Genomic DNA, 144,179 nt, shown 5'->3' on the forward strand with positions numbered 1-144,179 from the left:
TACGTAAAGGCAACACATTCATAGATATAAACAATTTTTTAAAAATGAATATAAATCTTTAAAAAAATAAATCAACCCATAATTCTAGAAATTCATGGGAAGCAGCAAGTACAACTCCTAATGTTACAAGAAAAAATTTAATACAATTTGAAATATGTGCAACATATACTATAGCATATGTAATATGAGACAAGCGTAACATGTATTATAACTCTAGTTATGTTAGTAAAACTCACAAGAATTGGTTAGAATCTCGGAAATTTAGTTATAATGTTAATTCTGCTTTAGGCACATTGCTGGTGCCCTAGGCCAACTGATATCATTGTATTTTTCTGTGGAGGAAGCTAGGATTAGGGATAACAGAATAGTACAATAGGCATCACATCCAAGTCTGCACTGTAAGAAGGCAGACTTAATACACTACAGCACTTCATCTCCCTGCTGTACATGTTATTTCTATATCACCCAAGGAATCACATTATTTGTAAGAAGGACTTACCTAACACATCTTGCATAATTCTTGCCTAATAGAAGAGGCCACGCTGTTACACAAACGTACTTGAATATGTTTGATTGCACATTCATCACGAGGTTGGACATGTTCCTTACTTCTGTAAATTCTATCCCAATGAGGGACCCCTAAGAGAGATGGTCTGATGCTTCAGCCTTGTGACTTCAAAGAGTCTTTTCTAAATTATAATGCACCTATGGAATACATTCCCTTAAAACTAAACAAGACATTTGTTTTCAATTCAAGAATTTGTTGCAAGAAGAAGGCAAGTTCAAACTGACCCACTGAAACAGCTTGACAGGGGTAAATACTGAATGGTGTTCATGATGCAAGGCCGAATATTTTGTGGACATCATATCTTAAGACAAGCTGCTTTAGAAGCTACTTAACATAAATATCTCCCTACAAAATATGTTGCTTTTTTCAATTCAATTGGGAAATTACAAAAAAAAAATTAAAGATAATTAGTTCAACTCACTCTGGTTGTGTTGAAACCTTTGTAATGGCAAAGGAGTAACATGTAGGGCTGAGAGTGAGGGTCAATTATCCTGAGCTTTGTGGTATAAGGCCAGACAAAGGTTTCAAAAGTTAGATTCTGATAGTTTATGATTTGTCTTTTGAGTAAGAGCTTGTGACATTTGATGATCTCGGATAGAGAGAGGACTGCAGATTGACGGGCCATGAGGAGTCTTTTTTTCAACTGGCAGCTCTCATCCGACCTTAGTGTAGGAAATGAGTCTCATCAGTTCAGTTATAAACAGCATCTGGGAAGCCAAGGAGACCCTATTAAAAGCCAGAGCAAGCAAAACTGTCCAGGAAGATGCATTGAAGACAGGAAAAAGAGAGGACACTGGTAAGTGCTCTGAGAGCATCAGAGTCTCATGGCTGTACTACCATTTTTGTTCATTTCGACCTATGTGTTATGTAGCTGATACTTTCTGGATACTATTAACTCATTATTCCTATTGCTGTTAAACTCTAATAGGGGGATAAACTCTAACAGCAGGGGATGGGTCCTGAACCTTTGGATATGTGAGGCAAGCTCTACCATTGAGCCACATCCATAATCTCCAACAATTATATTCTAAATATCAGAAAGGTAACACCCACTCCCTTAAAACTCTATCTTATGAACCTAGCACAGATTCTCGTCCTAATGACTTCTACTTCCTAAAGAAAACAGAGTGATGGTTCACATTAACTAAAGAGATCAAAAGAATCCCCAAGGGTGCCTAGAACTTCAAACTGGGCTTTTTATACAAAAAAAAAAAAAAAATGTTTTTTGAGATATGTTCTATGTAGCTTAGAAGTCACTATATAATATGGGCTGGCCTTAAACATTTGGCAAACATCCTGACTCTGCCTCCAAGCCCTAGAATTATAGGCATATCTGGTTCAAAACTTCAGTCTTTTTAAACTACCCAGTAAGTTAGCAATTCTCTTTCTCAACACACATTCTTCAGCTGGAGTAGACATTTTGTATTGAACACATTTCTGAGCCTACAGCCCTTTTCAAGAAAGAGTATGTTTGGTATTCTGTGTTTCCAACTAGGCTCTACCACATCAATGGGCTATCAATCGCTTATATCAAGTGACAATAATTCCATTTCAAACAAATATCCTTGAATATTGCCTTAACAAAAAGTCTTGTCTTTGAAGTTTTAATATACAGCATGAGTGAGTCTCTCTTGCCTTTAGATAACAGTGGTCCCTTTGTAAGTATCATAAAATTTTCCTCCAAAACAGTTTGTAACAATGGTACAAACCAAGTACTGTACAATTTTAATCAAGTATGACAATACTTTCTCACAGACTTTACTCTGGGGCCCCGCTCCTAACACGCTGTACTCTGCATATGATCTGGCAAGTGTTTTCCATAGGTGACACTCAGCTCTTGTTGGTTGTCTAGGAGACCAGATTAATATTAATGCTGTGACGATCTAGTGCCAAGGTCACTGGATCACCCAGCAGAGGTTCATTTTCGATATGTTATTTGATATAGGAAAGAAAAGTTATTCTGCATGTTATTCTTTAAAACATTCATGAGCACTTACCATACTTTACCCATTTTTTAGCTGGTCTGGAATGATTGTCTGAAACTGCATAAATAAGCCCGAAGGTTTTGGAAGACCAAACTAAAGTGAGTATATGACATGAATTTATAAAGAAGTATCAGAGTACTAGTGGTTATGTCCTGATGAAATAAGATTTCAAGAGGCCACTATCTCATGACGACTGCCATACCGAACAATGACTGACAATGAGAAACTGTCCATCATATGGATACTATTAATGACAGGGCTTGCTTTTTTATTAAAACGTAAGAATACAAATAGCTTATATCAGTAAAATACAGTAGCATTTAGGCTCTAATATCAACATCAAATCAAAGACTATGGACAGAAAATAGACTTGAGATGCACGTGAGGGGAAGGAAATAACTTGTCATTCCAGATTACAGACAGCTGCCATAGGCAAAAATAATAATAATAATAATAATAAAATGGCAATTAAGTTGATTGCAGTACTTTAATGTTTTGAAGAAAACTTATCAAAAATACAGATTTTTTTTTAAAAAATCTTACATTCTGGATAGATAGTCACCTACCTTTCTAACAACAGTAGGAGCAAACACAATTGTAAAAATGCATGGCCCGTGGGCTGTGTGCTGTAACAGTATGGACTGAAAGCCGTGGCACACTGCTACTCTGAAGGTAGATTGTGGCATGGAAGTTATGTCAGGTTGGTTCCAAAATGCAATACTGGGTCCCAGACCAGTGCTGCTAAGCTGTGCCCATTTTGGCACAGCTTTCCCAGCCATGAGAATATAAATCACAAACAAAAAATAAAAAAAAAAAATTAACCAAGCAGTCATTTGAGACAGCAACAAAGGAAATCAGTTTTGTAAAACCACTTTTCCCTCTTTTTCAAGCTTCTTTATTTACTCCGGGTAGTTAACAAAACAGTGCTCAATAGTGAAGTAAGTAGATTTTACACTCACTATTACTGTATGGATAGAAAGAGCCATATGCATTTTTGTTTGCAAACATCATCCCAGATCACTGTGATATGGCACTCGAGAGCAGACTCAGAGGCACAAGGTTAATAAATACATTTAACACTGTCAAGCATTCAAAAGATAAATGCAATCAAATAGCAAAAAAAAAAATCCGTTTGTATCTGTGACCTTTCCAAGGTTGTGGAGAATCTTTTCACATTTCAGAAATCTCTATAGCAAAGATTCCTATAATAGAAAAAAGAAACACATTAAGGTTTTAAATGAAATAACTTTAGCATGTGTAAAAAGGATATATTATGCATTACTTTAGCAGCGCTTGGGCTTTCCCCTCAGCTTCTGTAAAGGGAATGGATATAGTGAATTTGTTCATAAACCACGGTATATTCATGCCACGGAACACTACTTTAACATAAAAAGAAATACTAAGATGTACAAATTGGATGGTTGTCATGAATGTTAAGCAGAATGGAAAAAAGTCAGTTTCAAAGGTTGTGTTCTATGCATGACTGGATTTACATAGGATCCTCAAACTGACAGAAGTATAGTACGGTTAAGAAGTTAGTTGGCCATCTGATAGGGAGGACACAGGAGATACAGATTCTAACTCTAAAGGGATGCGTACCTCAGGCAAGATTTTCTTTTACAATTAATGTTTTGAGTTAGTAATGGGTGTTTTCACAGTAATATATATGTTATTATATCTTTTGCTATTTGAGTTAGTAATGGGTGTTTTCTCAATAACATATATGTTATTATATCTTTTGCTATTTGTACCCCTGCCTCAGTAACCCCCTCCTCATCTCCCCCTCTGCTCTCCTTCCCCTAATAATCGCCCCTTCTGCTTTCATGTTGCATGTGTTCCTTTCTTCGTATCTTCCCCGAGGTAAATTATTTGGTGCTGATGGGACAATTCAGCATTTAGCTATTAATTAGCGAGTGGTGTATACAAAGACTGTGCATGCACGCGCATACACACACACAAGAGAATACATTAGGGAAATATCAATGAAGCCTGCACTGAATTATACCAGAGCTGTTTCCTGTTTTGCAAAGTGTTGACACTGTAGGAACTGGAAAAGCTGTATGAGATTCTCTGCACTACCTTACAGCTATCTCCAAGACAACAGCCATTAAAATTGTGGTTCATCCATACGATGGATATTAAATATTGCTCAGCAGATAGAAGAGACTAAGTCAGCACAGAGTCTTTATTCTGTATGATACCACTTATTTGACAACTTGGAAGAGATAAAGCTGGTGGCAGAGGAAACAGAATTGACTTGGGTCCTAGCCATCTCTTCAGTCTTGGAACAACATTTTAAGTTAACAGTGAAAGAATAATTTTAAAGGGGGGGATATGGGTGTATTATTAACAAAAGCTACACATAAAAACAAACCTTTCTAATTATTAGAAGACATTTGATTTAAAAAAGAAAAGCAATCAGATGGAGAAATACAGAAAATAGCATAATACAAAAAGCAAACATAAGCTATTGTGACAGATTTAAGACCAAATATAACAGTTACAGCAATAATATAAAAATTTTTATCCCTATTAAACTTTTTTTAACGTTAGTTAAAAAAATTAAATGGATTATAAAGCAAAACTCAAATCAATACTTTATTAAAAAGAGATTAAGTAAGACAGAGAGATTCAGAAAAAGCCAAGTAAAGGTATTTACCAGAAAAATGGAGACAATAAAAGCAGAACCAGCAACTTGAATATGGTTTTACCCACAGGAAGGATGACAGCTCAGAGTGCCAGTGTAGCAAACAACAGCACACCATATACACAATAATCGTCTCCTGCCGAACTGTGCCAGTGCGAGATACAAATACTGGTGCCAGAACACGAACCAAAAGCAGAGAGGAGGGACCAGCAGCAGCGGGAGAGACCTGTGACCACCCAGCAGACGGGTGTATTTGTCCAAAAGAAAGACAAGAGCATCCTTCAGTTCGGTTCAGTTCAAGGTCCTATCAGCTTTTAAGAGAGTAGATGTTAGTGGAATTGTTCTATTTCTGAAAAATAAATAGAAAATTCTGTCCTTGAAGCATACAGGAGATTCAAGAAGTTAAAGCTCACGGCAGACTTTAAAACACTACTCACAGTGTGTGACAGGCCAAGTGGACAAAAGGTAATCAGGGTTACTCAAAATGGGTGCATAAAACCACAAACGTCAGTGTTTTACAAATACAGTACTGTGCCATAAGAAGAAACATACCTGCTCAAGTGCACACATTTGTAAAAACTGGCCACGTGTAAAACATGCAGAGCAGACAGCTCATGAAACAGAAGTGACACAGACAGTCTTTCCTAGTCATGACGCAAAAACAGCAGAAATAAACTCCAAAACTGAAACACAAAGCACTCTTCCAACCAGAAATTACAAGATTAGTGCTCACTGGTGCAAGTAAAATAAAACAGAAATGGCAGAGTTTCACAAACTAATTAAAAGAAAAGCAAAACATTTAGGAGTGCAAGAGATCATTTAAAACAATGACAGAGGAAAATGAAGAACCCTGAATAACTCTTATCAATTAAACAAAAGAACAGCAGTAAGTGAATTAATCCCCAACCCAAAAAGCTAAGTGAAAACTCCAACAAAGTAAAGAATAATAATAAAGAAATAATAAAAGGAACAGAAATCAATAAGAGGAAAAAAGTCAAAACTAGTACATTAGCGTTCCAGTGTTGGAGGGGCTATAGGAAACTCAGGGTTAGCAGGGGTGCTGGCTGCTCTTGCCCAGGACCAGGCTTGGACTCCACACTGTGCCTCACACCCTTCTGTGCCTCCAGGTTCAGGGGACACGGCGCCCCCTTCTGGCCTCTTCAGGCACCAGGCGCACTACTGATGCACATACAAATATGCAGGCAAAATACCCATATATAAATAATTTTTAATGGGGAGGAGATATCAATGTTTCATTTTTTATATTTTTAGAATATTACAGAAAACACATTATGACCACCACTGGTTGTAATACAGGTATCAGTGGATCATGGGGGAATAAAAGAACAAATTTAAGTCATTCATGAACTTGGTATCTGACTAAATGCTCTCAGCACTTGGGAAAGGTAGGACACAAAGGCAGAAACGATGGCCTGCAAACAGATGGCGAACTTTGTACTGTCTTTTTACTGAACTGATGATGCTGCAGAAACGCAGAGGCAGTTTCAGATGCACCCTGGGCTGAGCCAGTGAGTCAGGAATGTCGAGCATACTGCTGGTGTTGAGCCCCGGTTCTCACAGCAGCATAAGGACTATACAAATACAAAATGGGGTAACACAAGACAGAAGACTATGATGATGTGGAACTGGAGGGACCCGTTGCTTCTTCAGAGAGACAGAGATGGGGGAAATATACAGTAGTATAGGTACATGAGACATTTCTAGTAAAATAAGTGGGACAAAATTTTAACGTTGAATTGAGAGATAGTTTTACTTTTGTAACTTCATACAAATTTTAAATTATCCTCAAATAAAAATTTTAAACATTTGTAAAATATAACAATAAATCTAAAATGAAAAAATAGTAAGTACCTTCCTATGTATTCTACGGTGCAACACCGACTAGCCCACATTGTATAATAAATGTACATGGAAAACAACCCAGAAATGAAAAGGAATTCAGACTGACGGCCCAGCAGATAGGTGATGATGCGGTTCAATGGACAGTGCTTGTCTAGTGTGTATGAAGCCTTAGCTTTGGTTTGCAGCGTACAAAGATAAGATGCACTTAAAGATCTTTCCTTTAGTACAATGATCATATAAAACTTGTGTTTATGGATGAAAACCCTCTCTTTCTGTATCACTGTATCTTAGTAATCAAGTTTAAACAGCCTCCTCGCTCCCTGAAGTCTGACTCAACACTGTGACATGGTCCAGGGTCCTGTGCACACTTACTCTTCTAGTGATCGGTCGAGGCCTCGGTCAGGAGATCGATGGTGAGCACGTTCTGGTGAGTGACATTTTGTATTTGGCTTCACTGAACTCAAATGATAAGCATTACTTGAGTAATTCTGGCGGCGAAGTTCTTGGACAGCCCTTTCCCTGTAGCCAAACAGTGATGCTTTTTAACTGTACATTCGGTGGCATTATGAAACCTATCACAAAACTATAGCTCAACTCAAACATTACAATCTACCCATAATGAAATAACAAAACCCTTACTGAGCCAGGGAAACACCTGTAACACCAGCATTCTGGAGGCTGAGACAGGAGGATTAGCAATTTGAAGCTAGCCTGGGCTACAGTGAGACTTTGTCTAAACAAATAAACAAAAGAAAAAATGTTATGTGTACACACACACACCCTAATGAAATAAAGCCTACTGTTAGCTAAGAAACGTCATGTTCAGGCAGAGTGTTGCACAGAGCTCAACTTACCTTTCAAATCGTTCTGTCCCTAGCTGTCTTTTAGTAATGTCCAAATCTGCTTCCAACTGTGTTACGACATTTCTGAACTGTGCCACGTCTCTACTCTGGATGGCCCTATGCAAAAGATAGGAGTAATAGCTGATTAAACTCAAAATATACCTGTGACTTCAAGAGTATATTAAACCATATTGGTAATGGCATCTTAGATCCAAGTCACAACGTGATTTTTGCAAGTTATTTCAGTGTGTGTGTGTGTGTGTGTGTGTGTGTGCGCGCGCGCGCGCACACACACACACACATGTTGGGCTTGCTCCTGTTTTTGTGTATACTGCACATGTGTTGGGTGGGGAGGCCAGAGGGCTGGTTCCTGGTATTTTGATCAATCACTCTGCACTGTGTGTCTTAGGGATCTGACTATTTCCACCCCCAGTGCTGGGTTACAGTCGGACACTGCTGCTCCTGATTTTTACATGGATGCTGGGGATCCAAATGCAGACCTTTATGTTTGCATAGTGGGCACCTTTATTGACCAAGCTATGTCCTTAGCCCCACATCGATTTCTATGGACAAATTCAAGGGCATGTTTTAGATATATTCAATGTACAAACTTGAATACTTGAAAAGCCTCAGCAATCCCAGTCCTGTTCAATTAATCAACAGTATGTATCATCTATCTATATTATTCATTTATGCAAATGTTCTTTATAAACATACTTTTTATATAAATTTCCCACATTGGCCAGCTCCATGTCACAGTACTTAACAGCAATCAGAAATGGAATAATCCTCATAATGAAAGTTCTGCTTCTTTCCTAAGGTGGATTTCCTCCCACCAGTTTGATAAAGGAACCGAGACCCGCTGAAAGTATCATAACAGCATCTGCCTAGAACAACAAGAATGACTCGGTCACAGCCGAGAGCACCTAAGGGTACTGTCAAGGAAACTACCCCTGGCCTGGGGGTCTTTGATGGCCAAGGGGTCCTAGGAGTGGCTGACTGCAGAGGAGATGCTCACCATGCTTCCCCAGGTGCCAGGCTCAGGTGTGAGAATGGGAAGGATGAAAAGTATTGTGGATGGGTCACAGAGGCTCAGGGTCCCATTCGCTTTCATCAGAGGGGACCACTTTTAATAAACTTTCACTACCCAGGCAGGAATGTCCACTTGAATATCAATCTAAGGGCCTTGTAATTAAAGGTTAGTATGACCGAGTATTTTTTAAAGCAGGCTAAGATAAAAATTCTGAGAGAGTGCTCAGTGTTTTGTGGGTTCAGTTGTTCTGGGCACCCAGTTATACTCTATAAACACAAGGAACTATATGATGCAACCAATGGAGAGACAGACAAGCAAGGCTAGACAGCAAATACATGCAAAGCCCCTGAGAGTTCAGAGAGCTTGCTTTACATTTCCCAGTGCAGTATTTTAAATCAGACTATCTATTGCATTCAAAACAATCAGCACAGATTGTTACATTTAAAAACTTTAGATTAGAAAAATTAGACTGCGGTATTAAATCTTAGGCAAATCACAACACTCCTGATTCTTAGCCTAATTAATGGAAAATTGTGGGTTCCAACCTCCAGATCCCAGCTTTAAATTCTCAATTACGAGGCACTGAGGACAGAGGGCAGAGCGCCCTCTGCTGCCACGCCTGCAGCCGACTCACATTTTGTTCTCTGCCAGACAAAGGTGCTCCTTGAGAAGCTGGATCTCGGACTCCTTTTCTTGCAGTGCTATCTGGGACTGGTACTCTTTGTCCCGGTTGGCCACCAGCAAAGCCTCTAGATTCTGCATGGAGATCCTCTCATTTGTCATCTGGCTCCTGAGCAGTTCTATTTCAGAGCGTGCAGAATCCAACTCATTCTCCATCTGTGTGACAGGAAGACATCCACACTTACTCCCAACCACTCACTCAGCCCACATGCTATCAGGAACATGTGTGTTTTAAATTTCTCACTGTGAAGTTGTTTCCCCTAACAGCTGCACACACCACAACACACATGCAGTGTTGCTCTTCCCATTCTTACAGCTCTTGAAGTGACAAAATTACAGAACTAAGGAAGAGGGTAATGGCTGGCAGAGGGTAAGAAGCATACAGAGAGGGTAGAGTAGACAACTACGTAAACCCGATACAGTACAGAACTACGTAAACCCGATACAGTAGAGAACTACGTAAACCTGATACAGTAGAGAACTACGTAAACCTGATACAGTAGAGAACTACGTAAACCGATATAGCAGACAACTACGTAAACCCACAACAGGGAAATAGGACAGACTCTGCAATAGAAAGTCTCTTGTTTTCACCTGAATCAGTGTTAATCCTATAATCCTATCAGGCTACAGTTTTGCAAGACGTAATCATTAAGGAAACTAGGTAGTGGGTACTTGTTGTATAATTTATTAAATTAGGTGCAAATCTATCACCTTCAAATCATAAACTGTCTTAGTTACCTTCTGTTTCTATGATAAGATACAATGACCAAGGCATATTATAGGAGGCGATGTTTATTGGGGGCTTACAGTTCAGAGGTTAAAGTCCATGACCATCATGGTAGGGAACATGGCAGCATGCAGACACACATGGGCCTGGAGCAGGAGCTGAGAGCTCGCATCCTTATTCACAAGTACGAGGCAGAGACTGCTAACTGGGAACGGCATGGACTTTTAACTCATCAAAGCCCACCCCAAATGACACACTTTCTCCAGAAAGGTGATACCTCCTAAACCATTCCAAACAGTCTTGAAAGCACCGGAACATGAGAGTGACCACTCTCATTCAAGCTAAAATCTCAATGTACTGAAGAAAACAAAAGCAAAACGACAATACTGGCATATGACAACATAGCTTACTAAAGAGACAAAGACACACACAAATAGCTCAATGTTACAGCACTTAATGTCAAAAGTGCTGTGGGAAGAAGCAGCTACAAAACTTACAGTAAGTATTTTGAAAATTAAATTATTAGCAAGCTTTATACAGAGTTCTGCTAAGGTCTGTGGTTAAAACTTTAAAATGACTACTAAAGGACCACACTCTACTTGCAAGTGACATTCTATTTTTTTATAAGCTATGGGATTGTATATCTACCGATACTTCAATTGTTGCAGTAACACGCTAAGGCTTTTCTAACGCGGTAAATAAGGATCAGGATAAACAAATAGGCCGAATAGATGTTTATTCAGGGAGAAATAACTTACAACCTAGACAGATGAACACCAGGAAATTCAACCAGATCCTCTCCTGTCTGAGTCACGCCAGCAAGAGAGGGCCTTACTTGGCCCCCTCCGACCTCCTTTCACAGGTCACTTCCGCCCATGGCTCCACCCCCCAATGGGTGTGGTCAATGCTACAGAAGGACTATCTCACTACACTTTTCCAATGAGAAAACATCAAGTAAAATTTTTAAATGAAAGGTTACTATATTTTAAGTCTTACGGTACCAAATTACTCATTAAAAAGTTGATGGTGAAATAAAAAATAATCAAGAATGAGTGAGGATTTGGGCAGATGGCACTTCACTAAAAGATTAATAGTAGATTCTTTTAAAATAAGCTAGACACATGGTTCTCAAATGCATCATAAAGGGTAGATTAACAAAATAAGAAATTCAGTAAGGTTTACTAATAACCAATACCAAGGTGACCAAGATCTGTTAATATTTCAGTTGCCCTAAGCATCCTCTGCACACTGAGAGCTGGGTCCCACCTCTCCAGGCTCGTTTCCAGCCAGCTCTACTTAGACACATCACCCTGGTCACTAAAAAGTGCTTATTTTCATCCAAGAACCTACACGGGCCGCTCTACCATCGCCTGTGTGGGATGCCCCATCTCCCCAAGTTCAGCCGTGATTCCTTATGGAAGCCTCCCATTTCTCTACTCATCTCACACTTAAATGCCAATGTCTGGAGGTCTAGGAGAGTATGGGCCTGCATGGTTTCAATACCCCTAGTGTAAGAACAAAGTAGATACAATCAACTGCATTACAACTTAAAAGAGCTCATCTACTTATCAGATGAATTTAGCTGAAGAGGCTATCATTAAGGTTATAATTTAGCTGAATGAGGCTGTGATTCTTGGCTCATAGCTCTGTCAATGTGTTTTATAACTCTGGCTAAACACAACTGCAAACTACAAGTTGAGAGGAACATTTTGGGGATTTTATGGTCTTGAATTCTTTAGGACACAGCTCTCATAAACTAAACTTTTAAACTTTAAAAATAAAGTTTAAAAAGCATAATAAAAACAGAATTTAGCCAGGCAGCGGTGGTGCATGCCTTTAATCATAGCACTCGGGAGGCCGAGGCAGACAGATCTCTGTGAGTTCGAGACCAGCATGGTGTACAAGAGCTACTTCCAGGACAGGCTCCAAAGCTACAGAGAAACCCTGTCTTGAAAAACAAAAACAACAACAAACCCAGAATTTAAAGCTAAAAGGCATATAAACATTTGACATAGTATTTTACACATCCCTTTTTCAAAACTGTAATAATGTTAAAGTAACAGCAATTCTCAATCTATTACATACCATTTCTATTTCCTGATCTTTGGCAACCAGCTGTCGATTAAGAAGTTCTTTGCTTGAGTCCAGTTTAATGCAGAGCTCCCTCGTGGAGGATAGGTCTGCAAGTGCAGACACCTTTTCAAACTGAACCTTCTGAAGCTCTTCCTCCATCTTCACAAGAGACTTGTGCAAAGTTGCGATCTGGGACTTGTAGGAGCGCTCTGCATTTAAGTGCTGTAAGAACAGAGATGGAAATATTTCAGGCAACATGGGCAACACAATGGGGCAAACCGTTCCACACTAGAGCAGAAGACCTTAGAAGACATGGGTGCTGATGAGCTACACAGAATGTTCTGTGGGAGGTAAACTGAGGCTTTAGGTTTCCTTAACAAATCCTAAGAGCAGGATAAAACTATTTCCTATTAAAATATTTGAAGGTTCAATGCCAGTGCAATACATACAGTTTGGCCTACAGTTGCCTCTGTGCCCGAACAGTTTACATGGTCTACAACACTAACCCTGCTGCCAAAGACAAAATGATAGCCACCGCCACATTCGGAGAAGTTTTCCAGTTCTTGACTGGCATGTTTATATCAGTCACACTATCATAAATGAGGACTGATAATTTTCTAACACTAATACTTCTGAGAGAAACAGCTCTTGAGCAAGTACAACTTAAGCACAACTAATTATGGGAAAAAGCATATTTTAAAAGCCATGAGATTCAAGTTACATAAATGCTTTCAAATGTTCAAAACAATCCCACACCGCACACCTTTCCCCCAGCACGGAGCTTACGCAAGTGCAGTGCCACCTACAGACAAGTGTTTGTTTGCTATAACGTGAAGATAACACAACCGGAGGCAAAGACTGCGTGCTCTTTAGCACGTGCTTTTACACGCAGGAAGCACTAAAAACTGTTTCTGGCGCATGTTATTTGACCACACTTCAAGGTCCCCTTCATCCTCTTCATCCGTCTCCCTCCCTCTCTCTCTCCCTCCTTCTCCCTCCCCCCCCCCCGTGTGTGTGTGTGTGTGTGCGTGTGTGTGTGTGTGTGTGTGTGTGTGTGTGTGTATTCATAGGTGTGGAGGGCAGAGGTCAACATCCAGTGTATTTCCCAGTCATTTTCCACGGCATTTTGTGAGATGAGGTCTCTCACTGGACCTGGAGCTCACCAATTCAGCTAAACTGGCTGGCCAGTGAGCTCCAAGGATCATGGCAATAAATAATGATGCCAGAAAATATACCAACTCCTATCAGAAATACCAGACTCTTGAGCTTATCAAGCAAAGCACACGGAACCATACCTGGACCTTCAGAAAAAGCCCTGAAAGGTCCTCTTATAGTGATTTCTCATGAGTCTTGTAGCAGAAAACTGCCAAAGCAAAGAGCTCCTGTCCCTGCCCTGCCCCGCCCCGCCCCGCCCCGCCCCGCCCCGCGGACTCAGATCCTTTCTGGTCCCCACACCTGTGTCGTTGTCTACAACCATCTCAAGTCAGATTTCCTGGGCTCTACAGGGGTTTAAGCTCTTTTTGGACATTCTATAACCTATGCACATAAATATATGAAGTGTAAAGGACTAATTAATTATTAGTATGTAAGAATGGAATAAAGAGCCTATGGCTGCCGTCAGCTAACTATCAAGCAAATTGGTATTACTGGGCAAATAGCAATTAATAAAACTGACTTGGATGTGTAATAAAACTGAATTGTGAATGCATTGTTATTCAATGAATTATGACTCTGTATAAAGATAAATGTGTTCATCTGTATTTACCACACAGCACACTTACGACACACAAAAATAGCAACTATACAAAAAAATACAAAGAATAAAAGACTTGGAAAATATGCAGAGCCTTCATAATCTGTGGAATATTATTAAGTGACCCACACACTCGTACTTTAAATTCCAGAATCTCAGAGAAAAGGCAAGGGGAAAAATACACTTGAGTAAATAATGGTCAAGGATAGTTTCAATTTGATGAAGCCAAGTAACCATGAGTGCAACTTATTAAATAAAAGGATTATAAAGATATACTATGCCATTAAATTAAGTTTAATGACATTGGAAATTTTCTAAAAAGTATAAACTATAAAAATTAATAAAGAGAAACAGAACAGGCCTATAACAAAAAGAATCTGACAAGAAATTTTTAAAATTTCCACAAAGAATAAGTTCAGATGAATTTAGCTTTGAATCTATCTTTAAAGAATTGATTCCAATTATACACAAGCTCTTACAAAAAGTAGAAGCAAAAGGAACATTTCCAAGTTATTACATAAAATCAGTATCACTTGGATACTAAGACCATACAGGTTGTTATAAGAAGAAGAAGAAGAAAAAAAAAAAGAAACGAACAAAAATTACTAGAAAACCAAATACAACACCAAAAATAATAATAATAATAATAGTAATTATTATTATTATTATTATACATAACGACCAAGTAGGATTTTTCTTTTGGGGATGCAAAACTATATTTGATACCACGTGTAAAATTTAACCCAATATGGATCAAAGACATGACAGAAACTGGGGTAGCTGGTGGCGGTAGTAACTAATGGGTACATTATGTATTTTAAGGGTGATGAAAATGTTCAAGGTGTTTGTTTTTACATAACTGTCAATATTCCAAATACTAGTGAATATGATTTCAAATAGGAGAACTGTATGACAGGTATCACTCTCAATAAAGGTATTACAAAAAGCAATGCCTTGAAAATGTGTACGGTTACAAGCCTGGTGTGGTGGTGCCTATAACCTTGGAGGCATAAGCAGGAATTTCACGTGTTCAAGGTCAGCTTGAGCTATACACCGAGATCCTGTCTCAAAGAAAAAGAATGACAGAAGCCATGGCTAGAGAGACCATGGTCTCTCTAGGGGTGACCCTATTACTTTGCTAAATGGACACAGAATCAAGCTGCCTTCTAAATATGTCTCTCTGTACCCACAGATGCGTGCAGCTTTCAGCCCTCTGCAGTGGGTGGCAGTCAGAGGGCAGAGAATAGCTGTCTGGAGTGCTTAGCCATAACTGAGACATATACATCACACCCTTCCCTTACAGCTCAGGAAACAACATAAAGAGGGGAGAGACAGAACATTTTTAGGATAATTTTTGTTTTTAAATCGACACATCATATTGATGGACTATAAGACATGCACACAACCTACACAAATCAAATCAGGTTATCAACAGTTGTGTCTCCTTTGATATTAATTTCTGATATCAAACCCACTAGTCAATCACTGATGTGGCCTAGAATAGTAAGGAATGTTATAAGCATTCCCTTCCCCTGATTGCACTTTGGTAACCCACCTTTTCTCTAGCCTTCCTTTCTTCTATCTGTCCCAACCTCTATCTATATAAATTTAAATAAAAACAAGGGAAAATCTCTTCCAGGTCATAGAACACTAAGGAATTCCTTAGAAAACATAAGATCATAAATAATATGGAAAAGATTAGTAACAATTCTAAGTGCATTTGAGTTTAACATCTTATCTTTCAAGTAAATGAAAAGACAAATTAACTGTTAAATCTTCAAACATAAACAATTGAATAGAAAAATATATACAGATTTAAGAAAAATTCATTCAATGGGCTGGAGAGATTGCTCCATTATTGAGAGTACTTCCTGCTCTTGCTAGCACCCACAAGGCTGTTCCCAATCATCTGTAATTTGTTCCAGAGAATCAGAAGCCCTCTTTCGGCCTGCAAGGGCCCCATGTACACATACACCCAGGCAAACACTCATGCACAAAAAATTTTTTAAAATGTTTAAAAGGAAAAATCCATGCAAAAGAAATCTAACAGAAACCCCATCTAAGAGGACCTGTAAGTAGTCAGAAACATTAAACCCTACAACTTGCTCCTTCATCAGACATGTGCTGTAGGAACCGAACTAGCAAGTGTCAGCTTTCCTCTGGGAACTCCCAACTCCCTCACTTTAGTGCTGGCTTTACTCCTGCAGAAGGAAAGGCCTCAAACATTTGAGCCATATTTGGAAGTAGTTCATCAAGGAGGTCCTCGTGTCCATTAAATGTATTTTTAGAAAACACAACCCTGTTTAGCACAAAATCAGCTTATTTTTTTAAAAAGACTTTGCTAATAATATATGGAAGGAAAAATTCAAATTAATTTCTAATGTATACTGTTGCTTCTGAAAGTTTTGTGCATTTTTTGTGGTGTTAGAGGGTAGACTCTTCATTTAATTAAAAAATTTAGATATAGTTTGTTTCTTAATAGAATTTACTTATTTTTATTTTGTGTATATTGGTGGCTTTGCCTATAGATCTGTCTGTATGAGGGTACTGGATCCCCTGGAACTGGAGCTACAGACAGTTGTGAGCTGCCATGTGGGTGCTGGGAATTGAACCTAGGCTCTCTGGAAGAGCAGGCAGTCCTTTTAACTGCTGAGACATCTTTCCAGGGCTATAGTTTTTTTGTTGTTGATTTTGTTTTTTGTTTGTTTTTGTTTTTAAGCATAAAAGACTCAATTTCACCTATTATCTAGGGAAAAAAAACACAACTGTGGAAAAATTTAAAGACTGATATTATTGAAAATAGTGTTAGAGCAAATGACAACCTATGGTTTCTGGCAAGAGTAAACTTTTAGAAGGCGATTTGATAAATTAAGCAAAATCGTGGGTGTCTTAGATTCAGTACTTCCTTCCAGACATAAGCCTAAAGAAACACAGCCAAGAGAAATAAAAAGAATGTTTGCTGCAGAAAGGGGGGAAATTGAATTCCCCTTAATATGGGAATAATTTAAGCAAGAAAATATTTATACAATGAATATATGCTACTGTTTGAGGCATGCAACAAAGCAGATATATTTTTCAAATTGTTACACACTTAAAAGGGCTAGTTGTAAATCGGTATGTAGTAGATTTTATCACTTAAATAAAATTATTTGTAGTGCCAGCGATGAAGTCAGGCCTTCAGACGTGCTAGCCTGAACACAGACTCAAATCCATAGCCCTAATAAATACGGACAGAGACGTAACTGGAGAGACGACTCACAATTAAGAAAACATACGCTATGATGGCACAGACAGACGGCTGACCTCCAGCACCTAAGTCAGGCTGCTAATGACCATCTGTAACTCCAATCCCAGCGCACCCAACATGCTCTTCTCATGTCCACAGCACCGCACTAACACACACTAACATCTCTTTCTCCCTTTCTCCCCCATGCACCCACACACATACCCACATATAATTCAAAGTACAAATGAGGTAGAAAATGAAAATGATTGTGGAAGATGCCATATGTCAACCCCAGCCGCCACACATGTGACATGTGCACGTAAACATAGAAAGCAAAAGGGAGGTGCACAGAGAGAGTGTGAACTCACGAAAAGCCGCTAGAATCACGTGACGTTTATATGCACCCACTATCAGGGTGAAGAGCTGTAGTTTTAATGTTTGGTTTCTGTGTGTGTGTGTGTGTGTGTGTGTGTGTGTGTGTGTCACACGAGTGCTCGTATCCACAGAGGAATTACAGGTGGTAGGAGCCACTGCATGTGGCTCCTGGGAATGGACCTCAGGTCCCATGGGAGATCAGCAAGAGCTCTTAAGCACTGAGCCGCTGCTCCTGCCGCCTCTGGTCTTCTGTTTCTTTAAACAAAGGCACAGAAGTGAATGTGGCAACATGCTAATGTTGTTGCATCTGTGGGACAGGGATGGATCTTTTTTTTACTATTTTTCAAAAATTTGTTCTTTTTGTTTGAAACAGTCCCCAATTTAAGAAAAAAAAAAACATGATTATTCTGGTTGTGTGTACCTAAGAAAACCAAGGTGGATAGGAGAATAAGAGGCAATAACTTACAGTGCATTTATATAAACTGTCAATATATTAAACTTATGAAAAGCTCACTTAACTATGATACAGGATGTACTGTAAGCACATTTCTACAAACTTACTTGCTCAACCTCTCTGTTAAGGGCATCAACTTTTTCTTTTAATCTGTTGCCCTCTGCTTCAGCGGTGATGAGTTCCAATTTGAGGGTATTGTTATCTGCCTCGGATTGGCGGGCTTTATTTTCCCAGTTCTCAGCATCTTCGTTGGCTTTTCGGAGTTGTTCCATTATTTGTCGGTTCTCAGATTCCTAAAGAGCAAGTCTTGGGTATTACTTTAAAACTTTAGAAGTGACTCAAGTGCATATGGAACACTGTTGTCTGAGCCCCTGGGGAGTCCCTTGCAACATAACCTTGAAGACACCCTCCTTACCCTCCTAACCTAGAGTCACCCTACTAGGAGCATAAACAGGTACGATCCCACCTCTTCCCAGTTACCCACTCAGGGCAGTGTTATCATCGTTAGGACCTTCTCTTTAGAATCTTCCCCCCATGACCATTTACTGATTCCTGCTGCTCTGAGCTGCTAACACCCTCACCAGCGTTCCCTTGCTCCCATCTACTCGATTGAGCTGTTCTAGCCACAGAATTTCTGCATTCTCTTATATCTTCAGTTTCAACTTCTGATAAGATTTATTGTTATTATTTTAACGATGTGGTGGGGAGTGCATATGCACATTGAGTCCTGGTACCCTTGGAGACTGAAGGTTTTTGGTCCCCTGGAATTGACTTGGGTTCTGGGCACTGAACTCTGTTCCTCTGTAAGAATGCTCTTTACTGGGGGACTGGGGAGATGGCTCAGAGTTTAAGAGCACTGACTGCTCTTCCACAGGTTCTGAGTTCAATTCCCAACAACCACATGGTAGCTCACAACCATCTGTAATGAGATCTGGTGCCCTCTTCTGGCCTACAGGGATACATGTAGGCAGAATACTGTACAAGTAATTAATAAATAAATCTTAAAAAAAAAAAAAAAAAAAAAAAAAAAACAATGCTCTTTACCACCAAGCCATGTCTTCCACTCTTAATTTTCTTGGTCGCAGACTGTAATCTCTTTTTAGCTTCCTTCTATTAAGTTGTTAGAAACTGCTCAGAAGTAAACTGTCAAATGTGTGCTAATAATATATACATGTGGAACATACAGTATAGAACTAGATTGTTCTGGCAGTGGTAGGCACTGAATCTAGGGCCTTGTACACACTAGGCAAGTACTTTACCTTTGAGCTGCATCTACCACTTGTGGGAACCAGATTTTTTACAACTTCAAAGTGATATCATAAATAATTAGTTTAAATAGGATCTGCTTTCTATAGTGAAAATTCAGTTCCATAAACAATATACTATGTTAAAAAGCCATTATTGTCTACTTCAAAATAGTACCTTAGGGGCTGGAGAGATGGCTCAGCAGCTAAGGGCTTATATTGCTCTTGTAAAAGACCCAGGTTTGGTTCCCAGAAACCCTGCTAGGCAGTTCACAACTTCTCATAGCTGTAGTTCCAGGGAGCTCTAGCCTCTACAGGCACACACACACACTCACTCACACTCACACATTCACATTCACACACACACACTCACTCACACACATTCACACACACACAGATAAACTCACACACACTCACACACTCACACACACTCACACACATACTCACACTCACACACATACTCACACACTCACTCACACTCACACACATACTCTCACACACACACTCACACACTCACTCACTCACACACTCACTCACACACACACTCACTCACACCCACACATTCACACACACAGATACTCATATTCACACATACTCACACACACTCACACACAACACTCTCTCACACACACACACAGATAAACTCACACACACGCACACACTCACACACACTCACACACTCACACACACACACACTCACACACACACACACATGCGCGGTCTAGTAACAGTGTGGCCCATCCTGCCCTGTCAAACAATCAGGAAGAAGCATGTTTGTCAGTTTGTAACAGAAAGTATAGTGCTTTATGCCCCCTTCCTCTTCAGTCAGGAAGAATCCCTTTGCCTGGGGTGTTTACTCTGAATTCAGCAAACTGAAAGGTACATATTCTTGAACTATCTTTTGGGACAGACAAGTGATTCTAAATTAATACAGTTAATCTGCCACAGCCAAAACTACAATATTTGCTTGAAGAAAGACTTGATTAACTCTCCTGATGAACGTAATTGACCACTAAATTAAGTCTTTTGAAAACTTGTAGGTATCATGAGCAAGGAAACATGTGCATATGTACCTCTGACTTTAATATATTCTTCAGCTTGTTAACCTCCAAATTCGTATCCTGGACCTTCTGTTTTATATCATTGAGCTCATTATGAGTATCATTCAATTTTTTGGACAGTGCCTGTGGAAAAAAGATAGCTATATCTGACTATAATAAATAAAAATACCTATATGTAAAACATCTAAAATATTTGAAACAGGTGATTATATAAATTAATGTAACAACCATATAAAAACTTACATGGGAGTGGTAAAGTAAACAGAAGTCCAAGAGAAAACAGGCAAAGGACCCAGACAGACAAGTCATCAAAAGGGAACATGAGTTGGTGACACTAAAATAAACTTCACTAGTAACCAAAGATACGCTAATTAAGACAATGTGTCTACCAAGTTAGTGAAGACTTAAAGCCTCAATTGTGCTAAGAAATAGGTAGTTCTGTGTACTGTTTACTGTAAAAATTGTTTTACATGAAGCTCTCTGAAACATTATCATAGAGATACATTGAGGCATTTTCAAATATTCATAAAGACAAGAAAGACATTCTCTGTATTTAAAATATAAAACATTCTACTTACAATGCTTAAAATTGTAAATTGCTATGAAATCAGTAAAAGTACATGTTAAATGCTAATATAATAGTAATTAGATGGTAAGGACACACGGAGATACTTCTTTTTCCTTCTTTTGAAAAAAAAGTTCTATAATGAACTTATATTTTTGTTAAAAGATGTGATATTAAGAATAAAATTTTCTAAGGTTTCCATTTTCCAAATTTTCTACAATGCTATTTCTTACCTGGTAGTTTATAGAAAGACCTTTCTTAAATGACCCCAAAGAAGGTGAAAACTACCCTGGAACACATGTAAACTTTTGGTGTTTGTTTTGAGAGACAGGGTTTCTCTGTGTAGCCTTGGCTGTCCTGGAACTCACTCTGTAAACCAGGCTAGCCTTGAACTCACAGAGATATGCTTGCCTCTGCTTCCTGGGTACTGGGAATAAAGGCATGTGCCACCACCACTCAGCCACATGTAAACTCTTACGATGCCAGTTTTCTTGTGGTGGCCAATCATTACAGTGTCACACAGCAGGGAAATTTATATCATGGCAAGCTATTAAGTGGCATTTTGGACACCATAGTAAATGCTTAATTTACCACCCATTTTTGCAAATTATAAGATTGTTAGAATTTAAACTACATGATAGTACTATCTAGCAATGACAGCCAACCCCACATGAGTCTTAAATGCCTGGTTCTACTGCCTCCTCACATTAAAAAGGCATGATATAAAGCAGCACACACAGTCTTTACCCCAGCATTTTAAAAGTATATGTAAAAGCAGTGTGGCAGTTTGGATGACAACGGCTCCCGTAGGCTGGTGTGTTTGATGCCCGATCCCTACTTAGTAGAGCTGCTTGGGAAGGTCAGGGGTCTGGCCTCGTTGGCATAGGTGTGCCTTGTTGTAGAAGGCATGTCAGTGGCGGTGAGATTTTAGGTGTCAAAAGCCCCAGCCAAGCCCTGTCTCACTCTCTCTTCCTGCGAGCTGTGGGTCAGGGTGTAAGCTCTGAGCTACTTCTCCAACACCGTGCCTACCTGCCTGTCACCGCCATGATGACCGTGGGCTAATAACCCTCTGAAACCATAAGAAAGGCCCCAATTGAATACTTCCTTTCAGAAGCTGCCTTGGCCATGGTGTTTCCTCCCAGCAATAGAACAGTAACTAAGACAAACAGTACTACAATTTTGAATTTCTATGAAATAAGCAGAAATCCATATTACATGCCAATAGTATCTGTAACTCACATGTGCCAGACTGACCTCACACTGGTTTGTAGCCAAGGATAGGCTTGGCCTTAGGGTCTTCCTGCTTCCACCTCCAATGTGCAGGGACTGGGGGCACCCAGCACCACACCTGCTTTTGTATAGTTACGGGATCAAACTCAGGGATTCACTGTCTCTTGACAAGCTCCCTACTGACTGGGAAACATCACCAGCCTCTTTCAATCTTTTCAAAAATGGAATGTTTTCATGTTCAAATTAAAATAATGCTATTAGAAATAAAGACTATCAGACTGAAATATATTGGCTTACAGAGTAAAAAGTAGAATTTCCCTAAAAAGTATCACAGTTCTAAAAAGGTCTAAAAAATTTGCCATAATCCATACATAATATTTAAACATGGTAGTATGTAGTCCACTATAAATATGTCCCTATATTAAAATTTCTCAGTTTTTAATCCTCATTTGTTCTGTTTAATTCAAATACTTACCCTTTGGTACAGAAGTTTTTCTAAGGTTTAAAACAAATCCATTATATTCCCATTCCTTTCTCTTTAATATCTAATACTTTATGTCTGAGAATTTCATCTAGAAATTATATAACATAATCTGTTATAAAAGTAAAAAACAAGAATTGCTAGTTGCAGTCTGCTTTTCCACAAGATGAAATGAGGGCTGTGCCTCAGAAGAAGCTTTTCTTTGAGAGGAAGACTCTGAGGACAAACATACCTGGTTCTCTTGTTTGGCTTTGCTAAACTGCTCTTGAAGGGTGTCGTTTTCATGAGCCAAGATGTCCCTTTCCCTGGCAATCTGAGCCAGCTCGTCATTTGTCTCATCCAACTGCCGGCGCATTCTGGAAATATCTTGTTCACACATAATTAGGGCTTCAGTAGACTGTCTATTCCACAAATCAAACAGTACATAAGAAGAGATATTTTACTGAAGCAGAGTAACAAATTCTCACAAGACAGAAGATGGACAGTTAGAATGAAAACAACTGAAGAGGTTTAAAACATTTACACTTAAAGGAACCACTACAAAGACCACATTTACAGTTTCACTATGAAAAGTGTACTAAGTACACACAAGTCAGTGATGTACCCTGCATCTCAAAACTTCCAACATGTAATAGAATGTAAGTAAGACTTTCCTTCATGGGCTTGCTGGTAACTAGAGCCGGCTCTTACTATGTTGGAACAATCACAGCAGGGAGAGGATACATTTCGTCCTGTTCAAGCAGCTATTTATTCTGGTTATAGAGTTACTTTTCCTGCATATAGTGCTTACAAAATGCCATATCCTCTTCTGTGGTATTCCACATAGCAATGCTTCTGCCCAGAAAACTCACTTCATAGCCAAAGATATCCAATATGCTCATGGGATCCACTGGTCTTGCCTTGTACCCAATCATCCAAAAGCAGCCGGCTTGAGAGAACAGTGCAAGGCTCTTTGAAAGATGGACTTATAACAACAAATGTGTGGCTAGAGTAGGGCTTTCCAGAAGGCTGCATATGTTCTGAATCAGTGTCCAATATATAGTACTATTTCCCTCTAGTCAGGACCCATGCAAAGGAGAACAGTACCACTCACCATTACCCCTACTGACCCACTACAAGAGTGCCCGCTACCTACCCCACAAGCATACCTTCTGTTGGCCTAACAAGCGTTAGCTCCAGGAAGGGGAGAGTATTTCATCCAGGAGGTGTATGAACTATTCCACTGATCTAGAGGGCAAGGCATCCCCTGGCCACTTTGGGTTCCTGAGTCAACAGGCTAAAGGAGTTAAAGTACTAAGGATGGTTGATTCATACCTCTGGGCATGTCTATGATGGTCTGGGGAAGACTCTTCCTAAAAGTGGGCAGCACTCTCTAAATGACTCTTCCAGGGGAAAAAAATGTTGGCTCCCTGCCGTTCTTCCTGAGTGCAGCTGTCACAGACTCCAACTTCCTGGGTCATTCCATGTGGAATGAACAGCAGCAGCCCTCTCTGGTCTCAGGCTGCTCAGGCGTCCTGCATTTTGGACAGGGCACTTGCTATACCCCTGTAGCTTGCAGAGAGTCCCCGATGGAACACTCAGCCTCTGCTTGGTTCTGTCCCTCTAGAGAACCTGCCCAACTTCGTTCCCAGCACCATGTGTACCACGGGATCACTGTCCACGATTAGTCCCCTTGTTAACATCTCAGACTCATGCTTCCTGAACATGTGCACAAGGTCTCAAGGGCTCTTCAGACTCAGAGGCAAACTCCTCTCTCCGAACACGCCTCCTGTCATAAGCACTGAGGACCTGGAAACCTGACATTTCCCTAAAGTCCCTTATCATAAAGAACTCATTCCTTCTGTCCCCCTTATGTCTTCTAACCCCCAATTTACTTCTAGGATTGTCTTCCTAGACAATCCAACAAAATTTTTAATAGTCTTTACTATCCAAAGGAAGAAAACCAAGACTCGAGATTCAAGATGGAGGACAGAGAGAGCAGAACACGGGCCCTCTCTCCGGTAAGGTGAGACCACGTGGAAACACTTAGATTAATAGAAATGGGTTAATATTTAAGACAGAGCTAGCCGATAACTGGCCAACAGCTTTATATCTATAAAAAAAAAAAAAAACCCAAAAACAAGACTGGTTTGTGTATGGTACAGGTCTTTTCACACATTTGGTTTCTCCTTCCTTCTCTTCTTCTTTCTCCCCAAGACTGATTAAATTCCCTGTGTATGAGTGTGTGTCTGTACGGACCACACGCGTGCCTGCTGCAGGTCAGAAGACTGGGGTTGCCTGGGCCACCATGTGCATTCTGGGAACTGAACTTGGGTCCTCTGCAAGAGCACAGTGTGTTTGTAACAGCTGAGCCGATTCTCCAGCCCCCTCCTTCGCTTCTCTTATACTCGAGGCTCCAACAATACTCACTCACCTGTAGTTCAAGAAGCTTCTGAACACGCTGTGGTTCTTTACTATTCTTTCTGCTGTAGAAGCCCCGCCCCTTATTTCAGCAGGTGAACATAACCCTCTCCTCTGCTTCCCAAGCCACCTAAGCCTCTGTTGATTATCAGTTACTGATACATAAGCCCCTGGATTTTCTGTGTCCTTGTATCACACGCAAATAGCATTTTGCCTCCAGTAAGAGCTCAAGTATTTTTGAATGATTTACCTTGATGCCTGTTCCATCTCAGCAATGATATTCTTCATGCCTGAAATGGTCTTTTCCTTAAAATTAATACAAATATTAGATTAAAATTATTTAAAATCATTTCCACCAAAGCTGAATAAAAAGAAACTGCCCCCCGCTGTAATTTTCATTGGCTAATTTCATTTGGCTAATTAAAAATTAGTCACGTTCTTCTCTACACTTTAAAGCCTATATTCAGTGTGTGCATTTGTGCTGGATAAAGTTAATGTATTGATGAGATCATGTAACTAATACTGTGTTAAAAGTTTATGTAATCATCCAGCTATGTACGACTCCATACCCCCATGGTTTGGCAATAAAATATTACATACTAAATAGTACTAACTCACTCTCACATGTTCCGCATGTCATAAAACTTGGAAAAGTGATAATATGTAACTAAATCTGTTTCTTTATAACTATTTACTTTATTTTTGAGATTATAATACAATACGATATAATTGTGCCATTTTCTCCTTTCCTTTCCTCACTCCAAGCTCTCCCATGGCTCTCTTTCAAATTCGGGCGCTTTTTTATTTATTGTTGTCACAAGCATGTATGTGTATGTACATGTGTACACACATATATTCCTAAACACATAAATACTAACTGCTAAGTCTCTATAATGTTATGTGCATGGATGTTATCAGGGCTGACATTTGGTATTGGATAACCAATTGGTGTACTCTTCCCTAGCCTCAACCCTACATTTATTTCTTAGAAAAAATAGCTGAGTATATTAATTCTATTAGCAATATTAACTCCTAACATCTCTCTCAATATATTTCAGAGCTGTTGTGGAAAAAAAAACCCCAGAAATAGTGGAATCAGTGAAGCCTGAAATGGATTTGAATATATCACCTTTAAGACTTGAGTGAGCGTGCACTACCTTCATTTATTCATGTGCCCCGCTAGAGTACTTCTAACTCCTGCTCCTCAATAGAGTGAGGAAGACTCGTGACATATACTTGGCCAGAGTATGCTTAAAGCACCCATTAACAAAAACAATTCATCCCCCGAAGAACAAGCTCACAGAAGAAGACCACGCACACACACACGCACACACGCACGCACGCACGCACGCACGCACACACGCACACACACACGCACGCACGCACGCACACACACGCACACGCACGCACACACACACGCACACACGCACACGCACGCACACACACACGTACGCACGCACGCACGCCCACACGCACGCACACACACACGCCTTAAGATGGAGGATGTGGGGATCACTCTGTAAAGTGCTTGTTGTACAAGCATGAGGACCTCAGTTGTATCTCGAGCAGCCACATACGGTGCACACCTATGATCCCAGCACTGGGGTGTGGAAACATGGGGATCCCTAAGGCTTGTCAACCGCAACTCTAGCCAAATTGGTCACTTTGGGTTCAGTAAGAGACTGAAAACCTAAGGTACACACATACATCACACACACAATTTCAATTTCTAAAAAGTAAAAAAAGGCAGCTTATAAGGCTTTAAGTAAGTTATGATGTCTTCCTTTTTTAAAATGAATTCCCTGAACATACTAGTGCCTTGAAAATCATTACTTGATTAAGCATGGATATGCTTTTAAACTCTTAAACAGGGTTTATATCCTTTTCTTTGTGAAAAGGATTTTAAAAGAGTGAGATTCTATAGGAACATTATAAAATATCCAAGGCAAAACTTATTGACTAGAATCCAGTAATATATTCTCTCAGACAATATTTTTAGTAGAACCCTAATACTAGCATTCTTCAAACCTAACAACATTTAGAAAATTTAATATTCCTAAAAAAAGAAAGAAAATGTAGTATGTTCTTCCAGTGATGGGTATACATTCATGTGAACTGCTAAAACACAGGTGTAGAAAAAAAACTGAATAAAACTTTCCAATTCTGACTTTTCTTACTCAAAAGTCTATGAGCTTGCTACTCTGTTTTCTAAAATTAATAGATACCAATTAGCAAAACATTTCTTAAAACATGAATTACTGCTGGGTGGTGATGGCTCACACCTTTCACCCCAGCATGTGGGAGTCCAGCACTCTGAACGCAGAGGCAGGTGGCTCTCTGTGAATTTGAGGCCAGCCTGGTCTACAAAGTGACTTCTAGGACAGCCAGGACTGTCTTGAAAACCAAAACCAACCAACCAAACAAACAAACAAAAACATACAGTCACCGGGGCTGGCCCAACAATTAAGAGCACTTGCTGTGCTTCCAGGGCCAGAGTTGGGTTCTAGCACCTGTGTCTGTAACTCCAGTTCTAGGGAGTCCAACATACTGCTCTGGCTTCCTTGGGTACCCATACACACTTGCATATACTCACACACAAACACAGATACATGCATAAATAAAAAGAAAACCTTTAAGCTAAAAGCTAAGATTGCCAGAGGGGGAAATTACCTTGCTTACTCTAATGTAGAGTTCTCCAGATGAGCCTGTTTCTGCCTCTCCATATTAAACTACGGAATGTCTTACTCTCTACTTTCCATTGACATTTGTTAGTTCAGTTCTAAAATGTCACTACAGAGAACATTATCTTTTTGTTTGTTTGGGTTTTTTGAGACAGAGTGTATATAGCTCTAACTAGCCTGGAACTTGCTATGTAGACCAGGCCTTCTTTGAGCTTACAGAGACCTTCCTGTCTCTACTTCTCCAGATTTACAGGCATGTGTTGCCATGCTTGGCAACTCTCTAAAGCTGCCTTACAAATTATTTTCCCTTTAGAGGATGAATGTCTCATAAAACCTTAAATGTCTTGACTTTGAGATGGACTTGCATCTTAGTCATGCTTGTAAAGGAAACATAATGCAGTTCACAGAAGAAACCTAAGACAGACACAGGCGTCTGTCCTGTGGCAGAAGCACAGGCATCAATTAAATTTAGAAGGGGGCCTGTCAGGGTCCATAAAAAAGGCTTCAATTAATCTTGACTTAAGGTCAGAGAGTTCAAAACTAGGCTTACTCTTCCAAGATTAAAGTCATAAGACCTAAAGTTCTAAGGCATGGCTACTGTAAGGATGTCTTCTCTAAATAAGAGACTTGGTCTAAGGTATGGTTATTCTTAACCCTCAGGGCCAGATAATAAGAGATTTAGTCTAAGGTGTGGTTATTAAATGTTTGGGGAATTAAGGAAGAAAGTCTGTTGCTTCCTTGTACCATGATAAAGAAGTCTCTGGGCATTTTCCTCTTTTTGTTTGGGGTATATAAGAATGTTGAAGAATAAACTTGGGACATTCAGTATTCACTGCATTGCCTTCCTGACTCCATTCTGTGTCTCTATCTTTTCCTGAGTATTTTTTTCCTTACCGTTTCTCAATCCCCCTCTCAGGGACGAACCAGGCAAGTCGGCCGATCTGACTGTCACCCCACAAAGACAGGCTCCTACAGATTGGTACTGCAAAGTGGGACTATTGCAGATGGCAACTACAGTTGGAGGCCAGCCTGGTCTACATACTGAGTTCCAGGCTGGCCAGGGCTACACAGTGAAACCTGTCTCATAAAGCCAAAAAAGTGTGTTCCTAGTTTACAATCACAAAGGCAGTTTTAATGGAATGAACACATGACTTTCCAAGGTAATAGACCTAGAATGTTTGAAAGAAAAAAAAAATCATTCTTACTACTTTATTTTGATTTAGTTACTATCAGTAAACACAAATCCCTAAGTCATGATAGAAAAGTAAATTTTAAGCAGTAGCTAGTACATTTGTATGTATGCTTCCTAAAACTCGCTTGAACATTTCAACCTCATCTTTTAAAGTTTTGGCTTTCTAGGAAAATCTGAGAAAATCCTATTCTTTTATTCAGAGTCAAGTAACCCACAGTTGAATATTTAAACATTCCATTTAAGCATATCTTGTCTACCAGTTCTCCGAACATACTTTCATTGCCAAACTCTCTCCAAGGGATGCAATGTTCTCAGACTTTTTATCCAAGCATGCTTGCAGGCACTCCTTTTCTTTAGCCAGATCATTGAGGGTTGCACCAAGAATGCTGATCTCTTCTCGCTGTGCAATACTTTGCCTTGTAAAATTATCTAAATAATCATAAAGGTATTGTTTTAATCAAGATCAAATCTTTTTTCCAGTTCATCAGACTGAAGTATTTTCCAACTTAGTTGTGCTATGTTATCTAATCACTTAAGAGTTCCATAATGTTTTTGTTTGTGATCATAAACCATAGTGAATCACAAATTCTAAATGCCCATAAATGTAAAAGCACAATCTGATTATAGCCAAAGAAAGCTCTGTATCGCCATCTGACCAGACTATCTATAAGGTAGGGAGGGGGTGAGAAGTGTGTGACGTCACAGCCACCTAGGGCTTCGCCATTATCTTCTCCCTGTCTAGCCTACAATGACTGTCGGCCCCCATTATCTTCTCCCTGTCTAGCCTACAATGACTGTCGGCTGTAGAGCTGACAACAACTTTTAAAATATTCAATTAAATGTCTCCCAATATTGTGATCCTTCTTTATTTTTGTAAGATTTCTATGGAGGAGAATAATCTGGGTATCCTATTCGTTAGAACTCTGACAGGCCAATCTCAGTGTTGAAGGCATGAATAATAATTTGTACAAATCAGGGTTTTTTAAACTGTGGTTTGTCACCCAACTCTGTCAGAACTACCTAGGAAATACCAATTTTTAGGCTTTCCACAGTCCTACTGAATCATCAATTCTGATAGTGGACACAACAATTTGTATTTTGACAAGCACATTGTGCCCACCCCCCACAGTGATTCTAATCCACAGTGGATGAGAACTTTGGTCTAGAGGTCAATGCTTTAAGATCACAGAATTATCTAGCATAAACCTTCAGCAAGGCTGACTCCAATGATCTCTGTTAGCTTCTAGGAGACCATGTCACATGCCAGAATTTAACAACCACTCTTCTAGTGGCCTTCAAGGAGAGTGCTGCTAGACCAGGTTTCTAGGGTAGCACCTACAGAGTTAATCCCTGTCCAGAGCCATTCCAGTGCAGTGCTTAAATGGTGACACCACCCTATCACATCACATAGCACTTAACAATGCGATGGTCTTTCTCAGAGGCAGTAATGTCTCTCAGGCACCACACACTTTGGTGTTTTTATATCTGTGTGTATTTCCACTGAAAACGATTCAATCCATTATCTAGCTATCATGGTTTTGTCAACACGAAAGACTCTAGAACCACTTGTGAGAACGGTCTCTTGGCATGCCTATATGGGATTCTCTTGATTACATTAATTGGTGTAGAAAGAACTTTCTTAATTGAAGGTGGGAACATCCTCTAGGTAGTAGGTCCTGGGCTGTATATAAAAAGCAGAGAAAGCAAGCTGAGCAGCACTAATGTCTCTGATGCTTTCTTCTGGCTGCACGCACAGTGTGACTAGCTACTCTAAGCGTCTGCTGTTTTGACTTTCCCGCCTTAATGAACTGTACTTTAAACTGTAACCTGAAATAAATCCTTCTCCCTTAAGTTCGTTTTGATTGAGTACTTTAGCACAGCAACAGGAAAAGAAAGTATTAATATCTGTTTCTTTAAAATTCTAAAGTAAGTACAGTGTTTTGTTTGTATTTTTGTTTGGTTTGGTTTGGAGACAGGGTCTCATGATGTAGCCCTGACAGGCTTGGGACATGTTATATAGTCCAGACTGGCCTGGAACTCAAAATCTCCTACTTCAACCTCCTAAGTTCTGGAATTGCAAGTATGAACTACCATACTGGATTCTTGCTATCTTTGAATTGTTTGGGATTACAAAGAAAATCACTTGGATAAAATTTCCTATGTATGTTGATATGATCACATCTTCCTCTTCTTAAGTATCAGGTACATTTTTGTTAGGCTTGTGGAAGATAAAATAATTTCTAACATTTGGTATTCTCAGAAAAAAATAGCTGCATGGGGCCATGGAAATGTACAGCAGAGGCAACCAGCATTCATCAAGTCACCACTTAGGGTGACTGGTGCCCGTCTGTAGCTCCCCTGGAACCACTGCTTACTTCCCCAGTAAGAACAGCTGCAGACTCTTTCCACAGCCCTTTGGTGGAGTGTTTATACTTTTTGGGCTGTGGATAATCAGGGAGATGATTTCTGCCTAGCTGTATAATCTGATGAATAGAAAGATTTCTGGGATATTAACATTACTCAGACTGACAGAATTCTCAGTCACAAAACAGCCTTTTACACAGACAGCTAACTTTAGACTTCAGAGCAAACTCAAAGCAGGCTGGTTGCCCCTGGAGACAATTATCTGGTTGCCCCTGGAGACAAATATTTTAACGATTCAAGGCCAGAGCTTGAAGCAACTTTGACCTGCACATCCTCCCTACCACTCGAGGTCCAGCTAATTGTTATTGTTAACTCTTGAATTCCAATGTCATTTTCTGTCTAGGAACCCTCATCCACTTAGAGCTTCATCAAGGCCACTGCTGCTCCCTGGCCTAAGAGAAACTACCAACTTATCTTGGGTTTTGAGAAAGGGTCGGGCCCTGAAAGTGTAACATACTTTTCCAGTTTGGCTGTGAGAGGAGAGACGACAGACAGCAGTGGCCGAGGGAGGAGCAGCAGCGACATAGGAAACAGCGGTGGCCGGGCAGAGAGGAGGAGAGAGGGAGAAGCTGCCCAACAGAGCACTGGGAGAACAGCTGATTAAGAAACTATGCAGAGAAGCAGGAGATTTTTCAGAGAGGATTGTTTTCAAGATGAAGTAAAGAGAAAGTTACTATCAGAAAGTATCTGTGTTTCCTTATTTTTTTTTTTCCTCTCAGAAAAGTCTAGCTCAAAGAAAGAAAGAAAGAAAGAAATATTTGCTAAGAAGTTTAGTTCATGCCTTCTTCATAGGTTTTTTTTGCTTACCCTGGCACTGACTGGGGGCTGGTCCTCCAAAGTCAGCTACCAATAGCCCTCTCCAGTAAAGAGCACACCAATTGGTTATTCAATACCAAATTTCTCAAGCGCCTAGCACAGTCCTTTATTTGTAAACTTTCTAGCATGAGTTTATACTAATGAAGATATTAAAAACGTGCGTGCATATAAGCACGGATCCATGCATCTGTCCCCAGGCTGTCATAACGGCTCAGGGTGCTTTCACTTCACAATGGCCACTGCTACTGTGGGATGGGTGGCCATCCCACCATGGTGGCCATCCCACCGTCCCCAGTGCTCCAGTAAGAAGTGGGAGTGGCCTCCGCTGCTTCCCCGCCCTGCTTCAGGGATTATAAACACACCTCTTGGACAAATGTGATATACACGCATAATCTTGCATGTTTAATGTGCATATATTTATGTATATAAAATATGCATGCAATGCACATACATAAACAAGTCTCAAGAGACTTTTCTGTTCTTTTCCACTTCTGTGTGACTTCTCATTCATTCTTAAACTCACTGCCTCTTCCACAAATAATACTTCAAGCTTTTCTGGGTCACTATTATCCCAAAACTGCCAGTGTGCTAAAGTTTCTTGACAAATTTAGCTCCATATTATTAATTTTCCAAAAGTTTCTGATAAGAGATCACACCCTGTGCATTAAAGCACTTTCTTTCCTACCTTCCAACAGAGAAGCTTCTGGGTCCTCCCTACTTCTTTGGTTTCTTCTCACTCTGTCTTGAATTCTCTTCTCTTTATTCTCTGCCACCCCCACCCCTTCATGGTTTATGGTATCTTAAGTTATCTCTCATATTTCCCTTTGAATATTTATAGTTTCAACCAGTAGAACAATTCCACCTACCTAGTTACTCGTGCTAATGTTCACTAAGCAGCAGGAGGAGTTTTAAGTATTTTATTATTTGTGAAATTGTGCCAACCCCCTCTTTTCCTTTCTTCCTCTCAAACCTTCCTATGTAGCCCTTTGCTTAGTTTTAAATTCATGGCCTCTTTTCATTTAATTGTTGTTATATACATGTAGGTGCATAAATAGTTACATACAAGCTGCTCAGACCATTTAGTGTTCTTTATATGTGTGTTTTCAGGGCAGTGGTATTGAATAACCAATTAGTGTGCTCTTCTCTGGGAAAGATTATTTTTTCCTGAGAATTCCAAATACTAAAATAATTTGAAGAATGAGATGTGATCACATCAACAGAAATGGGAATTTTTAATCAAAATAAACTTTTTTGGTAAACTCAGATACTATTATAGATACAACTAAATATGTGAATGTTTTCTACCCAAAGTGGAAATACATACACAATTCCTTTCAATTGCTCTGAGTAAGCTGCCATATTATACAAATGGTATCAGATTACAAGTAATTATCATAAAGAAAAAGGGGGTTGTTGCTTTATCTCTTCACTGACAAATTCAAGTTGTAACTAAGTATGTGTGGTTCTAAATCTAAGCTTTAAAACTGTTGCAGTAAAATAAAAATGCCTTTTCCATTAATCTTATTCATAAACTTAAGGCTTAGGGCCTCTTACTAAATTTATGTATATTATAACTAAAGGAAAGAAAAATGAATTTTTCTACCATACTTAAAAAAATAGAAGGCAGTAACAGGAAAAAAACTTACCAATTTTTTCATCCAAGCACATAATTTTCTCCTGAGTAAGCTGTAGCTCATATTTTTTCTTAGCAAGATGTCGCTGAGTATCAGAAAGATCTTTTTCTGTGTTTTCATATAAAAGTCTGAAAATATTTTAATAATAAAAACTAATTCTGGAATTTTTATGTTTTGTCAACTTTTAGTCTATTTAAATCTAAAACCCTTTAAGGACATTAATGTTTTCCCTTTTAATACTGTCATTACTATAAAAACTACACTATAGGAAGCTTACAAAATAAGGGTTAGGGCTGAAAGAGCTCAGTCAGTGATGCCCACTGTGCAAACATGAGGACCTGAGTTCAGATCTCCACCCGGGACCCAAGTAAAAGGCGGCCTAGAGGCCTGCGTTCTTAACTGCAGTGCCGGGCCGGGAGGACAGAGAAAGCAGATTCTGCTCAGACAGCCTACACAATCAGTGGAACAAGGTTCAGATGGAGAAAGACTGGACCTCAGAATTGATGAGAGCAACACAGGACTCCCAGTGCTGACCTCTGGTCTTCACATACATTCTCATGTTCTTGCTCTAGCGTTCTCTCTCTCTCTCTCTCTCTCTCTCTCTCTCTCTCTCTCTCTCTCTCTCTCTCAGGTTTTTTTACTTTGCTATGCACATTTTAGAGGTATCATACTTTAAACTGAATTACATCTTACCTGTACTTAATATTTAGTATCTTTAAATCTTATAATGCAGCTCTCCAGATCATGGTTTTTCTGGTTAAAAAAGTATTGCATGAGTAATAATCACTTACTTTGAAGCAGATACACTGATTCTTTGTTACTGGGCTTTTGGGTTTATTCTAGTTTCCCATTTACAATTAAACCTCTCGTGAACAGCGTTTTACTCACTCCATAGACTTTTTCTTGTTTCTCTGTGCAGCCTTGGCTGTCCTAGAACTCACTCTGTAGACCAAGCTAGCCCCAAACTCAGAGATCTGCCTGCCTCTGCCTCCTGGGAGCTGGGATTGAAGGAGTGCACCACTGCCCAGCTCCAATAAATGTCTGGTGTGCACACACTATGTGCTGAGGAAGCAATGGTAAATTCAGTCGGCACTGTCCAAGCCCTCAGGAAGTCCAGTCCACAAGTAAGAAAACAGACTTCCATTTCTAGAAATATGGAATTACTTTCATCAAAACCACACTTGGTCATATTGAATATAATGTGTTAAGTCACTTTTTATTTAATTATTTAATTATTTTGGTTTTACAAGACAGAGTTTCTCAGTATAGACTGGACAGTCCTACAACTTGTTTACCAGGCTGGCCTCAAACTAAGAGATACACCTATCTCTGCCTCCCAAGTGCTGGGATACAAGGCATTCAGCACCACCCGGTAAAGCCACATTAAATGTATGACAAAATGTGCAATAATTTATAAGGGATGTCTCCTAGTACATAATCAAAGCCTTGAGACTTCTAATAGTCATGTTGAGTTTGTCAGTCTCAGTAGCCTAGAAAAGGATGCCACAAGATATCTTTATCATTTAAAAAAAAAAAAAAAGACTAAATAAGGCCACTGAGCTATGCACTGTTAGAAGGTCAGCCTAGAGAAATTTTCTGTTGTTAAAAGGCTCAGGAAATTCTTCCTTGTGGAATTCTAAGTTTTAAAAGAAAATAAAAGTCAAAGTTGGTTTCAGGTTGGACACATAAATGTGTGATCCTTGCAAAACCTCTGTGAGACAACACTCTCAACCCAAGCAAGAACTAAAACTCAGAAACAGTCCTGTAGAAAATGATCTACCATTTCAAATCACAAATTATATTAGAAGCAATCCAAATTTAATAAAGAGGTTAAAAGTATAAAACTAAATTAGATACCCCCAAATTTCAGATACAGCACTATTAAACAGAAACTTTAAATGTATTTAAATACAGACACCTATGTCTATTCAGCCCAACTGAGTCATAACTTGTGTTAAGTTTCTGTCTAGTAGTCCTGTCCAGTATTGAGTGGGGTGTTGAAGTCTCCCACTATAAGTGTTTGGGATTTACTGTGTTATTTGAGTTTTAGTAATGTTTCTTTTATGAATGTGGGTGTCTTTGTATTTGGGGTATAAATGTTCAGAATTGAGACTTCATCTTGATGGATTTTTCCTGTGATGAATATGAAATGACCTTCTTCATCTCTTTTGATTAATTTTAGTTTGAAGTCTAATTTGTTAGATATTAGGATAGCTACACAAGCTTGCTACTACTTAGGGCCATTTGATTGGAAAATCTTTTCCCAGCCCTTTACCCTGAGGTAACATCTGTCTTTGAAGCTTAGATGTGTTTCTTGTATGCAGCAGAAGGTTGGATTCTGTCTTCGTATCTATTGTTTGCCTGTGTCTTTTTATAGGCGAGTTAAGTTAAATCAGACATAAAATACAACATAAAATCAAAACAACAGCTTTTAAAATATAATCACAAAATTAAGCTGATATCATTAAAATTTTATAAGCAACAAAGCTCAATGGAAACAGATAAAGCCAGAAGAGACAACTAGCAAAATGGAACAGATCTGAGAAAATCACTTTTATCAAGCAAGCAGGTAAGGTGGAAAACTGAAAGAGGAAAAGGCATAAAGAAGGAAATAAGGTCTGTTACCTGCCACATCAACATCAAGGGGAAAGAATAAAGGCAATGTTCAAAGGAATGATGGCTACTCAAAGATGAAATCTTAGAATAAGAAAGCACTGACCTTAATCTATTATGGCAATTGTAAGTGGGTAAAAGTAAAAAAAAAAAAAAAAAAAAAACTTCAAAGGAATGAAAGGAGTACTAAAATGATTGAAGGCTGTCCCACGGTGCTTACAAGTATGTTTCTTTCAGAATTCTTTTGTGTATCAGAAAAAAAAAAAATGCAAAGTTTTCCTCACGTTTTTGTTGATGATTGGGTTTTTTGTTTATTTTCATTCATGAAGTTTCTCTGCCATGTACATTCATGCATGTTTTTGATAGAAAATAGAATAACTGAAATTTCTCCCACACTGCTTATATGTAGAAGGTCCCATTCCAATGTGAGTACTTGCGTGGAGCTGAGGATATTTGAGTGGCTGAAGCCTTTTCTATACGGCTTATATCCATAAGGATTCTCTCCGGCATGAGTCCTTGTATGATTTCTAGCAGACCCAAAGAAACTGAAGACTACCACATTGCTTACCTTTACAGAGTATCTCCAAGCAGTATTCTCTGCTTCTGGAAGCACTGGAAATCAGTTAGTTCTCCAGATTCTAGTTTGGTTTTTGGTGCTGTGATAAACATCAGGACCAATGCAGCTTGGGGAAAAGGGTTTAATTGGCTTTATTAATTGGCTTTATTTCCAGGTTACAATCCATTACTAAGGGAAGCCAGAGCAGGAACTCAAAGCAGGAGCTTGAAGCAGAAACCATGGAGGAACGCTGTCAACCGGCTTGCTTCTCATGGTCTACTGGGCAAGTTTTCCTATGTAACGCAGGCTAACCTGTCCAGAGATAGTACAAGCCACTATGGGCTGGGCCCTCCCTTACCAACCAGCAACCCCAATGCCCCACAGACATGCTCACAGGACAATCTAATGAAAGCAATTCTTCAACTGAGGTTCCCTCTTCCCAGGTGTCTCGAAATTGACAACCAAGATTTGCCACCACAGCACATTTTGCTCCATTTTCCTCATAATCATATCGTTTATTGTCTGTATGAGTTCTGAAGGTCAAGTTTGGGGATGAATGACAAATGAGGATCCACATACAGTGAGGGATTGATTTCTCATGCAGAAGTTTTTTTGTTCAAAAAACAATCTAGTGTCTTCACAGATCGTTTCCTCACTTTATGTTCAAAGTATCTTTGACTTTTGCTGGGACTTGTGTAGCCATCTTCAATGTTCTGGCTATCCATTTTTGTACCACAGAGGACACACTTCACAAGGTTTCCTCTGCAACTTGACTTCTTATATATCACCTGGGACTTGTGTAGCCATCTTCAATGTTCTGGCTATCCATTTTTGTACCACAGAGGACACACTTCACAAGATTTCCTCTGCAACTTGACTTCTTATATATCACCTGGGACTTGTGTAGCCATCTTCAATGTTCTGGTATTCACATTTTTGCTTCAGAGGCCATGCTCTAGAAGGTTACCCACATCATGTCTCTGTAGAGGATCTTCTGGGGAGGGTCCCAAACAGCACCCCCCAGGGTAAAGTTCACAGACACAGCTTCAAAGATCAGTAGTTCTATTTCCACTTTCTGGTGACCCAGGTTCTCCCCAAGGCTCGGAAAGCCTATGCAGGTCACAGCACAAAAGAGAAGGAACCACCCAGAGCCTCTCTGAACAGCACACATATGGTCCCAATAAAGGATTTTAGATGGATTTAAACTTGTCGAAAAAACTATATCCATATGATTAGATTGATACCATTCTTGAAATGGTATAAGTTTATACCATTTTAAAAATTATTTGGCTTATAAATGTATAATTATAAAATAGATTAGTGAGTACCAGATGTAAGGCATTTGGGGGTAAGGGATGAGGTATGACTATAAGAAGTGCCACAAAAAATAACTTTGTAGGAATGAATAATTCTTTATTTTTTAATGTGTTCGCTAACATTAAATATTTATATGATAAAATGACATAGAACTATACACACACTTGTGCCAATGTGGATTTTCTGATTTTGATACTGTAGTCTAATTATGTAAAATGTGATATTGTTTAAAATGGACAAAGAATAAATGATCTTTTCTATACTTTTGCAGTTTTTGTTTTTGAGACAAGGTTTCTCTGAGTAGCCTCAGCTGTCCTGGAACTTGCTTTGTAGACCAGGCTGGTCTCAAACTCACAGAGATCCACTTGCCTTTGCCTCCCAAGTTTTAGGGTTAAAGACATGTGTCACTACTGCCTGACATTTTTGTAACTACTTACAAATTGTATTTTAAGGTAGTAAAATAAATTCCAAGTTCTAGGCCACATAAGTAAATTATTAGGCCAGGGAGCAGAAAGCAGGTAACACTAATTCTTGATAAAGTTCTGCAAGGGGGTCTGGAGAGATGCTGTCCTGGCTAATTTTATGTCAACTTGACACATGATGTAGTCATCTGAGAGAAAGGAGCCTCAGTTGAGAAAACGCCTCCACAAGACTGACCGAGGCAAGCCTGCGGGCCATTTTCTTCATTAATGATTGAAGTGGGAGCGTCCAGTCATCAATGGATGAGGCCACTCCTGGGATGGTGGTCCTGTGTTCTACAAGAAAGCAGGCTGAGCAAGCCGGGGGGCAAGCCTGTAGAGAGCCACCGGTGCCATTCCCGAAGATGGTGTCGGTTTCCTGTCTATAAGCCAGCAAGGCGCGGATGTGCGAACCACGTCATGGGGTGACCGTTATGACCGTTGCAGGCTGCAACTGTCAGTAAAGGGCACAGCTCCTCTGCAACTGTCAGTAACGGACACAGCTCCTCTATATAAGCAGAGCCCTTTTTCCTCCTCGGGGTCTTCCCTCAACTTGCTGTAATGAGCCGTGCAATAAACATAGATGTAGAAGAATCCTGTTGTTGAGCGTCGTTCTTGCAGGCAAGGCGATAGCGCTCGACAAGTGGTGCCGAAACCCGGGAACCTGACATCAGCGGTACAAGGGGGACCCTTCAGTCAGCTGGAGAGGATTCAGAACTGTGGCAGATAGGTAACAAAATAAGGTAAGTTCTGATAGACATGCTATCAGGAGAGCATGTCAGAAGCAGAACGTCACTAAAAGTTGGGTGCGCGCAAAAAGAAAAAGGCTAGCAAAGAGAAAGTGAAAGAGCCCCGAGAGACTGATCAAAAAAATAAAAATTAAAAAAATAAAATAGAAAAGAAACAGAATAATAAAAAAGCCACAGATGGAGAGAATCTGGATACTGTACGGTATTATATTGTCTTTGTATTGTTTGACTGCTAAGGAAACAACTGTTAAAGGAAATGTTGCTGGATTAATTCAATTTATATATTTTAAAAATGTTTGACTCCAAAATTTAAGTTCAAGGACAAGTTACTGGGGAAAAGGATTTCTATTTTTGTTTCAACAGGAAATAAAAGGCTGTGGATTCCTTCCAGACTAATGTGGTTTGAGCAAGCCAGACCGCCTGAAACAGTACCAGGTGATCCTACATTCAAAACAGCTGAACAAAGCACCCTTCCAGTTAACTCAGATGTTTCCTGTTTTTGAGGAGGATGGAAATCGTACTCATCAACCTTTGGAACATAAGCAGGTTAAGGAATTGGCTGAATCTGTCCGTGCTCATGGCATTAATGCTAACTACACCTCCTCACAAGTAGAGAGACTGTCTGCTATGGCTATGACCCCTGCAGACTAGATGTTTGTCACAAAAGCATGCCTCACTATGTGGCAATATTTGGAATGGGAAGCCATATGGCATGATCTTAGCCAATCACAGGCCTCCATTGATTCATGATTAAAAGGAGGATTGATGGTAGTCAGATAATTGATTTGGTGCAGGAACAAATTGACACACTCTGGCAGCTAGCCCAACTGGGCTGTCAATGGAAATATTCCAGTTTATGTGTCACCAGTGTACAATATGAAAATTATACAAGAGCTGCAAACCTTTCTAAACAACTTTTTCAGTATCTTTTAGGTGAATGGACAGGAGAATTTGATAGCCTGATGGACCAACTTCGAATGGCCATCGTCCATGTGAATTCCACCCATGTGGACGCCTCTCTATCAGAAGGATCCTTCTCCTGGATCTCCACCGCTTTTTCCCACTTTAAGGAATGGGCGGGTGTAATGGGGTTGGCCTGCTGTTATGTGGTGGGGTGGTACTCCTGCTGTGGTTGGTGTGTAAGCTACGTGCTCAACAGACACATGACAAAGTGGTTATCACTCAAGCCCTAGCTGCTATGGAGATAGGCTCCTCTCCCACTGTGTGGCTAAGCATGTTCAAAAATGGACATTAATTGTCCAATAGGACAGCCCTTGCACCCTGAGTCTTCTATGACATTGCACCAGGTTAGGGTGTCCATTTTTTACCAGAAACAGCCCTAATGCTCTGAGAGGTTTTTTCCCATTGCACGCAGACAGGTGCTTCTTTAGTTTAGCCTACTGTAATAAATTCTTCACGCTCAGGTTGTTTGGCTTAGCACTGCACTCCGTGTTGACTCTGGCCATGAGCAGCTCCGAGAAGGGCAAGTCTGGTTGCATGTGGGTTGGTGTCCAAGGCCCCACCTCCAGGGAAAAGATGCCGGACGGGTATGGCACTGACTTGGCTGACTACCAGGATTCAGGGTCATTACAATGTCCATCTCATTACTGGAGATCAGACCACTACCCTTGCCTGTTGCGTTTATAAAACAAAAAAGGGGAGATGTAGAGAGCCACCGGTGCCATTCCCAAAGATGGTGCTGGTTTCCTGTCCATAAGCCAGCAAGGCGCGGATGTGCGAACCACGTCATGGGGTGACCGTTATGACCGTTGCAGGCTGCAACTGTCAGTAACGGACACAGCTCCTCTGCAACTGTCAGTAACGAACACAGCTCCTCTATATAAGCAGAGCCCTTTTTCCTCCTCGGGGTCTTCCCTCAACTTGCTGTAATGAGCCGCGCTATTAAACATAGCTGCAGAAGAATCCTGTTGTTGAGCGTCGTTCTTGCAGGCAAGGTGATAGCGCTTGACACAAGCCAATAAGCAGCATCCTCCATGGTCTGAATCAGCTCTGCCCCCATATTCCTGCCCTGTTTGAGACCCTGTCCGGACTTTTCTTCAATGACGGGCTACAATGTGGAAGTGTAAGCTAAGTAAATCCTTTCCTCCCCAACTTGTTTGGTCACAGTTTTATCACAACAATAAAACCTTAACTATGACATATGGTTCGGTGGTTAAAAGCACTTGTTCGTCTTTGAGAGAATCTGGGTTTGGTTCCCAGTACCCATAGGATGGTACACAACCATCTGTAACTCCAGTTCCAGAGATCTGATACCCTCTTCTGACATCTACAGGCACCAGATGTACACATAATACATGCAGGCAAAGCATATAAGCATAAAATAAAACAAGTACATTTAAAAGTTCTCAAAAGTTTCATTTACTTCACCAAAAAACACAAAGATGAAAATTTGACAAAACAGATGTTATAAAAGAAAAAGGTTAAAAAAAGAAGAAAAAAAAAGGTTTGCATTTTCCACACTTAAGCATATGTAAAACATTACTATGTGCAGTTGTAATCCTTGAATTATTAAAGCTACACTACAGCCATATATTTTCTTTTCTAAAAATATCTCTATAAAACACTTGAGACCTACATAAGGAATGGAGTAGAAAATGGGAAACTATATGTAGTTGTTGAAATAATCAACTGAATAAATCACTAATCAGCTAAACCAAAGTTTGCAGTAGGCATTCAAAGATACGGCAGTAGTAAACTATAATCCTAGCCCCTGGGAGTGCATAGGCAGGAGGATCATGAGTTCAAGATTATCCTCTGCTACAGAGCAAGTACATGGGACACTCGCAAAAATAAATCTAACTATTCCAGAATCTTGTGATTCAAGTGTCAGAAATACACCAGAGAAAATCCCCCAAGATATTCACTAAGCTACCTAATATGTTGTTTTTCTCATATGCCCATTTTTGCATATGAAAAACAACTACTAAATTAGCAAGATAGCTCAGTAGGTAAAGGCACTTACCACCCATGCTTTTAACCTCTGAACATACACTGTGGTGCACGTATACACACATGTACATACACACACCAATCATCATCATCACCAAGTATATTCACAACAGTTATGGGGAAACGACAGAACCAACTAAGTACAGAGGAATGGATAAGAAAATGTATACACAGTGGAATTGTATGCAGTCATAAAAAAGAATGAAGCTATGCTATTTATAGGAAAACAGAATCAACTGGGGGTCATTATACTAAGTGAACTGTTAGGTCCAGGAAGACAAATACCATACTCTTTCTAATCTGTAGTCCCTAGATTTTATATAGGTACATAAAACCATGTATGCACACATGACATGAAAGTAGAAGCAAAGTGTCTAGAGCACAATGGCGGCTCCTGAGAAGAGGGGGCAAAGGAAGAGTGGAGCTCTATGTGGGGAAGGGACATGATTACAGTATGCATGTTCATATCCACATGAAACTAGTACCATATGCAATGAGTAAATGCCAATAAAGAGAAGGGAGACAATGGACTCAGAGAAGACAATTCTCCAAAGAAGCCCCACAAATAATCAAGACACATAGGAAGGGATGCTCAATATCATCACTCATTAAGGAAATGTAAATCCAAACCACATGTCTCACACGGGAATGACCATCAAACACAACAGAAAAAAAAGCCGTTAGCATAATGCATAGATATTGAACCTCTTGCACACTATTAGACTGAAAGCTAAGACAGAGCCCCTCTAAAAATCAGTGTGTTGGTTGTTTTTGTTAACTTGACACAAACCTAGACAAAAAAAGAGAAAATCTTTTTTTGTTTGTTTTTTGAGACAGGGTTTCTGTGTAGCCCTGTTTGTCCTGAAGCTCACTTTGTAGACCAAGCTGGCATTGAACTCAGAGATCTGTCCGCCTCTGCCTCCCAAGTGCTGGGATTAAAGGTGTACGCTACCACTGCCCAGCTCAAATGAGAGAATCTTAATTGTAAAAAATGCCTCCATAAGATTGGCCTGTAGGAAAATCTACACAACATTTTCTTAATTAATAATTGATGTGGCAGGCCTAGGTGATGCCATCCTTAAGTGGTTATGGAGTGTATAAAAAAGAAAACTTAATGGACCATAAGGAACAAAACAGTAAATAGATTTTTTCCCATGACCTCTGCTTAAATTCCTGCCTTCACTTCCCTCAATGGACAGTATTTGTAAGCTAAATAAACCCTTTCTTTCTCAAGTTACTTTTGGTCATGTTATTTATTACAGCAATAAGAAGCAAATTAAGACAACCAGTATAGAGTTCCATAGCACAGACTGCCATTCTAAAAAAAAACAAAAAAACAACAACTTTAACAACAGGGCAGGTCAGGGTGGCCCAGGTCTGTGATCACAAAATTTAGAAGGCTGACGCAGAAAACAAAACAAAATCAAAATCAAAGACAACATGGCAGAAAAGTCCAACCTTCATCTTTCTACCACACACACACACACACACACACACACACAAGCATGCATGCATGCACGCGCACACACACAAGTAACTATTTAGAATGGGTTTCTGGGAGAGAACAGCATACCTGGGCCATCTGGAGGTACCAAGATCATCAGCCTTGTGGTGGCTGCTGCCTTGGTCCCTTGTGACCTATTCTGCATAAGACATTGACAACTTTCACCATGAAGGTAGCCACCATCAACCCTACCATAGGCCAGCTAAATGGGGAGAGGCTGCTTCAGCCTTACCCCCTACTGTTCTTGGACTGTGGTGACTCCTCCAAAGCACAGAGCCGTAAGTGATCTGGGCAAGTTTACAGCCCAGTCACTAGAAACATCACTTCCTCAAACTGACATTGCCCTGGGTGTGGTGAGACGTTATTTGATTTATTAAAGCGTGCCTGAGGGTACAGAAGGCAAAGCTAGCCACAAGCCAAAGAGCCAGGCACTGGTAAAATACACCTTTAATTCCAGCAGCCATACTAGCTAGCCACAGAGGCAGGCAGTGGTGGCACACACCTTTAATCCCAGCACTCAAGAGGCAAGCAGATAGATCTCTGAGTTCAAGGCCACACGGAGCCACATGAAACTGATCCAGTCCTAAAGAGAAACAGCTCACACAAAGATGATCTCGGCACTTGGGATCGCACGCCTTTCATCTCAGGGTTTGAGAGGCATAAAAAGCAGCTGCAGAGCCACAGCCACCCTGAGGAGAGAACAGTGGTCTGGACTGCACTCGGAGGAAAAGTGCACACAGGTCACCCACTTGGGTCTGAGGTAGATGTAGGAGCTAGTGGCTGGCTGCTTTGCTTATCTGACCTTCAGCCTGAACTCCAGTATCGGTCTCTGGGTTTTACTATTCGTGCTACCCCTGGCCTGTCATCATGAGTTACGCATATGCCTACACTATTCATGAGTTATGCATATGCCTACACTACACGCTGTAGCTCTGCCACTGCCCCACAAACCCCAGTCCCAGATATCTTGTATATCATCAAACTGAGAGGCTGATGCCCTAAGCTCTAGAGTCACTGTCATTCCAACATACGTCTGACTTCTACACCAAGTCCTCCAGGCACCACTCAAAGTTCACTACCATTAATGCAGCAAACATATTTGTGATTCCATCCCTGCAGCAAAAGCAGCCAAGCACAGTGACTGATGCTCCAGACCTGGGCTCTGGGGCTACCCCATGAGTGCTGCATACTACACTAGTGTCGAGACAGATGCCTCTCTCCTTGGAGAGAGAGCAAACAACAACAAGAACTGCAATGCCCTCTCCATCACTCAGACATTCACAGCCATGGCTGTGCTGACACTAACCCAACTGAGATGCTGCATGAGACTACACCTTCACCAGAGTGTGAACTGGGTGCTGTACCCACCACTGTATGACAATGCTTCCCTACTGAAACTCGGCTAGCAGATATGTGGCCATCAACACAAAGCAAGAACCAAACAAAACCAACCAAACAAACAAAAAAACAACAACAACAAAAAACACAGAAACCTGACACAATCCCTAAAAAATATAAATCTAGAAGGTGTATGACCAAAAATTTAAAGTAAATTATTATGACAGTTAATCAAGAGAACATAAATAGACATGTTAATGAAATCAGGAAAACAATGTACAAATAAAATATTCAACAGATACATTAAAATTGTTAAAATTATTAACAGGAGCCCAACAGAAATTCCGGGCTTAAAATAAAAATAATCAAGATTAAAAAGGAAATAGCACTAACAACCAATGTGACAAGAAGGAATTTTCTGTGAACTCAAAGATATGACATTCAGAAATACTGTGAGAAGAAAAAGAGGAGGCACGAAGGACTAGAGACCTATAGAACCCTCAAGAGAGCTAATATTCACTCTGCAGGGTGACACTTAAAGATGCCTGACTTCTGGGGAAAACATAAACATCTAGATATGGGCTTTACAGATCAAAACTGCACAACCATTTTGCTCCTATGAAATAGCTACCATTTTATTTCATTTATGGTATTTGTTTTGTGTTTTTCTTGTTTTTAAACTCCTCCTCTGCCCTTCCCCACCTCCCTCCCATCCAGATCCACTCTCTTCCTGTCTCTCATTAGAAAAGAACAGGCTTCTCAGAGATGTTAAAAATATTACAAGATAAAACAACAACTATCACATCAAAGTTGGACAAGACAAACAACAGAAGGGAAAGAGCCCGAGGGAAGGCCACTCACTCTCACTCTCGGGGATCTCATAAAATCACTATGGAAGCACAGCACACACAGGGCCTGTGCAGGCCCGCGCAGGCCCTGTGCTAGCAGCTCCAGCCTCTGTGAGTTCACAGGAGCTTTGCTCTTGCTGATTTAGAGGCCTTGTTTTCTTGGTGTCCTCCATCCCCTCTGGCTCTTACATTCTTTCCGCTGCTTCTGGGGAGATCCCTGAGCTCTGAGGGGAGGGATTTGTTGGAGACATTCCACTTATGGCTGAGTGTTCTTCAAAGTACTTCAAACACTGAGAGATACAGCTACCAAAATGATCTAGCCAAGCCACTAATGTGCATATGCACTGAAGAATATTTATCTCCAACAGGTATCTGCACTTCCATGTGAATGATAATGTTACCAGTTTAAAAGGCTGCCGTACATATAAAATGTAACAGTGAAACTCATGATAACCACAAAGAGCCAAGTGTAATGCACAAAAGGTAATGGAATTGAGGCCTCCATACACAAAGACACAAAGACAACAGGAAAGGAACAGAGAGCTAGAGCATTGCCAACATGCCAACAGTAAGTACTTACCTGCATAAACAGGACCGAGACATAGTGAATACATCAGCTAGCTCACCAAAGTATCATTCCACCATGCACATGTATCAAAACATTATACTGTATTCTTTTCATACAATTTCAGTCAACAGTTATTCTACAATAATGCTTAAAAAGCCATTGTAAAAAATTTAAATGCAAGTATACAACAAAGATAAATAGCTGTGCTATACATGAACTGCATATCAAATATCAGTGAGGAAATGTAACTACTGAAAAACTCACCACTGCTACAGTAAATACACAGTACCTCAGCCACACCGAAAAGGAAATTGTATCACATAACTCAGCATTATTTCTCTGCTGATCAGAGGAATAAAAATGTATGTCCACACAAACTCGGATAGGGAAGAGCTTAGTGGCTTTGTTTATCATAACCCCAAAGCAACTGCCAACACGCATAGCCATAAAACAGAGCTCAGCTCAGCAGCCAGAGTATACATACATTACATACGACATAATGCATGAAGAACAAACCTCAAAACAACACTGAGGGAAATGGACCTGATTAACAACATACACAGTTTCCCTGGTTTAAAATTTTAGAAAATCCAAATCTCTGTATGTCTGAAACAAAATCAATGCTCAACTAGGAATCAACTAAGAATTGTGTGAAAAATTAGAGACTTAAGAGTGCAGAATAAGGCCGGAATCTTGATTGTGGTGATGGCTTTAAAGGTCCAGTTTTTCCAACCAATATATAAAATATTGACATTTTAGTGCATATGTTTCAGCTATGCTTCAATAAAAGTTTCCATATAAATCTACAGCAAAAAAAATCCCTGAAACTGCTGGGCAACCCTGCCCAGCACATTGCAGTGCTGCACTGCACTACATTACACTACATTACACTGCACTATATTACACTGCCCTACACTGCACTGCACTGCACTGCCCTGCACTACACTACATTACACTACATTACACTGCACTGCACTACATTACACTACACTGCACTGCACTGCACTGCACTATATTACACTGCACTACATTACACTGCACTGCCCTGCACTACACTACATTACACTATATTACACTACACTATATTACACTGCCCTACACTACACTGCACTGCACTATACTACACTATATTACACTGCACTGTATTACACTGCACTGCACTGCACTGCACTGCCTTACCCTACATTACACTACACTATATTACACTGCCCTACACTACATTACACTGCACTGCCCTACACTACATTACACTACACTGCATTGCCCTACACTACATTACACTGCACTGCAGGACAGTACTAAGCTAGCCACACGACAAGACCCTGCTCCAAAGGAACAAAACACACCACTATACCCAGATTACTACCCATCTCTCCATTAGAGTATTATAAAACACTAAAATGTTTTCTAATAACAGAAACCCTATGTGCTGAAACTGAAGGCCAGATACAAATGGCCAAAAGCTGAGCTCTGCTACAAAGGACACTCCCATGCTACACGTGGACTGATCTCTGACTGGAAGCAGTCCCACACTAGTCTTTTTCCATGGGTCATGGAGTCATAGGTGATTTTAATCCTTTATTACTTATTTTTATTCTCCCAAGTTTTCTTTTCTGTTTTCTTGCTCTGGTATTACTTCCATTCTTGTGTGAGCTTACAGTAGTCTTCTAAGGAAGAAAAAGTTTTCCAAGGAAAAGAAGGGAGTCCTGGCAAACGATCCCTCCTCTGCACCACTGGTCCTGGGAAGATCAAGGGCAGACTCTGGGGACTCGTATGTGATCCAATGATTATCTATAGATTTGATGATATGTTCGCATTCACACCAGCTAACGATTTTCATGTATCAGATAGAGAGAATTTCAACTCTACTGAAACTTAAGTAGCTTTGTTTCACATCAACAAATACTAATGTAGGAACTCAAATATAGAGGCGTCTTCCTGCCTACACACTGCCTCAGTGGCCTCTGCCACTACCCCAGTGTAATGGAAGAGCTAATCAAGTTCCTCCCGTGTTGGAAACCATCCTTTCCCTAAGCTTTCAAGTGTGGGCTTCCTCAAATTGTTCAAACCTCAGAACAGAATTTAAAGTTATAACAGTAAATAAATTAAACAATAAATACTAAGGATAAATGTCTCAGTTCTCAGACGGCTATCTAAAAGCTACTTGATTAAACTTGACACATGTTGCAAACATAAGATTAAGATGAGTGTTGAGTGTGTTTCCTGGCTGAGTGATTTTGGGAGACACCATTACATGTTGCTGAGGTTTCTACATCTGACTACTATGAGCCTTTTCATAAACTGAAAATAACAGATAATTAAATATTCATTATGAAATGTACTATAAAGCAGAGCAATTAAGTATACCAAACTGTTGGTTGTTTAACAGCAATGTATTTTTACCTCAAAGAATTATTCTCAGCTTTCTGTCTGCCAAGTTCACTCTCGGTATCCATTGCCTTTCTTGCTAATGATTTCATTTCTTTTTCCACAGTGGTTATGGTTTCCTTCATCAAAGTCATATTTGACATTTGTTCCATACGCTCATCATCAAGCTACACAAGTAGAATGGCACAGTTAACTGCTATCATTAAGTAGTCTTACTGGTCTTAGCAGCAGAGACACACTCCTAAAAACTGCAGCTTATGCAGAATTTACACATGATACAATCAACTAGGGCAGACCTGAACACTGTGGAAGGTTTATTATTTATTCATTCATTCATTCATTTTTTTTAATTATTATTATTATTTTGGTTTTTCAACACAAGGTTTCTCTGTATTGCTTTGGAGCCTGTCCTGGAATTAGTTCTGTAAACCAGGCTGGCCTCAAACTCACAGAGATCCACCTGCCTCTTCCTCCCAAGTGCTGGGACTAAAGGCGTGCACACCAACACCCAGCCTGTGGAAGGTTTTATATAGATAAAATATAATAGGAATAAAAACAATAGAGTTTTTCTATAAAGCCTATCTATCTCAGTATTATCAGTCTACCTTTCTCAATCTGGTTCAATTTGACTATACATATATATTTATGTTACCCAAGATTAATACATTACACATAGAATAGGATTATGAAAATAAAATTCTTTTTCTTCTCTCTGTATTTTACTTATTATAACAAAATACCTCAAATGAATTTATCTGTACATTCAGACCTTAACTCTTTATGTACCTGGAACAATGCTAACATGTATCTGGAACACACTTGATATACTCATATTTGGTGAGATTATCTTTAATAGAACAGGGAAATGAAAAAAACTGAAATTTTAAACAAGTGTAGCGGTACTATAATGCTAACACTCGGGAGGCTGAAGCTGCAGAATCATGGGTTCTACACAGTGAGACCTTGTACCCCCCCTCCCAAAATAGTCAATTAATTTCCTAAAAATCCTGAGGCTACATCCTAACAATAAAAACAAAAATGCTTTGCAACCAAATACAACAAAAATAAAAAGCTGCATTCATGTTTCTAGAGAGGAAGAATTAAGTGAAAAGGTAACAGGGTTATGAAAATAACACAGACACTTCATACATACCAGCGTAAGTATTTTAGGACTATAAGCACACTCTTAGAAAAATAAATAAAAAGGTACCTAGTACAGTAAAGTGAGAAAAGGGGAGGCTATGGGAAGGAGAGCCAAAGAGGGTTTGTTTTACGTTATGAACTGTGCACTCCAGCTCCTCTATCCTTTGCTCCAAGTGAGCCTTCTCATTAAACGCTGTCTCTTGAGCAATCTGTTTAAGACACAAACACAACAAAGCACGGTCAGTGTCACTGCACTTGGACTGAACTGACGAAGACAGGCAAAAAAACTGCACACCTTTAGCCTTTCCCTCAGACTATCTCGCTCTGTGGTCATTCTTCGTAAATCAGTGAAGGCCACATCTCTTTCTGTCTCTACCCGACGAAGAATAGCATGTGCTGTAGTTGATTTGGGAGACTTACAGCTTTTCATCATTTCTCTTCGAAGTCGAGCAATTTCTTCCTGTGCCTATGACAAAAATACACAGAATTTTTACAAAAAGAAAACTTTGAACTACACATGCAGTATCTTATATCCAGTCAGTTAAAATTAAACCTGAAATACGCAAGCAAGAAAATAAGGAAATGGTAGAATTTTTATTTTCAAGAGTTCACAAATAAGTGCAAGCAAATTTAAATGTATATGTGTTGTTGTGTACTGTGTGTGTGTAGCTAAGAAACAGACTTGGCATATTCCACTTACACACTCTGAAAAATAAATCTGAAGTTGGCACGGCTGAGGTGGAATGTGTGTCTAATGAGAAGTCCACAGTGCTAATCTTTCTTTCTCTATATTTGCTCTATCTCTATATACACTATTGTCCTGGCTACTTTTACCCTGACAGAAAGTTCCACTTACACCCCAACGTGCTCTCTGAACACTAAACGGTCCTGAGGCCTCTGACCTGCTGCAAGGCTACAGATGATTTCATTTCTCTCTTTAGTTTCCTGACTCTAACCTGGTCTCCAGGTCTCCAGGTCTCCAGGTTCAGCTTAGACTTCACCACATTCCTAACTTTCCTGAGTACTGCCCCTGACACTGGCTCTTTCTACTCTGGTTCCCGGCAAGCACCCATCACCTTCATCACGGAGAGTTCTCCCTTAGCTGGATGACATGTCACCTAGTCCTCCTACCCCCATCCACCGTGCCATGTTTTTCTTCCTCTGTCAGGCTGTTTTTAAAGGCAATCTTTATCCATTGCCAATTACATCCACAATGTCACCCCAGGGCAACCTGCCCCTATCCCTCAAGCCACCACCACTGCAGGAGGAGCTTACCAACTGTAATGAACTTTGCTCAGTTCCTGTTCCCCTTAATTTTATGGCAACATCCACACTGGTCCAAGACGTTTCTCCCTTTGTGTCCTGGTCTCTATCTTTCAAGGGTTCTTCCCTGCCTCTTGAAGATTACATCTTGACATCTCTGCTCTATTGTGGAACTTTCTCATCCATGCTGAAGGCTCAAAGCTCGGCTCTAAGAAGGTGACTTCTAGCGCTGCATATTCAGTACCTGCCTCTCTCCCTTATCCAGTTCTAAATGAATACTACTAGGTGGCAGTTACAATCTAAACATATACCACCTTACTCCACCTTCCCAAACCAAACTCAGAACTTTCTCTCAAACTATCAATGGTTTGTTTCTCTTCTATTGATTTCCACAATTCTCTGTCATTCGAGACAAAATTTCAAATGTTTCCATTTGTCTCTCCTGCCCCAAACTAAACCTTATCAAATCTTCCTTAGTTTATCTGGCATCTGTGCCTGTATTTATTTCTACAAATAGCACCTTTGTTCATTCATGGACCATGATAACATTTTTCTAAAGAATCCATAGTTCTTCCTCCTCTAATTTTCTTGAAGGGAAAATTTGATACTAATATAGAAAGATTATATAAGATTTGCTACCAGGTCAATTGGATTTTTTAAAAAAGGCTACATTGGTTATATTTCCCTGCTTTCAATAAATAATAAATTGTCCATTGCTTAAAAATCAAATGTATAAGCCCTAGTTAGGCCCACCAAACCATGTGTGGTGGTCAGAAAGAAAACGGCCCCCATAGGGAGCGGCACTATTAGGAGGTGTGGCTTTGTTGGAGTAGGTGTGGTCTTGTTGGAAGAAGTGTGTCATTGTGGGGGTGGGCTTTGAGGTCTCCTTTGCTCAAGCTGTGCTCAGTATGGTACACAGTTCACTTCCTGTTGTCTGTAGCTCAAATGCAGAGCTCTCAGCTCCTTCTCCAGCACCACACCACCATGTTTGATAATGAATTAAACCTCTTTAAGGCAGGATATACTGTGTGACTCGGTGGGCTCAGTGAGCCACATTATAGCTTCCACGCTGAGATTCTGTTTGTTTGGTTTTGGATATTTTGGTTTTACTTTTAAATTTCGTATTTCCGGTGGGGGGGGTGGGGGGGGAGTTGCAAGATCAGAGGGAGGAAGCAAGGGGTTGGGGAGATGAATGAGATTGGGATGTATGATGTGAAATGCACAAAGAATCAATAAAAAGTTTCTTTAAAAAAAAAATGTTCCTTTATATGAGTTGCCATGGTCATGGTGTCTTTTCACAGCAATAGAAATCCTTACTAAGATATCATCAAAGGTCAAAAGTTGGCAGCCTACATAGCTCTCACGGGTAAGAACCAGCCTCCTTCCTTGTCTTATATAGATCTATAAGCTAAGAACATTTTTCCTATTTCTTAAATGCCCAGAGAAAACAATCAAAACAACCATTTTTTCATAATGGTAAACATAATATAAAATTCAACTGTCAGTGTCCATGAAGTTTATTGGAACAGGCTCTATTATGTATTGTCAATGGCTGCGTCATCCTGTGACAGAACTGAGTAGCTGCCACAGACCGCACATGGCCTTCAAGATGAAGACACGATGAGGACATTTATGAAACAGGGTGCACACTCCTGCCCTAGTCCATCTCCCTTCCAAGCCTTCACCGCCCCTCCTCCTCCTCACATTCAGCCTGCCCTAGTCCATCTCCCTGTCCTACTGCCCGCCCTCCTCCTTTGTCTCACCCTGTTCCTGCAGGGTACTCTTCCTTGCCCCAACCATAATTCAGGACTCAAATGCCATATATTCTGGCAAAATTTCCTTGATCACTAGAACTTTAAAAAAAAAAAAGTGTACTTTTTATTTCTTACAATATACTCTAAAGTAGATAGCTTATAGTTACAAAACCTTAGCCATTAAAGGCTAGGTTCACAACCAAAAATATAGTTACAAAAACTAAACCAATAAAAAACACTATTCTTTTCTCCACAACTACACTATATACTAATGGAAACAGGGGCTGCTTTAATTCTACCCCTTAGCGTATGAGAACTTTTCCCACTAATGTTTTTTCACTTGAGAAAATTTTACATGTATCTAGGTATGTGAAATAAGTACACCAATCAGAAACTTCCTGATTAAAAAATCAGAAAGAAATGTAGTCCAAAATAATTTTTGGCATACATATAACTTATTAAAGATGGAAGAAAATTTGCATAGCAATGAGATGGATATCTTTGTTTATTTCTAGATAAATAGTTAAGCCTTCATACTTTAGGGCACAGAACATCTCCAGTGTTTATCAGAGTTATCCTTGTCAATGGGATTCTACTTTGCATAAATGCATGTAGTACAAGCATGAGAGAACTATGTTTAGAGCCACCTCAGAAATGGTTAATTCTATCCTAATCTCAAGATGAAACTAATATTTTCTCAGAAATGGTTGATTCTATCCTAATCTCAAGATGAAACTAATATTTTCTCAGAAATGGTTAATTCTATCCTAATCTCAAGATGAAACTAATATTTTCTATGAAAATTAAGAAAGCAACCCAAACAGCTATTTCTACTTCCTTTTTATTTTATTTCTTGAGACAGAGTCTCACTATGTAGTTTAGGCTGGCCTAGAACTCTAATGTAGACCAGGCTAGCCTCAAATTCACAGACCCATGTGCCTGTGGCTCCCAAGTGTTGGAATTAAAGGCCTGTGCCACCCCACACAGCTTCAAACAAAAGTTTTTGAAATCATTCTAATGTAATACAATCTAAAAATACACTGATTTGGTACTGCATGCTAAGGAATGACAGTAGGAAAGTATTGAAAGCACTTGCTTTCCAATTAAACCATTACATTTTAGTAGAAACTGTGTACAGTAGAAGTGCTTCAACTCAGGACAGACAAATGTCAAATCTGAGCTGCAGTTTTAGGGAGCATCATCAGGCTTACATGGTATGATGGTATGCAGAAAACAAAGGGTGCACGCTGTGTGTTAAGAAGCAAGGCTGCAACAAAGCCACACAACGCGACACAGGTCTATGCCTCAACTCTATAATGTGTTTGCCTTTGAGTTATTTTGGTTGTATATTCAGAAACATTTCACTATTGCAAAACCTTCATGCTCCCATATTCTGTGACAAATACGGGGTCATGACCTACACAGCCTATTAAAGTAGTAACTCTAGAGCCCTGGATAGCAATAGCTCTTCTTAAAATTGTAGTTATTTATCAAAGAAATTATACTATGATATATAGGATTTAATTCTATTTGGTTCAAGATTTTATTAATAAAAGCTATATAGTTCTAAATAGAAAGTATAGTTAACTACAAAGTTATTTTATCTCTAAATTCAAGCAAGTTTTATGGCAGTTCTCAAAATGATTTGATAGAATTTCTTACCCTTCTCCCCACCAAATCCTAAAGGTTTTACCGTAAACATACTACATCCCATCCTTCAAGACTCTCCTTTCTCTTTATGGTTTTGTCATTGCTTTGTTCTGGTTTTAATGTTTTGTGATGTGTGAAGGACCAAGGCCCCACGCACGCACTCCATCAGTGAGCCATAGCTGCACCCCTGTCCTCATTTCCTGTCCCAAAAGCAAAGTTTTCTGCATGTGTGCAATCTCTAATGAAATGTAAGAATGGCAGATGGTGTGCTTGCACTTACTATACTGGAAATACAATACCTTTCACTAAGAGTATCTTGAGCACTGGGCTAAGGATGTAGCCTAAAATGCACAAGGTCCTGGGTTTGATCCCAGCAACACAATGAAAAAAAAGGAAAAAAATGTAATTTCCAAATGTCAGATTAATTTGGCTGGCATGTTTAATTATGGTCATAAGACCTAAGGAAGAATTGCAAACCTCTGGAAGTGACTGCCATTACTTACAAATCTGTGTGCTTACACGCTTACCTGCTCATAAAGAATGAAGGTCTTGTCTCTCTCAGATGTAAGCACCTTGACGTTGCCCTGGATTTCTGCCAAATGACGTTCATATTTTTCCAGCATACATTTCAGTTCTTCACGGTCTCTGGTTGTTGACTTCAAAAGCTCTACATCACAGTTTGCACCCTAGAATTATTATTTAAGATATCTGAAGTTCTTCTTGTATATTTAGTTTTTCTTTTGTTGAGACAGGGTCTCAAATGGTCCAAGCTAGACTTGAACTCACTATGAAGCCGGGGCTAGCCCTGAATTCTTGATCCTCCTGCCTCTGCCTCCCAAGTGCTGATAAACAGGTGGGCACTAACATTCCTGACCTAAAACGCTTTCACCCATACTGATAGAACACTACTGTACGCTTTCACTCACACTAACGAAACATTAGTGTACGCTATCACTCACACTAACGAAACACTACTGTACGCTTTCACTCATACTAACGAAACACTACTGTATGCTTTCACTCACACTAACAAAATACTACTGTATGCTTTCAATCACACTAAGGAAATACTACTGTACACTTTCACTCACACTGACAGGACACTACTGTATTCTTTCACTCACACTAAGGAAACACTACTGTACGCTTTCACTCACACTACTGATGGAATACTACTGTACACTTTCACTTACACTAATGATGAAACACTAGTATACGCTTTCACTCACACTAAGGAAACACTACTGTACGCTTTCACTTACACTAACGAAACACTAGTGTACGCTTCTAATCACAGTACTGACGGAACACTAGTGTACGCTTTCACTCACACTACTGATGAAGCACTACTTTGGGTGGCAGTGCGCATTCTCTACTTAGGTGAACATGACTACAGAATGAAAGGAAATAATGAACAACGACAAAATTACCTCTTTCACAACTTTATCTCAAATTGTAATAACCACAACTTGTACTGGGACTAAAGAGCTAACCTTGTTTTTCACTGTACCATCAAAGAGACCTGTCTCCCAACCTCCCTGATATTACATTTTATACAGAATCAAATTAATTATTTCCAAATAAGATAAATCAAAAAATAAAATTCAGTACTTGAGAAACAAACTAAAAGATGAAAAAAATTTCTCCAAACCTACCCGGGAAGATGGAGATGGGCGTCTTGGACTTTTAGATCTATTCCTGATCATTTTCCTCAAATTCTGAGCTTCAGTCTTATAATAATCTCTGTCTGCTTCTAAAGTCTTGACAAAGGAATCAAGTCTAGAAGGAGATTTATTTTGTGCTTTCTCAGCCTCTAAAATTATCTTGCCAAGGAGGGGGGAAATAAGCAATTATTTCAAGCTAAATTATAACACAGTTTTCTAAATAAAAAACACAAAGGAGTCTTTAAAATATTAAATTAATTATTTTTAAAAAAGCAAAACACCATTTTAAAGCAATTTTCATCATTCTTGTACGCTTTATTTGAATAAAATACTACATTTACTTAAACACTTTGAGAAGAAAACATATATATGAGATTTCAGAAACATCCAGACCTGAAGCAAATCTTAGAAACAGTACGACGGACTTTGGAAATCTTTACATGCTACTTTTATAACAATACTCATTCAATGAATGGCTATGCTAATGAATCCTGGACAGTCGCTACACTCAGGTGTCTCCCATGAACTCCCATTCACGTGGTTATATTTAGAAATGCTTCTTTTCTAAAATGTTTTTTTAATATTTGTTTTACGAATACTGAGAAAAAGTTGACATGTTTCAGATAGTGTTTTAAGTATTTTAAATGACAGACTAAAATGTTTAAATCAATGAATTTTCATTTCATATTGTTAGAGAAATAAAATATCAACTGGTGCTAGGCAACAATTTATAACAAAATATTATGAAAGACATAAAATTTAAAATATAGAAAAATGTACCTTATATACTGAAAATTAAAAATTTGGGAGCCACCATACTGAATGGAGTAACAGCTAAAAACATTTTGCTAAAACCAACCAAAAGTTATTTTCAACCTCCAGGACAGCAGTTCTCAACCTATGGGTTGTGGTGTCTTTGGGGTTTAACAATTCTTTCGCAGGGGTGGCCTAAGACCATCAGAAAACACAGATATTTACACTACAATCCCTAACAGCAGCAGAATGGCGGTTATGAAGTGGCGACACTATAATTTTATTGTTGGGGCTACCCTAACATGTATTAAGGGGCCACGGCATTAGCAAGGGTGAGAGCCAGGGCTCTAGGAGAACAATGCAGTGATGAGCAGGAGGGAGGCAGGGAGGCACACTCTTCAGATGGGCCTTTAGCAGGCACTGACTTTAGAGAAACGTTCACAAACGCAGGAGTCAAAGAGTGTATAAAATGCTCTTAGTAGCTTACAAAGTAAAGCTGACTGCTTACCATGTATTTATGAAAAATGTACTTACAGATTTAAGCCTTTTAATTGTATCTTCCAATACTGTTATATTATTTTGCTGGCAAATGAGTTCAATCTGAAAAATTAGAAATTCTATTATTTATACTGAAGATGCTTAAACTGATTTCACTGGAAAGAGTATTAAAAAGGAAGCCATTTAAAAATAAAAGTACACAGATATTATTTTAAGCAGAAGGTAACCTGTCCCTTATGCTTACCTACCTTCAGTGGTAAAAGAACCCAGGTGAAAAAAGTGGTCCCTTTACTCAACATTTTTCATAAAATATTAACTTACTGTATTGTAGCACATTATTCTCCATTAACTGGATTAAAATGTTGACACTGACTATAATTTCCAAGATTATAAAAGAAAAGTAATATAAAGAATGGAGTAGAGTTCTCAAACTAATGCCTTCATTTCACCCAATCCACAACACACTTTTGCATCAATTTTATGACACTGAACTTATACTCAGTTTTACAGTACAGCTGTCATCTATGACATATATTTCAAAACAAGTGACTGTTTTTATGATAAGCTCTTTGCTAAAAGTCAGCAAAAATAAATTACATTTATAATTCATTAGCATCTTCTCATTATCCTGAACTAAGATACACATGCTATATTTTAAATTTGAGTTCTCTGGAACAATTATCTTTGCTGGGAACCAAGCCCAGGGTCTCAAAAACACTAGTTAGGAGTAAAATTCAGTATAAGCCCAGTCCCATTAATTATCCTTCTAAGATTCCTGTAGAAGTCATACTGAAGTTTATAAAATATTAAGGGGTCCTAATGTTTGGAAAATAACCTATGGTTGTATAATCTTTTTTTTTTTTTTTTTTTTTTTTTTTTTGCTTTTTTGGTTGTATAATCTTATGAACAAGTCTGAATTATTAATTTTCATTGTTCCATTTTATGCTACTGGGTGTTAACCTGACTACATCTGGGATTAAGTAACCCTAAGCAGATGGATACACCTGGGAGGGAGTTTTCTTAATTAAACCTTTTGAAGTAGGAAGACCCGCTCTACATGCTGATCTTTTGAGATGGGGAGACAGACTTTTAATGTGGTCCATACCTTCAGGTGGCAACCTATACATAAGGGAAAAGCAAGTGTTTGCCCTCTGCCTGCCTGCCTGCCTGCCCTTGTTCTCACGGGGGAGTTCATTCCCACTTCAGGACTCTGGCATATATATACTGAAGGCCAGTGGAGGCATCACCACGGACTGAGCAGCTACTGGATCCTGGGACTCTGTGCTAGCAGACAGCTATTGATGAACTACTGAACCACAGCCTATAAACCACTCATAAAATGGGCTTTTTATATTTAGACTCATTCTATCAAGTCTGGTCCTCTAGAGAACCCTGACTAATACAGCTACTATGCACTTACTAAAAAAACATAAGCACAGTATAAAAATGTGTAAAGATTTTTGTTCTGTGTTAAGAGTGAAGACTCAGTAAAACAGACTATCCAGTGTGACACTTCCTCAAAAGCTGATGTACACACATATCTTACATACAGATGAAACAATAACCAGTAGCATGTAAACTGAAGAGTCTAGAGACAAGTGTAATAGTAGTGGATATTATTTCCTTAACTGTAGTTTTCTAGGTGAACTGAAATCTTGTTTACAATCGTGTGGGCAGGCGGTGTTGAAGGTTGAACCTTTCTAGGCCAGCTCTTTACCACTGAGCTACACCCAGAAACTTGAAATTTGTACAATAAACATATATAACCTTTATGCTGACACAAGTGATAATCTTACCCTGAAAAATCATTGTAACTGTCCCGAAGGAACAGTGTGTCTGACAATGTGGTAATTATTCATACTGGGAAACACAATAAATACAACAAAACACAAATTTCTGCCCTGGAGAGTTTATAATCTAGTCAAAAAGAGAAAGAGAATAGTCAAAATATATATCAAATACTGTCTATGGCACTCAAAAGCTACACAATAACCACCCGAATTCTAAGGCACGTGAGGTTTTTTTTTTTTTTTTTTTTTTTTTCTTGAAGTGAACAAAGCAGGTAAAGATCTCTGTCTTTAGGGACACAACATTCCAGCTGGGAGAGATGACCGTGGTGGTTTGAGTAAAAACGGCTCCCATGGGCTCACGTATTTGAACGCTTAGTCCCGAGGGCGTAGAGCTGTTTGAAATACTTGTTGGAGGAAGTGTGTCACTGGGGTGAGCGTTGAGGTTTCCAAAGCTCACAGAAGACCTAATCAGTCTCCCCTCCTCCTGCACATCAAATTGTAGCTCTCAACTACTTTTCCAGCACCGTGCCTGCACCACGCTCCGGCCAGGATGACAATGAACTAGACTAAATAAGCCTCTGAAACTGCAAGCAAGCCCCCAATCAGACGCTTTGCTTAAGACTTGCCTTGCTCATGGCGTCTTTTCACAGCAAAAGAACAGTGGCTAAGACAGATGCTTTTTTCTTTTTAAAGCTAAAATAAGTCAGTTAAATAACAAGTTGCATACTATACTGGCCAAGAAAAGCAGAGCTAAGGATACTGCGTTTATGAAAACAAGACAGAAATTAGAAACAGTTATCAGGAAGTCTCCAGGGGAAGGCCTCCTTTGAGCAAGGTTTAAAGAGGGCCCAGGAAATCCGGGTGAATATTCCAGGGGGGAAGTACTGTTACAGCAAATGCCCAAACGCAAAAGAATGCCTAGCCAGTTCCAAGGAGCAGTAAGGTCCTTGTGTCGCTGAGCAGAGAGGAAGAGGAAGGATAGGATGGAGAGGGCACCCACATGATGGTTCCTAGTCATCTGTGGCTCCAGCCCCAGGGGATCCACTGCCCACTTCCAGCCTCCGCATACATAAGGGACACATGACACACACACAGACATCCATACACATAAAACTAAATAATTTTAAAATAGACTTTCAAAAGAGCAGGATAGATAGGGTATGCGTACATCTAAATGTGTACATGTAAAAAGGATTTTACAAACTTAATATTAAGTCTTACATAGTGTTTTCTATATATTAGATTCGATTATTTTGGCTGATTGAATCATTAACAAAAGCAACAATAATCAAAGGGTACACATGTGGCACACACATATGTGCAGGCAAAACACTCATAAAATAAGTAACTGTAAAATAAGATAAAAAGTGTACTGCTGCAGAAAGGAGCTCTCATGTTAATAATGCCAATATCTCACATAGGATTATTAAATTTTAAACATGCTGGTGCCGTCTTAGAAAATGTCTTAATTAAGTCATAATTTAGTTGTATTCAGTTTAATTGCAAATGTCACTGAGTATAAAAGCTAGTGAATTTTAGTTTAGGTTACTTTGCCTTAACAATACTACCGATAAGTTGTGTTTCAAAAAGATATACATAAACATATAAACTAACATATATGGTATAAGAAACTAACAATAGTAACAAGAGCAGTTCTGCTCTTCACATTACAGAAAATCATGTCCAACTGCCTACAAAATGCTATATTAAAGCATAAATGGTAACTCAAGATGTGAAGGCAGACAAAGGCAAAGAGCTGCAAATTTAGTATGTGCTCTAACTCTAGTACTGCCTGCTTTTGAAGACGCAGACCTCCTCTTGAGTGAGGGATCTATATAGTAATCACTTTTTTTTTTCTTTCTTTCTTAAAACATTCTTTCTATGTAGTCCTAACATGGAAAAATAAGGATCTGGGAAAACAGGCTGAATAGATGTTTATTCAGGGAGAAATAGCTTACAATAGAGACAGATGAACGCAGGCAGGTTCCAGTCCCAAGGATGCATCCGGATGCCCTCCATCTCAGTCCAGGAAGGATATCGAGCTCCTGGGTCCCCTCCCCAGACCTAGTTCCCCCCAGGTAACATCTGCACCTGTCCCACCTCCAATGGGCATGGTCAGTGCAACAGGTGCAGACAGAGTGACTCTCTCACTACACAGTCCTACCCCGCCATGAACTCACAATCGTCTTGCCTTAGCCTCTCCAGGGCTGAGATGACAGTCACGGGCCACTCTGCCTGTATTAGGGAGTCATTTTTAAAAGTAGAGATAGTGGAAACGCTGGAATATAATTTAGATAGACTCACAATATGCACTGCAAGATTCTAGATGGTTGTCACTCTTGGATCACTGGCTCAGAGACTAGAAGGCAACTGACATCTAGAATGTGGCCAACTTAGCACTGTACAGAACACTTGCTGATAGCCAATCTCCATCTTAAAAGCAAGGGTCCTAGTATCAGTCAGGGTATGGTGTATTACACTTTCCTGAGAAACTGAACCAGGACCATTCCCTAACATGACATATAAGTCAGAGTTTGTTGTTTGAAATCACTCAGCTTCAGAAGTAAATTGTTACACATCAATAAAAACGCAACAGTAGATACTCAAAAACAGTTTAGAAGAGGTTGCTGTATGAATATTTAAAAATACTACTGACCAAAAGTAAATTCGTCTCAGTAAACAAAATTAATTCTATCATTAGCTTCAGACTCCACTTCTACTTATTTCAAAACACTGTAAGAGCACGAGCATTCTTTTTCAGCAATCAAATTACAAACTATCTCAAGTTCTATCCCAAAACACAGACAAGAAACATACCTTTGGTGATTACAAACCAACAATGCACACCCAATGCAAAGGATTTGGGCAACACATACTGGTGTCCTCACCCCCAAATCGAACTTGCACCTCTCTGCCCTGCAGCATAAGTCAGGCCGCTGCTCACTTCACGGCACACACCCTAAGCAACCATTCCTCTTTTTGCCTTGATGTACTAAAGGGCCCAGTTTTTCTCTCCAACAATGCTATCCCAAAGATGCAGCTCAAATACTTTCCAATTCTCCAATGGAGCACATGCCACACCATATAAGAATGTCATTTTTCTAGAAATATGCTTTTCTGGGCCAAGCAAAATTTTATTTAACCTTTGAATTTAGTGTTTTTGTTTTTATGTAACCTACCTCTCATAATTCTGATGCTGTACATTCCTAGAGTTCTTCCTCTTAATACCAGAGAATTCACTCTTACACCTACCTAACCCCTGCTCCAATCTGGCCAGTAGGCCCTAAAACTCTAAAACAGATGCCGTCTATAAAGCGCACACTCAGAGTTGGAACTCAGCTGCCTTCTGTCTGGGGAGGAGACAGTTAATTTTTAATATGAAGAAGGAAGGACAGTTAAACCCTTCCTTAAATTGGACAATTTTCAGTCAAGAGTAAAACTATACTCAATTAACCACTAAACCATACATGAAAGGTTAAAGCAAACTGACAAGTTTATTGAGAAATACTGAAAACATACAAGCTACTTTGAAGTGTCTTTTAAATACTTGTGTAGCGACCATGTGAAGGCAAATTATTCAAGCTAAAAAGGAACCACTCTATCTACTTTCACTGGTAGTTCTAAGGACCTTCTTCAGGAAAGCACTTACAGATAAGTGTCCTCAAACAAAAGTAATAAACTGTACGTGTTGAAAATCTAGAGGTAAACTTTAGAAGATATGTCTATAGCTCTTGATGTGACAACATCTTCCTAAACAAGAACAAAAAGTCAACCAAGATCAACAAATTTAACAACATAACAAGTTTCTCATTTTTGTTCAAAGTTAAGCCACTGTTTGTACACATAAAGAGTCAGTCAGGCACGGTGTCTGTGATCCTGTACTCAGAACAGGATCACAGACTGGGCAAGAAGACCCAAGGTCAAGATAAGCCTGGGCTAGAAGACAAGACCCTTTCTAAAAAAGAGGTAGGGGATTTATTTGTTTGTGGATATATGCAGAGAAGAAAAGGAAAAGCAGAGCAATTCTCTGTCTACAGACCATTCTTGTTACTTTGGAGTTTTCAAAGTAGGCTCATAAAACTTAGGGGAAAATAAAAACAAAAAAAAATTATAAAGAAATAAAGTGTGAGAAAAAAATATAATTTAATCCTTATGATGGACTTAAAAGCTTGCAAATGATATGAAAAATTCACTTTTCCAACTTAATTTTATAATCACATGCTTAAAAGTACAATTAAAAATACTGTCAGTGGTGAATTTAGTACCTTTGCTTCTTCAAGTTCCTTGTCGGCAGTGTCCACCACAAAATTTTTCTCTGTTTCTAATAGCTCTGCTAGTTGGTCAATTTTAATCAATTCTTTACAAAGATGCTCATTGTGGTTGGTTAAATCATTTACTTGACTGCTTACCACCTCCTTACTATCCAAGAGTTTCCTAACATATTCTTCCAAGTCATGATTTGTCTGTTTGAGATCTTCAATCTGTTATAATCAGAAAAGAAATAATCACATTAAGAGAGTCCCTTAGTTCATAAGTGAATGTTATCTGTAAAGGAGAACCATGCTACAACCCACAGACCCAGAGAAACTAATGCCCAGCCCAACTGTCATCAGGGAGGCTTCATCCAGCAACCGATGAAAACAGCCAAACATTAGATCTCGGGGAACCCTACAGAAGAGGAGAGAAAAGACACAAGAAAATCCACAGAATCAACTAACCTGGGCTCATAGGGGGAGCCGGCCCAGGCCTGACTTAGGCCTCTGTACTTACAGTGTGGTGGTGGCGCACGCCTTTAATCCCAGCACTCAGGAGGCAGAGGCAGGAGGTCATCTGTGAGTTCAGTTCAGGGTTTCTCTTTGTAGTCCTGGCTGTCCTGGGACTCACCCTGTAGACCAGGCTGGCCTCGAACTCAGAGACTCACTTGCCTATACCTCCTGGGTGCTGGGATTAAAGTCATGTGCCACCACAGCCCGGCCACTTTAGCTTTTTAAAGATAGTGACTCTCAATGGCCAGAAAACCCCAGAATATGCTTGTGCCCACCTCCCCAGAGATGGAATTATAAGCAAATCCTACTATTCCTGGCTTTCTTACACAGGTTATAGTTTAAACTCAGCTCTTTGTTTAAGCACCTCATTGACTGAGTTAACTTCTCAGCCCTATCTTAGTATTTTATAAAAATATATGAAAATCATTTATTTACCAGTCCCTTCCATTGACTTCTAAACAACATAAAGAACTCCTTTTTGCATGAATTAATTATTATCCTGACATTATCTCAATTTATTGTTAAATGGGTAAGTAATAATACACGAATAACCTGCTTGCCCCTGATTTTAACCCTGCTTTTACTCGATTCATGGTATAAGTACTTTAGAAGAGGCAGGTTAGTGTCCTCCAAGCCTGGATGGTGTATGTGTAACACACTGTTGGCTCCCGTGGACTTAGGTAGCTCGCTCCTAGGCCCCGATGCCTGCAGTGCACAAGACTCTCCTCGGATACAATCTACTTGGTGCTGCGTGTTCTTCACATTTCCAACATCCTGAGTTCTCTACCACAACTTGGGTTTCACCCTCCAGCCTCCAGCAAAGTCCACTGAAGGACTCCCTGCAGGGAATCTGATCCTGCTACACATTGTCTGCCTTCCCAGGCTTTTGTCAAAAATACTGGTGCAAGCCTCCAAGATAACTAGAACACTTTCATCGGCATGCAAAATTAGGATTATGTAGATGATGTCACGTTCTGCCACAAGCTCAAGAACTGAGGACCAATGGATGTAGCCTGTGCACTCAAAGCCCTCCCCTAGGTGGCCTTCCTTAAAAGGACAGCTCTGAGACTCTCAGTTAACGAAAATTCTTTCAAATACCTTTCCAGTTCTACATCCAGAAGCCTTTCATGAGTTGGGTCCCACCCTCTGGACACCTTTCCTACTGTCCCAGTGAAAGTAAATGCTTCTCTTCTATCACGCTAATCCCCTTAACAACTATGGCCACTGTTCACACTTGCTTCTGGCTGCAGTTTTAAACACACTGCATGCTCCCAAACATCTTTTTGTTCTGTTTCCTGTTCCTCCCTATAAAGCTGCCTGAATGCAGCCTGGTGGTGGTGGTGCACACCGAGCAAGGAAGGCAAATCTCTGAGTTGAGGCTAATTTCAGGATAGCCAGGGTGGTTATCCAGAGAACAGAGAAATTGTCTTGAAACAAACAAACAAACAAACAGGGCTGTCTGAATGCAGAAAGTAACAGTCATGCCATAGCCTGTGTATTATTCGGTCTTGAAATCTCCTCTTCCAAGGTCTGGGGCTATAGCTCAATGAATAGAGTGCTTGTCTAACATATGCAAGGCCCTGGTTTGATTCCCACTACCAAGAACATTTGAAAAACAAACACACACACACACACACAAATACACAAAACCAAAAAAAATAAATAAAAATAAAACACAAATGACCCAGAGAGAGAGGCCTTGTTAGAGGTAAAGTCCTGACTGTCCTGTCCCCTCTGACACCTCCATAGCAATAAGGGTGCATCTTACTGTCGGGTAAGAGCAATGTCTGGGCACCCACTGTGGTCTCTACTGACATCAGAAGACTGTATAGCAGTCTTGGTTCCCAGCCAGGTGATGGGGCCCACGCCTTTAATCCCAGCACTCGGCAGGCAGAGGCAAGCGGATCTCTGTGAGTTTGAGGCCAGCCTGGTCTACAGAACTAGATCTAAAACAGCTAAAGCTGTTACACAAAGAAACCCTGTCTCAAACCCCACCCTCCAAACAGGTCTTGGTTCCTTACTGGGTTTCTGTGATACCACTCTTGTTAGGGGCAGAGCTAAGGAAATGAGGTCAAGAAGAGACGTAGCCGAGGCTCCTTGTCACAGCCTGGCAAGAATCACAGTCTAGACTTTATTTGGTCTATGCTGGCTGGGAAGCGCTGTAGTTTCCCTATAGTCTGCTTATTTCTGAGCCGACAGTTATTATCTTAAAGTCATCTGCCTTGTGCTTTTCCGGGATCTTTTTTTTTTTGTATGTTCTTACTGTCACTTCAACGTGCTAGGCCACAAGTCCTTTCTGGAATATATTGAGGAAAAGAAAACCTAAGAACTGTAACATGCTGCTCTTTTCATGTTGAGGTTCTTGTCCATGTTTTACATATTTGCTTATATCTAGATATTAGCCATTAAACAAATAATTACTAAGCTAAAAGCAATAGACCCAGAGAGGAGAGGCATAGAGGAAGAGATTACAGGGACACATGGGTCTCCCTGGGGAGGAGAAATGGGGGAAGGGCACAAGGACAGGGAGATCAGACGCGGAGGGGAAGGAGAGATGAGACTCAGGGAGGGAATGAGGGGAGAGACAGCTAGGAGGATGTTAGGGCACTGCGGGAGTGTGGAAACCTAGTGCAGTGGAAAGTAACAATACAATGGCTCCTAATGACACCCTGCTACACTTATAGACTGGTGCCTTGCTTAGCCATAATCAGAGAGGCTTCCTCCTGCAGCAGATGGGAACAAACAGAGACTCACGGCCAGGCATTACACAGAGCAGTCTTTCACACAACTCTAAACAAAATGTCTGCATCAAATCCCTCCCCTGAGAACTCAGGGAACCCGAGGAGATACCACAAGAACAGGCCCTCTAGAAACAACCGAGCTAACTCACAGAGACTGAAGCAGCAAGCACAGGGCCTGCAAGAGTCTGCTCCGGTCCCCTGCACATGCGCTGTAGCTTTTAGTTTAGTGCTTTTACAGGACTCCCGAATGTGCGGACGAGTGGATTCTTGTGCCTGCTCTAGGGCTCGTTTATTTTTCTGTTGGTTTGTCTTGTCCAACAAGATAAAGATGGTTTTTGTTTTATATTTTATTAAGTTTTGCTGTTAGCTCTTAGAAGTCCGTGGAGTGGATCTGGATGGAGAGCAGGTGGGGAGGGACTAGAATGGGTGGAGGGAGGAGAAGCTGCATTCACATACACTGTATGAAAAAAGAATCTGTAATCTATGTGTAATAAAAGGAAACAGTGTTATACTGTGTTATATATAAAGTTCACAGTTTGGAAGTGTATTTAACAAGAGGAAACAGCAAAGGAAATGGTAGGTCTACTTTATCTTCCCCAAAGTCCCTGCTTTCCTACCCCCAGACAGAGTCACATTTAGCCTTAGCGGGCTTCACACTCGCTGCAAGCCTGAGTCCCCTGATTGTTTGGCCCTCCTGCCTGCACCTCCTGAGTGCTAGGATTACAGACATGCTCTGCTATGCCCTGCCTGTGTGGTGCCCGGGATCAAACCCAGGGCTTTGGGCATGCTAGGCAGGTACTCTACCAACAAAAGGATTGCTGAGTTGGAAGCCAACCTGGTCTCCACAGCAAGATCCTTCCTTAAAACAAACACAAGTTTTCTCACTAACTAAATCTATTTTGTCAAAGTGGTTATAAAATTAAATTTTAGAGTTCCTAGATTTAAACAAGTTCTGAATTTATAATTATTTGCCCTCCATTTTATTATTTTAAAATACATCCACATCCCAAATTTATTAAGAGAAGTATTTATTAATATATAAACTACGACTAACCTGTAATTTCAGTGTAGAGATGAATCTGTCTTGGGTTCTCACTTCTTGTTCTAGTTGGAGAGTAATCTGGTTTTTTCCAGCTTCAGAAACTGGAGCCCCGAGAGCAAACTGATGTTCTTTGGTGGTGACCTGGTAGAAAGAATGAAAAATAATGGAGAGGCATCCACTGAAAACACAGTTGTGACTTTCCTTATCAGTAAGTTTTGGAATTTATTAGCACTCTATTTCGTTCATATTATCTACTGTTTTTAACTTTCCCATCAGTAAAGCAAGTTTACTAAGCTACGATTTCTTAAGAATTTATATTTTTTGGTTGTGAACCTAGCCTTTAACAGCTGAGCCATCTCTCCAGAATTTGTAGCTATCGAGATGGTTAAGAGTGCTTAATGCGCCGCGGACTGCATCTCAGGTCCCGGCACTCACATTAAGGGGAGAAACTCACAAACTGTCTCCAGCTACAAGGAACATGATACCTCTTTCTAGCTTCTGTGTGTACCCCAACACACGTTATTCATGCCTGAACACACACACCTTTAAAAACAAAACAAAAAAGACTCATTCAACAAGAGAGATGCCACATCTGGTACTAGAAATCTAGATAACTAATCCCTGCTAGTGAAATAATGATTATTGGAGAACCTACTAATTCTACTGATTTACTAAACCCATATAATCCCTAACAACAGTCTGCAAACCCTTGTCCTCATAGCTACAGATGTGTAGTCCTTACCCCTCAGGAAGGAAACTTCTCTTTACAGCAGATGGACACCACTACAGAAAACCACAACCAATCAATATGCAGAGTTGTGTAGCCCAGTCCCAATGGATTCACCTCCAAAACACTCCCACACACTGTAGACAAGGGGCAGGGAGATTCTAAGAGCCAGAGGATCAGGGAGTTTGCTGTGAGAGTGTGTCTCCCAGTAACACCAGAAGTCACACCCATAATAAAGTCTCACCAACATGACCACCCAAGTGTGAGCTGAACAAGGATGACACCAACAAACACGCCAAAGTGGACAGGGAAAAGACCATGCGGCCTCAACACTACAGAGCTATGGGCAACTGATAAAACTGGGAGCAAGCGAGGTGGTCCTCCCTAGAGAAGAGCCAACAATTTGACGGCAAGTGCCCGACTGTCAGCCCTAAGGACCGATATGCAAGCAACACTGTATGGGCTCAACAGGTTATAGTTAGGAATGTGAACATATGTATATGTGCACATATATGCATACACACACACACACACACACATACACACACACACGTAATAGCAATTGGTGAAAAAAGAGACCATGAATTTGAAGCAGAGCTGGGCAGAAAGTATGGGAGACTTAGGAAGGAGGAAAAGGAAGGGAGAAATATTATAATTAAAATACAATCCCAAAAATTAAAAAAGAAAATAACAGAAAAAAAGGTATGTTTTCCAAATAAAACTATGATACTGAGTGTCCTTTTTAAAGATATGTGCCCTATCCTATCACTTTCCTACAGAAACAAGAGTCAGTAGCAAACAAGAGTCTACCTGTCAAATATGGTAGTCATTAGTCACATGATAGCTATTGCCATTATATAGTAACACAAAGTTTGCCAGCCATCCATAAATGTTTCTCTAAAACATTTACAATTTCTATATGTAAAAGGGCAAAAGAAATAGTCTAACAGAAAGCTTGGAAAAAGAATATGATTATTTACAGAAACATTCAGCAATCCCTTTTAGAACAGTGGCTCTAATTCTGTGGGTTGTGGTCCCTTTAAGGGACATATCAGACTTCCTGCATATCATGTATTTATATTATGATTCATAACAGTAAAAAAAATTATGGTTATGAAGCAACAACAAAATAATGTTATGGTTGGAGTCACCACAACATGAGGAACTGTATTAAAGGGTCGCAACATTAGGAAGGCTGAGAACCATTGCTTTAATGAGATGTGATATGAATTAAAGTAACTGAGGACCCCTTTTAACCACCACCTTGACAAAAGCCAGGAAGTTGGATGGAGGACTGTGTGTGTATGTGCGCGAACGTTATATGCACGTGAGCGTGCAAATGTGGAGACGAGAGCTGGACATTGGGACCGCTCTCCGCCTTACCCCTCTGAGACAGGTCTCTCGCTGAGCTGGGAGCTAACCAGCTCAGCTGGACTGTCTAGTCAGAGGACAAGTAGACCCACTTGTGTCCATGCTCCTGTACTAGGGCTCCAGGCATGTGCATGCATGCCTGGTTCAGGGTATGAGTGCGAGGGGTTCAAACCCTGGTCCTCATGGTTATGCAGCACGCACTCTTATCTAATGAGCCGTCTCCCCAGACCCAAACCCTAGATGTCTAACTTATCACACCTGTACATCATTTCAAACGTTAGATATCTAACTTATCACACCTGTACATCATTTCAAACGTTAGATATCTAACTTATCACACCTGTACATCATTTGTGGGAGTATGATAGTGTATGGAAAGCAATTATGAAAAATCTATTAACACTAAAAGTACACATATAGCTTCCATTCAAATAATTTCATTTATAGGAATTTATCATACAAATGCACTTGTACAGCTAATGTGCAAATGTATATTAATTAGTGTACATCTAATGCACATCTAACTTAGAACAAATGTTCTAAGTTTTCCAGGTTAGCATAGTAGCCCTACTACTCCAGACTTTTTACTCAGCAATATATCTAGGAAATTATGTCATTAGAAAAGTAATATACTCTTCCTGAATCAAGCCAATCATAGTGTTAAAAGTGAGAATTCTCTAAGAGCATCCTAGGCCTTTCCTTCAACACAGCTGCTATTCTCCAACATCACTCTGAGGAAATTATAAAACCAAGATATTCCCACTGACTAGCTGGAGTACATCCTGTGCAGCCTGGCCTGGAAGCAGGTTGTCAGATCTATTCCTTTTCCTCCCCTAAATAAGACAGAAAATGCATTTCTATTCATTTCTAGCTACTGCCCACCTGGAATGTCAGCATAACCCTTAGAGACTACCTAAAGTTATATATAAATCATTTAGAACTTTATGAGCTCCATGAAAACCCTACCACTTCTCACAGTCTTTGTTGAGAAGTGTGCTCCTAGTTACAAATATTTGACTCAGGAAAGCAGAATACATAACTTCTCACTTTGGCAATTAATTTCTAAGTTTTTAGTGAACACAGGAATCACAAGGGAGTCTTGTTTATATGCAGAATCTCATTCACAGTAAACCTGAGGTCCTACAATTTCAAAAAGCTTCCCTGAAGTCCTCAATCGGCTTTCCACCACACTTTGAATTGCCAACATCTACTCTTGCCCAACATGCAAAGTTCTTCGAAATTTGTTCCCTTCCACTTTGACAGCTTTATCACCTGATAAACACTTCCAAGAACTATTTTATACATTCTTCATACACACATCTAGAAACACTCTCTTTGCTACATTTTAAGGCTGAACTCCATATTCTCAAGATGTTTTTTAAGCCGGGCATTGGTGGGGCACACCTTTAATCCCAGCACTTGGGAGGCAGAGACAGGCAGATCTCTGTGAGTTCGAGGCCAGCCTGGTCTACAGAGTGAGTTCCAGGACAGGCTCCAAAGCAATAGAGAAACCCTGTCTCAAAACAAAACATAAAAAAAAAAAAAAGATGTTTTTTTATGCTATAATATAATATACACATACACAGATAGATAGTAAGCACTAACCATTATTACTATCACTATAAATTCCTCTCACTGATTCAAATTATCTAATCAGCCATCAAGTTCTACTGACCTTTACACTAGATTTCTTTATTTTCATTCATACACACATACCAGCTTTAGTTCACAGTATCACCAAATTTTTAAATAGCCACACTAAAAAAACAATAATTATGTACAACAAATGGAGAACAAAAACAAGTTCAACTTCCGATTAATCTACGGCGTCCAGAGCATAGCACAGCGTAATTAGCGCCCTATCACTGCAAACACAGCTATGCTATAAGAACACAGGCAAAAAGGGACGGCTATGCCTACGTGCCCCAAAAGGCTTAGAATCTGCTTTCCATTCCCCAAACCCTATGAACACACCTGTACCCGTGCAGCAAGCACTGTGCCGCTTTTAATGGAGATGCACCGCCAAAGCGGCTTCACGATGTCTGAGGCAAACCTCTGAAATTCCTCACCAACACCTCCCTTGCTCTGAGCCGTGCTGCACATTGTTTCCAGGTCTTCTCCATGTACGCACTTGATGGCAGCACTGGAGAACGGGGCAGGGGTGCACACGCCCCGGGGGGGGGGGAGTAAGGTACCTATGAACCAGGAAACGGGCCACCGCACAGACAGTCTTTTGCTGCCATGATCTTAGCACTCCCAGCCTCAAACTGTTAGGATTACATACTTGTTGTTTACCGTCTACCCAGCATGCAGTGTTTGTTACAGCCACGAATAAACTAAACCGTGTTCCATTCCCATGTGACTTCATGCTCTCTTCCCATTTTTCCCACCAGGGACATTCCCGCCTCAGCCTCAGCAAGGGACATTCCCGCCTCAGCCTCAGCACAGGGACATTCCCGCCTCAGCACAGGGACATTCCCGCCTCAGCCTCAGCACAGAGACATTCCCGCCTCAGCCTCAGCACAGGGACATTCCCGCCTCAGCCTCAGCACAGAGACATTCCCGCCTCAGCCTCAGCACAGAGACATTCCCGCCTCAGCCTCAGCAAGGGACATTCCCGCCTCAGCACAGGGACATTCCCGCCTCAGCACAGGGACATTCCCGCCTCAGCCTCAGCACAGGGACATTCCCGCCTCAGCCTCAGCACAGGGACATTCCCGCCTCAGCCTCAGCACAGGGACATTCCCGCCTCAGCACAGGGACATTCCCGCCTCAGCACAGGGACATTCCCGCCTCAGCACAGGGACATTCCCGCCTCAGCACAGGGACATTCCCGCCTCAGCACAGGGACATTCCCGCCTCAGCCTCAGCACCAGGGACATTCCCGCCTCAGCACAGAGACATTCCCGCCTCAGCCTCAGCACAGGGACATTCCCGCCTCAGCCTCAGCACCAGGGACATTCCCGCCTCAGCACAGAGACATTCCCGCCTCAGCCTCAGCACAGGGACATTCCCGCCTCAGCACAGAGACATTCCCGCCTCAGCCTCAGCACAGGGACATTCCCGCCTCAGCACAGGGACATTCCCGCCTCAGCACAGGGACATTCCCGCCTCAGCCGTGCCCCTGGCTGATGTCTTCTCAGCCCCAGCTCTTTGGTTCAGATGTCAGAGGCCTTTTCCTCCCTGACCTCATGGACTAGATCCTCTCTTGATCACTCTCTACTTAGGCTGTCTGTACTGTCACTTATTGAGACTGTATTCTCCTGTTCACCTGTTCATTGTCTACTTCCTTCCCCTGGAGTCTGAACTCCAAGATGTCTAGGCTGTGGTGTGGTGGTTGCTAGGTTGCTATGTTTGAAAAATGTCCACCACACAGTTGCTCTATAAAACATCTGCATTGACCTATAAAATATTTCAAGTTAATGAAACATTTTTCAAAATAATGCATCTTGATTAAATAAAGCCATTTCTCTGGTAAGGTGAAAGCAAATCTGAAGAGGACTTATACATGGGTAAGTATTAAAAATCAAAATATAAAACGCAAGCATGATTGCAAGAGCCAAAGAGACAACAAAAGTTAGAGAAAGACTAAGGTTGTAGATGGTACACTGCCAAAAGTAGAACAGCATCCCTAGTCCTGTCCAAGAGACCCCTTTCAGAGCCAAACTAATACTGGGGTGGGTGTCTCAAGAAAATGCAAATAATGGCTGGGCATCCTTAATCTGAAAATTCAAAACTTTCTGAGAAACAACACGATGCTACAAATGGAAAATTCCATCCCTGACCTCACTAGAGTAGGCAAAGTAAAAAACCTGGTACACCAAAGGTATTACATAAAATTACCTTCAAGCTTTGTATATAAGGCTCATATGAAACGTAAATGAATTTCCTATTTAGATTTGGCCCCCATCCCTGAGATGTATCATGTACATGTAATATCTTAAAGTCCCCAACCTCTGAAATGGCAACACTTCTTGTCTTAAACTTTTCTGTTGAGTGACATCTACCTTGATCTACCCTGCATCCACAAAACCACTTCAATATTTGCCTACAGCCAGAGCCAGTGAGACAACTTAACTGGTAAAGGCACTTGTGCCTCAGCCTAATGACGACATACACCCACATGCACGCATGCACACGCACACACACGCACACACACGCACACGCACACACACACACACACACACACACACACCAAACTAACAAATTCTTTTTAAGAAAAGTAATTCCCTAAAGTCTTTGCAAGTGAGGAAGCCCTACAGCATAGGATCAATGAAAACATAAATTAATGTTGATCAGAGGAGAGGGAAAGGGGGAAGGAAGGACATGAGGAAATCCAGATACTATATTCTGACACGAGAATAAGAAAAGCAAAGATAAATGAAATTTTAAACAAGGGGTAAAAAGATCTGAGGAACTTCCTGTCTAGTGGAACTTGAATTCTTCAGTGAAATGGAAGTTAAGGTTAAAAATAACATCAACAGGTTGGGAAGGATAGGGAAGCATATAGCATCAAGATACAATAATGCACGTGTATGAAATGCCATCATGAAACTGACCATTGTGTATCTAACTTTAAAAAGTTAGTCAAAAAAAAAAAAAAAAAAGTACTTACAAGCATGTGGACCAGGATTCAGATCACAGCGTCCACGAGAACAGACCAGGCACATCCATGGAGTGTGTGGAGTGTGTGCCTGTAATCCTAGTACTGGAGAAGCAAGGGACAAGAGAGCCACCGGGCCCTGGTGGTCAGCCAGGCTAGCTGAACTGACCAGCTCCAAGTCAGTGAGAGGCACTACCTCCAAAACTAGGCAGAGGGGGAATGAGGGAAACTCCATGTCAACGTGTGGCCTGCACGTGTGTGCATGTAACACTTTCACACGCACACACACAACACACCATTACTCTCAAGCAAACTGAGGTACAAATTATGTATTTGGCAAATGTCTACTTATTATATTGATACAATAATTGAAAATGCGGGAATTTTTCTATTCAGTTCTGAAACCTGATTCTGCAAAAGCAAACCAGGGCCAAGTCTCTGTTTTCTTTTATTACGATTCTCTCCAAAAGTTTAGATTTACACACTCTTCAAGGTAGGCTTGAATTGCTTACCAGAAGATGTGGATAACAATGCACAAATATTATAAATGTTGTGTTTATGACAAGAACAAGTATGTTTAGAGAATTCACTTCAAACAAAATATTAAAGCCACATTCAAACTCTCCTTATGGTTAAAAAACAAAACAACAAAACTTTCCAGTCATTCTAATACAACCTCCTAGTTCATCTCCTTTCTACAATGCAGTCTCTAGAGTAAAGAAACAGCTTGTCTCCTCAATGCAGCATCAAACAATGGCCTTAGGAGAGGTAGTGTTTGTTTATCAGGACTTCTTAGAAACACAAGAAAGGGGCTAGTTGTTTTCTAAAGGCCTTTCTGGACCAAAGGGATTAAGAAATACAAGACCAACAGTGTAACTAAAACAAAAAGAACTACCTTTCCAACTGCTTCCCTTGTCAAAGAGTATTGCCTGCTGTCCACCAACAGTAAACTGAGGTATACTTTCACAGTTGAGTACTAACCGGCAAACTAACTAGAAGCAATAAGGATAAAACTTTCAATCACTGAGTAAAGAAGTTTTAGAATAGCTGTTACAATTCCCCTTCTACAAAGTTCCAAAACGAGGCAGACTGTGAGGAGCATTTTGCTTAAGATGATAAAACTATTAGGAAAAGCAAGGAAATGGCTAACATTGTCAATCTGGGGAGCGAAGGGCATGTGGCCCATGAGGGAATAACTAAACACTTGTTCTAATGGCCACTGCTGGTGGAGGACTTTAAAATGAAATTATTTGCAAACAAACCAGGCAGAAGATAGAAAACAGACCCCAGAGACTTTCTTTGCCTGGTTATATTGTGGGCTACAACAGAGAGTCTTCTTGAAAAGTAAATAAAGCATGTTTTTGAAACTGCCCATTAAATAATATCAAGGTTTAGGGTTTGAAAGGAACTGAATGATGTAATACTTATCTTTTTATCTCTTTCTCAATAAAGATCGAAGGATTTAGTTCATTACTCAATTAAAACATAACTGTTAACCCCCGCTCCATGGAAGGCTTCACCCTCCCTGGGAAGCAAAAAGGGATGGGATGGGGGTTGGTGGGGGGAACAGGGGAGGACCGGAGGGTGCGGAAATTGGGATTGACATATAAAACAAGCTTGGTTCAAACTAAATAAAAAAATAACTGTTTTGTTCTTGAAGCAGAGTTAAATGCCATAACTCCCCTTAGTACTAACAAACAGTTTATGCTACTTTGAAATGACTGTGACTTTATTTCCTGAAAGTGAACAAAACGTACTGGAAATCCTGGAAACTAGTAGAATAAATGTAAAACGACGAATATTGTGGGACACGCAGAGCTGCAGGGGAGGGATGCGACAACACAGAACACTGTCACTTGTGCAAACTTTTCTTAGATTCTAAACCCTTGACTGAAGGGCACACACAGATACATATACAGTTTATGTTCACACACTTGGGCGTCTCCAGGCATCAAGTGCGCGACGGCCGCCCATCTGAGGCTTCAAATAACTTTTTCAGACCAAAACCAGCCTACCCTGCCTTTCCTCCGCACAAGACTCTCAAAGAAATGGCGAGGTTTTCATGCAAAACCTCAACCTGCGCCTTCCCCTGCCTCCCAGTCTCTACAGGAGAGACGGAGGCGACGAGGGCGGCCGGGAGGGGACAGGACGAGTCTCCAAGCGCCCCAGCTTCACTCCGCAGCGTCTCCGAGCAAAACAGTCCCCCAACAACCCCGCAGCGGCGGGAAGCCAAGCGGTCACCATAGGAACTGGGCTCCAGCCGGCCCGGGACCCCTCCGCACAAGCCGGAGTCGCGTCTGCTCCTGGAAGCGGCCGGGGCCTCGGGCAGAGCCCGACCCGTCTGCCCGCCCTCTTGCAGCCGCCTCCGGGGTGGGCCTCCCGGGGCCGGGGCTTCTACCTGGAGCTCCGGCGCCCTCCCGCGGCCTCCGGGGCCGCCGTCCTCCCGGGAGCTCATCGCCGCCACTCGGGGCCCCGCCGCCGTGCGGCAGGTCCGGGCGGGCCGCGGCCTCCATCCTCCGCCCCCGACTCCGCCCTCCCGCCGCGGAGGCGGCGGCGGCGGGGCGGGCGGGCGGCAGCGGGGAAGAGGGCGGGGCGGTTGGTGAGGTCCCGGCCGGCCGGCGGCCCGCCCTCACGCTCTGTACCTGAGGGGGGCTCTCCTTCCACCTCCCCGGCGCCTCCGCTCCGCTTCCGTCCGGCGCGCCCCCAGCCCCCGCGCGCGCACGCGTACCCGGCTCGCCACGCCCCCTCGCGGGGACTACGGAGCGGCGCGCGCGCGCACCCGAGCACGCCGCGACGCGCGCAGCCGCCGGCCCGCCTTTCGGGGCCCCGACCCGCACAGGCCTGGTCCTGGCCCAGCCGCGCCCGCCGCGCAGGCGCACGCGCGCCCACGCGGCCGCGCCTGGATCACCGGCCCGCGCGTCCCGCCGTCTCCTAGTAACCACCCTCCGGCCCGCGCCTTTGCGGAAGCGGCCGGGGCGCGCATGCGCGCCGGCCGCCCCGCCGCTCCGCTTCGAGGCCGGCCGCCCGCAGCGGGGTCCCTGGGGCCCGAGGCGTTCCCGGCCGAGCGGGACGGTTAGTCCCTGGAGCTGCTCCGCCGCGCCGGCCCCTGACGGCCCTGGAGGCTGCTCCGTGGGGGCCTGCAGGTGGGGGCTCCCGGCGGCAGCTGCGGGCCGCCCCTCCGCCGCCCGCCTCAGGTCTGCGCAGCCAGCCGGACCCAGCAATAAACCCGCAGGTTGCAGGCTGGCGCTTGTAACCCCCACACGCCCAGCCCTCCTCCAAGTTCCCTGTGCTGGAAGACTGGCGATGAGAGAGAGAGGGGACATCAGACCTCGCCACATGTTAAACAGTGCATCTGAGTTTGGTTTTTTTGTTTTTTTTTTTTTCTTTTTTTTTTGCATCGAGTTTTGGCTTCCGTTAGTGAGCAGACCTTCGGCCTTCTTTGAGCTTTAGCCCGGGTGGTAATTTCGGCCCTCCGACTGCGTTGACATTGCATCTTGAAATGAACAAGTGCAAAGAAGCGAGCACTCGCCTGCGCCGCCAGTTTTTAAAAGTTTGGCCTGGAAACATATTTTCTCTTAATGCCTCGTGTTTTTCACCTCTTCCGTCTGTCCAGCTTATCAGACTCCCATTTTTCTCCCTCTGTTTTCACTTCTTTTTCGTTAGAATGTAAAGAAAATGGGTGTCACTGTGGCGCTTGCGTTCCTAGTTTGTTTATTGATCCTTCCTTCTGCCCTGGCGCCCCATCCGCTCCCCGACCTGTTTTCATGTCACAGGTGCTGTTACTCCCTAAGACACTTTTGTGTTCCTCGTCTTGCAGTTTCATGACCTATACCCACACTCACACCCCTAAGTCCCCCCTACTTGTATATTTAAAGCTAGAACCTGCATGCAAGAAAGGACGTGATACTTGACTTTGTGAGTCTGGGTTACCTCATTAAACACAATTTCCAAATCCTCTTACTTTCCTGCAAATTTCATGACTTCCATTTTTTCTTCATAGTTAACTGAAATTCCATCGTGTATGTATAATGTTTCCATTATCGATTCAGGATATGGAAACCGCCGGCCAGGTGCCAGAAGCTGTCTAGCTGAGTTCTGCGGTTCTAGTTTTGGTTTTTTGAGACGTCTTCACACTGCTTCCCAAACTGTATAAGGACCTCTGTTCTCCAGCGTTGTTGTTTTCTTGATAATTGCTGTTCTGATTGCGGTGAGATAGAATCTCAGAGTAGTTTTAATTTGCACTTCCCTGGTGCTTTTCAACACTTTTAAAAAACATTTGTTGGTTATGTATGTATGTGTCTTCTTTTGAGAATGGACCATTTCATTAACCCGTTTATTGATTGGTATTTTTTATCTTTTGGGGGTTTAATTTTTTTTTCAGGTCTTTGGAAAGTTCAGCTTTCATTTTTGAAATTATTTTATGTGCTCTGGTGTTTTGTCTGTGTACCACATACATGCCTGGTGCCCACAGAAGTCAGAAGAGAGAATTGGATCCCATAGAACCGGCGTTACAGGTGGTTGTGGGTGCTGGAATTGAATCAACATTCTCTGGAAGAGCAGCTACTGCTCCTAACCACTGTGCCACCTCTCCAGACTGTCAAGTTTAACTTCTGTCCTCCTGTCTGAAAGACAGCTAGCAAAAGATCACACACACACACACACACACACACACACACACACGAGTCATGAACATGGCTGCTGATGAACAACATGTTCACTAGGCTGCAAATTTCCTTTCAGAAGTTTTTTTTCTGTGACCCTATTTTCCTGTCTTTTCCTACAGATGACCATACAAGATTTTTTTTTTTTTTTGAGGCTGTTCTTTGATGCTAAAGTTTAAAGTTGTGCAGTTGGAAAGTAAAGTCATGTTTGAGGAGACAAAAAATTCTTGTTTCTCACTGGGTGGGCATAGCACACACCTTTAATCCCAGCAGAGGCAGGCAGATCTCTGTGAGTTCAAGGCCTGCCTGGTCTACAAGAGCAGTTTCCAGGACAGGTTTCAAAGCTACACAAAGAAACCCTGTCTAGAAAAAACAAAAAAAGGAAGAATTCTTGTTTCTCCTACATAAATACACACGTTTCTATAAAGTATCACAAGCAATCAAATTTATTAATTTTTTTCAGGGAAGTACACTTAAATATAACTTATTTTCTTAGTATCCATATTTTTTCATAAGGTATTTTTGTGTTTACATAGTATATCTAATACCATTTATTTTCTTAAATTATATTCTTTGTAAGCATAACTACATGTTATAAAATTAATTTTAGTGCCCTGGTTATTTTAGATAAAATGGACAGAGACCCAGGAAGCATGTTTCTTCTGAAATAACAGTAATTGATTTTTTAAAAAAAAGTAATGAAGAATCAAAGACCATCCTGAAAAGTTATGGGGAGGAGGGATAATGTGTAACCTGTAAATTGAGCTCTGGAGTCTGGAGTAGGATTATTGAAAACACATAAACGTTGCACCAATTTCAAAACTTACCAGTCAGCCTGCCAGGGCAGCTGGGTGACAGAACACGCACTTGGGGAAAACCGTTCCTGGTTGGAGTAGATTTGAGGGCAAAGAACGAAGATATGAGTAGTAGGTAGAGGTAGGGGCATAGTTCCCACAGTGTCCTAGCTTGTGTTCTATTGCTGTGATAAACACCAGGACCAAAAGAAACTTGAAAAGGAAAGGGCTTATTTGGCGAACGCACGCTGATCACAGGCAATCATTAGGGGAATCCAAGGCAGGAACCTTGGCTGCTCACTGGCTTCCCCAGCCGCGCGTTCTCTGCCCAGGTGGCACTGCCCACAGCATTCTGGGCCCTCCCACATTAAACTTTACTCACAAAAATGCCCAAAGGCTCACCTACGGGCCAGTCTGAGGGAGGCGATCCCACAATCAATTTCCCTCCCTTCCAGAATGTTTAGGTTGTGTCAAGTTGACGAAAATTAATCAGCCCACCTAGAAAAAATAGTTTTAAAACAGTCAAGCCCTTTGTCTCTGCCTCCTAGGTGTCACTGCAGATTCTTTAGAAAAAAAAAAAAATGTAAGGAAAAGATCCATGTCAAGGCCAAGAGTGTAAAGATTTTCTTTTCTTTTCCTATCCAGGAATCCTAGCTTCTCCTCCTAAACCAAGGAACTGAGAATTCCCTTCTTTTCTGGACCCCCTGACAGTGGTGAGTGCCCCGCCCTGCCCCGCCTAACCACAGGACCACCCCCCCACTCTTCTGACACGTGGTTCTAAAGCTAGGCTTTGCAGCCCTTCCATTGAAAATTTCTCTGTTTTGCCTTCTCAGCATCTCCGGGTCTCTTAGGGTACGTACATTAAGCTACTTGACACTGTTCCCACAGCTTACTTTGCTGGTTTTCTTTTAAATTTACTATTTTCCATGGATGGACACATATACATACATATATATGTTACATATATACATATATATGTGCATGCAGATATATACGTGTGTGCACGCGCGCGCGCATGTGTGTGTGTGTGTGTGTGTGTGTGTGTGTGTGTGTAGAGAGAGAGAGAGAGGGGGAGGGACGGAGAGACAGAAGGAGAGAAAATGAATGCTGGCAATTGGGCCTAAGACCTCCTGTGTGCCAGGCAACCCCTCCGCTACCATCCTCCTCATTACTGTAGAGTTTCCATTCATTTCATTGGTCACGCTAACCTCAGCCACAACTCTTCTCAACTGAAAACTGTTTTCTGGCGCCAGGATTTGTGTACATGGTTGTAACCCGAGCAGTTGGGAGGTAGAAGCAGAAGGATCAAGAATTAAACCCGGGCCCTCTAGAATTCTTGTTTCTCCTACGTAAGTACTCACGTTTCCATAAAGTATCACGAGCCAGCAAATTGGTATGTTTTTCTTCAGGGAAGTACACTTAAATATGACTCTTATTTGTTAGCATCCATATCTTTTCATAAGGTATTTTTGTCTGTGCGTAGTCCATCTTACACCATCCTTAGCGAAGTTCCAAAGGATCTGGTGCCCTCTTCTGGCCTCCACAGGCAGTACATGCCCGTGGTGCACACGTAAATGCGGGCAGTACACCCATCCGCATAAAATAAAAATGCATCTGTACAGTAAAAGTTAAAGTCATGTTTGTCATTACTGAAAGTTTGATTTGTTAAAGGAAATCTTCCAAAGCCGAGTCGTTGTAGGTTTGTTCCCACTAGCTTCTTTGGCCTCTTGGTTGCAGGTTACAATTCTTCCTGTTTTCATGCCTAAAAAGTTTGCTCTCCATTTTTAGATTTAGTTAGAATGCAAAATAATGGGTTTTATATAAAATTTGCATGCATACATGCATACATAGATGATGAAATTGCAAAACCCGTTTTTCATTTCCCTCCCCTTCCCCCCACTGCTCCTCCCCTCCCTCCCCAGAACTTTCCATTCTACTCTCATGTCATACAGGGGTTGTTTTGCATGTGTGTGTGCATGCGTTTACATGTCTGTGCTTATGTGTGCATGCATTTACATGTGTGTGCAAGAGTGACCTGAAGTTGATGTTTGGTGTCCTCCTTGAGAACTTCCTACTTTTATTTATTGAGGCAAGATCTCTCCAAGGTCCTGGGGCTGTCTGATTGTAGCTAATAACTGCCGGCCCGCCTCAAGGATGCTGGTGTGTCTCCCCAGGTGCCGGAACGGCTGACAGCTGTCGGCCCTGCCCGGCTTGTCTGCGGATTCAAATTCTAGACCTCATGCTCGATGGCAAGTGTTTTACACTCTGAACCATCCCCTAGTCATATGTATATAGCAAGAATGGTAGATATGACTGAGAGAAATTCAGAAAAGGGATAAACAAAATCAAGAAAACCTCCTTTTAAAAATCTTTCAGGGAAGGCTGACAATATGGCATAACAGACGAAGTCACTTGTCAGCAAGCCTGGTGATCTAAGTTCAGTCCCAGGACCCACGCGGTAAAGGGTGAGGATTGACTCTCACAGTCAGTTGTTCTAAGTTGTTCTCTGACTCTCTCTCTCTCTTTCTCTCTCTCTCTCTCTCTCTCTCTCTCTCTCACACACACACACACACACACACACACACACACACACACACATAAACAAATGTGAATGGGGACTGAAGTGAGTGCCTTCCTGGCAGAGGACTCACATTCTTAGCATCCACATAGGGTGGTTTACAAGTCTGCAACTAGCTTTAGGAGGATCCAGCACCCTCTTCTGGTCTCTCTTGGAACTGCACCGACATGCACAAACTCACACATAAGACGCATAAATTAAAAATAAAAATAAAATCTTTCCCTGAAAAAAGAAAATATAAGTGCTGGAGGGCAGACGGTGGTTTTGTGTCTCCAGCACCAGTGGCGTATCCCTCTTAAAGAATCGTGAAGTCGTTGACGTTCCTATTGCGTTCACCTACTACCTGATTTCCTTTTCAGTGACCACACTGAAGAAACATGTCCGCTACTTACAAGCGATCCTCCCTCTCCCTTGATGCTTGACCAGCTGTGCCAATGGGATTTTTGCTAAGTAAAGCTTCCACCCAAACATCCGCCGTGCTGGTGAATTCGGGAGTGAACGATCGCTTCGTGCGAGGAGCTGAGAAGAGCAGGTTGGAGCCAGTGACTCGGTTATTTCAGAACACCAACAAAATAAAGTCGGAAGGCACAAACCAAGGAAACTTCACAAGGAAGGACGGGACCGACACGGGCTGGGATTCCGTGGACTATGTGAAGGAAAACGATGGCCTTGTCATGACAGATTTGGAATGAGGTCACCTGGACATGTTACCAAAGGAGCCAAGATTTGATTTCGATTGTGAGAACGTGTTCAGTGTAGCTGAAGCCCATTCATTAGCCCAACGAGATGGGGGAAGGGAGAAAAGGCCCACCTGAATCCAAAGTAGATTTCTGCAGAGTTCATCCCGGCCCTGTCCGACACCGCCGTCATTTTCACCCACAGTACTTGGTACCAGTGCACTTCCCTGTGATTATAATAAAGAAGACGTTTCCTTCTGCGCCCGCCCGTGAAGGCACTGTCGATGGCTCCTCGGAAAAGAACAGTGAGCCACCGGTCTTCAGAAGCAATGTCTTTTTTGCCGCGCTGCCTGCATTTCAGAGCTAGGACGTGTTGTTCTTCCCAAGTTAAATGTGTTTGTCTTGTAGTAACTACCACTTTATAATAATACCTCCTTCAACAAAAGCAAAAACTTCTTTTGTATCTGTTTGTTTGCTTGGTTGGTTTTGGTTTGATGCTAGAGATTGAATCTCGGTGTTGAACATGCTAAATGCACAACTCTACTGCTGGGTTCCACCCCGTGTTTTGAACACGTTCTTGTACGCTAACACTTAATAACTGTATGTATTGTCTAGCTGCCTTATCTCGGAAACATTATTAAAAGGTAGAGAAAATGTATCTTGGGATGGGAGGAGAACAGTATTTTATGAGGCAGGCCAATTTAAAGAAATGAATCTTGAATCCAGTGTTAAAAACATAGTTAAATGGTACATACTTCTTCTTGTCCTTCACAAAACGTAATTCACCTTTCTCCTTTTTATTTTTAATTTTATTATGTCTATGAATGTTTTGCCTATGTGGGTGTGGTGCCCACTGAGGCCAGAAGAGCATCTCAGATCCTCTCAGACTGGAGTTACAGTTGTGAGCTGACATGTGGGTGCCTGGAATCAAACCTGGATCCTCTGGAAGGGATGCTCTTAACCCCTAATCAATCCCTCTCTCCAGCCCCCAGAATATAACTCATTAGAAAAGGAAACATTGCAGAAACCATCCATTGTTCACTGTGATAATTAATACTGACGGGCCACTTGTCGGAATCTAGAATCACAGAGGGGACACATTCTAGGCGTGTCTATAAGGAAGTTTCTAGAGAGTGTTAACTGAATTGAGGTGGGAAGATCCATTCTGAATGTGGGTGGCATCAATCAGTCCATGTCCTGGGCTCCCTGGCTGACTGCTAATTCAATGTGACCACCTGTCTCATGCCCTTAACTATAAGCAACAAAGTAATAAATTCATTTTTGGTGCTGGGGATATGCAAAATAACCGCTGCCTTCCTTGTGGTACCGGGGAGAAGACCCAGCTTCATACAGCAATTATGTTAGATACAAGGTGTGCTGTGCCATGAAAAAAAAAGCAAAGCATTCAGAAAGTCACAACAGCTGTAACATAGCCCCGATGTGGCACATAGGAAGACCTCTCTGTAAATGGTTATCCACGTAGATGATGCCACTGGTGAGCCAGCAGGGTATGGTGATGGAATGACGTCAGATGTGACCACAAAAATAAGATGGGGCCAGATGCAATGAGGTTTCGCGGGGGTATGGGGGAACTCAGGACTGTAGATTTTGGGTAGATCAAGTTTTCAAAGTATGGAACTATGAAATAGAGCTAAGTTGTAAAACTTTGGATGCTCTCTTGGATGCTCTCATGCCCTGCCCTGGATTTGCCATAATATGTAAAACTGTTGTTGGTTTTGTTCCAAGACTGGTTTGTCAGGAGAGACTCCACTTTACAAGCCGCTTTGACTCCATTTTGAAGATGGAGGATGGCTCTGCGCTTAGGTGAACCATGTGCCTTGCAGCCTCAAGAAACACACACTAATAAATGACTTATTTGCGGGCATAGACAGGGAGCCACCCCATACATTTTTTCCAGGTGAATCGGTACTATAGGAGCATGTGGCTGTATTAAAATCCTATCAGGATTGTCAGGCTGGCTCAGCAGGTAAGGTACATGCCACCAAGACTGAGGACTTGAGTTTGATCCCCAGAACCCATTTGATGGGAGAAGAGGGTGTGCTGTCTCCTGCGTGTTGTCCTCTGCCCTCCATAGCATACACACGTACAAAATAAATAAAAACATAATGAAACTGTACCCAAGAGCTTGTTAGATGCACAGGCCTTGGAAATACAGCAACTCTCTCACGCAGAGGCAGAGACATACAACCGTGGTGGGGATGGCCCCAATAACCTGTCAGCTGACCTTTCCAGAGTGTGCCTGTGTCAGGAGCCTGATAATTCCCAGCTCTCCAAGGGGCTTCCGCTCTGCTTTGTCCCAGCTGCTGACAGAGACTGCAGCTGGATGCAGCTCTACAGATGAACTCTGACCCTGGCTCTCGGCCACCGCAGGCACACCCTTTCCAAACCTTTCAGTTGGTTTGGTGCCTGACAGGCATGGACCCCTCCGCTTTAGCCTCTCAGACCTCTTGTTTCCTTAACTCTCTGTAGTCATCCTGCAGCCTACATATATTCACGTGAATAGACAGATTGGTTTGCTGTGGACTGTGTGTAATCTCAGAGTTAATATAGTAAACACAATTTAAATGAAGGGATCTGGGTTGAGTACCATGGCTAATGTCTTTAATCCCAACGGTTGGGAGGCAGAGGCGAGGAGATCTCTGGGAGGCCATCCTGGTCTGTGAAGTTAATTCCAGGCAAGTCTGGCACACAGGGTGAGACTCTATCTCACCCACAGAAAGAAGTTTTGTGTTTTTTTGTTTGTTTGTTTGTGATGGGGTTTCTCTGTGCATTTTTTGGAGCCTGTCCTGGCACCCACTCTGTAGGCCACATTGGCCTCAAACTCACTGCTGACATAGGCTATTCGATGCGCCTGGCTCTGCCTCGCGAGTGCTGGGATTAAGGGCGTGAGCCACCACCGCCCCGCACAAAAAGAAGTTTTAAGAAGAGCTGGTTGAACTCAAACCCAGTGGCTAACCAGCTCCTGCTTGGGTATGAATGGAGACCAGTTTGGACTGCAGTTCGGCCAACTTTCTGAAAGAAACCCGCGGAGGGATCACCCAGTGTGCCCGTGTCCTTGGTCGGCCACTCATATTTGAGACGGCTTTATCCTGCAATAGCCAGCAGACAATATTGCGTTGCTACCTTGGCTGCAGGGGAATTTCCCATGTACTCGATCCGCAGGGGTTTCTGTTGCTCTCCAGCAGGGATTTCCTAGTCAACAGCTACGTGGAGCACTGCACAGTAAACATCATGACCCCCACCACCACCCCCATCCCTTCAGTCCAGTTTATTATCATTCGGTCTGTATTGCGGGGTAACAATTACTCTTCCAAATTCCTTCCAGTGCTGACCTTGAATTTCTCCACATTCACTGTGCCTACAAGTTAGCGCAGAGTCATTAATTCCTGGCAATCGAGCCCCGTGTGTCACCTGCCTGCTCTGGATGGCTGGGGCTTCCTCAAAACTCGCTCCATGCCTGCGCCCTTCACACCCCTGCTCTCCGCTGTCACTCGGGGGACCCCTTCTGCACTGAGACCTCACAAACCCTCCCACGAGTCTGCTTTTGAATTCCTTACCAGCTAAGGAACACCTTTTAAAAGCCAGCAGGGACAGGCTTGGCCACGCCCTTTGCAATCCCCGGGGATGGGGCGGGGTGTGGCATGGCCAGGGGGCGGGGCCTTCCCAGGGGCGGGGTCCCGCGCGGAGGCGGGCCTCTATGGGCGTGGCTGCAGGGGGAGAACTGGTCTCGCGTGCCGAGTGCTGCTGGCCTGGGTTTGCGGATTGATTTTTTTAGTTTGCAAGTCACAACAGCCGCAGGCGCGACCGGAAGTGGCAGGTGGGTGAAGCCGGAAGCACATGTAGCGGGTTTATGGCTGGCTGGCGCTGAGCGGGCGTGGCTGCTGCGCGTACCACGCGTCCGTCCCTTGGCCCCCTCCGGCTAGCGCTGAAAGCTCTTTCTGCAGGGTTATGCCCCCGGAGCTCCAGACTTCGTAATTTCACGACCATGAATAGTTAGTTGGTTTCTAACTGGGCGGAGGGTAAACTAAGCAAGGCATCGGACGCTAGTCGCGTGCTCTAAAAGTCCGCGACCAGACCCCCCACCCCACCCCCGGCTGGGGTCATGTCAGGAAGGTAGCAAGCAGTAGTTTTGGTAATGCCTGGTGAGGAAGGCGGGCCTCGTGGAGAAGCATACTTAGCAGTGCGAAGGGGCTGCCAGAGCGTGGAAACGCCGTCCAAGAAAAGGAATGATAACGCTGGTAATGAAGATGGAAACAGAGCTGGGGGATGCTATGAGGTATAGCTCAGACCTGGACTGAGCAAGTGTCCGAGTTCAATTCCTTGCACAGCTAAAGCTTTTTAAATACGAGTGTAGATGCCGGTACCAAGCATACTCCAGGGCAGGCACCGTGCCCAGGAGTAGCTGTCCGACACAAAACTAATTTCGTGGAATTTTTGTGTGCACTCCTTGTTCCTTTTGTTTGGCATGTGTTTGTCTTATGGGTTTTTTGCTTATTTTTAGTTTCCGTGGGTTTTATTTGTTTTGTTTTGTTTTTTAAAGAAAGCGAGGACGTAAAGTGGTGAGGTCTGGGAAAGGGAAGGAATATGATTAAAATACATGAGAAAAAAATAACTAAAACATCAGAGTGTAGAGAGAGGTAGAAAGTGACTTTGTAGAAGCAAAATTCGTCCAGGCTTTCAAAGGCAGCACTGTTTCATTTAGGCAGGAGTCAGCTACAGAACAGAATAAAGGAGAAACAACATCGGACTCAGAGACTGTGTGCACGCATTCAACCCTGAGACAGAGACAGACAGCTCTCTTGTGAGCTCCAGGTCAGCCGGGGCTACATAAAGAAACCCGGGGTGGGATGGGTTGTGACATCTAAAATACTTTGTGGCACGTAATCATTCCGTATAACCCCTCAGTCTTGACTCACGCGTCACCATTTTAATGAGGCCTAGACTCACAAATAGGTCTCCAGTCCTCCCTCTTCCAGTCCTATCTTTCCTTTTCCCTGTAACTCTTACCACCTTTATGTGGTTCGTTGATGAATCCCTACGGTCAAGAACAATGCACGCAGATGAAGAATTCGTCAGATTAATACCTTTGTCCTAGTTAAAATTATTAAAATGCATGAATCAAACAAATAGGCAATCCATGCATTGTACTAACTCATGAATTAGATCAGTTCTAGAACCTTCATAGGGATCTCAGTTTTGGCTGCTTAACTGCAGACTATAATTAATTTATTAAGGTAAATTCCAGTTTGACACATCTTTTAGGAATCCTATATATTGAAAGAATATGTATTAAATGAGTAAAAAGAAAAAAATTGAAGCAAAAACCCTATAATCAATCCATTTCATATTAGTCTGATATGAATGGTTTATGTATAATATAAATTCAGTTATCCTATGTGCTCTTGAATTGTATTCAATTAAAGGCAACTGCATCAGATAGAGATTAAACTTTTTAACTAAAACTATTCAATTAGTAAGTTGCAAAGCTTAAAATTTAAAAGCAACTATTCTACCTTAACCTCTATGTATTAACAAGAATGGCAGTCTTTTGTTTGTTTGTTTGTTTGTTTTTGAGACAGGGTTTCTCTATGTAGCCTTGGCTGTTCTGGAACTAGCTTTGATGTAGACCAGGCTGGCCTTGAACTCACAGAGGTCTGCCTGCCTCTGCCTCCCAAGTAAGAGCGGCAGTCTTAACCTTAGGAAAGGATGTCACAAGGTCTTTTTCAAACCCCCACATTCTAGTTTGTTTGTATCCAACACATTCTGACACCTTTTCTTCACTGTTCCTCCTCTGGATCGCCGTAGAAGAGGATATCCGGCCTGGGAGCCTAGACAATCACTGGGCTCTGGGTTCAGTACCCTGTCTCAGAGAACATAGTGGAGCATGATAGAAGATTCCTAATGTTGGCATCTGGCCTGTGCATGCACAAATGTGTGTGTACGTGTAGAATAAAACTGATACAAAAATAAATTTAATGTCTAGACTCAGGTTGAAGGTGAAGCAAACGGGGCTCAAGGTCAAATAGTGATGTCTCATCTCAGGCCAAGGGAGGTTGCTTGAAATAACAGCGCCATTCCCTTTCAGGAGAAAATGTGTATGTGTGAAGGAGCATACACATGGACAGAAATAAAACGGGGTTGTTTATACCAAAATGTTGATTGTCTCCAGGTGGTAGGATTCTAGATACTTCCACTTTCTTCTTTTTTGCTACTCTGTTATTTTTCTCAATGAAAATGTACTGTGAATTCAAAAATAAAATTATTTGGCTTTGTTGTTCATTACTAATTTACCCCATACTTGCTACATGAAAACTGTCCTCTTATTTCATTTTAGCTGACATTAAAAGTTTATCTTCGTTGATTTCCTTTGACACTTTATTATGGAGCTGTTCAAGGCTGAGGGTAAAGCTGAAAGGCAAGGAAGGCAACTGGTCTGGACCCTACGATGAGTTTTGAATGATTAACAAATGACTAAAGAATAGAATCTAATTTTTTTTTCCCTCATTGAATTAACTTTTGTTCTCCCGCCTTATTCCTAAAAGCATGCTAGTCCGGTTTTCAACGAAGCCTTGCTTCCGGCTACTTTGTCGCCACAAGGTTCCAGCAGCCGGCTTTTGGAGCCCAGCAACACCCGGGCTCATCTTACAGTCGACCTCCAATGACGTGTATCAAAATCTGGCTTTAGAAGACTGGATCCACGACCACGTACATCTAGACGGCAAGCCAGTTCTTTTCCTTTGGAGAAATTCTCCCTGTGTTGTCATGGGCAGGCACCAGAACCCATGGCAGGAATGTAACCTCCGTCTGATGAGACAGGAAGCTATAAAACTGGCTCGGAGGAGGAGTGGAGGAGGGGCAGTGTACCACGACATGGGTAACATCAACCTGACCTTCTTTACCACCAAAACCAAGTACGACCGAATGGAAAACCTGAGATTAATTGTGAGAGCTCTGAACGCTGTCCAACCCCACCTGGACGTGCAGCCCACCAAAAGGTTTGACCTGTTACTCGATGGGCAGTTTAAAATCTCAGGAACTGCATCGAAGATTGGCCGGATCGCCGCATACCACCATTGCACCTTGCTGTGCAATACCGACAGGGCGGCTTTGTCTTCTCTGCTCAAGAGCCCACTCCAAGGGATAAAGAGCAATGCTACTCCCAGCATCCCCTCTGTAGTCAAGAACCTCCTGGAAAAAGACCCCTCGCTGACCTGTGAGACTCTGATGAGTGCCATTGCCGCGGAGTATGCGGCTTACCATCACACCGATAATCACATTAACCTAATAAACCCGGCAGACGAGACACAGTTTCCCGGGATCAACAGCAGAGTGAAAGAATTGCAAGGTTGGGAATGGGTGTACGGTCGGACTCCTAAGTTTAGCGTCAACGCCACATTTCACGTGCCGTGTGAACAGGCGCGTTTGGAAATTCAGGTGTCCATAGACGTAAAGAATGGACTCATCGAAACCTTCGATATAAAAGCACCTGGCCATTGGCTGCCGCCGGAAATAGGTAACACGTTAAACTCAAGTTTTATTGGCAGCAAATTCTGCCCCACTGAAACCACCCTGCTGACGAATATGCTACTGAGGACGTGTCCGGATGACCAGCGCTTACACAGTAAATGGAAGATTCTATGTGAGAAAATCAGGGGGATAATGTGACCCCGAGTAACTGTTTTTACAGACAGTTTCAGTGACATTTGGAACATGGTATTGGACCAGGCTGGCCTCAAACGCAGAGGTCTGCCTGCTTCTGGCCCCTGAGTTCTGGGGTTAAAGATATGTACCCCTACGTCCAGGGATTCATAAATTTGTTATTTTGTCTCTGGGCTTTCTTTTTTGTTATTTTCTTGGAGACAGGGTTTCTCTGTGTAGCCCTGGCTGCCATGGAACTCATTATGTAGACCTGGCTGGCCTTGAACTCACAGAGATCTGCCTCCCGGGTGCTAGGATTAAAGGTGTGCCACCACCTGGCAACCTTTCCATTGGGTCTTTAACCATCATGAATCAGCATAGTCTGTCCCCAGACATTGCTGCTAAGATCCCTGTGCTTACGTCTTTATTTTTCCAACTTTTTCAGAGTGTAACACCACTGTTGGCTACTCCTTAACTCTACAATAATAACCCAGCCCTACACTTGTCCCCCACAGTAATGTGTATTGAGTGTCCACTATATACCAAGCGCTGTGTCGGCTGCTGTTCACATCCATGTCGTCTGGCCTCAGGGACTGACAAGTCTAGTAAGAGGTGTTTGAACTTATCAGACTACAATTAAGAATAAAAAAAAAAAAATGGTTTTTACATGGAACACACACATTTAGCTCTCAGTTGTAATTTTCACACCCGTGTCCACATCTCAGTCTGTAGCTCTCATGGTGGTCTGCGTCTTCCCTATACTGAATCCCGTACATTTTGCTCACCTCAAGTAACAGCAGTTTTCGGTGCTCTTCACTGAGAATTCTCCCTGGTGAAATCATTTAGGAACAGAGTACAGACTGAGTTTAGGAGAATACTACACGAAGTTTGGTTTTGTTCTGAGGCCTGACCCCAGACTCTGTGCATGCTAAGAACATGCACGACTCACCTGCACCCCCCAGCTGCACTCAACTCTCACATTTAAAAGGGAAGACGGAGGCGTGTGCTTGAGGAGAATGGAGTTTCAAGACAGGGGTGGCCAACTGGGTCCAATGTTCCTGAATTCAACGCCAACTACTACTAAGTTTCCAAAGTGCCCATTAGGAAAGGATGGGAAGTAATGATAAGAGAATGGAGAGGTGGGTATGATCCTGTGTTAAACACAAATGGAAACACCACAGTGAAACCCATCCCATTGTATAACTATCACGTGCTGGCAACTTACACATTAACTTTTAAAAGTGCGCACTGGAGACTGCACACACCCAATGGAGGCAGTAAAAACACCGTTCTGAGACCAACCCTTTGCCACAGAGTGAACACCCTGTCCTAAGAAGTCCCGAGGAGTAGGGTGGTGCAAAGGTTACTCCCAACCTTAACGACCTCACTGCAGCCAACAGTGAAGGAGGTGAGTGGGATGGTGGGTGAGGACCCCTCCAACGGCGTCCTGGGGTGTGGGTGTCACTGGCTCCTCATTGTCTAGGCTCCAGTCTGACCTGAGTTGTCAGAACTGTGTGAAAGAAATTTCTTCCTCCTCGGGCTGGGACCACAGCTGCTGTCTTACTTTCTCCCAGCATGAGATTCCTGGGGAAATGCCAATTATTGGGGACCATTATTTCATCAGTCCAATAACCACAGGGAGGGGCAGGACAGTCTCTCCTTAGAGCATCTCTGGGCCCTGGCAGGACGGTCACAGGAGCACAGCTAAACAGGGAACGTTGACTTTATGGCGCTCTGTAATGCTGGACATCCGAGAGCCAGAGAACATCTCCCAAAGGCTACCGTTTATTTTTCTTTTTGGAGGCAAGGTATCACGCAGTCCCGGATGGCCTCAAGCTCTCTATAGAGCCTAGAATGACTTTGAATTCTGGATCCAGCAGCCTCTGCCTCTGCGGTGCTGGATTACAACAATGCCCCATCAAGCCTGGCTGACAGCTCTCTTAACTGTAACCTCTGGGCTTGTTTGTGGTGCCAGAGATGGAACCCAGGAGTGGCACACTCTGGGTTACACCTTCAGCCACAAGTACTTGTTTTCTCATTAAGAGGCCCTCAGCCCATCTGTCTCTTACAAGCACTGTAGCCTGGGATTTTCATTTTGGAACTCCCAGAAGCAAGATTAACACCCAGCAGTCCTCATAACAGCTGTGAAATACTTGCTGACAACCAAACAAGCTGGTAAAATCTTTCCCTTAACTCCATGACTTACAAAAGAAACACTGTAAATCTACTGAACAGCGTATTTAGGGACCCAGAAATTTGTAGAAATGTAAACATTTATTGTTAAATTCATATATTATAAAAATAATTCAGAGGTTAAAAAAAAAAGAAAAAAGGGAAAAGAAACAAGCTCAGCATTTGCTTTGCTTGCTATGGTTTGAATATGTCCACAAAGGCCTGTGAGTTGAATCTTGGTCCCTAGTACAGCAGTGTTAAGACGGGAGACCTCTGAGGTACTGACTCTGCCACAAGCTTTGTTTCAAAGCTTACGCCATCTTGTGACATTGTGCCAGGATGCAGAAAGAAGACCCTCCCCAGATGCTAAATCCTCTATTCTTTGTATGTCATCCAGCGGAGGGTATTCAGTTTTAGCAACAGAAAATGGGCTGAAACCATCTAAAGCAGAAATGTATAGCGAGGTTACCACACATCATATTTTTTTTGTGTGCTTGTTATGGAAAATGTCCACTGTTGTTTCATGACATGGTCTGAGATCTAAATCACAATATCCAAGGGAAAAACGACCCTATGAAGAGAAGAGAGTACTGTTAAAAATGACACACACAGAAAGCATGACGTTCCAACCATAGTGCCAGCCACTCGGAAGACTAAGAGCCCAGGAAATCATATCCATGAAGGGAAAGGGGGGGGGAGTGTGGATCTGGGGGAGGAGAGGGGTGCGAGAGGAGGGGCTGGAAGGAGGAAGTGAGAGGGGAAACTTCAGTCAAGATGTAATATAGAAGAAAAACAAATAAATCATATCCTACCTGTGGTCTCTTAAAATAATCAAGTCCCCTTCCAATTTTAAACATCCATCCAGTGTTGAACCTATTAAAATTCCAAGACATCTGAGTTAGTTTTGCAAGCCAGAGTTGGGTAAGACTCATCAAGCTTTCCCCTTAAACAAAGAAAAGCTTGAGCTGAAACAAACCTCAGGCTAGTCCCTCCATCAGCCTATAAGGAAACAAGGCAGTACTGCCATCCATTTTTCATAGTTAGCTTCTGATTAACTCTGTATGAAAAATAAGGGTCTCTCTGCTGTACCATAGGAAAAGCACCATGCTAAATGGAAAGAAGGGATCTTAGTGTGATCCCTAGGAAGCTGCATGTTTCCTGACCAACAGCACACCACTAGAACATACCACCGAAGGAAGCCACACCAGGCAAATAGTAATTTCAGTAGGAAAGGAATTATGTCTCACTAGAACACCGGCTATGGTCCCCACAAAAGAACTCCTCCCCCCATGACACAGAACTCACTCATTATCTGATTAGGAATTAATTAAGTCCACTCTACAGAGGTACGCCTAGGTTTCTTGTCCAAAGAGCAAAGTTACCAAGTTTCGGCATGATTTGAAGTTTTAATATTTAAATATGCGTATATAATTATGTTGCATTGGAATTTTTAAGACGTGTCTCAGCTATGAGAGAAATGAATAAATGAAGCATTATACACTAACCTAATTTCTCGGTCATGTATAGAGGAAGAAAAGTTTACTTCCAACAGCACTCCATGACTCCTGAGGGACTGTCTTATTTCTTCTAGACCACTGCTCTGCTGTGCACTCCCAAACCCCTATTGGTGGCGAAAAACACAAATTACTTACTCAGTTATTAATAACTTAAATTATCCATAAGCTATACAAAGAATACCACGGAGAGATTAAACTGAAAAGATTCAATTGTAATTTCAATATTACTGTCTCAAAGAAGCAACTGAAGAATGGGCAATTTTTTTCCTCTTTTATATATTGTTTTTATACAGGGCTGGAGGGACGGCTCAGCCGTTAAAGGCTAGGCTCACAACTGTAAATATTGTTTTTGTACAGACTATTGTTTTTCTCATGTGAAAGCCACACGACTCCCTCCACCTCGGCCTCCCTGTTGGTAGGCACGCAGGCATGTGTCACCATGCCCGGCATCCTTAAATGTATTTTAGTAATGAATTTCAGTCATCCATGTGGGACTGCCTACTTCTTAGACTGATCTAGAAAATTCTAATTATTTGGATGCACTCCTATTTAAAGGACAGAACTGTCACTAGTGCAGAGCGCATGATCGATGACACCCAAGACTAAAATGACAAACTACTCAAACTCAACAAAATGGCTGAATAGAAGATCAACACTCTCAAATCAATAACTTTTTCTTAGATATGCTATGCTTGGTACTACATACATGGAAAGTTGCTTCCAAGGAAATACATGTAGCTGAAGTACTGGACCAGGTTCCTTGTAACTGAACTCAGTAAGTCAAGAAGGAAGGAGGTCTGTCAGGTACCTACTTCATCCACAGAGGTGAGAAGGTGAATAGTTCTTATTTTACATGGCTTCTTAAGCAGCATCTCACAAAACCGAAGGAAGTTATACAGCTGAAAGGTATTAAGGATAGATTAGCACTAACTCGTACAGTTTCTCCTCAGGGTCCAGCAAGGTCCTGTCCACAGATGCTTCCTTCATTACTTTATTTAAGTCTGTTTTACTTTTTTGAGACAGGGTTTCTCCGTGTAACAGTCTGGCTGTCCTGGAACTCTTTGTAGACCACCCTGGCCTCAAACTCACTGAGATCTGCCTGCCTCTCTACCTCTTGAGTGCTGGGATTAAAGGCGTGCATCACCACCACCTGACTTGTTTTATTTATTTTTTAAAGATTTATTTAAATTGAACCCAGAACCTCTGGAAGAGCAACAGATGCTCTTAACCTCTGAGCCATCTCATCTCTCCAACCCCATCCCAAATGATGCTCTATCAGCCTAGAACCTGCACACACCCTCCTGAGGACTTACATCATCTCTAAACTACTCATGCTACCCAAAACAATGTAAACACTTCCCATTACTGTTATATTGTCATGTTTGTATATGTCAACATAGGTAGGATTTCTAACAGTATTTCTGATCAAATCCATGACTGACTGTACGGTTAAAGTTACATGTCTCTATGTTTTAGCACATTCCACATACCTGATGAGTTTGCCTAATATAAGGGTCTTCGATCCAAACTTCCGTAACTGTCTCGTGAAGGTATTCTTTAAACAGTGACTCGTAACTGAACCCAGTTGCGTTCTCCTCTATTTTAATTTGCTTGTGATATTTTCCATCTACGAAACACAAGCTACACTAGTGTGACCAGTGTGCTTCAGGTGGGGTGGCCACGCCCACTCACACAGACGTCCATGAGCCGGGAACTCAGGACAGATCCAGAGGATCCACCTCACCTCTCAATCACCAGAAATACATAACTCGTGAAATGCTGAGTCGCAGCAACCTTCGAGAAGACCCTGGAGTGTCTTTAGCTAGTCTAATGATTTCCATCTTTTCATACAAGACAACATACACACAGGATCCACATTCAGTATTCCTCTGCAATAATCTTAAACTGAGGTTCACCCATGTGTTTCATAGTGATCTGCAAATGCCTTAAAAATGGCCAAGCTTTTACCAGGTATTCAAAGGCTATCGAGTCCCAGGTCCCAAACTGAAAGCCAGCCACTGTTTACAAGAATATATGAGGAAGATGGAAACACAGAGCAATATGTTAAGCTCCCGGGCACAAGTGGCCCAGACAAGTGACCATCCACGATCCAACAAACAGGAGCTCTGAATGCAGGGCCTCTAGCTGCATCCGCCCCTGAGCAACAACCCCAGCCATGTTCCTGAAAACAGCTTTTTTACCTTCTTTTTCTTGGTCTAAGTATTTCTTTATGTTTTCTGCTCTATCCATGTAGTCAGAGATTTTTGTTCTGAGAACACATCTCTTACTGGCGTTTTTAGTGCCTGCAAATTGAAAAAGAAAAAACAGGGACTCTGTCAAGTTTCCCACAAGTTCCCTTCCCTTTTACAGTGTGCTCAAATTCGGTGTGCTGGGTGCCTGCCCTCCTGTAGTTCTTCTGGACGAATAAACATCTTTTTTCTCTCTTCCCTTGGACAGGCTTTAAGTGCACCTCCTCTCTCAAAGGCTCATGAAGAGCCTGGTCCTGTATAACAAAGTTAGGACGCAGTGGAACCTCCAAGTGGGAGGTCACTGAGATGCCGCCCTTGCAAGGGATTCATGCAGTTCCCCTAGGAAGCCAGTTACAGCACACAAACAGTTGTTATAGACGAGGAAGACAGGGACCAGCAAGATGTTTCAGCAGGAAAAGGTACTTGCCACTAAGTCTGAAACTCTGAATTCCATCCCTGGGACCCAAATGATGGTGAAAAATGAGTGCCAAATTCTTTTCTCACCACCAGCTTTTGAGCAGTCTCCGTCTCTCCGTCTCCCTCTCTGTCTCCCTCCCTCTCTCCCTCCCTCCCTCCCTCCCTCCCTCCCTCCCTCCCTCCCTCCCTCCCTCCCTCTCTCTCTCTCTCTCTCTCTCTCTCTCTCTCTCTCTCTCTCTCTCTCTCTAGCAGTGAGTTCTATCTCACAACCCTCCGGCCGTGTGATGTCCCCAGCCTGTTAGGCTGCTGTTAGCTTCCAAGCCTTACAGAACAGCTCAAAGCACTGAACACTCAATAGCTTTTCTGGCATAAAGTTCCAAAATCCTTCCACAACCCTCCCCGAAACGACGGTCAGGTCTGTCACAGAGGTGCCCACTGTCCTGCCGGTACCAACTTGTCTTAGTTAGGGTTTCTATTGTTTCTTCAAAACACCATGACCAAAAAGTCATGGGAGGAGGCTTATTTGGCTTATACTGTGTGTGTGTGTGTGTGTGTGTGTGTGTGTGCGCGCGCGCGTGTGTGTGAGTGTGTGCGCGCGTGCGTGGTTTTTCGAGACAGGGATTCTCTTCGTAGCCTTGGCTGTCCCAGAGCTCGCTCTGTAGACCAGGCTGGCTTCAAACTCACTGCGATCTGCCTGCCTCTGCTTCCCGAGTGCTGGGAATAAGAGCCAGAGGAAGGGAAGGAGTAATGTGGACTCAAGACTTTCTAGCACGACATGTCCGTTGCATTCTAACTCACAGCATCCGTGATTACCTGTACAGGATCACCACAAACGTGTGCCTGTCATGAAAGAGGGAAAGAGGGGGCCGGTGGGGGACATGGGAAGATGGGAGGGAGAGGGAACTGAACTGGGGTTGATGTGCAAAATAAGAGTGTCTCTAATTTAAATTTACAAATATAAGAGAGAGGGGGGAGGGGTGAAGGAGGGAGGGAAGGAACGAACGAACGAAGGAGGAAAGGTTCAAGCCGCCCCTGTCTTTATGTGTGTTTATTCAGTGGTGTAGTCACCGGTAAGGTGCACATATCCCTATGCAAACAAACCTCCACCCTAATGAAACTCATCGGGTCACACTGGGGGCGTGAAGTGGAGACAGAGTAACAGAGAGAAGGAAAATCCTGTCGCAAACAGACAATAGTAATAATCATAATCATAAGCTTCACTCAGACTCAAGACCCAGCAGGGCTTATGTATGTCTTATATGTGGCTCCACCACGAACAACAACAACAACAACACTAATCATAAGCTTCACTCAGACGCAAGACCCAGCAGGGCTTATGTATGTCTTATATGTGGCTCCACCACGAACAACAACAACAACAATACTACTAATCATAAGCTTCACTCAGACGCAAGACCCAGCAGGGCTTATGTATGTCTTGTATGTGGCTCCGTCTCTCACAGTGCGGGACAGTGCCCCGCGCCCCTTCTGCGCGGTCCCGCAGAGCAGCAGCCGACAGACCGCTCCCGCCCGCTCGGAAGTTTCCTTTTCCTCCCCTGACTGCCCCGGATGGCGCGGAAACCGAAACCTAGCCGACCTTTCAGAACCTGCAGGAGCATGTCGATGCCCTCCTGGTAGCACACCAGCGCCTGCTGGAACCGGGACTCGGCGTCCAGCTCCACCGCCCGCTTCAGCACGGCCACCGCGGCCGTGCTGTCGGCGTCCTGCCCCGGGCTGGGCTGAGCCATCGCCGCAGCCGGCCAGCGATCCCACGGCCGAGCCCGGGAAGCGCGCAGCTGGCGTGCCCCGCGGCGCCTGCGCAGTCCCCCACACGGAGCTTTGTGAATGGGAGCGTCCGGGCCGGAACGAAAAACAAGCAACCCCGCCCGCGGAACCAAAGAGCCGCGCGCGCTGTGACGGCCGCGGCGTGCTGCGAGGGTCGCACTGGGTCCGCCCGCCGCCGCCGCCGCCGCCGCCGCCGCCCCGCCCCTTCCGGCTGCGGGGCTGCTCGGACGGGACGCAGCGGGTGAGTCGGGCTGCGGGAGCCGGAGGCGCGCCGTTCTTCCCGGGGCTCTCCCTGCTCCCTGCGATGCCGGCCGGCTTCCCCCTCCCTTCCGGAGTCGGCCCGCGCCCAGGGCTTCTGACAGCGGCCGAGGCGTCGCTTGATTCGCGGCTCTCCCGGAGCCTCGCCCTTGCAGCCCTGCGTGCGAGCCTGCCTGCCTGCAGCTCTCTCTGTGCCTCTCCCGGAGCAGCAGCGGGGAACAACAACTTTAACGGGCAAAAGTTTTAATTTTAAGTTACTGCGACGCAGAATGCGGTTTTCATAGCTGCTGCTTACTAAACACAGTGATTTTGCAAACTGCTTTGACTGTCACCCGTCTAGCCCTTCTCTTTTGGCTGAGAGGCCGTTATGATGCCTGGTTACTACTTTATAGTCCCTGGGGACTCAGGGGAGAGAGACAGTTGTTGGCTTCAGAGATCTCAGTTGATTGCGTGCGGAATTCTATATTCTGCATTTTTCAGGAATGTCTTCTCCACGTTATAGATGTATACCTTGTCTCTTTAGAAAGAGAGAAAGAAAACCTAACAACTTAAGAGCTGGTGCTGTAGTTAGGAGGTAAAGAGGCGTCTGTATCAGAGTCATTGAAGACATCAAAACAAAACAAAAATTCAACAAGAACAAAAACTAAGAGACACTGGGGGAGAGGGAGAAGAAAAGCGAGTTTGGCAACCTTCAGACTTTTCTTTATATACACATGATTCATATATTAAAAATAGGAACAGGTTATATAGCTCATGTGATACCTGGTGTTTTGCAGTTTGTTTGTTTCTATGTGTATGGGTGTTTTGGCCGTCATATCTGTGCACCATGTGCATACAGTGTCCAAGGAGACCCTGGGACTAGAGTTACAAACTTTTGTGAGCTGTCATGTGATAGAGACCCTGGGACTAGAGTTACAAACTTTTGTGAGCTGTCATGTGGGCAGTAGGAATCGAACTTGGGTCCTCTGGAAGAGCAACAGTGCTCTCAACTGCTGAGCCATCATCTCGCCAACCCCATTTTTCTGTTTTTTGTGTAGGAAGAATACCTCTACCTTATTGAGACTAGAATTTGAAGATGGAGAGCACTTGTTTTCTATTGCAAAGGCTTTCGGTTTGGTTACCAGTATGCACACTCACTCTCACACACACACACATACTCACGCTCACTCTCACAAACACACTATTGGGGACCAACAACAGAATCGGTTAGTTTTGATGGTGACACCTGCTTACGTCTATAAGTTAAATTCCAGCAGAAAATATTGAGTGTAGTTTGAGAGACACTGATCTAAAACAAAATATAAAGTCCTTGTCTTCTGGCACTGTCCTGCATTTTGAGTAGAGACAGCTGCTAAATGTTAAGCCAGTAAATTACAATAGGACACAAGTATCCAAGTAAGACAAGGGACGGAGTGCTGGCAGGAGTGTGGCTGACAATGTTAGACAGTTTGATGGAGGTAGACCTTGTTCAATGATGATAATGGTGAAACTCAAGCAATGTGGTCCAGGTAGACCTTGTTGCTAAAATAAAGTTTGAGCCAAAAATTGGAAAAGAAAGGCATGCCAGAGAGTCAAAGGGAAGAACTCTAGCTTGACCAGTTCTGGGTCATGTGGAAAGCCAGCTACTCTGCTGAAGAATAGGAGAATATGAGGGAAGATGGGTGAAGGTTGGCAGTGATATGCAATGGCAAGGGTTAGGATCTTAGATTTCCATCCGGCTAAAGTGGAGAGCCACGGGAGACAGTATTAACTCTTGCCCCAAGCAACTCGTGTATGCATGGCAAACATTCCACCCATGAAACATTCATAGTACCAGCTTTTTTTTTTTTTTTTAATGAATGAACTTTACTTTTAGCCAATTTTAGATTTCCAGACAACTGGTGAAGCTAATACCGGCTTCCTATACCTTTCATACTCAGTTTCCCCTTTTAATATCAAGTATCATTTTTGCATTATTAGCGTTATTTGCTCTATTCAGACAGATTTTCTTTTTGGTGTTCCCCAGTGTTCTTTTATATTCCAGGACCCCACCCATATACCAATGTGGATACATTATGTATAAGATTGTAGTTCTTGGGATCCTTCTGACCAGTGTTTCAGGTCTCTAGTTTGCAATGACCTTGACAGTTTTGAGAGGTGAGGTATTTGAAAACGTACTAGTGTTTTCCACAGAATAGAAAGTTAGGGTTACTATTGCTGTGATGAAACACCATGACCAAAAAGATGCCAAGTTGGGGAGAAAGCGTTTATTTGGTTTACACTTTCGTAGACCACCGTTGAAGGAAGTCAGAGCAGGAACAGAAATAAGTAGGGCTTATTTCAGGTTGACATAAAACTAGCCAGAACACACAGTGACCCTCAATTAGGAGTGGTTTTTCTCTTAAGTGGGGTTATGGATGGACTTTGGGATAAAAGACAACTTATTACATATCTTTGTGTCTGTCAAGTGTATCAACGTTTTGTTTTGTTTTGTGATAGGTTGGCACTGTGTAGCTCTGGCTGGAATGCTGTCAACTTATGTCACTGTTGGTGTTACATATCCTTGAACACCTGGTGGAGGGAGTGTTTGTCCATTTTCTAAAAAAAGGTGATTTTCTCCTTTTCTATACTGCGCTCCTTAGGAGCAAGTTCTTCTCCGGAGCACACATTGAAGGGATGAGTAGTTCCCTCTGTCTGCCTGAGGGGAAGTAGCCCCATAGAAAACAGAATTCTTCTTCGAGGACCTGTTTCTCTTTTGCAGTTAATGTACCTATGAATGCGAGTGCGGACTTTCCCATATTTGTTTTTGTTTTGGTTTTTTTTTTACAAGCCAATACTTCATAATGCATTTGTTTAAACTGATCCAGTTGGGCCATCGGGAGTTTTTTTTTTTTTTTTCAGTTGTGTATGTCCTTCTGGTACATTTCCCATGGGTTTGCATTTCCGAGTAGCTCCTTTCTGATGCATTGTGCATAGTGGTGCACACGCGGAGATGTATTTCTTGGACATTCTCCATCTTCTTTTTGAACCAGAGTCTCACAACCTGGAGCTTTCCAATTTGGGTAGGCTGGCTGGCCAGTGTGCTCCAGGAATGTCTCTACTCCAGCTCTGGGGCTACAGACCCTGGCCACCATACCTAGCTTTTCCATCTGTATTAGTTATTTGAACTTGACTCTTCAAGCTTGCACAAAAAAGTACCTTAGCAACTGAGCTGCTTTTCAGCGACCTCTTCTTTTTTTGTAACAGAAAAGTGTTAATGATTTAGTAAAAATGCGCTGCTGGCTAGGAGAACTGAGTTAGGGAATATGTGCTTTTTTTTTTTTTTTTTTCAATTTTTATTTTTTGAACTGTTTTGTTTGTTTGAGACTAGATCTTGCTGTGTAATTCAGGATGGCCTGGAACTCAGAGTCTTCCTGCCCCCCAGGCTCCCCAAGTGTAGGGTTATAGGCAGACGTCACCAATGCCCATCTGTACATTCTCTCTTAATGGCTAGATGCCCTTGGGTACATGATAACTTTCTGGAAATAGTTTTCTTCATATATAAAATAACAGGGCACTTGGCTCTGATTTTAAGAGGTAGAATTTTTTCAGGCCTGTCTAGTTTCGTGTTTTCTGTGGTTTCTCTGACAAAGAAGAATGACCAAATATTCTTTATACTCACTGTGATGAGGTTCAGGTGACAGAAAACCCCCATTTCCCAGTTTTATGGAATGGGCGCAGACTCTAAACTCACTTGATAGAAATAGGGTTGCTTAGTGTTTAGTGACTGCTTATGGTTTTACCTCTGTAGAAGGGGTAATCTGTCCATTTGTAATGTGTTTCACCAGTGTTCTGTTTCCCACTCCTCAGCCTCTGAGCACATATGGCTGGCATTTTGCGCTCAGTATTTCAGAAGCCTCCAGGCAGACTGCAGGTAAGTTCTCTATGTGTTTCTCATGTGGCTCAGGCTGACCTCAGACTCACTCTGTAACTGAGGGTAGTCTTAAACTTTGCCTGACTCCACTTCCCAAGTGCCCAGTTTCATGCAGAGCTGGGGATTGAACTCAGCTTTGTGCATGCTAGTTGAGAACTCTGCCTTAAAGGCTGGGCTTTTTTTTTTTTTCTCCCTCTCCTTTTGCTCATAAAACACACAAGCAAACTAGTCTTTTTAAAAGCTCCTTTTGATGTAAATGATTTCCTTTGGTTTGTTCTATTTATCTCTTGGTGCCTTGTGAGCACTGGGCAGGCTTGAAGGGATCTTCCTCCCTCAGCCCGACACCACCCCAGCCTCTCATTTGGGATTTCTTTTACATGGTTTTGTTGAAGGTAAACTATTACTTACTGCCTAGCTTAAGAGTTGGTACTCTGGGGTTGGGGATTTAGCTCAGTGGTGGATGGAGCGCTTGCCTAGCAAGCACAAGACCCTGGGCTGAGTCCTCAGCTCCAGAAAAAACAAACAAACAAAAGACCCCCACCTCCCCCACCAGAAAAAAAGGTAACCAGCACACACAAGCTTTAGCTGAGTGTGATGGCTCTGCCTTTAATTGTAGCACTTGGGAGGAAGAAACAGGCAAATAGATCTCTGGGTTCAAGGCCAGCCTGAGTTCCAGGACAACCAGAGCTACACAGAGAAGCCCTGTCTTCAAAAAACAAACAAGAGTTGGTAGATCATGACCTCCAAGGCAAATTTGAAGATTATCAGTTATGAATAAAATGACTTTAAAGCAGCCACCCCTATTTGCATATTACCTGTTTCTGCATTCTATATTGAATATCTGTTATTGTATTGGCAGAGACAAGCCTTGGCAGTAGAGACTGAGTAGCTCCAGAGGTGGAAATATTTGCCTCTGCTCCCTTAGAGAAGGAAGTTAGCAACTCCCGGAGTGGAAGTCTGTGTGTGATGTATCTGTCCAGTGAGGGAGTGCAGTTAGACATTACAGACATTTGTTACCTAATGGATTTTCACACTAGACAGAGTTCTAAATAACAAATGTTTTCTGCTGCAGACTGTGGAAAAAGGTGTGGAATCTCTCATTGGTACGGATTGGATTCGTCACAAATTTACCAGGTCAAGGATTCCAGATAAAGTAAGACCTGTTTCTTTTTAAATAATATTTTTTAAAGTACCTAACTTTATAAAGTTGCATGTGTAGTATCATGTCTTTCCTTATCATATCACATGTGTGTGTGCATGCCCTGATTTTGTGTGGAGGTCTAGAAGACAGTTCTGTGGAGTCATTTCTCTCTCACTGGCATCTGGCTCCCGGGGAGTGGAACCCAGACCATCAGTCACCAGGCTTGGCAGCAAGCATATTTGTCCTGTGTGCCAGCTCACATCACAGCTCATAGCCTACATCACAGCCCACATCACAGCTCACATCACATCACAGCTCACATCACAGCCCACATCGCATCACAGCTCACATCACAGCCCACATCACATCACAGCTCACGTCACAGCTCACAGCCCACAGCTGCTGGCACTAGTTTTCTGTTAAGTCACGCGTGCACACAGGTGTAGTGCAGAGCCTGCAGCCCTGGTGGTGACTGACTGCTCTCGTAGGAACGGGCTTACCGGGCTCTTCTCACTTCCGAGTCTGTGTGCTCCTGCTTATGGTCTTCCTTTTACATACTGTGGTTCTCATCACCGATGTCCTGAGAAGACAATGAATCTTCCTATCGAGGCTGTCACCGTGTGACTTCCTACATGAGCCATTGCCATTTGACTTGTATTGTTTTAGTTTTTGTTTAGGTAACATCAGCTAAGCCTTCCATTGATTTTTGTTTGTTTGTTTGTTTTGCTTTGCTTTCATTTTGTTTGGGTTATACGTGTGTGTGTGTGTGTGTGTGTGTGTGTGTGTGTGTGTGTGTGTGTAGCAGTTTTCCTGTCCTGATCACCTGCTCCCAAATTATCACTCAGAGGCTCACTATTAATTATAAATGCTCAGCCAACAACTCAGCTTATTACTAACTGGCTCTTACAACTTAACCATTTCTGTTCATCTGTTTGCTGCCCTGAGGCTCATGGCTTTTACCTCTGTTCCATTTTGTGTGTCTGACTCGTTCTCCATCTGGCTGGTGGCTCCTCGACTCTGCCCTTCCTCATCGTTCATCTCAGTTCAGCTTTCCCACCTAACTCTATCCTGTTCGGCTATTGGCCAGTCGGCTTGTTTATTAAACCAATCATAGCAATGTATATTCACACAGTGTACAAAAGGATTATTCTTGCTTTTTGATTAATTAAACCTTATTTTGTAAGACAGCTTAGTTATACAAAAGAAAATGGTTAGAAAATCGTGAGGCTTCCTCTGATTTTTTTTTTTCAACAAGCAGTTTCCCTGGATTTTTAATATTTTGCATTAATGTAGAGCAATTGTTAAAATAGAGGAAGTAATGAAGACATTGACATCAGGCCATCATTTATACTAGGGGTTACTGTTCATGCTGCATATCCTTGGATTCTGACAGATGTTCAGTGTCAGGTGTCACATAGAAACCGTACAGTGCCCTGAATGTCACCTGAGTGCTTCCTGTTAACGTCCGCCATAACTTCTAAATCCTAGTTTTACCCACTCTCTAGCTTTATCTTTCCCTGAATTGTTTATTTCTTCTTACGGCTGCATAGCAGTCCATGCTAAGGGTTTATGTAGTTCTCAGCTGCTAAAGGACTTCCTGCCTGCTTCCAGTTTGGGCCAAGAATGCAGCTGCATAAGTACTTGTCTGCAACTATTGGTACGCCTATTAGTTTTCGATGTGTTGGGTAGATATTTGGGAGCACAATCACAGAGCAAAAACCATTCAGCCTTAGCCTTGTTTTTCCCTCCACTGTGTATTTATTTTTAGATTTTTTTTAAAGCTGTTTTTACGTGAACAAGTGTTGTGGCTGCGCGTGTGTGGTGTGTGTGTGTGTGAGAGAGAGAGAGAGAGAGAGAGAGAGAGAGAGAGTGTGAGTTCCCAGTGCCTGTGGAGGTCAGAAGACAGCAGCAGACCGTGGCTGTGAGCACCGTGTGGGGCTGGGCTGAGAACTGAACCCTGGTCCTCTGCAGAAGCAACACTTGCTCCTGAGTGCTGAGCCACCTCGCCAGCACCACCCCCTAATATTTCTTATGTGTAAAGATATATAGGACACAGTTTGCCACTAAGCCCTCAGTTTCTGACTCTGAGTTTCTCAGCTGGGGGCGGGAGGTTTGTACTAACTGCACTGGCTGAGTGCCCGGTTCTAAAAACCCGAAGCCTGCACTGCTCTTCATTCTCTTGCTGTTAAATCCTTGCATGTCATCCAGTGCTTCTGCCGTGTTCAAAAGTTAAAACACAAACCGCTACCTGTGTGGTATTTCCCTTTTCTCCCCACACCCACATGCAGAGTTTCTCTGCATAGCCCTAACTGTGCTAGAACTCCATTTGCAGACCAGGCTGGCCTTGAACTCACAGAGATCCGCCAGCCTCCACCTCCTAAGCACTGGGATTAAAGGTGTGCACCGCCACCACCCAGCTGTTTTTGTTGTTGTTGTTGTTGTGTTGTTTTGTTTTGTTTTTTAAGTATGTAACTCTTGAAGGCCGTCTGACTATTCAGTCTGAGGTTGAGGATTACATGAAGGTTAGGGATGAGATCACTGATTTTGTTTGTGTGTTGGCGTGTGTCCGTTTTAAAGAGAAGGAATAGACAATATATAAAAACTGTAATTTGGAAGAGTGGCCATTAGTAATTCTCCCTTTCTAGGTGTTTCAGCCTAGACCTGAAGATCATGAAAAATACGGCGGGGACCCCGACCACCCTCATAAACTGCACGTTGTCACAAGAATAAAAAGTACAAAAAGGCGTCCGTACTGGGAAAAAGAGACGATCAAGATGCTTGGGCTACAGAAGGTAGCGGCGATTCTAGTGGTCACGTCAGTTCCCGAGTGCTTTGGTCTCATACTTTTAAACCCACACTGCGTGTGTTTTTTATTTCTTACGTTTAAATGTGTTACTTAGTGTGACCTACTTAGAATTTAATTTAGAAAGGGTGTGCCTTCAGTGGGTCTTCCTGAAATGGGGCCACTGTCCCTTAAGCTGACGTGAGACATCACTCTTCTTGTTCATAGGCGCACAGCCCTCAAATTCACAAGAACATCCCTTCAGTGAACGCGAAGTTGAAAGTGGTTCAGCACTTGGTACGCATCCAGCCCCTGAAGCTGCCTCAGGGCCTTCCCACGGAAGAGACCATGTCTAGCACGTGCCTCAAGAGCACCGGGGAACTGGTAGTACAGTGGCATCTGAAGCCTGTGGAGCAGGAGGCGAAGCCCTGAAGCCCCACAGCTGCGGGTTACAAATTGCAGTCACTGAGGAAATGGTTCTCATTAAAGTGAGCTTCAGCCCTGTTCTTTCCACTGGTGAATGCTGCTGTGATTCTTGGAGATGACTTGGTTAAGTCCTCTCCCTCTGTCCCCTAAGAATTTTGCTCCACGGGTGGGCAAGAACGGCTTTGCCCGCCGTCGAACTTTAGGCCCAGAGACTTTAACAATTGTCGCTGGCGCTTTATAGAAACTGCTTTCTTCTTTAATTGCTTTTGCATTGAGTTCTATAAATGTCCTGTTGTAGTCGGTCCTGTGCTGCTAGAACAGAGTACCCGAGGCTGGATACTTTATCAGGCAAGGGAGTTTATTTTGGCTGTAAGCACTGAAAAGTCCAAGCTGTGGCAGCGTACCTCATGAGGACCTCCTGCAGGGTCCTAGCATGATAGGTGATATTTCACAGCAAGAGAGGGAGCAAGAGCCAGGCGTGGTGCACACCCTGGCACTCAGAAGGGAGGGGCAAATGGGCCGGTCTCTGGTGAGTTCAAGGTAGCCTGGACTACACACACACTGAGTTCTAGGCCAGCCAAGACTGTGTACTAAGACCCGGTCTCAGTACAAGCAAAACCCAAGAGACCAGTTTTGGATTTCTGCAAAGGTTTCCATTCAACGCAAAGAGACGCTTTTTTGATTTTGAATGAGAGATACACTTACTTATGGGTAGAGATACATTTTAGACTGCAGATAGGAATTACAGTGGCCTACTAATATGGTGATAGAAAGTTCTCCTCTAAGACACGTGACCTACTGGTCACGTGCAGTTGGTTAGATTTCTTGTACCAGGCATGATCTCCCTGCAGTGTGGAGATCAGCTGAGTGGGAGTCCAGCCCCGTTCAGTACATCCACAGTACATCCACAGTACGACTCCTGCACATAAGGCTCAGGGACCGTCCTGAAAGTGGAGGCACAAAGATCGTAAAACCAGGAGTTTGCTGTGAGGTTTTTCAGTCTTACACCAATAAACAGGCTAGCATGGAAGGGGAAAGAATCTGAAGCCAGCCTGGGCTGCATAGCAAGACGGGTTCTCAGAAGCACTCTATCGGGTGGCACATCAGAGAAAACACAAACAAGGCTTTTCCAAAGCAGCACACGGCAGGGAATGTATGAAGGAGCAGATCTGCTGACCGCATGGAGGTTGGGAATGATGGGAGGGAGGCTGGGGCTTGATGTCCACTTCAGTGTGCCTCGTGAACATTACACCTGCTGCTGAGGCCAAGCTGGGGCCAAGCATTTAACATGTGGGTTTTTGGGGGCCACTCCAGATCCAGATGACAGCAACTGTATTCACCCCAATTTGGAGACATTTTTAAAAGTGAAAAGTAAGCTTTACAGTGAGAAACCTGACTCATAATCATTATCTCCAAGAGGAACTCAGACAACAAATATAAAGAAAATGGAGATGGATGAAGACAGAGGAGAATTTAATGGTGCCATATTTTGGGATTAACATCTTTGGCATCGTTCTCAGTAAGTTCCCGGAAGTTCACCATGCCTGACAGGTGGGGCCTGGGATGGTGGGACTGTGTCTAGTAGACTCTGCAGAGGCCCAGCACACAAACCAGGAGGCACGGTAGACTTGTGTGTCCTTCCCAGATTCTTTGTAACATGATATTCAGTCCGAGATGCCAACGGGAAGCACTGAAGGGTGTTCCTGCCTTGCGGGGCAGACGGTGTCCGTTCTTCTGGGTCCCTGAACCTCTCAGAAGCCTCTCTTGATCTACCTGTGTGTGCTGCAATTCCTCACGCTTGGAAATTTGGACAAGTGCTCTCTATTTGGGCTTGTTTAGCTGATCAGACTAGCAAGAAGCCTCCCCATACAGGCAGACTCCAGCCCTGCACCAGTGAAGGCAGATAATTCTGAGGTCAGTGTTTCACACAGGTCCACATTGCTTTCCTGCAAGGCTGGGTCCCGTTGCTCATGAGGGCAGTTGGCTTGCTGACACATGTTTTGTTTTCTCATCCCGTATCATTGAACCACTTTATAACTGGTTTCTGTGCTCCCCTAAACCAGTTGCACCCACGTTTTTAATCACAGGTCTGATTCTGAGGGAAAGATTCAGGGAGTAAGCCAGCGTACTATTTCCAGTTGTACAGATTACCTAAAGCTTATCTGGCCTACACATTAGCTGTCTTTACAGTAGTCACATCAAAGGGGCTGGTGTTGAAGGAAATGAATACTTCTAGGGGGAAAAGGAAAAGAAATCGTCCGTGAGCAGCATGGACATCTGAAGAAGACCTTTGACCAAACCCAGGCAGGGAGGAGAACACGAACATTTAACAGCTGGTAAAGCTTGGGCTTTGTCCAGCCCTAAGAATGATTATACAGCGTGCACGATGGTCCACAGTTAAAATACCAGAATTTGAGAAGCTGAGACAGGAGGATTTCTATGAGTTTCAGGGCAGCTTGGGATGTAGAGTGAGCCCTTGTCTCAAAAACAATTCCTGGCTCTGATTTGACCCCTTCTTCAGGCTGGAGTGGGTGCTTTCTGGGCAGAGAGTGGTTCACCTGGCTCTTTCCAACGTGGCTAAAGGAAGGATGGTAAAAATTTTGGTTCCTTCTCAGAAAGAAAAGAGACAGGAAGAAAATGTGTACCAAATGTCTCCAACAAGAACAAAAAACCCAGAAAGAACACAGGAAGCTTCACAATCCAACACATTATTGTGTCCTTTCTTGATGAGGACCATCGTCTCCTCTCCGTCTGTTCCCCAGGGTGGATCTGGCCGCTGAGACAGACACATCTCATGAGCAGAGTCCTAGCGATTGGGCAGATACTGGGAAAGGGACAAAGGCTCACTTCTTATTAGTAATTCTGGTGGGCAGAGTGTAAGTGATCATTCAGTTCATAAGCTAAAATGAAGCCTGGCTAAAACATGCACGTGCCATGATGTTCATATTGACAAGGAATTATGTGTATGCCTGTGAATGTTCCTGGGAACCATATGTGAACTTGGGGCGCAGACTAGGCCAGAGCTCAGCCAGCTATACCGTATGCCCACCCCACCTCCCTCCCCTCCCTCCCTCCCTCCCTCCCTTCCCTTTTGCTTGCTTTTATTAAAAAGTTTGGAGATGAACTTTCATAATTTTAACCATTTCTTTGTTCCTATTAAGTGCAATGGGCTAATATTAAACTTTGAGAGGGGGGCCAGTTGTATACCCCGCCAGCATACCTCTGCCTAGAAGCCATGTCTTTTATAGAATTTGGCTCGGGCAATAACGTCATCGACTAAGTCAGCTTCTATGTCTGCAGGAGTGACGATGGTTTCCAGTCCTGACTTAAAAGCCAGCAGGCCACCTGAAATGAAACACACAGGCTTAGATTGCAGTATTAGCTGTCAGCTAATAAGACACGATCCCCCAAAGACAGCAACCCACCACCCTCCAGGCAAATATTCCAGGGTGGTGAGGGTTCTGCTTTCTCCTCACAGAGCCCAGATCTGACAGAACTAATTAATACAAGATGGTAACATTCTCTCATGCATTCAGCAATTCATTCACTCATTCATATGTTTTTAAAAGGACCCATTGTGTGCCAGAAAAGGCTCCTCACTGAGTGCAAGGTACCCAAGATGTATTCCTTTCTCATGGGGGCTTGTGTACATACATGCACTATTTTACCCTAGACGTCCATCTTAGATCATTATTAGCATATTTAAAAGAATTGTGCTTTATGCTGATATCTCCTTCCTGCCTTTGAGGACCCTGAGATAAAAAGACAAAACTCTTTGCTCAAAGTCAGACTGTTTACGCGTGGGGAGAGAGTATACGTGTAAATATACAAATCATGATCCTTTAAGAGGCAGACTGAGGAATTGGTGTGGCTGGATAGATAGAAAAAGCAAGTGAGTCCAAGGAGGGGAAAAATTGTTTTTTTTTCTGGCTGAGATGACTTCAGTGTCTTCAGAGAGTAAAATAAAAGCAAAGGGAAGATATGGTGGTGGGCCTAGTGAGTTAATTCCGTCTGGGAGCTTCAAGCTTGATGGGCTCCGAGTTCAGCCAAACAGAAGTTTTCAGTTAGACTTCTTGGGGTAAGTGGAGCTCTGAAATTTCTTAGAGTTTATTTGAACAACTTGTAAAATGGTTAGTAGTGTTGGATCCGGGGGTGGGGGGGGACCTATGAGCTATTATGATATTATTCAGTGGCTTAGTAGTTGACTAGAAGTACAGTAAGAAACCCAACATCTTGCAGGAGGGTAAAGGATGTATAGTCATGCATGGTCCAGACAATGCTAAAGCATGCTTTAGACAGGGACGCCCTCCTAGCCAACCCAGGGGCCTGGGGCACGGATGCTTTTAGTAGTCTCATTTAATGCTCACTTAAACAAAGCACTAGGCTCAGGGCCTACCTCTGAGGTGCTGAGCCGTATTCCATGTGGGGAATTTTCTCTGGATCGCCTTAATTTTCTCTGCTAGAATCCCAACAGACTGTAGAAGGTGTTCTTTGCTGTCCCACGAACCAATAGGATGGTGTGTCTTATCAAGCTAGAAAAGCAAACAGTCAAGTCAGTACCTGGGCCCAGCGCCAGTGACCCACAAAAGTCTGCATTCCAGTGTCTTGTACTTCCCTGGACAAGAGGCTCAGAGAAGCACCCGTCCGGGAGAAGCCCACCGGGTGCGCTCTGATGTTCTAAAGGGCAGAGGAGGAGGCTGAGAAGGAAAAGTCTCACAGTGAATAATTAGTATCAAACCTCTAGACATCCACGATGAAAATAAGTATGCAGCTAGTTCAAAAGGAATACTGTTTTTAGCTGGGCTTGGCGATACAGATAACCCAGCACTAAGGAGGCAGAGGGAAGAGAGTCACCCCAAGCTCCAGGCCAGCACGGGCTGGCTGCAAAGCAAGTTTTGGATTGGCCAGAATTACAGAGTGAGATGCTGCCTCAAAACAAATAAATATCTAAATAACTATGCTCCCTCCCTTCAGTTAATCCAAAAGAACAAAGGTAGTTGAAGCAGAGCTTAATTATAGTATTTTGATTCACGTTCATGAATTTTACTACTTCAGGAACCCAAAGAGGACATCATCATCATCATTATTATTATTATTGGGGCGTTCGAGACAGGGTTTCCCTGTGTGGCTTTGGAGCCTGTCCTGAACTAGCTCTTGTAGACCAAGCTGGTCAGACTCACAGAGATCCACCTGCCTCTGCCTCCCAAGAGCTGGGATTAAAGGCGTGTGTCACCAGTGCCCAGCGACAGTTTTATTATTATATCATCATCCATTATTATAATTATTATGTAAAGGTTAATAGTAACCTTTATAAAAAGTTCCCCAATTGAAGTATAGTTCATGTTGTTTATAATAGTTATAGACACAGGTATAGTTGATACATTGTAGTTATGACTCACAGGACACATTTTAAAGAAATGCCCAATGACAGCTAGTCCGTGAATGAAACACCACAGAGCAAAGTGCCCTGAAGCCCCTATGCCCGACACTTGGATATTCAGGTCCTGGAATGTACTTTGAGTTCGGGCTGAGCTTCTGCAAGGAGAGATAAAGTTGGGTTGATGGAAAGTCTCTGGTTATCTACCTGCATCAAGCCAAATCTCTGCCCCTTATGGTCCCAGCCATTTTGCAGAACAACTCCTCCATGGCTTTCTCTGGAGATGATGGCTGCGATGATGGCTGGGTCGATGCAGTATCTCTGCCCCACATCTTTGATGAGGGTACGGTAAGGCTTGATGGCTTTCAGGTCCATCTCAGCAAACATTTCTGAACCGTGGATCCCTGTGTCGACAGAAAAGAAACTATGTCCTCTACTCCAGGAAGAATGGGTTCTCAGAGTTCACTGATTTAGCCTCAGCTTCTGACCACACCCACAGCTCAGGTCCATAATTCTAAGACAGCCTTCGGACCTCTAACTGCAGAGAGCCAGGCAGGTCCACCAACTCATGCTGGATGGGGCCGCTGCGGCCATTGGTGCACTGACCGGGAGTCAGCAGAGCCAAGTTCTACTCCAACTCCGCAGGCGGCCAGCTCTGTGCCAGAGGATGTGACCCCTTGCTGAGCCTCTGCTCCGTGTACTGAGAACATGGCCTTATATGACCTTGCACTAGGAAGATTTTGGAATGGGATTGCAAAGGAGGGAGGTGTTGAAAGGCAGAGACTGCTTGCTTGAAATGCTCACGCTGCAGCATGAACTGAGCACACCTTTTATTTAAGGAATGGCATCGCCATATCGAAATCACACACCTGGACACAATTTGGAATGAATCGTGGGGGGAGGGGGGAAGTGGTTTGTTAGGTTGTCTAGGGCTATTTTTTTAATTCTATTTTTTAAGACAGGGTCTCCCTGGTTGGCCTAGAACTCAAAGTATAGAGGATAGCCTCAGATCCATCTTCCTATGCCTTGGCAGAGTTGGGATTAAAGGTGTGCACCACCATACACAGCGTGTTTTTTAACTTTTAATTTTGATTCATGACTGGTATGGTAGTGTTGGCTCCTTTTCGAAACTAATTACCTCCTAAGAAAAACTCCGCAAACGATAGCGGAGCTGGCGGACAGGGCCCTGCTCTGTTTTGTTCTTACCACAGTTCATCAGGTTGTTTATGTCACAGGGGGCCCCAAAGGTCTCCATGGTCATGATGTCTCCATAGCAGCCGTGGTAAAGTCGGGGATGCAGGTGAGGGTTCATGGGATGCGTGAGTGGGTATGAGCCCCTGGAAGTGCCTAGAAGACAGAATGATTATTTATGTAAAGTTTTCAAGAAAATACTGTTTGACCTGATCACCCACCCACACATACCACACACACACCCACGCATACCACACACAAAGCTATGCAACAGTAGAGACCATACCTTGTTCCTGCTCAACTCCTTTTCCTACCAAGAATTCATCAAAGGCAAAAGTGACCCTTTCAGCCGGGCGTTGGTGGCGCAAGCCTTCAGTGCCAGCACTCAGCAGGCAGAGGCAGAGGCAGATGGATCTCTGTGAGTTCGAGGCCAGCCTGGTTTACAGTGCTAGTTCCAGGACAGGCTCCAAAGCAATACAGAGAATCCCTGCCTTGAAAAACAAAACAATCCTGGAAGGAATCACTCTCTCTGTGGAGTGGGGAGAGAGGGAACTGGGATTGATATGTAAAATAAGAAAAAATATTTGACCTTTAAAAAAAGAGTAAGTGTTAAAAAAAAAAAAAACAAAGAAAGAAACAAAACAACAAAAATACAAGCATAACCCATTTTCTCCAATTCACAAACAGACCGAAAAGGAATTGTAAATGAACCCAAAAAGTTAGGCAACAAAGCTCCCACAGAAGTCGGGATCCTGACAGAGATTGTGCAGATGATAAAAGCAGAAGCCAGCAGCGCCATCAAGTACTATGAGAAAATGGGTCTCTATTGAAATACGCAGAGCAGAGCTACCACCCTGGCCCCTCACACTGTCACCCGCGAAGGTCATCTTTCTTCTGCCCACCAGGCGTGTAGGAAATATCAGTGACCTTCCCAGACTTGGTTTCTGCATGGGGGAATTCAGCCCACTGTGGATGGACTATATTGTATCTGTCCTGAGCATGTATATGCTAATTTTTCTGATCATCCCTTAAGAAATAGAGACCAGGAACCATTACGTAGTGTTCACTGTTACACGCTGTGCAGATGTGTCTTTGCCAAGGCGATTTCTGATTGGTTGGTTTAATAAATAGCCGAATGGCCAATAGCTAGGCAGGAAGGAGTTAGGTAGGGCTTCCAGAGACAGAGAGGACTCTGAGAAAAAGAAAGGCAGAGACGCCAGGAGGTGCGGAGCAAGCAGGATGCGCAGGATGCAGGATGCGCAGGATGCTCAGGATGCAGGATGCACAGGAAGCAGGATGCACAGGAAGCAGGATGCACAGGAAGCAGGATGCACAGGAAGCAGGATGCACAGGAAGCAGGAGTAAGGGCCATGAGTCACATGACAGACGTAGATTAGCATAAATGTATTATTTAAGTTACACGAGCTAGCTAGGGACAAACCTAAGCTATAGGCCCAGTTTTCATAATTGCTAAGTCTCTGGTGTCACTATTTGGGAGCTGTTGGGACAGAGAAAGACTCATTACAATTCACATTGCGATAAATATTAAAACTCATCTAAAGAAGCTGGCGAAATGGCTCAGCAGTTAAGAGCACTGGCTGCCCTTGCAAGGGTTCTCCAGCATAGGCAGGCTCCTCCCAGAAGCCCTTTGCCTAGAGTGCGACTCCTCTAATACCTGCATGATTGGCGACTACGCAGCCTTCAGGTATGTTCAGAAATCACGTGAGCAGTAAAGGGGATAAAGAGAGTGCACAGAGAGGAAAGAAAGCATCCTTAAACATACAAAGATATTCATGGGGGAGGGAGGGCCTAGGCCCTGCTCCAAATGACATGGCAGACTTTGACAATCCCCCTGTGGAAGGCTTCACCCTCCCTGGGGAGCAGAAAGGGGATGGGATGGGGGTTGATGGGGGCCAGGGGAGGAGGGGAGGGTGAGGGAACTGGGATTGACATGTAAAAAGAGCTTGCTTCTAATTTAAATTTAAAAACTAGAATACAAAACCCAAAGGATATTCAAGCACACTACAAAGACGATTGTATTGACACATTTCTACAAGAGCATTTCCACACTCTGTGTAAGAAAAGGAAAAAATATAATATATATTCATGTTCATCTGCTTATATTTTCAAAGAATTAATACAAAAATGAACCAAAGACCAATAAGAATTGTTAGGGGAAGGTAAAAGAGTCAAAGAGACGGGTAGAGACTAGATATTTCTAAATGTTTCGAAGTTTTTACTTTGGAGGCATATAAATGCTGCTCTAGTTAAAAAATGAACTTGATTAGGAAAGAAGAATCACAGAAAAAGAAAAACAAACTTGACTAAAATTATTTCAGGTGAACGTACGTCCATGTAAATATAATATGTGATGTGCACATGTGAATATATCAGATCATAAAGCAATCATAAATTATATTAAAAGCTCACTGCTGGTTATTTTGACACTCTTCTTTGTAAATTATAACATGTATGCATTTAGAAACATTGCAGAGGCCCAGAAGACCTGAGAGGAATGTGAACCCCAAACTGTAGCCTCTAAACACTACTCCCTTCCAAGAGGGTCTTGCGGGGAAAATGCCTGCTTCCTGACTTGGGACAGGAAATGTGTGAGTAAGCCAGGATCAGCATCTCCTGCCAGAAAAGACCCATACATTCAACAGATGAAATCTTTTCTTTTGTGTGTATGGTGTTTTGCCTGCCGGCACATCTGTGTACCACTACGGCCAGTAGAGGGCGCTGGTTCCCCTGGAACTGGAGTTACAGACAGTTGCGAGCTACCCTGTGATACTGGGAATCAGATCTGGGTCCTCTTGAAGAGCAGCCAGTGCTCCTAATGGCTGAACCATCTCTCCAGCCCCAGGCAAAAGGTTTTGATGTTTTACATTTGCTGTAAAAGACTCCAACCAAACATGCGTGTCTACATACATGTATGCGTGCGCATGCGCACACACACTCACACATCAAACATCAAAGCCAAGCCGGGTAGGAGGCAGGACTTGCTAAAATAAGGGTGGAAGTTGCCAAAGCTGGTATGGGCTCCTGAAAGTTCTGTTTTGTAGGTTTGAAATTTTCTACAGCTGAAAGAAGTTGTAGGCCAGGTGATGTAGCTCAGTACACCCCAAGGGGAGCGCTGGTCTAATTTGCCTGAAGCTGAAGCCCTGGGTTTTATCACCAACCGGAGTGGTGGCACGTTCACAGTCCCAGCACTTGATAAGGTTAGGAGGATCGGGAGGCAATGGCCGTCCTAGGCTATCCAGGCGGTATTCGAAGCCTTAGCTACTATGACACTATCTTTAAAAGATGTTTTTTTAGAATAGCCTTTCAAAAGTTACTTTATCAAAGGGACTGGTGCTTATTGCAAGGAAAGAATGTGTGTTTGGCATGAATGAAGGTTCAATCCTCAGTACCAAAAATAAATAAATAAATATTGCCTTATCAAAGAGCCTTTTAGTTACCTATATTAAAAATGTGAACAAAATCATCCTCGCGCTTCATTCCTCGGCCCCCAGTGCCTTACATTGCTACAAATATATTGACAGGCTCGCCCCAAATTCGTAAAGAACAGCCTTTGCCATGTTCACTGTGTAGCCTGAATCCCACAGTCATCAAAGCAACCTGGGATACTTTTTAGAAATGTTTGCCCCCGGGGCTCTTCATACCACAGACTGAACCAGAAATCTTATCTCCAAGACCAAAGAGCCCTCACTTTAAGGAGCAGTCTCAGTTGACTTTTGTGCATGCTTGAGAACCATTGCTTTAAGGGACCTGCGGTATGACTGTGGACTCTCTGGGCCTTGAGCTAACATCAACACTCAGGTCTTTTTAAAATCGGTCATCCTTTCCTGGTACACAGCTAGTATGGTGGCTCACAACTAATTCACTGGCTATTATAAACTGCCCCCACCTGGAAATTAAAAATGAATAAAAACATGTTGCTCTGCTTTTAACCAAAAGTAACTGCACATTTTTGCTCTTGGGTTGGGCTCCCATTTCCAAATTTAAAAGTAAAGACTGTCAAAGTACTTCTCACTATCATGACAACTGGAACCCTGCTTACAATGGCTCTTCATTTTTTTTTCTTAAAGATTGTATTTATTTACTAGGCATACAGTATTCTTCATGCATGTCTGCCTGAAGACCAGAAGACAGCACCAGATCTCATTACAGATGCTTGTGGGCCACCATGTGGTTGCCGGGAATTGAACTCAGGACCTCTGGAAGAGCAGCCAGTGCCTCTTAAGCTCTGAGCTATCTCTCCAGCCCCCAGGTCTTCATTTTTCTTAAACTACTGTTTACAAGTTTTCTTTCTATCCACCCACCCATCTATCTATCCATCTATCTTTTTTTGAGACAAATTCACTATGAAGCCCAGGCTAATTTCAAACTTGTGACAATTCTTCTATATCAGCCCCCCGAGTGCTAGGATTCCAGGTGTGAGTCAGCACACCTGGTTCACTCTTCTCGTGCAAGCTCCCTTCCCGCCCATTAGCCTTCTCTGGGGCCACGCTTTGATTCCAGGACCCACACAGCGGCTCATGGCCATCTGCAGTCACAGTGCTGGGGTACCCAGTGCCCCCTTCTGTCCCACACAGGCAGGCACGCGGTGCACAGACGTATGCACGTAAAGCAAAACACCCGTGCACATAAAAGGAAATAACCGAAAAACAATTAAAAGAAACCTTCTGTTCTAACCTTACCAACCACCTCACTTTATCCCAAATGCTTCATCTGAACACTGTGCTCTTACTAAGTCATTGCTTCTAAGTCCACCCGGCTCTTCTCTGTCATAATAAATCTCCATTTCAGACTTTCAGGTCTGAACTTCCTAGATGGGTGTGGGCTTTTCATTCTAAACTCCCGCAGGAATGGATTGTCCCTCTCCATGTGCTCATCTAATAACTCTAACCCACTACCTGGCATGGCTATGCATACCCCTCCTTATAAGAAACCCAGGTGCACTGTCAGAGGACACATAGGCCAGTTAGCCTCTAATATCTCCTTTGTGTGCTTAGCAAGCAGAATATACTCTTAAAAATAAGCAGCTTGGGGGGGGGGTGCTGGAGAGATGGCTTAGTGGTTAAGAGCACTGGCTGCTCTTCCAGAGGACCCAGGTCCAATTCCAAGCAGCCATATGGCAGCTCAAGACTATAACCCCAGTTCCAGGGGATCTGACACCCTCATTCGGGCATCTATTCAGGCAAAGCCCAAATGTACATTAAAATAAGTAAATAAAGGGACGATACTTGATGTCAGTTCTGACCTCTCCCTCTGTGCGAGTGTGAACACACACAAGCACACACACCTGTACACACATTTATGCGCATATATGGATGCACACACAAAGCAAAGCAAAGACAAGCAATAAGCAGTTGATTAGTGGTCAAGCAGTGCAGGAGAGCCCACTCCTCTGCTGCATATAATCCTTGTCCTTTCTGGCTATGCTAGAAAACAAACACCCTGAGAATAAGCAAAAATGCCAGCCAGCTACTTACCAACGAGGGCCACAAGTCCCCAGAACACCGCCGAGGGTAGCATGGTGGTGGCCCTTACCCTTTGGGACCTGTTCTGGTTTGAAATAGAAACAGATTAATTTTTAAACATGAAGGTCTCTCAACAGGAAATTCCCCTGATGTAAAATATAAATTAAAAACCTTAGAATCATTCCCAGTTCTACTCCAGCATTCCTGCTGCCTTAAGCGCGTACGTCCTTAGAGTACTCTCCCACAACATGACTCCCAGTGCCGATATCATGTCTTATATAGATCACCCCACACACACTTAGCAGAGGCGTGCTGTATTCTATCTCCTCCCTTGGTTTTATTTATAAAGCATCTTCTGTCTCGAAAGACCCAGAAAGCTAGCGCTTAACTCCTTTGCAGCCTCTCAGAGAAAACTCTCCCGTCTTTGAAGAAGCCTTTAGTGGCAGCGGCCTGCAGGTTAAGGTTCCACAGAGTGGTGGCCTTTGCTATGACGTGTCCTATAACATAGTTGTAACAGTCGGAGAATCCATCAGGCGGTGGCTTCCTGTGCGTCTGGCTTCATCCAACTGAGCAGACCTCAGAGTGACTCCACCACCAAGACGGAAGTCTTTAAACACGGGCACCTGGACTCACCTGCCTCGTCTGCTTTTGTCCTGTCCCAATGGTTGGTAGAGGAGCTTTATATAGGATTTAAAGGCCTCTCTTTAAACCATTGGCCTCATTAGACCTGATTATAGTCATACTTTGGATTTAGGTGGCTCCTTCCATAAAAGGACTTCAAAGTGTTTGGTGAGTATGATGAATTAATGAATCTAATGAACCCCCGGGTCGTACTGGAGGCATCTATTTGGTGGACCATTTCTGGATACCTAAAATGATATTAGGCACACACACGTCTTCTAAGTTTGAGAATAAGATGCCGGTAATTGGCCTAGAAAGGAGAAATAAACAGGAAACGCTAGCTCATTTCTGAGTGGATAATTCAGATGAAATACTGATTTCCACATTCTGGTCTCACAAGAGTCCCACGCAAAGACACCAAGCAATCTTGTACCATCATAACCCTTGACTGGGATAGATGAACTTGCCTTCTGACTCCAAGCTCATCTCTAATAGGGGAGCTACCTGCCACAGAAGCAGCAGCATAAAGGCAGGGAGAGACATCCCGGGTGCTCACGGTTCCCATTGTTCTCTGTGTGCACACGCATGTGTGTAGAGGTCACAGGTCAGCATCAGATACCTTCCCCCTGTGATTGCCCGCCACATCATCTTTTGAGACAGGGTCTCTCACTGGATCTGAAGTTCACTAGTTAGGCAAGAATAGCTGGCCAGCGATACTCTTGTCAGCATCCCAAATATTAGCAGCACAAACGCCCGGTTCCGTGGGTGCTGAGACTGATCTCAGGATTTCTTGTTTGCACGCTCAGAACTTTACCCACCGAGTCTTCTCTCTAGCTCTGTCATTTTGCAACTTTCTAAGGAAGCAGGAGAAAAGGGTTTTGCTGGCCGTAGGAGACAGCATCTCTCTTTTTTTTCCCCTCACACTTATAAGAGGCACACAGGAAATGTAAAGGACATTCTTATACTAGGCAATGTACATTTGCCAGAGTGGAGGAAAAAGTCCAGCCTGGACCCCTCTGTGCCTAAGACTGCACACACTCCCTCCATGCGCCAGGAGACAGAAGACAAAGCGCTGTGCTAACCAACTCTCGCGTTCCCCGAAAGGATGGCGGAGCCTAGGAGAAGCTGCCTGTATGAAGCTGGTGTCCGTCCTGTGCGCTTTGCTGCAGAGCAGGTGCATTCGGGCAGGCAAGGCTGGGGTGCTCCGAGCTGACGGATCCCTGCTCCCTGCTTGAGTCTTAAGAAAATGACTCACAGAGGGCCTCCTCTATCTCCCTTGTCAACACTGAAGCAGGGGCTCCTCACTAATAAGGGGTTCGCACAGGACGAGCTGCCCTAAGGCTGCCTTTAGAAACTAGGAGGTTGTTACTGGGAGCAGTACCGTCTTTCATTTCAGGTCAGGGTGAGGCACTGTGTTTGTGGCCCGCCCGAGTGCTGGCCAGGGATGAGTTGGGCTCGGAAAAGAAGTAAGCAGGGATGGAGAAGGAATGTAAAGGTAAAGCTGGGTGGCGACCATGCTGTCCCTAGGTGCTCCTGGAATTACCAGCATTCACAGAATACCGTTGAGCATGAAGCACACCCAAGCTCTCTCCCCACCGTCAGAAGTGAGGCTGCGCATCTTTCCAGGCATACGGATCACAATGTCCGCCTCCTTTGCGTCTTCAACTGTTGCTGTCACATGTGAACCATTCTGCTTTGCCCAAACTAGAGGGTGGGCGATGGAAGGAAATTGATTTGGGAGTCTTTAAATGCCAGACTCCTTTGTACTGAAGAGTATTCCATCCTCCAGCAGGGGTGGGTATTGTTACTTTAGAAATTAGGAAACCGAGACTGAGAAAAGCTAAGCAAGTTATTGAAGATGGCTGAGTCGGGATTGGAACCCAGGTCCATAAGACTCTATGACCAACATTTTCCCATAAGAGCGGCGGAGGGGGGGGTCACTCTCTAAAGTAACTGCCCCACAGAGCAATTGTTGCAGCAGGTCCAGAGCAGCCTGCACCCAAAGTCTCACCTGTGGTCTGACTAAATAACACCAGCCCCAGAGGGTCACTCCATTAACTCTGTGGGCGGTGCTGAGTTCTAAGGGGCAGGTTAGTGTGAATGGGCCAAATCCACAGGGCTCCATTTTCTCTGTGATGATTTGGTTAATATATATTGAACTTGAGCAGTAGGCTTGGTAGAGTGCTAGAAAAGCTTTGGCAAGGGTGGTCGTACTCAAGACATTAATGCGCATAACCCACTGACCCAGTGGACGGCTACATTTGAACACGTGAGGATTTTGTTCTTGTTTTCTCGTATGTTTGTTTTTCAAAACAGGGTTTCTCTGTGTAGCCCTGGCTGTCCTGGAACTCCTTCTGTAGACCAGGCTGGCCTCGAACTCACAGAGATCCGCCTGCCTCTGCCTCCCGAGTGCTGGGATTAAAGTCATGTGCTGCTTCCACCTAGCCTGAAGATCTTAACAATATTTTGACACTTAAAAAGAAATGTGCCAAGCCGAGCATTGGTGGTGCATGCCAGGTGCCAGCCTGGTCTACAGCCTGGTCTACAGAGCTACTTCCAGGACAGGCTTTAAAGCAATATAGAGAAGCCCTGTCTTGAAAAACAAACAAACAAACAAAAAATAAATAAATGCACCAAACAATTCTCCCTCACTTTCCAAGGACAGCAAGAGTGACTATTTTCAGGAAGGTGTTGAGGGGCTTGGCATCTGATACAATCTCCACCATTCCCTCTGTTGAACCCTAATTCAGGGGTCCTGACGGACCAGTGGGAGAGCCCCACGACACAAACACCAAAACCAGGAGATGCAACAAGCAAGAGGTGTTTATTGAGCGAGTGCACTCGGGTGTCAGCAATCTCGGGGGACCCTCAAAGGGTCCAGGTTCTTTTTATAAAGAAAACCGCAGCTCGTCATACATGCATGGGGCACAAGGTGATTGATTACAAAGTATGATTTCATGTTTGCGAGATCACCTAGGTGTGACCTGTTCTTATTCAAAGGAAAAAGGAAAAACCACATAATGTACCTTGAAAAGTCCCCAGACTGTCTGTTGGCCAGGAGTGACCCAGACAGGGCTGTTCATCTGGAATCATTTGTTCCAGGGTTGGGGGCTGATTTCCTTGTTATGGGCCAAGACCTATGAGAAACTTCTTTCATACTCTGGCTTTGTCTTGGCTGTACATTTAGAGCCTTCAGTTATTCCACAAAGGTTTGATGATTCAGTAACTAGCCCTATTTAACAAGATCAGCCTAACATACAACCACTAGCCCCATCAACATAGTAACCCTTTCTTGTTCTCATAATTCCTGATCTTTCCACCCATGTCAACGTCCATTCTTTATGATCTTCTATATTCCACTTGCAAGAACTATTTTCTTGCCCCTTTCCCAACCCTTGCTCTGCAAACTAAAATCTTTTACCTCAGGCTTTCCCAAATAGAAATGGAAAACCCACAAGCAACATCCTCGCTCTGCAGACAGAACTGACCGTGCCTAAGACTTTGCTGTAGCAATCTCTGGTAGTCTCTAGTGAGTCTTGATGCATCTGAGTGCTGGTCTTAGAAGTGGAGACCCAGTAGCCCCAGTATCTAACCGGCCCCAGAAACAGACTGAGAAAGATACCTACAATTCCCACAAACTGACTCTTTGGCCAGCCTCGTCAGAGCCATGGGTATGGCAAGAGGAGCCTGGTCCGGGCATCTATCTCAGCTGTGTCCCACACTAGCCTGGTCCGGGCAATATTTTCCATATGTGTCCGGAGAGAACAGACTGTACGAGAGCAGGTACCCAATGAGCAAAAATACCCGTGCTGGCCAAACTCACTCTGCAAACCAAAGAGGCTCTCTAGCAAGGGGTACCGATTATGGCTATGTTTTAATTCTTGCCCAAACCTTAGTGACATCTGAGTCACAGTAAGTTTTGGGGGTAGCTTTCAAACAGAATTTTCTCCTCTATCTTGCAGCTGACCAATAGTGTCTTTTATAACATGGAGGCCCAGGATTTAAATTGAAGACCCCATTTTCCCCTCTTTCTGTGTGGGGAAGAATGTTATAGAGTAGTGGTTCTCAACCTGTGGCCAAGACCCCTCTGGGGGGGTCAAGTAACCCTTCACGGGGACACCTACGACTATTGGAAAACACAGGCATTTGCATCGAAATTCGAAACAGTATCAAGATTACAGTATGAAGAAGCAACGAAAATAACCTTGTGGTCGGGGTCACCACAACACGAGGAATTGAATTAAAGGGTCCCAGCGTTAGGGAGGTATAGGGAGAGGTACTATTTGATGACCTAATTGTTGTTCTTCGCCTTCAATCCACATCTCCCTATCTGGCTGCCAGGCCACAAGGGATAGAAGCGTTGTCTCCGAACGCGTTTAACCTTGACTGCGTCAAGAGTTACCTGGGAACTTCCCCCATCAGTGGAAGCCCAGAGACATGCATGGCCCTGGAAGTCGACGTGCTTTTTCATCGAAGCTGTAATCTGATGGCCGGTGGTGGCAGGGGTACAGCTTGTGGGGGGCGTTGTGGCACCGAGGAGCCATTGCAGTTGTGCTCAAGTAAAAGTCAGCTGCATCTGGGGATCCTGTAGGGCTTCTACCTTTTCTTTTGTGCTCTCCCTAGCCTCAAGCCACTCATAGTTTCTCTTGAAAGACTCTAGTTTGCAAAGGAAAAAAGATAAGAAGTTTCTCACAGGTCTTGGCCCACAATAAGGAGATAGGCCCCAACTCTTAAACAAGTGATTCCAGATGAGCAGCCCTGTCTGGGTCACTCCTGGCCAACGGACAGTCTGGGGACTTTCCAAGGTACATTCTGTGGTTTTTCCCGCGAAGAAGAACAGGTCACACCTGGGTGACCTCTCAAACATGAGATCATACTTTGTAATCAATCACCTTGTGCCCCATGCATGTATGCTGATTTGTGGTTTTTCTCTATAAAAGGAGCCTGGACCCTTTGAGGGGTGTGCAGCTTTCCCCGAGATTGCTGACACCCGAGTGCACTCTCTCAATAAACACCTCTTGCTTGTTGCATCTCCTGGTTTTGGTGTTTGTGTCTCGGGGCTCTCCCATCGGCCCATCAGGACCCCAGAATTAGGGTCTTACACTCTAAGGTTTGTTGAATGATACCTTATCACTGATGGCTGAAAGAGACTTGTAGTGACATCGTTTTAAGGTATGATTGAGATTTCTTTATGTCAGGGTAGGTAGTACTTTTTCTCCTTTGTTTTGTTTTCCTGTATTGCTTTGGAGCCTGTCCTGGAACTAGCTCTGTAGACCAGGCTGGCCTCAAACTCACAGAGATCTGCCTGCCTCTGCCTCCCAAGTGCCAGGATTAAGAGCGTGCGCCACCAATGCCCAGCGGTAGGTAGTACCTTGAGTCTTGCTTTTCCAGTGGAGAAGGAGTTAATTCATCTGGTGATCCTGAAACCAGACAACAAACACGGCACACACCCCCGCAAAGGTCATTGCTTTTATAGTAAAATGCAAACATTTGAAAAATCCACACCTTTACTATGGGGACGAATGTGATGTGAAATCTGTATGAATATTTAAGACAAAAAAAAAAACTAGCATCATATTCAAAAGCATCTCTTTCAGCTTTGCCCTGAGGCCTTGCTCCTAGTGCCCCCAGAATGGCTCTTACGAGCCTCCACCATTGGAGAGCTGCCATAGGAAAGCATAGAGGCCAGACCAGCCTGAATAGGTCTAGCATCATCTGATCTCAGAACTAAGTATGTTCAGGCTTAGTTAATGCTAGTGCTAGCCGGGTTAGTGTGAGATCAAGAAGTACCACCAGGCCGGTGAAGTCATGGGTCCTGAAGAAGAACCTTCAACCACTACTTTACCAAACCAACATAATCTCTAATTATTCTGTAAACATTGGTCTCACTCATCATCGAGGAAACTTCTCCTTGTACCTTGTACCAAGGCCACTACAGAAAACCACATGCACTGCTCAGTGCCCAAAAGACACATCTACAAAACACTCCCACACCTAAGGCTCAGGGAACACTGTGGAAGACGGGATGGAAAGATTGTAAGAGATAGACTATCGTGGAGCTTACTGTGAGATTGCCTCCTAATAACATCAGGAGCCATGCCCATAAAGTGTTAGCAATGTGATGACTGCAAAAGCATGAACTGAACAAAGACAACAATATACATAATAAAATGGATGAGGGGAAGATGGAGAGGCCTCACTCTACACAAAAGAACCATAGGCAACAGAGAAATGCTCAGTGTAGGAGAAATAATGTTCTCCAGGGAAGAAAACACCAATTGTTTAACCAATACTGACCCAAATGGTCAACCCTGAAAATAAACATACATGTAACATTATTTAGTCTGAGCAGATCTTATTTAGATTATACATGTATATACACATACATATACATATACACATACATATAATATACGTGTGTGACACCAGCAGCAAAGGCCATGAATTTGGAAGAGAGTACGAAGGGATGTATGAGAGGGTTTAGAAGTTCAGGCCTCGCATCCCTCATGGTAGCACAGGCCTTTAACTTTGACATCTAAGAAGCCCGTAGGAGGATCAGAAATTCAAGAACATCTTTGGCTGCAAAGAAAGTCTGAGGGAAGGCTGGGCTATGTTAGACCCTGTTTCAGAAACAAACTAATCAAGAGAGGCGGGGGGGGGGGGGGGGAAGCATTGTCCTAACTAGACTCTTTTAAGTAATGATGAAAGCAGGGTCACAATTCATGCTCAAGGGAGCGTATGGGGAGAACTTCCTTTGTGTCCCGAGCTAGCCTAGGGTTGTATGGAGTCCAGCATCTAAAGCTCCCATGGTCCACTAGGACAACCAGCAACAATGGCCTTGAGCACTTCCCTGAACCCTGAGCCTTAATTTTCTTCCTCTGTAAAATGCAGACCATAATGATGCCTCCGGACTTCGTTTTGAAGATAAAAACAAATTACATACGTGGAAACATGTTATAAACCACGGTGCCTCCTACACATGCCAGTTATTATGATGAGTTGTTCTCCGGCTTAGCTTCTTGCTGATTTATTCATTTGTTTGTTGATTTGTCCATGGGCTCAGGAAAAAGAACTAAGGGTTGATTTATAGGGCAGGCAAAGCCTCCCTTTAGAGGCAAAGGAAATAAGCAGGACTCACGGTTGGGACTCTGCAGCCCACCTGGTGGAGCTCGAGGAGGGGCAGTGGCAGAAACTGTCGCAAGGTAAGGATGGCCAAGGCCCTTGTTGCTCAGCGTAGACACTGAAAGAAACATGCTGGCCCAGACAAAAGGCAGGGCAGAGAGGGGACCCTTTCATGAAAATCTCACTAGAAAATTCCATCTCAACTTTCAGAATGCCAGTTTTAAACTACTGATTGCTTCTGAAACATGGCTTGGCCCAGGTGAACCCTTACTTGAAAGGTGGGGTGCTGTATCATCTGGAGAAGCGGGTTTGCATGGGGGTTTTACTCATCTGTCAATCAAGTACTGAACCAACATTTCAGGAAAGAAAATATACAAAGATCCAAAAAAGCTATGGGGGGGAAACAATTCCACACAGGGAAATGAAAATTTAGTTATCTCACATATTGGCAAAAATGTAGAGAACTCACACACTGTTGGGTGAAATGTGTGAGCATCTGGCTGCTTTGGAGAACTGCTTGGCGTAAAAATGACAATACCAAACACAGCTTAAGAGAGGGAGACACGGCCAGGCGGTGGTGTGCACACCTTTAATCCCAGCACTCAAGAGGCAGAGGCAGGTGGATCTCTGTGAGTTCGAGGCCAGCCTGGTCTACAGAGTGAGTTCCAGGACAGGCTCCAAAGCCACAGAGAAACACTGTCCGGAAGAGAGAGAGAGAGAATTACTCTGAGTCAAATATAAGTGACCATGACCCAGGAATACAGATTCAGAGTCCCCGAGGACCACGCCTCCAAAGAAGTGATTGCACGTCTTCTATGGTGACGGAACAAAAAGGTAATCATAAATCAGTGAATTTCTCAAATACATTCTCGGGGCAGGTGGGCAGGTGGGCGGGCAGACAGACAAATCGTTCTTGGTCCCATATGCTATGGTGGTCTTAGCTTTGGGCTTGGTGGAAGCTAGTGGTCTCCTAAATAAAAACACTTTCAGAGTTTATCTAGTAACTGAAAGGGTGCTAGGTCAGATGTAGACGGTAGGCAGTAATGGTTACTTAAGGAACTAAATACAACCCAAGGTAATTTTGGCTCTCACACAGTTACAAAATTCTAATGAGTCCATTAGACTGGAACAGTTCTCCCTGCTGGTAAAGGTAAACTGTTCATGTGAAACACATCTTTCAAAAGTATGTAAGTTTATTCTGAACCAACTATGAATGCCCATGGCTTGAGAACACATATTCCAGCTGCCCTGAGTAACATATTCTACCACAAAAGTGATTATCTAAATTTCTGTGGTCATAGAACAAAGAGTTGTAAATCAATGCATTTCCCAAATACACTCACGGGGCATGGGTGGGCAGGTTACAGCAAACAGGAAAAACTCTACAGTAGGTCTCAGGCGTCATCTGAGGACATTTGTAGCTTTGGGGTTAGTGGAAGCTAGCAGTCTGCTAAATGAATACATTGCGAAGGCTTTCCTGCTACTTGAGAGGATGCTAATCAGGGTGCAGAAGGTGGGCAATAAAGGAACGGATGCTAAAGGGATGGAAAATACCTCAAGATAATTTAGACTCTGGATCTGCAACTTCCCTACTTTCCACAATTGAAAACTTCCAATAAATAAGTCAGCCTTTGTTCTGTACAGTCCAAAGAATGATCTACAGTAGCCATACTTCCAGTTTTGAATGAGCAAGTTATTAAATATATAGGAAGTCAGAAATGCATACCAAACACCATCAAATCAGGAGCTCACAACAGTCGGGGCTAATGACTGCAGCAGCTCATCCGAGAGAGCAAACAGAAGGTTACATTGGGGTTTGTGAACATCCAGCAGAAACGGGCCAGGAAGCCCCATTGAGGCAGCCAGCTGGATTTCCCAACTGAGAGTTTTGGATGAAGCAGAGTGTCCCTGTAGGCAACACAACCAAATAAAAGAACTAATAGTTCCTGCTGGCTGAGCATCAGCACCCAAAGCGACAGTAATCCTGTCTCCAAAAAAGGCTAACAAAAGATTGTTTGAGTTACTCATAACAGCCCCAAACTGGGGGGAAAAATACAGCAGTGGAAGAATCACTTAACAGTTTCAGCATAGCTTTTAAAATGGAGTAAGGGTGTGGAGAGATGGCTCTGCGGATAAGAGTGTTTGTTGAGCCAGCATGAGGACTCAAGGTAGGGCTCCAGCAATATGCTGTTGTTACTGGTTTTGTCTGTTTGTTTTTAAGCTGTCATGGTCATGTTTTTCAGCTGCAATCCCAGCACTGTAAGCTTGGGGCAGACAGGAGTGAGATCCCGGGAGCTCGCTGCCAGCCAGCCTATCTGAAATGATGAGCTTAGGTTCAGTGAGGGACCCTGTCTCAAGGAAATAAGATAAAGACAGAGTAAGGCATCTAAGATCCTCCTCTGTCCTCCACAAGGGCATACACGCCCAAACACACCACACACACACTCACACATACACACACACAGAGAGAGAGAGAGAGAGAAGGGGATGTAAAGACTAAATAGAACATTTTAAAACAAAGCAGGGGAAACCATCACTTCTATGGTGGACCGAGTACCCACCTTTAAACTATTTAGCATGTCTAGGAATAGGTCTGTTTGAAGGGACTCTGGTTAGAAAAGGAGGAGGAAGAATCTGGGTTGTCTCGGAGGTGTGGCATACCTGTCCCCTGCACATTCGATGGACAGACAGGTAAGGGATAAATCTAGAGGAGAAATTGAGGTAGGTCATTTATTTTATTATGGCTTGTTCTGGGAGTGACTTGGACAGAGTCGAGGGAGTAAAAGATACTGAGGGTAGCAGGAGGGCTCCTGGTTTGGGTAGTAGGTTCAAAAGAAAATAAAAGACTAGCCTCATAGAAGAGAAGACATTTTCTCTTCCGTTGTAATAGAAATAGAGGGGAAGTGATGGGAGATGTCATTCTATAAATATGTTTCTCTTATTGGTTAATGAGTAAAGCACCGTTGGCCGATAGGAAGGCAAGATAGGCGGAACTAGGAGACAAGGAGGATTCTGGGGGATGTAGTAGAGAGGAGTCAAGATGTAGACACTTGAGAGAAGAGGTCAGGACCCTCTCTCCTGTAAGATATGTGGAAACACTTAGATTGATAGAAATGAGTTAATATTTAAGACAGATCTAGCCAATAAGCAGCTCCAGCCATTGGCCAGCAGCTTTATCACTAATAGAGTCTCCGTGTGTTATTTTGGGGTTGATGCGGCTGTGGGACCAGGCTGGCAGGAAACTGCTCACTGTAACAGGAAAGGACAGAGCGCATGGAATTACTGGATAACAGTGGAAGAAAAGAGAGGGATCATCACTGTCCCTAGCTTCCCCATTCTGAGAATGTTTGTTTGATGAAGATAAAGTAGGAAAAGCTGTGCTGGTGATCTGGAGAGGCGCCTGGTAAGAGAACCAAAGGGATGACGAGGGACAGCAAGTGTTCTGGTGTTGGCTGGGCTCCATAAACCCTTAGAGAGACCAGGGTGAATGGGTGACACATGAGGGCAGATCTGCTCTCCACTGGGACCTCTTGGAGAACCAGGTCCCGGCTGTCTGCTTGCGCCTGGAGAGGTGGTACCAGCAGTAAAGTCCCAGGAGCTTGGGGAGATGGCGGGGCAAACGGAAAGACGGAAGTGTCCTTCAGGGGTACCTGAGCCATCTCATCTGCTGCCCCCCAGAGGCCCTCAGGGTGCCAGGCTTTGACTGGGCAACCTGAATATTCGCAGAGAAAAGGAGAAAGCTGGGAGGGAGCCAAGGCTGAAGCAATGGTTCAGGAGTTTCAGTGCAAGGATACAGGGCCAGTGAGCTGAGAGGTTGGGGTCAAAACTGGCGGGCAGTGAAGGGATGGACATGGCAGCCAGTGGGCAGCGTTTTAGTGTAAGGTTCTGGGAGGGGAGACTTCATCTGTCACATCCCTGTTTGCAATAAACACGAACATTTTACCTCCCTTTACCCTGCTTCTTTCCCAAGCTCTTGCTTACTTTCTGGCCCCCGAAATGTTGATTCCTAGAACTGGGCGCTATAGAGTTCTCTTCCTATTGCAAATTTAAGGGCAGGTAGACTAGTTTGGGGTGTGTGGATGGTGAGAAGGATAGCGCGCATGTAGGGCTTGGATCCTACCACATCCCTTGCTACAACGAAGCAGAAAGGAAGTGTGCTTGATCCTGGCCTGTCTGTGTCACAGCTCTGTGGCCTTCCATCGTCTGTGGCCCTCCCAGGGTGCCAAGAGGAAGCAGGGCTTAGGGCCGTCAGCGAGAGGCGTCTTAATAATAAGTTTCCTTGTTTAACAACAGAAAACTGTACGAGACATGTTGTTCAAGTCTTTGCTTAAGGAGGTTAATGCATGGTACTAGATGTTTTAAGTGTTAGGTGTGTGTCTATACAGACACACAGTAAGTCAAATTGCATCCTCTATTATACCAGATAGCATAATTGTTTTTGTTGGCCTACAAGGAAAACCAGGAGTGTTTTTCCACATCTCCACCAAGATTTCCTTTTAGCAGACATAAACTGGGAAATGTCTCATTTTACTGACTGAGGTTGGGCATCTCCCCGCCCTCTGTATTTTGTTAGTGTGCTCTATGCATGTATGCTTGTGTATCATACGTGTGTGCTTGGTCACGGGGAGGCCAGTAGAGAGCTCTGGGTCCCCTGGAACTGGAGTTAGAGGTAATTGTGAGCTGCAGTGTGGATACTAGGAACACTAGGTTCTATGGGAGAGACGTTAAATGCTCGTTACCCCTCAGGCATCTTTTCAGCCCCTGGGCGGCTTTTCCTCCTCTGAATCCCTTTTGCACTGCATCAGGGGTCCTTTTGGACATTTCCTTTTCTTATCTGTGGGCATGGGCGTGTGAGCAATGGCACACGGTGGAAACCAGAGGACACTTTTGAGGTCTTCTCCCACCGTCATCACTTGGATTTCAGAGGTCAAATTTTGACCTCCATGTTTGTATCACCAGGCGGCAAGTACATTTACCCTACTGAACCATCTTGTGCCAGAGGCTTTTGGGAGACAGAATCTGCTCCAAGGCAGTCTCCAGGGTATGCAAAAAAAAAAAAAAAAAAAAAAAAAAAAAAAATCCACAAATTCGGTGAAGGCTAGACTTTTTCTATCTGAGGGGAATAAGAAAGAAACACACTTTCTGATGGTGACTTTCTCTTTTACTTCATCTTAAAAAATATGTCTTTCTTGACAATTTCTCTACACAGCTACATCTCTTTACACACAGCTTCATAGTCTCTCTCTCCATCTCTCATACTTCCCCTCCTCCAGCTAAGCCTCTGGGCAAAAGTGAATCACATTTTCACGGTCACACAACACTTACTGAGCAAACAATAGGAAGCAGAGCCACACTGATCACACAGCTTCTCTCAGGCTAGGGATGTCACGCGAGTAACACCTGGCCGTGCACACAGCTCTAAGTTCCCAGGCAGAAGATGACATTGCAATCAGGACTTAATCAACAGTTAGTTGGCTGAACCTTGAGGTTAGGAGCATGTACAAAAAGTCCATTATGGCAGGGGACTATGTCTACCAAAGTTGCCCCATTCCTCACCTTGACTCGCCAATGGACACCTGGGAGCTTGACCTGGTGTGTTCATCTCCAGGAGCATGACTTTATTCTGAAGTCTGAAATCAGCTGTCATTGTCCTAGTATTTCCATTCATCAAAATTACACAGTTAAGCAGAAACCATCTCCCCGACCACCCGCGGCTACCTGTGTGCCCATTAGATGGGATATTCACACGAGAGAAACACATGAGCAGTAGGAAAACACCCATGGCTGTTTTCAGGGGAGGAATGTAGTTGCACATGAGGAAAATTACAGATGGAAACAAGAGGGTTCACAGCCAGTGACCCCCACAGTCTTTGCCAAGTGGGGTTCCCATCGGAGAGTTATTCGCAGGGAGGGTCCACTTGCTGAATACAACCAATTGTCCCCTGATGTATACTCCCACAGCCTGCAGCAATCTTGCAGGTCTGAAAAGTAAGGTATCTTAATATATTACAGTCCACATGCCAGAAAAGACAGAGGGGGGAAAGGAGCATCTTCCAGAATTCTACTCTCTGGTGGATGGGAAAGAGAATAGCCAATCACAACTGTTCATTTTGATGGAGTCGAATCTAGAAGGGAAAATAGCTTTATATCCTCTTTCATGACCCATGTGGCCCTTTGTGTGTGTGTGTGTGTGTGTGTGTGTGTGTGTGTATGTAGGCAAAGCACCTGGGCACTTAAAATAAAAATGAGTAAAACCTTTAAGAAAAATAAAAATAAAGTCTATCGCTAAAAGTCCTCCAATGAGTCTCAAACCTCAGAAGAAGACACGCCCCTCCTCTAACTTCTGGCATCAGCCATCTTGATTATCTCCTGCCTTATATGGGCATCTGGGGGAAGCTAAGGTAAAGCCTCTGCCTCCATGGAACAGTGGGCTCTTACCTCCCTGCGTTCTTCACTAAGGATACAGCTCCTTCAGCCCAGGCCTGGGACGCTCTTCTGTGCTTTTCCCCATTGGTTTGTCTGTCTGTCTGTCTGTTTTGTTTGTTTGCTTTTGTTTTTGTTTCGTTTGTTTTTTATATCACTGTTTGGATAGTTATAGTGAAGGCTTGTTCCTTTTCCCATCTAGTAATATCCCTTATTCTTCCATGCATTTTTAGTCCTTGCCTCCTTCAATGGCTAATCACATTTGTTTCTTCCAGAATTTAAAGGATGTCCCGGTTGGATGTCCTGGGTAACATCTCTAGATGGTTTCAACCCCTTTCTTGTTTCATTTCTGGTGTGTGATTTCAGCCCTCCCTTACGTAACCTTCTGGTATAATTGCTGTCTTTTGGATTTCCGGCCCTCGAGCTACGGAGGTAATAATCTTAAAGATATCAACCATTACCATCAACACCAATACCTATCTCTAAATGATGTCATGCTCTGACCTTTTTGACTTCTTGCAAGAGCCACTTCCTCTCCTCAAACTTAAGTCTCTCGGTCCTACAAGCTATAGCCGACCAGCAATGTCAATCAACGTCCTCTGGTGCTCCTGCATTCCCAGCCCAAGGTAGCTCCAAAGACAGATTTTCCTCCCTTATAATTGATTTGACCTTACTGAGGAAAGTCAAAGAAAAAAAACACTAGAAGTCACAACAAAGCTCCTATACTTTCTCCAGCCTCAAACATTTGGAGCTGAACTCATTATGACTTACACAGACCATTGGGACCAAATCCCTGATGACCCATAACGCCTTACACAAAAATGGCCAAGTGTCAAGAAAAACACCTAGCTAAAAAATGTACTACTTACCAAGACAATGAAATGTCCGTTATTCCATCAAATAGAAGCCCACAGGAGATCCAAGAAAATAAGGTCAAATAACTGCTTCCTCAGTTGTCATAAAATAATTTCATCCTATAAAAGAATTTCTGCCCATCAGTGGCTCAGTAACCTCTCCTTAGTCTGCTTCTGGTCTGAATACAAATGTTTGCGGAAATCCCTGAAACAAACAAACAAACAAACAAAAAACAGGCTTCCCAGAGGCAGAGTGGGTCTGCACAGGGTGCTTTCAACAAATCAACCCTACGGGTTTTATTTCTTCTGACAACGTGGAAGATGATCGTATTTTCACAGGAAGAATGGCCTCCCAGTCCTTCTTTGTGTTCTCTTCCCAGTAAGGATGCTAATGGGTCAGCATTCAACTTAGGTGAAGGAAACCTTATCTGGACAAAGGATACATCATGGAGTCCCATGGTCACTGTCTTAACCCTTCGTCTCCAGGAGAGGAAAGAGTGTGTGTTTCACTTTTATAATAACGTCTGTTTTTTGTGACTTAACTTCCTACCACAGGTCAGGTGCTGCCAACCAGCACGCCGTGTAGATTATGTCGTTTAAGCCCCGTTGTGCAGACTGAAGGGTTCAAACAGAGAGATGCAACTACTTGCAAAGGTCATAGGAGAAGCCACCTCTCTCTCTCGGTTCCTGAGGTCAGCTGTCTTTGTTGAAGACACACCAGATATCCTTAGCCTGTCTCGTTAAGTGTGCTTTTGGCTGGGTTGAATATGCTTTGAATATCCCGTGTGGGTACGTTACAGAATTAAGTTCGAAAACCGTAAGAATGGAGAAAGGAGCAGGTGGGGGTCTGCTGGGAATGGGTAACACATCCCTTCTTCCATTTAGTTCTGATTTGAAAACATTATGGCAAAGGTGTTCTGACTTTTTTAGTGCACTTGGGTTTGGGACCAGTCAGATTTCAAGAGTGAGTGAGCTGGTGAAAAAGAACACACTACCCTCATTTTCTCTTTCCCTTTTTTTCTTAGACAGGGTTTTGCATGTAGCCTATACTGGTCTCAAACCCGTGACCATCTGGCCTCAGGCTAAAAGGCTGGAAAAGCATAGGTCGCCAGAGCTGGGTCCAGACCGTGATGTGCATTAGGAAAGACAGACACCCCTCTGTGGCATGAGTTTGCTAGCCCTGAGGCTGCTGTCAATCAACCTTGGCAGCCACTTGTCCTCAGTCCCTCCCCTCGAACAGGTGAGTCACACTTAGGCTTGGAAACACTGCAAAGCTGTATGTGCCCAGCAGAGGCCACTGCACACAAGGAAAAACACACCAGCACTCATCACATATCCAAAATAGGCCCAGCACCAGCACAAACCCGGGAAGACCAGAGCTTCCAAGTTCACGCCCAGGTATGCCTGGCCTGATTCTGGTTTATAAGGACCCAGAAAGACGCCCGTCCAACAGGCTGTCGTTTTTTTCTGTTTGCTTTGCTCCGGATATGGGTTTCTTTTTAGTGACAGTTCTATCTTGTATATTTTTTAAGTTTTGTGTTTTTCTATTTTATTCCCCTCTCTATATTTGACTAAATCGTCCACAAGTTTATTTCCTTATTGGGAAATCATTTGTTTTCCTTCCCCCCCCCCTTTTTTTAAATTCTTTTTCCTTGCAGTTTCCCAGCCCCTTTTTTCTTTCTACTTTAACTAATATTTTGACTTTTCAAAAACATAATTTCTTTATTGATTCTTTGGGAATTTCACATCACGCACCCCAATCCTTCCCATTTCCCTCCGTATCTGCCCTTCACCCTGGCAGCAACACCCACAAAAGAAAATTTAGAAAAAAATGAAATCAAACAAACATCGACAACAAACGCTTTGCCCCTCCTTCATCCCTCCTCTCCAACACCTCTTCATCTGCCTCAGTGGCACCGGGAGCTATGGTGTTTCCGCAGTATGCCCTTTTGCCCCCAGCCAGTTTTACTTGCAAATGTTCGTTGCAATGAGTCATTGGTCTGGTTCAAGGCCTCTGGTTCAGCACACCCTCATCACAGGATCCTCTCTAGGATATCCCAAGGCCACCCTGAGTCACAGGGACCCTGTGGCTGTCATTCCATGAGGTTCAGTTCCTTCACGTGTTCTTAGGCACAGTAATTAAAACTTAAAACATAACTGTGGCTCTCGTGCATGCCCTATCTCACACAAATAAATAAACAAATGTAAAGAAAAATAAAATAAATAATCTCTCTCCCTTTTTTTTTAAAGACCTGCCAGATGGTATGACATGAAACACAAAAGCTTCTGCACAGAAAGAATAAATTATCAGCAGTAAATGGACAGGAATCAGAACGTGAGAAGACATTGACATCAGAGTATTAATGTGTAGGGTCTATAAAAAGAAAAAAAAATCCAACAAAAGTTCAACGCAAAACTCCCAAATCATCCGGTTGATAAATAGGTTAATGAAATGAAGAGGTGGCTAGCAAAGAAAGAAACACAAATAACAGCCAGTAAACCCTTCAAGGGAGGACAGTAACATCCGGCCTAGCTTCACCCTTCCATAGAGAATGGCTGGCAGACATGTTCGATAGCATTTATTGATCACTGTATAATCAATACCCTAGGGGAGGCTCCCTCGCAGAGGTGGGTGGAGGGGGCCCCAGCATGGTTCCAGAAGAACCTTATTGTTTCTCCTACAGCCCTCATAGCCGGGGTTTCACATTCTATTCTCCTTAAACCAGCGCAACGTCCATCTCCAAAGGGGAAGCTGCATTTGCTTGGTCTCCTCCATTGTGCTTTGGTGGGAATTTATCCATCAGCTGGATTCCAGCTTTGGGCATAGGAGTAGAGTGGGGAGACAAGGAGGGAAGGCCAGGGTTGGAGGCTGTCAAGGGCCCCAGGGACGATCTGCGCATGCCTGATTTATCTTGAATATGACCTCTGACCCAGTTCCCCGACAATGTTTCCAGTCCCCTCCCACCCCTCCCCTCCCCCACCCATATGATAATTAGAGTAGGTATTGTGTTCCAGCTGTATGGTAGGACTGTGCTGCCAAACGCAAATTAGTGGTACCCCAGCCCCTGTCCCCAGAGGATAGACCCCCTTACTCTGGAATAAAGCTGAGTTTGTCTCACAGATGCTGACTTCTGGTGAAGGGACCGAACCTCATCCAGACCCCTGCTCTAGCAGCCATGACCCAGCAAGTCCTTGACTCAGTTGCTGAACTTGCGACCTCGCCCCTCAGTAGGAAGCCAGATACCCTTGGGAAGTGCTTTTATGTTAACAATGGAACGCAGAGCATAGCAACCGCCCTGGATGCTATTCCTATAGGCCATAGCAACCAGTTAACCAATCAACACAGGACAGGTCATCCAAGCCCGGAAATGCACCAATCCTGACACTGTTGTGGACCCCTAGACACTCCTCTTGCTCACCCCAATAAATTCCCTGCCTCTAGTCCTTTTTGCCTCACCGCTGTGACCGAAGGAGGGAGGAACCGAGTTTCTGCAGTTAGTTAACAAAAGACTCTGCGCTTGCATCGGAATGGGGCTCTTGGCGATTTGGGGGTTCAGAATTTGGGCACAACACTGGAAGGCTATTTTCCATCGTACTCACAGCTGTTTGTACTCTGCTGGCTGCTTCTGCTCCTCCCTCCCATGTGGACCAGCAGCCAAAGATCCCCGAGGAGAAAGGACACCCACAAAACTAGGTTGACTTCATTATTTTGGGGCCTATGACAAAGCCGAAACACGATGGAAGCTTCTGGAAACGAGAGACAGAGACAGAGAGAGACAGAGGGGGGGACAGGGGAGGGGACTAGGTAGGAGGGGGAGAGAGACTGTCTCTTCAGAGACACTCCTCCAAGGACCCACTTCCTTCATCAGTTACAAGGCCCATTCAACTGGGAGTTTATTAATCAATTAAACACGTCACGATGCTAGTATTCTCCCGACCCAATCACACCCCAGTGGTCCCACTAGCTGAGGACCAAGCCCCCGTGAGAAGAGCTTAGCTGAGTGCCGGATTCTTTCTGTTAGAAGATTTGTAGCTCAGCAAGTAAAGTAGGAAGGAGTTCTAGTGAATAAAAAACAAAAAATAAGGACATGATGCTCCAAGATGTGTTGAGGAGAATATTTATTGTAGATGTGAGTGAAAGCATGGGCAGAGGCATCTGGAAGGGTCCAGACTGAACGTGAACCAGGCTATGGGAGGTGGGGTTCAAGAGAGGAGAGAGAGTAAGCCGGGAGACCAAGAGCATTGTCTTAGTTAGGGGCTCTATTGCTGTGGGAGACACCATGACCATGGCAACGCGCTTTTTTTGTTTATTTTTTTCTAGACCGGGTTTCTCTGTGGCTTTGGAGCCTGTCCTGGAACTAGCTCTTGTAGACCGGTCTCGAACTCACAGAGACCCGCCTGCCTCTGCCTCCCGAGTGCTGGGACTAAAGGCTTGCGCCACCGCCGCCTGGCCATGGCAACTCTTATAAAGGAAAACATTTAAGTCAGGGGTGGTTTACAGTTTCAGAAGTTCGGTTCATTATCGTCATGGTGGAACATGGCTGTGGGCAGGCAGGCGTGGTGCTGGAGAAGGAGCTGAGAATTCTACATCGTGCAGGAAACAGGAAGTAGACTGTGTCCCTGGGCATGGCTTGAGCGGATGAGACCTCAAAGCCCCCTCCACAGCGACACACTTCCTCCGGCAAGGCCACACCTACTCCTCCAAGGCCACGCCTCCTAACAGTGCCACCCCCTTTGCGGGCCGTTCTCTTCAAACCACCACAAGCTCGGAAGCACAAGCTCAGGGGCAGGAGCGGTTATGGATGGGGGTTGGAGCATGCCAACCAGGGTGACTCTGTAGCAGGTCCCTGCATTGCTGAGCACCTGGCAGCTGGCGTCCCTTTGATATTTCACACAGGCAACCTGAGTCATCCATTTGTGCAGAGTTTGGGACCTAACACTTGGAGAACAGTGAGGTGGCTTAGGAGTCAAGATGTCGCTGCACAGTTTTAGCAAGTGACTTTCCCCAAACCATTGTCCCCAGTATATGTGACTGGCCACTGTGAGAACGTGGGTCTACACTTTTAGGCTAGATCCTACAGGCCTAAACTCAAAGCTTCAGTGTGATTGACATTTAACCTGGGTTTCCTGAGCTTTGATTTGCTGAACTTGGCAACTGGATTCCTAGAGGCATAGGATTCGTCTCACAGAAATCCATGGCCATGGTAGAGCTACCATCTGGGGAAATATGTTTGTTTGTTTTTAAAATAATTCTTTTTTTTTTTAATTTTTCTTCTTATTTTGTTTTTTCAAGACAGGGTTTCTCTGTATTGCTTAGGAGCCTGTCCTGGAACTCACTCTGTACACTAGACTGGCCTCCAACTCACAGAGATCCACCTGCCTCTGCCTCCTGAGTGGTGGAACTAAAGGTGTGTGCCACCAATGCCTGGTCTGGGGAAGTGTTTTAAAAGAACACAATCTATAATGCAGATAATGACTATTCCTTTAATAGGATTCATGAAATTTTGACAGCTTTCAGTTCCAACTCAGATTCGAGGTTTCAGTTTCCACCTGCCAGCCAAATCAGTGGGATAGGTGAGCCTCGTGTACGGTAATGAACTTGAGTTTCATCTGAGGTTCTAGAAGCCGTGGTTCTTGAAGTACTTGGCTCGTGCAAGGACATCATTGCAGAAGTCACAGTTCAGATCCTGGTTGCTCCGGACAAAGCTTAGACCCTTACTGTAGGCACAGAGTCCACCTGAAATTCATGTGACAGGTTATAACCCTCACCCAGCTTGAGGACACTCAACAGAGAGTTTAGATTCCCTTTCCTGGCTGCCCTCAGCAGGCAGCTGTGGCCTGGAGAAGCTGGTTCTTATCAAGTGATGAACAAGTATCTTAATTCCAGGCTGGGAAACAGCAGTGGAACACATACCTCTCAGGTACTGGTCAGGGGTCCAAGCTGGAAACCTAGTCTGGATTTCTTTGATTTTAGATGCCAGGATCTCAGTTTTCTGGGAAACCCAGGACTCACTCTTCCAGGATGTGGGGGGGTAGAAGTTCGGGTCCTGGAGGGAAAGAGGCAGAGGGGAAGTCTGGTGAGCATCCTCAGCTGAAGGATCCCTTCCTCTCCCTTCTGTTCTCTTTCTACTTCCCATCTCCTCAGAGATTAAGTGGAGAAGCTACCTACTACATGCATCTACAAGAAGAATTACTGTCCAAAACTCTTAAGGCAAATGTTGTCAAGGACATGGAAAATTTGGAATCCGATGCACTGTTGATGGGAGTGCAAAATGGTGTCGCCACCATGGACAAAATTAAGCTACATCCTTTAGAGTAAGGAGGGGCAAGCAGTCATTTCTCTGCTGCCTCAGTGTATCAGAGAGAGGTCAAGGCAGAGGCCAAGATGGTTAATGCATTTAGAATCCACTGCAGGCGATCAGAATGTCTGAAGGCGATTCTAACCCTTCCTGGATGCCACAGGTCACCATTCTCACAGAGGTATCGTCAGACTGAGGAGAAACGACTGGATTTAGGGCATTCTTAGTTCATCTCAGAGGAGATGGACTGATCCGTCCCCCAAGGAGTGGATTGTACAGAAGAGAAGAGTAAGTAAAACCAGGGAAGAAGATGGCACCATCCCTAACAGCACAAGGTGTTCACGTTCTCTTTGCCGGTGTAACTTGACAACGGTGACTTGTCTGTGAGTCCGATTTCCTCTGCAGTGGCTCCCTACCCCATCTCATCAGATCAGTGAATGTATCCACAAGCCAAAGTGAGATAAAATATCAAGGGATATTTTTATTTATTTATTTAGCTTTGTTTTTCAAGACAGGGTTTCTCTGTGTAACTCTGGCTGCCCCACAACTCTGTAGACCAGGATAGCCTCAAACTCACAGAGATCCAGCTATCCCTGCCTGCTGAGTGCCCAGATTAAAGGTGTGCACCACCACAGGCCCAGCCAGAAGATACTTTTTAACCGAAGCTTATTACAAGTAGTCAAGAGAAGCCAACTCAAAGATCATTAAGTAGTAAATTTCCCTAAAACCTGGAGAATGACACACTGCACACAGATTTCTCAGCAATAGTCTGAGAGGCAGCAGGAAAACTTCATCCTCGTTTTCACCCTGACCCCCAACAGTAGTTCAGCACCCCAGAACTCTGATGAGTGATATTGGGTTGAATCAGTGCAAGAATAAAACTTAACCCTCAGAACTGAGCATTATACAGAGAGAAGACGAGGAGAGGGGAATTTAATATTGTTGAGAACCTACCAGACAGCTGCTTTTTTTGTTTGTTTGTTTGTTTTTGTTTTTTGACATAGGGTTTTTCTGTGTAGCCCTGGCTGTCCTGGAACTGGCTCTGTAGATCAGGCTGGCCTGGAACTCACAGAAATCCTCCCGCCTCTGCCTCCTGAGTGCTGGGATTAAGGGCCTGCACCACCACTGACTCTTTATACAGTTCAATTGGAATGGCATTTAGGGGCTACAGTAGAGAGCATTGGTAGAGCGCCTCCTTAGAAAGTGCCAAATTGAACTACCAGCACTGCCAAGAGCAAAATGGAAAGTTATAGGTAGGCCACCGGCCCAGTGAGGTAAAATGACCCATTCGAGGTCACACACAAAGTCTCCAGAGCAAAGACGCATTCTGTGGTCTTTCTCATGAACTAGGGCCTCACTGGGAACCCCGAGTAGTGTACCCTGGGTGAGGTGTCCTGGAAATAAGGCACAGTTCCCTCTAAAGAGAAGCCGTGGCTCCAAGTGCAGTGGACACGGTGCCAGGATTGCTCAGCCCTCACAGACCCCAGGGGGCACCTGTCACTCACGGTGATCCGTGCTGCTGTGCCACCTGAAAGGAAACCACAATCGTGTCCCCCGGGAGTTCTGTCACAAAGCAGAGGGCCACATTCTCTCTCTCTCCCCCTCCCTGTCTCTCTGTGCATGTCCACACGCATGTAGGGGGGATGTGCACGTGTGTAAGCATGTAAGCAAGCCTGTGGAGGCCAGGGATCAACACTGTATCTTCTTCAATCTCTTGCTGAGCGTGGAGCTCACTGACTTGTCTGGCTGGCTAGCGAGCTCCCGGAATCCACCTGCCTTCACCACGAGAACACAGCGTCAAGATTTCAGACACACGCCACCGTGCCTGGCCTCCTGAATGCGTGCTGGGGAGCTGAGCCATTTCCCCAGCATCAAGTCGCCTTGACTGATGGGACATTACCTGTATCACCCCGATCCCATTGCCCACGTTGTCCATGCCGACCACAAAATTGCCACCCTGAGACTCCCTTGACAAGACACCAGCGATCACTGCAGGATCCACACAGTATTTCCGGCCGACAATTCTCATCGTGGGTTGGTATCTCAGAAGATATGGCCTGTCTATTTCAGCCAGCCTTTCAGAGGCACGGACTCCTAGGGCAAGCACAGGAAGGCGTATGTAGTTGAGGCTGCTTTAGCCTTAGCCTCGGGCCTGTGCCTGAAAATAGCAAATTTAAGCCCCTCGTAGCCATTTCCTGACGTCATGTTAAGACTTTTCTCTGTGAAACAAAGTCATCTCTCCATGCGTGCACCTCCTGCTGCTGGAGAGCTCCATGGCCACCAGTGGCTATGAGCTAAGTTCTCTCCCTTCCATGGCAATTCTATAGGCACAAGCACCAGTCCTAAGGACCCCAGAAAAGATTTCCCAGTAAATTACGTCATGCCACTGCAACAGGCCACTGTGTGAGGGAGAAAGTCCCCTAATCCTTCAGGAAGTTTTTGGCAAGTGCCCCTGAAAGATTTTGCTCACAACAGCACAACTTCCTACTCCTATGTGGTGCCAATGTACGGATAGCCTCAGTTCTAGTTAGTTCCACGGTCCCAGAAACACTCTAACCCCCCCACCCCCTCACCCCCTCATACAAAGTTTACAGAACTTGAAGAACTATGTGACTTGTTTAAGTAATGGAGCCCGAGCTCTCACAAGGGCTTTGGACTCCGTGCTGAGAGCTCTCTCCTTCCACTGAAACAGTAGGAGTCAGGAGGACAGGTCAAGAGGAAAGAGTAGACACAGAGATTGTCAGCTACCACAGTAAGGTAGGCCATGGC

At 43.1% G+C, this 144,179-nt stretch overlaps 6 protein-coding genes across 11 annotated transcripts in view; 2 read left to right on the plus strand and 4 right to left on the minus strand.

Annotated features, from left to right (window-relative positions):
• Positions 1-2,786: 2,786 nt before the first annotated feature.
• On the minus strand, positions 2,787-77,947 carry Tsga10 (testis specific 10). Of its 6 annotated transcripts, none has more exons than XM_051204325.1 (20): positions 77,675-77,947; positions 68,344-68,472; positions 64,048-64,263; positions 58,029-58,094; positions 56,733-56,900; positions 55,605-55,763; positions 50,706-50,876; positions 50,542-50,619; positions 49,283-49,434; positions 33,971-34,086; positions 29,359-29,513; positions 25,462-25,517; positions 23,044-23,212; positions 20,548-20,658; positions 18,338-18,523; positions 12,435-12,644; positions 9,573-9,775; positions 7,918-8,022; positions 7,436-7,582; positions 2,787-3,755 (listed from the first exon to the last, which is right to left on the minus strand). In XM_051204325.1, exons 5-20 carry the CDS (start codon positions 56,781-56,783, stop codon positions 3,731-3,733), a joined length of 2,094 nt encoding a protein of 697 aa, XP_051060282.1. In that variant the 5' UTR covers positions 56,784-56,900; positions 58,029-58,094; positions 64,048-64,263; positions 68,344-68,472; positions 77,675-77,947; the 3' UTR covers positions 2,787-3,730. The 6 variants fall into 6 exon arrangements, with proteins under 6 accessions (XP_051060282.1, XP_051060279.1, XP_051060280.1 ...); XM_051204322.1 differs by lacking the exon at positions 77,675-77,947 and adding an exon at positions 77,431-77,567; XM_051204323.1 differs by lacking the exons at positions 58,029-58,094; positions 77,675-77,947 and adding an exon at positions 77,431-77,567.
• Positions 77,948-90,306: 12,359 nt separating this feature from the next.
• Lipt1 (lipoyltransferase 1) lies at positions 90,307-91,560 on the plus strand. The gene has a single exon (XM_051204352.1). It carries the CDS (start codon positions 90,307-90,309, stop codon positions 91,426-91,428), a length of 1,122 nt encoding a protein of 373 aa, XP_051060309.1. The 3' UTR covers positions 91,429-91,560.
• Positions 91,561-93,656: 2,096 nt separating this feature from the next.
• Mitd1 (microtubule interacting and trafficking domain containing 1) lies at positions 93,657-99,521 on the minus strand. Its single transcript, XM_051204439.1, has 7 exons — positions 99,354-99,521; positions 97,292-97,393; positions 96,581-96,717; positions 95,903-95,989; positions 95,079-95,194; positions 94,386-94,446; positions 93,657-94,144 (listed from the first exon to the last, which is right to left on the minus strand). The coding sequence occupies exons 1-7, from the start codon at positions 99,502-99,504 to the stop codon at positions 94,049-94,051; spliced, it is 750 nt and encodes a 249-aa protein (XP_051060396.1). The 5' UTR covers positions 99,505-99,521; the 3' UTR covers positions 93,657-94,048.
• Positions 99,522-102,277: 2,756 nt separating this feature from the next.
• On the plus strand, positions 102,278-108,116 carry Mrpl30 (mitochondrial ribosomal protein L30). The gene is made up of 5 exons (XM_051204440.1): positions 102,278-102,386; positions 103,628-103,691; positions 104,764-104,844; positions 107,478-107,624; positions 107,843-108,116. Exons 2-5 carry the CDS (start codon positions 103,641-103,643, stop codon positions 108,044-108,046), a joined length of 483 nt encoding a protein of 160 aa, XP_051060397.1. The 5' UTR covers positions 102,278-102,386; positions 103,628-103,640; the 3' UTR covers positions 108,047-108,116.
• A 2,657-nt stretch (positions 108,117-110,773) lies between these two features.
• On the minus strand, positions 110,774-120,226 carry Lyg2 (lysozyme g2). The gene is made up of 6 exons (XM_051204353.1): positions 120,104-120,226; positions 114,624-114,764; positions 113,625-113,821; positions 112,437-112,572; positions 111,261-111,385; positions 110,774-110,816 (listed from the first exon to the last, which is right to left on the minus strand). Exons 1-5 carry the CDS (start codon positions 120,144-120,146, stop codon positions 111,267-111,269), a joined length of 636 nt encoding a protein of 211 aa, XP_051060310.1. The 5' UTR covers positions 120,147-120,226; the 3' UTR covers positions 110,774-110,816; positions 111,261-111,266.
• A 20,503-nt stretch (positions 120,227-140,729) lies between these two features.
• The window catches only part of Lyg1 (lysozyme g1), a 3,894-nt gene continuing 444 nt past the window's right edge, over positions 140,730-144,179 (minus strand). Inside the window, exons 2-5 of the mRNA XM_051204600.1 lie at positions 144,159-144,179; positions 143,311-143,504; positions 141,026-141,158; positions 140,730-140,848 (exon numbers count right to left, since the gene is read on the minus strand). The exon at positions 144,159-144,179 is cut by the window's right edge and continues 84 nt beyond it. Of these exons, the coding sequence (XP_051060557.1) occupies positions 140,730-140,848; positions 141,026-141,158; positions 143,311-143,504; positions 144,159-144,179 (467 nt within the window). The remainder of the gene's footprint in view (positions 140,849-141,025; positions 141,159-143,310; positions 143,505-144,158) is intronic.

The sequence above is a fragment of the Phodopus roborovskii genome, unplaced genomic scaffold, assembly GCF_943737965.1.
Source record: "Phodopus roborovskii unplaced genomic scaffold, PHOROB, whole genome shotgun sequence".
NCBI classification, from domain to species: Eukaryota; Metazoa; Chordata; class Mammalia; order Rodentia; family Cricetidae; genus Phodopus; species Phodopus roborovskii.

Bases quoted from the DNA above. Each gene is read 5' to 3' on its own strand.
- Tsga10 (XM_051204322.1), bottom strand. From the start codon at position 77,487: ATGAGCTCCCGGGAGGACGGCGGCCCCGGAGGCCGCGGGAGGGCGCCG. The intron at 56,901-58,028 runs GTAAGTACATTT...CTCCTTGGCAAG, and splicing joins CAATTAAAAGGCTTAAATCT to ATAATTTTAGAGGCTGAGAA. The intron at 3,756-7,435 runs GTAAGTGTGCAC...TTTCTATTATAG, and splicing joins CTCGACCGATCACTAGAAGA to GAATCTTTGCTATAGAGATT.
- Lipt1 (XM_051204352.1), top strand. From the start codon at position 90,307: ATGCTAGTCCGGTTTTCAACGAAGCCTTGCTTCCGGCTACTTTGTCGC.
- Mitd1 (XM_051204439.1), bottom strand. From the start codon at position 99,504: ATGGCTCAGCCCAGCCCGGGGCAGGACGCCGACAGCACGGCCGCGGTG. The intron at 97,394-99,353 runs GTCGGCTAGGTT...TTCAATTTGCAG, and splicing joins GCTCCTGCAGGTTCTGAAAG to GCACTAAAAACGCCAGTAAG. The intron at 95,990-96,580 runs GTATGTGGAATG...AATACCTTTCAG, and splicing joins ATATTAGGCAAACTCATCAG to CTGTATAACTTCCTTCGGTT.
- Mrpl30 (XM_051204440.1), top strand. From the start codon at position 103,641: ATGGCTGGCATTTTGCGCTCAGTATTTCAGAAGCCTCCAGGCAGACTG. The intron at 104,845-107,477 runs GTAAGACCTGTT...CTCCCTTTCTAG, and splicing joins GGTCAAGGATTCCAGATAAA to GTGTTTCAGCCTAGACCTGA. The intron at 107,625-107,842 runs GTAGCGGCGATT...TCTTGTTCATAG, and splicing joins AGATGCTTGGGCTACAGAAG to GCGCACAGCCCTCAAATTCA.
- Lyg2 (XM_051204353.1), bottom strand. From the start codon at position 120,146: ATGCTACCCTCGGCGGTGTTCTGGGGACTTGTGGCCCTCGTTG. The intron at 114,765-120,103 runs GTAAGTAGCTGG...TCTGTCTTCTAG, and splicing joins GGGACTTGTGGCCCTCGTTG to GCACTTCCAGGGGCTCATAC. The intron at 111,386-112,436 runs GTAGGCCCTGAG...GTTTCATTTCAG, and splicing joins TACGGCTCAGCACCTCAGAG to GTGGCCTGCTGGCTTTTAAG.